Below are 144,179 nucleotides of genomic sequence, written 5' to 3' on the forward strand. Positions count from 1 at the left end.
AACTAAGCTAAATATTAATTTCATTTGCTCATGGAGCCAGTATCTTGGGGTAAGTACAGTCACTGCACTCTAACAGGCTTGCAAATTAAACACTGTTAAAGTAAAAACAAAAATTAAATGTTTATAAAAATATAATAACTAGGTGAAAGTACATATTCCTATTGGAAGCATACAGTTTAACATGGTTGTAACTAAAGTGACAATTAATATTTTCAGTAGAGCACTAGGAACAAGTTTAAAGTGTTTCAGTGATGAAATTAAACATTAATATTTTATTGCCATCAGTCATACTAAACACATGTTGCAAACCAAAAGCACATCATTTAGGCTTAGTAACAAACACCTGGGCATACTTAGAGAATTTTCTAGCAAAAACACCTGTTAAATTGCTATGTTCATAGAGCATTCTGTTTCAACAACAGAACCAATAATTTAACACTTTAAGTAAAAATTACTCATCTCATACTTACAAATAAAATGAAAGTATAAATAATTGAGGTTTTTGAATGCTATTCAGTAAATGGTTTTCAAAGCACATTTAGGGTCAACTAATATTGAAATTAGTTAAATAGTAATATTGAAATTTAACCCCTTATTATTTATATATATATATATATATATATATATATATATATAGTAATCCCTCGCTATATTGCGCTTCGACTTTCGCGGCTTCACTCTATCACGGATTTTAAATAAATTAAAATAAAATAAATAAAAATTTTAAAAAATCTAAATATATAACACGGATTTTTCGCTGGTTCGCGGATTTCTGCAGACAGTGGGTCTTTTAATTTATGCTACACGCTTCCTCAGTTTGTTTGCCCTGTTGATTTTATACAAGGGACGCTATTGGCGGATGGCTTAGAAGCTACCCAATCAGAGCATGTATTACATATTAACTAAAACTCCTCAATGCTATAAGATATGCATCCCGCGCGGAGCTTGATTGTTTGCTTGTCTCTGTCTCTCTCTCACTCTCTCTGACATTCTCTGCGCCTGACGGAGGGGCTGTGAGCAGAGGTGCTGTTTGCACAGAAGCTGTTTGCCTAGTGGATACGGACGCTCCTCTAAGAAATGCCGCTTTATCACGGTGCTTCCAAAAGCACACTTATTGATTTTTTGATGATTTGCTTTAATCTCACTCTCTCTCTCTCTCTCTCTTTGAAATTCTCTGCTCCTTTGAAGAAAAGATATGTTTGCATTCTTTTAATTGTGAGAAAGAACTGTCATCTCTGTCTTGTCATGGAGGACAGTTTAAACTTTTGACTAAAGGGTGTTATTTCATGTCTAGAGGGCGCTAATAATGTTAACAGTGTGGGAGAGTTTATAAGGGCTTAAAATATATACAAATAACCATACAAACATATGCTTTCTACTTCGCGGATTTTCATCTATCGCGGGGGATTCTGGAACGCAACCCCTGCGATTGAGGAGTCTTTAGGATCGAATCGCTCCAAGAGACAGCACCAACCAGCTGCTCTGGCTCGATCGGTCCTTCCCCCCCGCCCGTAAACGTTCGGCCTCTCTTGTAGGGCACACATCCATTTGGCACCCGCTATGGATTAAAAGCGGGCCCGGATCACACTGCGTCCCTATTACATTATATACGGTACCGACATTACCTGTCTGTACCGCCAAATCACATAACACGGGAGGCTCTCGGTCCAATCGCCGCAGGTACTCACGTACTCTTCTTAAAGGCGCCGCCGCCGCCCCAGATCTCCAACGATCTTCTTAATCGCCTCTAAAGTCTGCAAAATACTCCGACGGGCTCGATTAATTTTTCGAGTTCCGCACGTCAAAATAATTAGTTAATTCGGCCGGGTTTGGCTTACTTCCTGGTTTGCCAAACCGTCCGGCCGGAGCCAATGAACTTCGCCGCTGTCGGCACGTGTTCTGGACGGGTTCCACGGGTTTCTGGGAATTGGAGTTCTCTACAGACGAGGACCGGGCCGCCATCTTTGGTCGACTGCGACCTGCCTTTATTAATTTGTCGGCAGATCGACCAGCCATTTCCGCCCTCCTTACCTTCTTTTGGGTTGAGCAGTGCCGCTCACCACCCCTTTCTCCTTCGGAAAAATCAAGTCCGTCTTTTCTTGGCGAAGTCATAAACAGCTGGACACGGAACGCCACCTTTCTGGAATCCTTCGTGGTACTTCCCGTGTCCCTCGCCGGCACCCGTAATGCGGAAGTCCTTTTCGTTGTCCGTCTGCCCGCATAAAAGCGCCACACTATCTTCGGAGATTCTCCTGCATCCCGCAGAACCTCCGGATGATCTTTTCGAGGTATGTGCATGTATACAAATGAGAAATTTTAAATAAATTATCTACGTTTGCAGCACATACCTCGTTGTAGGATTACTATATATATATATATATAAAACTCCTATGAAATGTTTTTCTTACTTAGGAAACAAATTGCACCACTAAAAATGAGTCCATTATAAGTTCATCAAAGAAATAACATGGTTTAGTGTAATCCTTTAATATATATTTAAATAATACCCATTCACCCAGTCTATGAACCTGCTTATTTCATATCAGGATTGCGGTGGCAAGAGTTAATTATTAATAAACCAAATAAAATAACTTATTAATTTAAAATAAAACATTTGCTATCAGCAAAATAATTTACTGCAGTAAAAGCTAGTAGAGTGTGACACAGATGGCCATCATCCATTCATATTCCGGACAGCAAGTTTATTATCACAAAAGCAAAATTAATAACTTATTAATTTGTTCAAAAATACTCTGCAACTCAATTTATTATTAAAAGGCAAACTATCCATATGGACTGTAGGGACACTGTGGACTCAAGGGACATGATCATTGAATTTTCCAAGCCCATTTATTCCCTTGTATGCCAACAATGTGAGGAAGAAAAGGAATTCACCCAGGGAAAGGATAGCACACATACCAAATTTCACAAGGACACGGGTTGATATTCGCCACTTAATTACAGTAAAGTAACACTAATCACATGATTCACTTGCCTTAACTCCCATGATAAATATATGTGTGTGCAGGGCACTACAAACTGTTTTTATGTGCAGTGGAAACACATCATTATATTATTTGTCTGTCCATTTCAGGACGATGGGAAAAGCTGGAGCAGAGCTGGGTATGAGGTAGGAACCAGGCCTGGATGGGGTGCCAGCTCACTAAAAATGGGTCAGCTTAAAGCTATTAATTGGCAGTGAGCTGGAGGCTTTTAGTAATGAAACAAATGTAATAATCTAATATACAGTACATAGTATCTATCTATCTATCTATCTATCTATCTATCTATCTATCTATCTATCTATCTATCTATCTATCTATCTATCTATTGTGGCATGCGGCTGGGGGTGTGCTTCCTCCAGACCACGAGGGGGCGACCGCCCTGGTGGCTTTGGGGACCATGGGTACAGAGCTTGGAGCTGGAGAGTGCCGGAGGAGGATTGTCGGGAAGCACTTGGAGCACATCCAAGTGATTATAAAAGGGGCCGCCTCCCTCTGTTAAATGGCTGGAGTCGGGTGGAAGAGGACAGAGCTCAGAGGAGCGGAGTGGAGGCAGACCAGAAGAGGCATTGTGAGGCCTGGACTTTTGGTGACTTTGGAGTTTGTGTGAACTTCTGTAAATAATAATTATGTATAATAAATGTGTGGTGGATGATTATACAATGTCTGCCTGTCTGTGTCCGGGCTGCTTTCCACGCTATCCATATATTTATATGTATCTATGAGGGTAAATCAAAAATGAAATAATAAATTATGTTGTAACTTCAACTGATAGAAGTTCATGCAATACCATACATTCATAATGGCTTCTGGGTAGTTTAAACACGCACGGTGCAGCACTCTGCCATTAATCTAGTTGAAGTCTAAGATGTTCCACTGTGAGACTGCACCATTGTTGAACAATGGGCTGTAATGAAATTTATTTAGGCAGAGGGAGTAAAACCAGCTCAAATTCAACACCAGAAGATGTTGACTTGTGCAGATCAATAAGCTGTTTAGGTACCTATCTTGCACAAACTTTACGGTAACCCAAGTCATCCTGCACAATCGCATATGTAGGTCCATAGCGGATATCCGAATGTGCAGCAGTTGTGGAAAACATAATCCTTCAGTCTTCTGTGATGAAGGCATTCACTATGTCAATGTGGGCTTGTGTGAGCAATGTTGATGAATGACCAGATTGAGCTTCATTGGTTACTCTTGGTTATAGCTTCCTGCTTTAAACCTTTCAACCCACGCATAAACGTTTCGTTGAATCAGGTTTCACTTCTGTACTGAGCCAACATCCTTTGATGAATTTCAGACGCATTTTTTCAGCTTCTATGCTTTGCAGTTACCACATACTTTTCCATTTGCATTGACTTTTTGATTTATATGCAATATACAGTATAGATGTATATACAGTGGATTCTCCAAGCATTCAGACACTTTCACTTTCTGCACACTTCATTGTTTTGTACATTTAATTTTAAATGAATAATTCTAACATTTAGCTCATCAAATTATACTCAATATTCCAGAATGACAAATTGAAAATATGTTTTAAAAAAATCAACAACTGAAATCACTCATTTATATGAGTATTAAGACTCTATGCTATGGCACTCCATATTGTGGCCGTGTGCACCGGATGTGATTTACTTATCCTCAAGATGTGTCTAGAATTTGATGTGGCAAATTGAATTGATTGGATATCAATAGAACGGCACACGCCTGTGTATCTAGGGTCTCAAAATTCACACTGCAGGTCAGTAGAAAAACAAAGCCATGAAGTCCAAGTTGCGGTGCGGCATAGATCACAGCAAGTGTATAAAACCATTTGCGAAGCTTTGAATTTTCCCAGGGAACCCTGAGGCCTCAAGAATTGTGACATGGAAGAAATTTGGAACTCTTTCTTAAGCTGACTTTCCAGCAAGAAGGGCTTTAGTCATGGATATGAACAAAATCCCATTTGTCATTCTAACAGACCTTTACAAGTTCTCTGCTGAGACAGGAGAATCTCTTAGAAGGACAACCATCTCAACAGCACTCCATCAATTAGGTGATTATAGATGGAAGCCACTCTTGCCAAATGGCCTGTAAAGTACTCTGAGAGCAGGAGGAAAAAGATTCTCTGGTCTAATGAGACAAAAATTTAAGTTTTTAGGCAGAACTCCAAGAACTATGTCTGGCAAAGACCAGGCACTGCTCATCACCTGCTAAATATCATCCCCATGGTAGGTAGGATGGCGGCAGCATCATGCTGTGGAGTGGTTCTAAGTTTTAGGAACAGAAAGACTGGTTAGAATTGTGGGTAGGATGAATGAAACCAAAACCAAAGAGCTCCTGAAACATACAACCAAGACAACACGAGAGTGGGTTTGGGACAAGACTCTGACTGTCCTTAAGTGGTCCCGCTAAAGCCCAGACTTCAGCATTAGTGATAAGAACAGAAGATGGCAGTTTACAGACATTTTCCATTCAGTCTAACAGAGTTTGAGAAGATGTGCCGGAAAGAATAGGATAAACTGTCCAAATTCAGGTTTGCAAAGCTGTAAGTAGTACCAAAAGGGTTTCTACAAAGTATTGAACTAAAAGTTAGAGAACTTACATGAATGAAAGATTTCAGGTTTTGATTTTTAATCATTTTTAATTTAAAAAAAAAAACATTCTGAACAATAATAACATTTTTATATAGCAGATTTTGAAAGCCACTATCTAAATCAAGTGGACTGTATAGTAAACTGGTGCAATAAAAACTCTCTCACTCTGAATGTAAAAAAGACCAAATAAATGATATTTGATTTTAAGAGACAGAAATCTGTATGTTCACCTATTGTAGTTCTGGTAGAGGAGGTAGAAATAGTGACTGAATATAAATAATTAGGAACTTATCTAGATAACAATCTTAACTGGAATACAAATACAAAAAAATTATTCTCTAAATGCAACCAGCGCTTATTTCTCCTCCATAAACTCAAAGTATTTAAAGTAGACAAGGACCTCATGTTGTCCTTTTATCGCAGTATGATCCAGTCTGTGATCACTTTCAGTTTCATTGCCTAGTTTAATAGTCTGACAAACCACAACTCAAAAAAGCTCCAGCAGATTACGAAGTATGCAGCTAAAGTTATTGGGGCTGATGTAGATGATTTGACTAGTGTGTGGCAGAGGGCAATGTTAAACAAACTGGAAATCATCTCAACTGATGACAGTCATCCATTACATGTAGAACTAAAGTTCAGTAAATCAGGAAGGATAGTAGCTTTGAAGACCCACACAAATCACGTCAGAAACTCCTTTCTTCCTAGTGCCATACGACTTTTCAATAAGAAATATCGGAGATAATGATTAAGGTTTTTGGTATATATCCTGTAACCTTTTTTTTTGGTGTAAATATGCATTATGTAACTGCCTTACCTTAACCATTCTTGTTTCTATTTGTCTGTTTTATTTCATTCTGTCTGTTATTAGATGCAACTGAGAAGGCAAATTTCATGTTTTCTTGTGTAAACATGACTAAATAACGAAACTTTAAACCTTAAACCTTATTTTCATACAACAATGTAGCTCAAAGTGCTTTACAACATAAAAAACAGAAAGTTACAAGAAAAGAAAAATAATTGAAATTAGGAAATAATATTTAAAAATAAATAACAACAAAACAAGGTGAGGTTAGATGGCCAGAAGGACAGAAAAAAAAAACTCCACTTAGACTGGAGAAAGAAAAACCCTAAATCTGCAGGGGTTCCAAAGGGTTCTTTGCCTTGTTTTCACTTTTTCAAAAATGGCAGAAAGAGAAAGGGCCTGAATACTTTCTGAATCCACTGTATGAGTCTCCATACCCCTTCTATAGAAATAATGTGCTAAACAGATGGCTTCTCCCTGGATAGCATGGCAATTCTTTACACATCACAAATCCGGGGGGGATGTTATTTTCATATAACATATCTCTAATCACATCACTTTGCCTACCTGTGTTTGCACTGTAAATATTTACTCACAATTGTAATAAATGTGAATGCTTTTTGGGAGGGCTGTTAGCCTTCATTGTACCATTTGTAGATTCATTTTAAGTCCATTTAATTCAACTTAGAGCTGTGGGAGAAACAAGTGACAATAATGATCCTATAAACTAGAGAAGTATTGGGAATAAGCTAGGGGCAAGTCCCAAATCAGATGCCATCTAACTCTTTAATGAGTCACTAATCAAACTCACATTTGTAATCAGGATAAGATTTTAACTGAACTGAGCCATGTTTTCACAATATTTCCATAGATCAATTGTTTCCACAACTTAGGCACTTTATTTATGTATTTGAGTAAGCACACTGTAAGTAAGCAGAATGAATGGAGTAGGCTGTAAAGTTCAGCCAGTTACATAACCAGTTCTGAAGACAAACATTTGCATGCTTTTATTGAGACTTTAGAATGGAAATCTAACATTGCGCTCTCCACAGGCTTTTACCATAAGGAAAACAAGCAATATTATTAAGGTGAGATAGGACCATTTGTGTCTCACATGCTTTCTAGTTATAAAACCTTTAAGTATTAAAAGTGAGCTTCAAGAAGGTTGTATTATATTCCAATACTGATCACTCAAAAGTAAAATGAATACCAATAAGATTCTTGCCTTCAGCTTTTTGTTAGTTACTTATAAAGCGACTACTATAATATGTTCACTGTACTCTCCTATATTTTTTTTCCTTCATACCAAGTTATGGTTGTTTATAGGCTCGCAGCACCTGCCTCTTAATGAAAGTGCTTTTATAAGAGTCCACCAGCAGAGGGAGACAAAGCCTAAGCATCCCTCGGCAGGTCCATTCTGGTAAAAGCTCTGCACATTCACAGCACAACTTGTGGGGGAAGAAAATCCTTCACTTATATAGTAGCACTAATTTAGTGTAGTTTCAGAGACCTTTCTTATGATTCGAGGGCTTGACTATCAGGATTTTGCACATTGTCTCTATGTTCAGATGGCTTTTATGAATTTAATTCAGTTTTCAGAGACTTGAGTAGCAGATGAACTGGTGACATCAACCTAGTCTGGTTTAAGTATGGATATGTGTATTATTGTACCCTCCGATGGACTGGCTATCTTTCCAGGCCTGGTTCCTGCCCAGTGCTGTCAGGACGGAAACCAGCTACCAAAAGTAGGTTCAGAAAATGTATGAGTGGATATTTTCTAAGTTCGTATTTTACCCAGAATGAATTTTAATTAGTGAAATTGAGTACTTAAATTGTACTAGTGAATGCGCTTGAGGCTAAAAGGTGCTCTCTCACAAACTACACCACAACGGCAGACGGTCGCTTCTCTAAGAAGGTACTTTCATTATCGGAAACTAAACATTCTGAAACGCCTCAAATCATAAAAAAGGAGCCTCCTATAAAGCACTAAATTTGACTGAAATAAACAGACTTATGTGTTTATGAATATAAAGAGAAACATAAAGAGAAGATTCAATTAAATCCAGATGTAGAGTGCTAATGATGAAAACAACATTTTATTTTACAGGGTAAAGTACACTAGATGTGAAATGGAAAGAGATTTTTTGACAATAATGTTGTTATGATTAATATATTTGCTAACATGCTTTCCCAATTGATTTCCCAGGGAAAGGGAGATTTGCTGCTATGTCAGGCCCATGGGAACTAAACACATGGAAGTGTTTCTCTGCAAACTAACAGATTAACAGGATGGAAAATGTTCATTTAAAAAGAAAAGAAAAAAAAAACAAACCCACAGCAGAGGCTCAATAACATACCCGCCACTATTGTGCCTTTAACGTGAGCTCTCTATACAACTAATGACTCAGGAAAGATCATTAGTAGTAATGCGTTCCCATAAAGTGCACTAGTTGGAATTTGCTCTTTTATCTTTATTTTGGCTCAGCATTCAATTCAATGAATAAAATGATGCAACATTTCTAATGCTTCTATGTTGGGGAATGAGATTAGCCAAGTCATTTATTATTAAATAATTGCAGCAATATGATGCCAAATTCTAGCTGGAATTTTAATTACAATATTATTATTCAATATCACATTCAGCTCCATTTACAGTATATCCATCTTTATGCAGTAATCATGGGTGACATGGCAGAGCAGGGCAGCACTGCCTTGGTCTTGGGTTTGGATCTCCACTCGGTTCTTGTCTCTGTGACGCTTTGCACCTTCACCAAACCCTCCACAGTTCTCGGTGGGTTTTTCTTCCAGGCCCCAAAGTTTCTTCCGAATAATCCCTTGTATGTTTGGTTAAGTAGTAACTCTAAGTAAGCACGTTTTGAGCGAGTGTGCACTATGATGGACTGGCACCCTGCCCAATGGTGGTCGCTGCTCTGTGCGTATTAAGTTTGAGCTTTTGCACTCCTAAACTAGAATAAATAGACAAATGCAAAATAATTCCTTAATAAAATACACTCCTTTGTTCCATTTTTTTTACAATTATATCCTTATTATGCAGAGACAAGTTAAAAAGCCTTCTGGCTAGATAATCATCTCTGTACTAAAAAGAATAAAGTTTTATAATATCACAGCATTACGCCATTGTCAATTCACTTGGGTTATTTTGATTTGCACTGCATTGATCTTCACCATATTTAAATTAGCATTTGTTTCTATTTTTACAGTCATCAGAAATATGCATTTTAATTTTATCTTTTGAATGCCACTAACTGCATCCATAATAGACTTTTCAAATAGTAACCACCTTTTTTATTGGTTTTTAACTCAGAATGAGTTGTAAATCAAGAACTTCTGCCACATACAAAAAATGACCACTGTAGACTACTAATAAAGTATTGTTATCTTATTTATTTGTACCCTGAAATTTTTTTTTAATATGGTAATTTGTTCCAAAATTTTTTCACAGTTCTATCTCCAGCTTCAATACCAATAAATCAAACTAAACTAGGCCATTGTTTTTGAAAGAGTTCCACTTTGCATTATAATAATAAACCATTTCAGTCCATCTGTCCATTTTTTTTCCAGCCTCGGTGGAGTCCATTGCAGAATTTATTATCATTTGAAATTTAAAAGTCATTCTGAATTATAAAAAGATTTGTAAACTGTCATTTTTAACATTAGATATTAAACTTACTACAAGAGATATATTGTGTATTCGTAGGCAAATATTACAAACAATCAGGCTTTAAATTTACTGTAGATTATGAGTGAATAAAACCACTTCATTGTGAAGTCATATTGCTTCATTGTTCTGACAAAGGGATATTGTTCCAACACAACTCTCTTTCTTTGCATTTCTATAGCTAAACCTGAGTCATGGAAACTTCTATCCATCTATTTTCTAACCTGCTTATCCAGTTCAGGGTCATGTGAAGCTGTGCCTATCTGGGCTGCTTTATTCAAAAAGGAGGGGCATCAGTCCATCATAGGACCCACTCGCCCACACTGGGCCGGTTTAGAATTACGAAGTAACACAACATGCACAACTTTGAAATATGAAACACAGGCAGAGCATGTAAAGTGCACAGAAAAAGAAACAGGCCCGAGGCCAGGTAAACACGTGTGCACAGCAAAACTCCCTGGGTTAAAGGACCATGTTAAACATATACAGAATATAGGTCCACTCTTTCACTTTAAAATGATCAAAATGAGATAAGAGTCCACTCTTTACTTTAATATATATGCAGTTTATTGGTCTACTGTTAAACTTTAAATGCATATATTTCCATATGTACACTATAACCACGGGTTACACTGAGCCTCTAACCACAGGCACAATAACACACAGACATTCATTCAACTCAAATAAAGTTTTTTTTATTTAGCTCCAACACCTTCTTCACAAAATCACCAGCAAAAATTCATTTTCACAATTTCCTCCACCACGAGAGAGAAGCCTACTGCCTCCCAACTCTGGCTCAACTAAAGTGAGGCTTTTTTTTTAAAGTTGACCTAGGAATTTCATCCAGCCTCCTGCTCTAGTCATCCAGAGCTCTTCCAGGTTGTGCAGAAACCAGTGCAGTCCTCGCTGCCCCGGCAGCACCTTCTGGCAGTCTCCAAAGACCCCAAAAGGGCTGTGTTTGCATACTCCAATTCCCATGCCACTCTGAGGGTGTCATAGTTGGGTTCAGCCCTGAGGAACACTGCCACATACAGTACCATGTAGTTGAATGACTTGTAAAATTATTCTCCCTTCCTGGCACGTACAATACTTTTAATTGAGACTTTGACACTATTAGAGTTTATGTAACACTGATAATGTTGCTGTGTAACTTTTAATATGCTATGTTACAAATGTGGGCGTAAGCAGTTTTAAAGGTGTGTTTGTATATTCAAGTGGTTTAAGGCTTTGGATTCTTAAACCACAAGGCAGCAGGATCAACCCCAACCCCTGGGTTGCTGTTCCTGTTACCTAATCTGCCTGTTCTCCTGCAGAAGAACACAAAGCTGAACTGTTGTACTACACTACTGATGTGCAGGGATGTGTTTTCAATGGCTAATCAGGATTAAGAAGGAGTGAGATCCACTGGGTGCATGGCAGAAACAGACAATGAGAAAGGGTCCCAGTCCATTTCAAAGCATACAATCACATTCACGTACATGGAGCCAAGTTAGAGTGGCCCATTAAAATCCATCCATCCATTATCCAACATGCTATATCCTAACTACAGGGTCATGGGGGTCTGCTGGAGCCAATCACAGAGAGCGACAGGAAACAAACTCCGGGCCAGGCGCCAGCCAACCACAGGGCGCACACACACACACACACACACACTCACACACCAAGCACACACCAAGCACACACTAGGGACAATTTAGAATTGCCAGTACACCTAACCTGCATGTGTTTGGACTGTGGGAGGAAACCGGAGCACCTGGAGGAAAGCCCATTAACATGACACAGATATGTTTGGGATACAGTAGAGAAACTATGTTAGCTTGAGAAAAGCCCTCACAGACACTGGAAGAACTTATTACAGGTAGAGTCCAAGCAAGGATTTAAACCCAGCATACTGGAGCAACAAATGTTTCCCATGGTCATTATTATACAAAAGGTGTAGTTTTTAACATCTTTTGTCACCATTCTGCCTCATTGAATGGGGAAAAGCCAAAGGCTTTAAACCTTGATGCTCCCACAGTTTCCTGGATCATGGACTACCAGACCAACAGACAACAGAGTGTGAGGCCGAATGTGTGAAATGGAGGTCTTTTATACTGGATCACTTCAGGGAATTGTCCTGTCCCCCTTCCTGTTTACCCTCTGCACAACAGACTTCCAGCACAATAGCAGTGCTTGTAGCATTGACACATAGAGGGTTGCATTTTTTGTAGGTATGTCCTGTTTGGTGATTGTTAAACGTTAATAACAACACTGGTCGCTCAGATTCCTGGTTGTAAATATGGGGTCTGGGTCTTTAAACAGGTTTGCATAAATATGGAGGGGCCTGTGGGATTTGTACTTTGTAGACACTGTACACATAGAACTGGAACAGAAGGATGTGGCAGGACTTTTTGAGTCTGACTTCGTCATCATCAGCACCTAAAACCTTTTATTAACTGGACATTCGCAGCTGAATGGCCACTGGATTTAGGGTTGGCAGTGGGTTCTTTTTCTCCCAATCCAGTCTACAGATGCTCTTTGTGAAGAGGTGCACCTCAGAAGACCATTCACCTTCTGGGCTCTTATAGTAAGACTGTGTTCTCTATCCATGTTCTGGAGAGCTGTTCACTAAAGGGAAGTATTCCACCACATATTTCCATCCAATAACCATTGTTTGTAGTTCAGGATCCACCTTCAACATTTACTGTAAAGACTTTTCCAGAACTTTAAAGATTGTTGGGGTCCTGAACTTGGTGTTCATTTCGTACATTTGTCATTACCTTTCTTTGATGTGTTTGTAATTAGTTATTACAGCAAATAATGAATATATATATATATCCCTGTCGTCTTCCCCCCCGGCACTTCCTGGTGTGGCGGAAGTGCCGGGCTCCCGGGATAATAAGGCACTGGGGCGCCACCTGGCGGTGGCCACGGGCCCCTACAGGGCTGGGCTTCCAAGCCCTCTACCCGAGGCCTCCAGCATAACCAGGACAGACGCCCCCTCGCGGTCTGGAGGAGGCACAAGCCCTCCTCTGGTTCTCCTGGGCGTCCCGGCCGGGGACCACACGGGATATACCGGCATCTGGCACCGCCTGGCGGTGGCCACGGGTCCCTACAGGGCTGAGCTTCCAAGCTCTTTACCCGAGGCCCCCAACATAACCAGGACGGACGCCCCCTCGCGGTCTGGAGGAGGCACAAGCCCTCCTCTTGTCCTTCCGGGCTCCAGCCCCGGCCGGGGACCACAATATATATATATATATATATATCCATCCATTATTCAACCCACTATATCCTAACTACAGGGTTACAGGGGTCTGCTGGAGCCAATCCCAGCCAACATAGGGCGCAAGGCAGGAAACAAACCCCGGGCAGGGAGCCAGCCCACCACAGTATATTTATATATATATATATATATTTGTAGCTGAATATATTTAATCTCTTTTTACATTATTCTGGTGTGTTGTTAGTATTCGAATGTCAGGGTGGAAATGCTGTAGAACTTAAGTGTTGGCCTGATTCTATCCCTCCTTATTTTTTAAAAGCATTGTGGCTTCATCTTTATGCAAATCGGGTGGCAACCTCCGTACTCTCCCAGAAGTAGGGTTCTCTACGTGCTTGCCATCTACAAAAATTTTAAAAATGACTGATCTATCATAGGCTTTATTAATAATGGAGACCAGTCAGAGTACAGGAAGGTTGTGGAGGACTTTGTCTTGTGGTGTAGGGACAACAACCTGTAACTCAACATCAGCAAGACAAAAGATCTGGTGGTGAATTTCCACTATGCCAACTAGCCTATGAGACTAGTCACCATCCAGGGGGAGGACGCAGAAGTGGTGCACTGGTGTGACAAAATAGTGTCGCTTTACAAGATGGGCCAAAGAGCAGACTGCACTTGCTAAGGAGACTCAGGCCTTCTGAGTGTATGCAGCAAGCTGCTGGAAATGTTCTGCCAGTCCATAGTAGCCAGTAAGGTTTTCTATGCTGCAATTGCCTGGGGAAGCAACCTGAATTCAAAAGACACACAATGCCTGAACAAACATATCAGGAAAGCCTGCTCCATCACAGGGTGAAACCTAGACACATTAGAAGCTATTGTGGAAAACAGGATGGTGGCAAAATTGGATACCATCATGAAAAATACTCTCCATCTCCTCCAGGAGGTTCTCTTAGCCAAAGGCTCATTCCAGCACAATGCGCCTCTGGGGGTCTTTTCTACAATTCACTGCTTCCACCTAATGTACTGGTTAAGTTTGTTTATTTATTTATCTATCAATTGATTGATCGATTGATTGGATGTATTATCTGTCCTGTGAGTTTGTATCCTTATTTTGTATTATTCTGTTGCTGAATGCATATGAATTTCCCCATTAAGTTAATAAAGTGTATCTACTCTAATCTAATCTAATCAAGTTCAATATGTTTTACAAAAAGCAAAAGAAGAGTTACAATGACAAATGTACCATAAGATAGATAGATAGATATATGAAGATTCCATAATAGTATTAAGAATAAATCAAATTACTGTTGACTTTAGGCAATTTTTAAGTTTCTCATTGTTACAATATAAAGGTGAAAACCAATATCTTCAATAAACAATAATACAACGTATGGAAATAATTAAATCTTTCTAACCAAACAGTCACAACAAATTGCATTTTTCTTCAGCAGACACTGAATTTAAAGCAGCTGTGTTGCAGCAGTTCCAAAAATAAACACTGTTACATTTTATTGTAAATACATGTGTTTGCGTAGCTGGCTAAATGTTGATACACAGGGGACTCTGGCTTACTGCTCACACAATGGAGTCATTTCACATAGCTCATTGCGACACACAATATTCTTCACACAAGTTATGTAAGTCTGCACACTGTTCTAACTTGTTTTTAGACAATTAGTGGCTTAATTATGGAGAATCTTGTATAGGATTTAATTTCTTCTTTCTGTCCTACACAATAATGCCCTACTGCCCAGCTTTATTTCCCTTTGCATGCATCCAGATCTACATAATTATTTGAATTTCTACAGACATTTTTTGACATTGTGCAGTCTCATTTTGAGAGGTCTGTGAAGCAATAAGCTCCAAGTAGAAAAGGCCTTTTTTAATTTGTGTTTCCCATGTATTTTTCTGTTTCTAAAATTAAACTGTTTCTTTTCAGGATGATGTTTCTTAACCTCATCAAAGCCATTAAAGAAAATTACTGTCAGGAATTTTAAAAAGACATTCCCAATGGAAGCAGATAGCACAGAGTGCCACTTTGGTCCATGTTCTGCCTAACAGCTCAAGGAGCAGTGCTCAGTTCTTAGTCTGGTTAATGGAATACCATGTCTATGTAGGCTTTCTGTGGTAAGTCCCTTGTTACGCCATTCCCCAAAAACATACTAGTTATAATTAGATTGTGGGTTTAACCATACTTATTATCAGCATGTGTGTGTATGTACCCTGGCAGAGTGTATTAAGGTTCATGATTCTATCCAAACGCTGGCAAGATCAGGTACTGGAAAAAGTGTGTTAAAATAGATGGATTAAGTGAAAATACATAATTAAATAAAACATACTGTGCACATGAGGAATGACAATGCAGTGGTCAGTATTGCACCAGAGTCTGCGATTTAATTCGGTTCCCAAACACTTGTTTATGAAGTTTGCTTGTTCTTCTTGTGTCCACATGAACTTTGTCCGTGTTCTCTGATTTCTCCACATATTACAAAGGCACTCAGGTAAGGTGAATGTGGCCATAGGGACTGACTTAAAGACCACTGAGTCCAAACCTGTCAGGAAAGGGCCTGACCATCCAACATTCTGTATTGGAATAAGCATGATTAGAAAATGAGTCAAGGAATGTTTACTTCCATGACCTAAAGAATGAAGATAAATGGTGACGTTAAGTTTGAGTGAAAGGTTTAGATTGATCAGTGATCTGTTTTGTGATGCCACCATAGGCTACAGTCCTAAATTATAATCAGGAATGTAGGACTTTGTGCAATATGAATGAATGAATAAACAATGTAAATAAGTGACTCTAAATTGGCCTCATTTGAGTGTGTATTCAGTGGGTGGCTATGCCCTGGGACTGATGAATGTTCTTCCTGATGTTTCCAGGACAGACTCCAGCCTTCTACAGTCTCTCTACTGGAATAACCAGTGATTTGGAAATGCCCCTTAATAGACGGAGCCTCTGGGTCAGTTTGACCCTGTAACAAAAATATATGTGTTACTGACAAAGAATCAGTCAGTGTCTCATCTTCCCAACATTTCATGCAGAGGGTTGACTCCAAACCTAAAGCACCTTGAATCACTTTATTCAGTTCTGTTGACTTCTACAGCAATGGGAAGGATATCTCTCTCAGCCTCACTGCTTCCTCCTGACATGAAATCCAGTACCTGAACAGATAAACGGATGGGCTGATTAACAATCAATGATATAAATGATAAATGATTAATTAGCCACCAGACCCATGTAATGATTGTTCATTATTGCATATCATTCTCCACACCATTTAATCCAGTTTAGGGTTCAGGGAAGTTGTTCTTTAATCTGCAAATTTTCCTTCTTACTATCAAATGAATGCATATGCCAGCTGTCAAAGTGGTATACTGTTTAACTGAGTGAATTTTATTTTAAGAAGACAAATATGCTTTATGATTCTTTACGTAAAACAATATGAAATACACATTTTTCTTTATGAAGCTTTGCTTGTTCTCATTTCAAACACTTACAATTCTATCACTGTTCAGGTCAAAGTATTTTTTTATCCAAAAAACTTCATCCTGTCATTGGCATTAAAAATAAATTCAAAAAATATCTGACAGTAAAAAAGTGACAACATATTTTATCTCTGCCAACACTCACACATAACCCAAATATGCAAAAATATACCTGGTCATTCAATTGAGCTAATGCAGCATTTTGAGCTCCTCTTTACGTCATTGCTGACGGCACAATTGATCTTTTATGTCTCCATGGTTTTACCTTGTGTTGTCAAAGTGCAAAAATAGAACTTACAATTAAGTGAAAATGATCAGCAGCTTTCAGGAGGTGCTTCATCTGTAGCAGTAAAATCAAATACTTGAAAATACTTGTTCATTTTGTTGTATGTATTTTAGCAAAACTGCAATGAAACCTAAAGAACCTTAGTTACATAGTGGAAATAATGTCACAAAAGTCATCGAGTACAGTATCCAAACTGAGAAAAGTCTCCATATTTGATAAGACACACTGTTCTTGCTGTGTAGATCTCTTCCTGCAGTTGAAGGGTCTCATTTATCTCTCCTGTATTAAGGAAATATAAAAAGGGAGTATCAGCAAGATTACTGTATGCTCAGGATGTGCCTTCTTGGTTTGAGTAGCATCTTGTATTAAAAGTTTAGCTACAATTCAGTAAGTAATATCCTGTTACATAAATTAAATTGTGGCCTGAATTGTCTCAAATGAATACTTTCTTTTACTATTTTCCATATAAACAGTCATTACAATTTCAAACATAATAAGAGGAAAGGTGAGAAACTAGTTTATGTTTTCATAAGATGGGTGGCAACCTCACTGTTATAATCTGTTTTCTGCAGATTGTACAATTCAATTCAGTTCAAATTCATTGTGCCAAAAGGGTATTTGGTCTGTCAGCAGAATTTTGCAGAGAGACCAGATCATTGCATTAAATGCACCACAAACAAGAACTGAGACGTCAAACATAGCTTTGTACAAAAGAAATATAATATAGTAGTGAACTTAATACAGTATGTATGGAATAATACCAGATGATAGATCTATTTATCTATCTACCTATCTATTTATAAAACATGCTAATAATGTCTGTGTGTCTGTAATGTGACTACTCACAAACTAATGGGTCTAGAATCTTGATCTTGGTCTTAAATGAAAACTTATGACCATATATGTTCTGGAAATTCAAATAAATGTAGATAGTGGCAGTCTTGTAGGCATTATACTGGTGAGGAGAAATATTTATTGTTCTTAAAGCCCATCTAGCATTATTATAAATTATTATTATAAATCTTCTGGCATTATTATACCATGGAAGACCCAAAGAGTGTCGGATTTAAAGAGAACATGCCGTAGAGCTGAGCGTAAATGGAGGAAGACTAAACTAACTATCCACTATGAAATATTAAAAGTTAAAATAACAGAATACAATAACACTGTCTGTCTTGAGTGGCGCTGCTATTTCTCTAAGATTATAAATAACAATGCTAGTAATCCCAGAGTTTTATTCTCTACGATCGATCGTCTGCTAAACTCAGGTAACTCAAAGGAATGCCTCCTAAGTACTTCCAGTAAAACCTGTGAGGCTATTGCTGTATTTTTCAACCAAAAAATTAATGATATTAGAAATAACATAGTATATCTCCCCAACACTAAGGATCCTCCTAAACCCCAGCATTCTGTTATAAACAAATTAAACTCTTTCACTAGGATAGATTTACCTGATTTAAAAAAAATAATATCTCAATTAAAACCCTCCACCTGCGTCCTTGACCCAATACCAACAAATTATTTCAAAGAAGTATCGGGCGTGCTAATTGATAATGTTCTTGACATAGTAAATTTGTCATTAGATACGGGGGTCTTCCCAGACGGTCTTAAGACTGCTGTAGTTAAACCCCTTCTTAAGAAACATAATCTTGACCCCTTGGCTCTTGAAAATTTTAGACCCATCTCTAACCTGCCTTTCTTAAGTAAAGTTCTGGAGAAGGCAGTCATTATGCAGTTAAATGACCACCTAAATAAACATGCTATTCTTGATACATTTCAGTCGGGTTTTAGAACAAATCACAGCACAGAAACTGCACTCGTTAAAGTAGTAAATGATATGCGGGTGAATGCAGACAGAGGCCATTTATCTGTTCTCATCCTCTTAGATCTGAGTGCTGCATTTGACACCATTGATCATAATATTCTTAGAAATTGCCTTAGTCAATGGGTGGGCCTCTCTGGCACGGTCTTAAATTGGTCTGAATCCTACGTGACAGGGAGAAAATTCTTTGTGAGTTGTGGTAATTACAACTCAAAGACACATGATATCCGATATGGTGTTCCACAAGGCTCTATCCTGGGTCCGCTGTTATTCTCAATCTACATGCTTCCGTTAGGTCAGATTATCTCAGGGCACAACGTGAGCTACCACAGCTATGCTGATGACACACAGCTGTACTTATCAATAGCACCTGATGATCCCGATTCTATTGATTCACTAACACAATGTCTGACTTCTATCTCAGAATGGATAAATAGTAACTTTCTCAAGTTAAATAAAGAGAAAACTGAAATCTTAGTGATTGGCAATAATGGATACAATGAGGCTATTAGAAATAAACTGGATACATTAGAATTAAAAGTCAAGACGGAGGTAAAAAGCTTAGGGGCGATTGTTGACTGTAATCTGAATTTTAAATCACATATTAATCAGATCATTAGGACAGCATTTTTTCACTTAAGAAACACAAGTAAAGTTAGACCGCTTATATCACTGAAAGATGCTGAGAAATTAGTTCACTCGTTTGTTTTCAGTCGACTAGATTACTGTAACGGCGTCCTTTTAGGACTACCCAAAAAAGACATAAATCGTTTGCAACAAGTGCAGAATGCAGCTGCTAGAATTCTAACTAGGAAAAGAAAATCCGAACACATTTCTCCAGTTTTAATGTCACTACACTGGTTACCTGTGTCATTCAGGATTGACTTTAAAATTCTGCTTATGGTTTATAAAGCCTTAAATAATCTCGCCCCATCTTATATATCGGAATGTCTGACACCTTATATTCCAAATCGTAACTTCAGATCCTCAAATGAGTGTCTCCTTAGAATTCCAAGAACAAAACTTAAAAGAAGTGGTGAGGAGGCCTTCTGCTGCTATGCACCTAAAATCTGGAATATGCTGCCAATAGGAATTCGCCAGGCTAATACAGTGGAGCACTTTAAAACACTGCTGAAAACATATTACTTTAACATGGCCTTCTCATAACTTCACTTTAATCTTGATACTCTGAATGTTCAGTTCATCATAATAACTATTCATGGTGGCTCTAAAATCTGTACTGACCCCTACTCTCTCTTCTGTTTCTTTTTCCGGCATCATCATGATGCTCCAACAATGATGGATGGATTAAAAGCCAGAAGTCTACGTGACCATCATCATCAAGTCCTTCCGTGAGAACCCTAAATCCAAAGAGGACTGTTTCATTTATGTTAGGTAGAATGCCCAGAGGAGACTGGGCAGTCTAATGGTCTGGAATCCCTACAGATTTTATTTTTTTCTGGAGTTTTTTTTTTTGTTTTTTCTGTCCACCCTGGCCATTGGACCTTACTCTTATTCTATGTTAATGTTGACTTATTTTATTTTCTTACTGTGTCTTTTATTTTTCTAGTCTTCATTATGTAAAGCACTTTGAGCTACTTTTTGTATGAAAATGTGCTATATAAATAAATGTTGTCGTTGTTATCTATTGATAATTCCACAGGACACAGTACATAAATGTTCAGAATTCATAATCAAGTGCAAGTTCTCAACATTTATGAACAACTGGCAGAGAGATTATAGCTGGCCTTTTAGCTTAGTATTAAATATAAAAATCAAACCAACAATAAGGCTTGGGCAGTGATTGTGAAGAATTATAACTGGTGGGTCCACAAATTATGACTGTAGAAGCTTATTAAAATAAAAGTTATTAGAAGATTAGCACCAGTTGGGTCAAAGGAATATTTTGATAATTTTTTTTCCTATGAAATTTGAACCTGTGACCTGATGGCAACAACAAGAATTGTGAAATTAGTGGGAGAATCCTGTCGGTGAGGGTACACTCTTCTTTCTTCAGCTCTTATTTGTCAGAAAGGTCTGTGAGATTTCACTGTTAGGATGTTGTTAGGTGTTAATTTTTTTTTTATATACAGTATGTAATGTTGTCCAATATGTTGATTTCAGCGTCTCTCAGTTGCATTGGGGCAAAATACGAATTAACAGAAGCTAGGATGCCTCTACATTAAAGGGCACATTCACTCACATTGGCAGTTAACCAAAATGTCATGTTTTTTTAGAATACCATAAAACCTGAAATAATGGCAGGATTTGAAGCCAGGACTCCGGAGGTGTGTGGTACAAGTCTAATATTTAATGAAGTATTATCTTTGCGCATTGAACACATCACTGAGAATCACATATATATTGCCTTTAATAGTGACTGCCACAATCAAATCACTGCAGAAACATTCTTAAATACATTATGTAAAATTAATAAATTAAGGGAATCCAGTTGAATGAATGCCTCTACCCCAACAACATGTCAACCCCTACAATTTTAAGTATATTCCGTATGTGCAAGAAAGAGTGGTCTCAGTAAGTCATTAAATATGGGAACACACCCATGACATTTCTGCCCGCTGATATCTGATAGCACTTAATATTCATGTTGCTTTCAACCCCTGAGTTGTCATCCTCTGTACTGCTGTTTATAAAGTTAACAATGAAAACAGCATCAAATGTGAAGAGCAATACAGAGAATTTAAAGCCAAAATCATTTAATTATTTATGCCACATTTGTTGAAAAGAAAGGACAGATTGTTTTTATTATCTCCTAAAATTAAACATCAGATACATTCAACAGCTCTTAAGCTGAAAAACAAGAAAGAAAAATGAAGAATGGCAAGCTCTTAATCACACATTATGAATACTTTACTCATCCTTCTCGGAGAAATTGAACAATATGCTGTCATAAAGCTTGGAGCATTTCCATAACCTTCATGAAATTGTCATTCAAATGCCAAGGAGAATACAATATATGGGCAATGCTGATTAATCCAACATGAGCTATCACAATTCCAGGAATACTCACATCCAAGAAAAAAGTTTTTCATAAAGTTGTTTTTCTTCTATATTTTTGTTCATGGGCTCATAAACACAGGCACATATTAGTATTGGAACAGATGGCTTATTTCTCAGCTGTAATGACACCCCACAGGCAGGTATGCAATTCCAGATCACCATTATTCCAAAGTTTGCACGTGCACAATAATATTAATAACGATAAAAACTTAACACCCCCAGCTAGCATGTTTATTGGCTGTCCACACCTTCCCTCAATTCGTTTGTTTTTAAAATGAATTGACTTCTGTGAGGTTTACTGAATAAAATGTCACCCAAGTATGAAAGCTCTTAGAAAGCTCTTTGTCATTTTTGGTTAAATTGTTGCTTCTATTCCTTTCAGTTCTTGAACCTTCATCTTTGAATATTCTGTAGCTGTCATCACTGGCATTCCCTACAGGTATCATCCATGAACTCAGGCAAAGAGACAGCTGTCTGCTAAATGCTGAGTTTTTTGCACATAGCAGTTTACAAATCTTTTAAAAAACAGTGTGAAAGTGTGAGAGATGCTTTAAATACCTGTATCTAATTGTAATCTGCATACAGTATAATACAAAATGTATTTAAGATGTAAAGCTAATGATAAAACAGCAGGGTTCACTTCAGTTACTTTAGGTTTAAGGGGTCTTCTGATCACACATTTACAAAGGTCCCTAGTGACTGCTGAAGGAGCTACACCCTGAAGTCCTACTTTAGTAAAGAAGGTGTACTTATACTGACTTTTAGAATAGGCACCATACACCTGAGCCTCAATGTCCTAAAAAGGCAATCCAAGATGAAGGACTCCCAATACAAAATTCCAAACCAAAACTACAAAACGGTAATAAAAATGCAGAATTTAATAAGCAATGTTCAGAATAGAAAAGACTTCTTCAAACTTCAACTACTGAACTACTGAAGAATGCACACCCAGCTTCAGAATGTAAAGGATGAGAGCGATTCTTCAATAGGAATTTCATGGTGGGCCTGCCTCTTGGGGTTCTACCCATAAAGCACACAGAACATAAAGGAACAAAGAAGAGCAATGCATATATACTAATTAATAAATAGTGAGAACACTACTTATAAAAAAAGTACAACAGACACATAAAATGTAACACTTTAAATTAAGCAAAGAAGGAACAAAAACATAAAAAATAAACATGAACCAGGTTACAAATCCTGAATGCAACATAACAGGAATAAACACTGGTCTACTATCTTTCTATTTACTGACTTTATTATTTCAAATTTGCTAGTGGAAAGAAAATATGGTTTTTAAACTTGTGACCCTAACACTTTGATTTGTTTTACTTATAGATATTTAAAAGTATATCTAAGTATTTAAAAGTAAAACAGTGGGTACGGAAAGTATTCAGACCCCCTTCAATTTTTCACTCTTTGTGATATTGCAGCCATTTGCTAAAATCATTTAGATTAATTTTTTCCCTCATTAATGTACACACAGCACCCCATATTGACAGACAAAAAAAAGAATTTTTGAAATTGTTGCAGATTTATCAAAAAAGAAAAACTGAAATATCACATGGTCCTAAGTATCCAGACCCTTTGCTCAGTATTTAGTAGAAGCACCCTTTTGAGCTAATACAGCCATGAGTCTTCTTGGGAAAGGCAACAAGTTTTTCACACCTGGATTTGGGGATCCTCTGCCATTCCTCCTTGCAGATCCTCACCAGTTCTGTCAGGTTGGATGGTAAACGTTGGTGGACAGCCATTTTTAGGTCTCTCCAGAGATGCTCAATTGGGTTTTAGTCAGGACTCTGGCTGGGCCATTCAAGAACAGTCACAGAGTTGTTGTGAAGTCACTCCATCATTATTTTAGCTGTGTGCTTAGGGTCATTGTCTTGTTGGAAGGTAAACCTGTCCCTGAAGCTGAAAAACACCCCCACAGCATGATGCTGCCACCGCCATGCTTCACTGTGGGGACTGTATTGGACAAGTGATGAGCAGTGCCTGGTTGTCTCCACACATACTGCTTAGAATTAAGGCCAAAAAGTTCTATCTTGGAGTTTTCAAGACACCTGAAGGACTCTGAGATGATGAGAAATAAGATTCTCTGGTCTGATGAGACTGGGCCGAAGGTTTACCTTCCAACAAGACAACTCTTGTGGGATTCCACCCAACGGGACGACACACGGAAGAGCATACCAAAGCAATCGCAGTCTCCCATCGCTGTAGCAGTTCGATGTAAAAGCCAATCCGAAAAGATCACAGACATGCTATAAGCGCCTGCCATTGATGGATGATACAAGGAACAAGGGACATTATAAACGCGCTGGGCTCAGTATTACTTTCCCCCCGACCATGCCTGACTGCTGTGTCTGTGTATAGGAGAATGAAAGATCCCGCTACATTAAATAACCTCGCTGTTGCTGTTTCAAGCTTAATAAAGCTGGTGTTGCTAAAAGTAATGAGACTCAGCTTCGAGTTTTCGGGTGCAAGACGGGGACTCGCACGTCACAGCACAAACACACACACGCAGTCACAATGCTGTATACGCTTGTACGGATGTTGACTATATTAGTGATGGAGTAAAGGCTAGAAACTGCAATTAATTACATTGAGCAACAAGAAGAAGCTACAGGAATCGACATAATGATGCTGCAAAGATGGCGAGACTTCATAGTGAAGAAACGGCACTCGTCAGGAAAGCAGACTACGATCAAAAATGTCTTTAAATCATCACAGGACTGAACTTTTTAAGTACAGTACATGCTGTATTTAATGTCAGACAATTCTGTATCTGTAAGTTAATTTTTTCAGTTAATTTATTCTGTTGTTTTGTTGTAAAACATGTTTATTAGGTTCGTAATGTGTAAAATTATAACATAGTTGTTTAATAGGCTTTTTCTTAACACCTGCCATTATCCAACATTTTCGCTCATCCGGCATTCGGCCTGCCCGTTAATGTCGGATAAGCGGGACTCTACTGAATATATATATACTAACAAAATACCCACGCTTCGCAGCGGAGAAGTAGTGTGTTAAAGAAGTTATGAAAAATAACGTAAGATAATTGTTAATGTAATTGTTTTGTCATTGATATGAGTGTTGTTGTCATATCTATCTATATATATATAGCAAAATACCCGCGCTTGGAAGCGGAGAAGTAAAAAGAAAAGGAAACATTTTAATAATTATGTAACATGATTGACAATGTAATTGTTTTGTAATTGTCATGAATGCTGCTGGCATATATATATATATATATATATATATATATATATATATATATACACACACACAGACACACACACACATATAAACATATATATATATATATATACATATATACACATATATATACACAGTTATATACATATACATATATATATATATACACACATACATATATATACATATATACATATACAAAGTACATATAAATATATATATATATACATATATACACATATACATATCTACATATATATATATTAGGGGTGGGACTCGATTAAAAAAATTAATCCAATTAATTAGAGGCTGTGTAAGAATTAATCTTGATTAATCGTATGTAATCGCACACGTAAATATGCCCCAAATCGCAAATGTTTTTTTTTAATTTAAAAGGGTTTTAGTGGGCGACAGAATCAAATAATAGACATGGACATGAATATTGTAAACTCAAGCTGTTTTAATTTCTGAAAAAGAAAATGCTTTTAAACTGCATTTGAATTCAAAACAGAAACAAAAATATCATCCCTGGTTAAAATTGGGCAGACTTAAAAATAAAGTGGTAGTTTAAGTACTTTAAGTTCATTTTCAGAATGATATTGTCTTTAAATAACAACCAAAATTTCAACATAAAGTGCAGTTTTTCTTCTTAAAAAATAAGTCAGAAACATAAAAGGTAATTTGACCAACTTAATCTTTAAACTCTGAGTAACCTCAGCCAAAATTATTTTGTACATTAGGCTAAAACAGTGTGATCATTGAACATTTTCTAATTAGATGTAATTAGAATTACTAACGGTCACGGAAGTCCAATGATCCCCAATAAGAGCCACAAAGTCCGCTTTCTGTAATGCTTCTAATTTGGGTTGCTTTTCAGTGTGCACAAAACCATGCTTTATCAAGGCTTCACTCGGGTAGTCAAAATGATCAGTCGTAGGAACGCGCTTTATTCCGACTCTAACATTTTTGTAGCTGTGATGTGTGCATCAGTGTAATGGATGTACCAGGAAATCATGCATTGACAAAAGTTCCCGTTTGCTTGGAATTGAAAGTGTGATTAAATGCGTTATTTTTTTAACGCGTTATGGAGTACATGCATCGAAGCTTCTCAGCTGTGCTTGTGCTAAGAAAAGTAAACATTTTTAAAATAACGTAACTTGATTCTGCGTTAACCGCATATTTTTTCATACGTCCCAAACCAAGGAGATGCGAGGGTAAAATGAAATGGGAAGTGTGCGTACATACTCAGTGCATCCCTTCTTAGGAATCGAACCTCAGATGTCGGCGCTAGCGGCGAAGCCTCTACAATTGCGCCATGGCGTGTGGCTTGTCTATTTGAGAGTATGTAGATCGAGGTATATATAAATATTCGCAGCGGAGAAGTAGTGTGTTAATGAAGTTATGAAAAAGAAAAGGGAACATTTTAAAAATAACGTAACATGATTGTCAATATACAGTAATTGTTTTATGAGTATTATGAGTGTTGCTGTCATCAAGGATTTGATTATCATTATTTCTTTCAATCAGGGTCGTATTTGTAGGATGTGTTGTGTTCAAGTTACATTCCGTGTTTGTCAATCGTTGTAAAGATGACAGGTTTCATTCATCGATTCGTTTCTTACTGCATCAATAAACAGCTCATCTTGCTCTTTATCTGAGATGTGACACACTGCATGCACGGGTTTTTTATTTTACACTGTCTTCCTTTAGCGGGACATTGACTTTTTCCACCGTGTGCTTTGTTTCCGCAGTAGCTGCACTTATGAATATGCTTGTATGTGTCAGACGCTTCATATTTTTTTGCTGCCTTCTCAATTGTGTAATTCGGTTTTTGTTCAGCACTCTTTGGAATTGTTGCTTTTTGTCTGTGCACTGCGTCAGTTCACGTGAGCCACTTGGTGTTCTTGCATCAAAGGTTCCCAGCTGTGATGGTGCCATCTCGTGTGATGCCCATGGCTGTATGTAATGTTAGTTAAGAAGGGGCACTTAAAAGTTTCTCTCGCAGTTTCGCTGAGTTTGTGCCAAACACCACCCTGACCATCTCATCTTCCTCTGCATAAGAACAGTCCTTCACCCGTGAATATTTAGCAGCAGTGTTTCTATTGGATTGCCGCTGACGGACGGCCTTATATGGGCAGGCACTAAATTACAAATGCCAGCGGCAGCCTGTCTATGAACTTAATTTAAAGTGTAGGTTTACATCGTGCTTTGTTTCCGAAGTAGCAGCACTCATGAATATGGTTGTATATGTCAGTCGCTCGCTTCTTATTGTTTCGCTGCCTTCTCAATTATATAATGCATGTTTTGTTCAGCGCTTTTTTGAGCTCTTCCTGGTTTTCTACATACTGCTTTGATAATCAGTTCACGTGATTACGTGGGAGCCATGATGATGTCACATGAAACTCCGCCCCCCACGGCCATCCAGCTCAACTCCATTACAGTATATGGAGAAAAATAGCTTCCAGTTATGACCATTACGCGTACAATTTCAAAATGAGACCTGCCCAGCTTTTGTAAGTAAGGTGTAAGGAATGAGCCTGCCAAATTTCAGCCTTCTACCTACACGGGAACTTGGAGAATTAGTGATGAGTCAGTCAGTCAGTGAGTCAGTCAGTCAGTCAGTGAGGGCTTTGCCTTTTATTAGTATAGATATATATGCTGTATATATAGGGACACAAGCGATTCCACTCCAGTCCAGGAGGAGGCACTGTTGCTCTCTCTTCCATTCTCAGTACCAAGAAGAACCTCAGCACCCCTGGGGCCCAAATAGTCCCTTCTGCTGGGGGACTCAGTAAAAAGGGTCTGCACGAGGCACCACATCTCATTCGGACACAGAACCTGAATGAGGAAGGAGCTCTTGCGCTACCTATGGAGCTGATAGATCTATTTTTCTATAAGAATACAGTAATCCCTCGCTATATCGCGCTTCGACTTTCGCGGTTTCACTCTATCGCGGATTTTAAATGTAAGCACATCTAAATATATATCACAGATTTTTCGCTGGTTCGCGGATTTCTGCAGACAGTGGGTCTTTTAATGTATGCTACACGCTTCCTCAGTTTGTTTGTCCTGTTGATTTCATACAAGGGACGCTATTGGCGGATGGCTTAGAAGCTACCCAATCAGAGCATGTATTACATATTAACTAAAACTCCTCAATGCTATAAGATATGCCTCCCACGCGGAGCTTGATTGTTTGCTTGTCTCTGCCTCTCTCTCACCCTCTCTGACATTCTCTGCGCCTGACGGAGGGGCTGTGAGCAGAGGTGCTGTTTGCTTAAAAGATACTGACGCTCCTCTAAAAAAATGCAGCTTTATTGCGGTGCTCGGCATATTTAAAAGTACAAAAGCACACATATTGATTTTTTGATTGTTGCTTTAATCTCGCTCCCTCTCTCTGACGTTCTCTGCACCTGACGGAGGAGATGTGAGCAGAGGGGCAGTTTGCACAGAGGCTGTTTGCTTAGAAGATACTAACGCTCCTCTAAAAAATGCCGCGGCAAACAAAAGCACACAGATTTTTTGATTGCTTGCTTTTCTTTGCGAGCGCTCTCTCTCTCTCTCCCTCTGAAATTCTCTGCTCCTGAAGAGAAGAAGATCTATTTGCATTCTTTTAATTGTGAGAAAGAACTGTCATCTCTGTCTTGTCATGGAGGACAGTTTAAACTTTTGACTAAAGGGTGTTATTTCATGTCTAGAGGGCTCTAATAATGTTAACAGTGTGGGAGAGTTTATAAGGGCTTAAAATATATAAAAATAACTACACAAACATATGGTTTCTACTTCGCGGATTTTCATCTATCGTGGGGGGTTCTGGAACGCAACCCCCGCGATCGAGGATGGATTACTGTACAGTTTATTGACACAAAGTTTTACTATTTGAAAGGATGGATTGCCTGACTTTTCTTTCTCTGGCAAGACACAATACCTTAGTGTTTCTCTCATTCAATGGGGTCACCCAGCTGGAACCCCAACATTTACTGTGGGCACCTCGAGCTTTCCTGGCTGTGACAATATATATAGTAACTAATTCTGCAGTGTAGTGATCAAGGCTGTCTTAACGCATGGGCACGCTGGGCAGTTGCCCAGGGGCCCCATGCTAATCTATGTATGTTGTGACTTCCTGAGTGGTTGTGTAGGTAGGGGTCCCAGTGCACTGCTTTTCACAGGGGTCTATAATGCTGTTAAGACAGCCCTGGTAGTGATGGCTGAAAAAATGTTTAATCTCACAATATCATCAAGAACAGAGATAAAAAAAAAAATAATAATCAATGGAAAAAAAATTTCATGTTGTATGTGTCACATAATCCACATGTTAGCTATTCATCTGTGTGCTCAGAACACATACAACACACATATTTTTAGCTGAAACTGCCAAGAAAATCCATGCAAATCTTAAACATGAAATGCAGTCCCTTGGTAATGCCTTTCTGAACCGAAGATAAGACTCTTAACCAAAATACGGGGAACAGAGGCAGATCTTCAGTTCTAAAAGGCAATCATAAGGAGACTTGCTTTTCCTCTTTATCATGTGCGGAGATTTTCTGTAAGTGTCAATTTCACAATATTTTACAAAAAAGTGCATGTGTTTTGAACTTTTGAACATACAACTGGATAACAGGCACGTAGAATATATGACACAACCAACATGAGATTTTTTTCTTTTTTCCTTGGACATTTTTTAAATTGTTTGCCATTGTCAATCATTGGCTTGTATTATGTTAAACGTTTTTTTTATCTCCATTCAGGATAACAATGTGAGATTAAACATTGTTTCTGTCTATCACTACAAACTACATGGGATAAGTACCAAATAAAAAATATAATATTTGGGTAAAACATTCCTTTAAGGGATGTCTTGAGTCTTGGAAAGAGCAATACAGTGCTAATTAGAACAGTGTCACAGAGATGAATAAGAGTTAGAAGAACAGATAGAGGATAAGGGGACAGACATGCAAGTCTAATTAACAAAGAAACAAAAGAGAACTGAATAAATAAAACCAAAGATTGAAAGCCGAATTTGAAATCTAGGAAAGTAGCCATAAATCTTAACTCAAGACTTTCTTTCAAGAGCCTTTTAGCTGTGACAATGTTAAGGAAAGATAATATTTTTGAAAGAAGTTGCAAACTCATATCACATAGCCCTGGATGCACCCATCTTTAAAGTTTCGATATCATGATGTCAAATACAGCAACCTGTTGATCTCCAGTGGGCATCATAGCTAAAAACAAAATGTCCATGCCTATGCAGAAAGCAGCCTGAAACTAAATTTACCTTTAAAAAAACAAATGTTAGCTCTAGAAAGCAGAATAAGGAAGTGGAAGATGAGTTTGTGGAGGAAGCTTATTCGTGGGAGGAAAACAGAAAGGAGTGAGAGGTGTAGAGCCAGGACTTTTCTATGATACTTGAAACATGAGAGACTGAGGGGAGTTTTGTAGATTTGTCTGTTTTCATTTGCACTTTCAGTCTGTTCTGTTAATTCTCTACTGTGTACTGTACAAGTATGTTTGTATATATATATATATATATATATATATATATATATATATATATATATATATATATATATATATATATATGTGTAATATAAATGTATATGTAATTGCATATGAATATGTGTATGTATTCAAAAGGCCTGAAAAAGCCATTCTCATGAGTCATTCTTTAACTGTAATTAACATCCTGTCAAGTCTTAAACATTTTACATAGAAGAGGATTTTCATTGTTACGGCTTTGGAAAGTATTCTGCATGTGTTATGTTTAGTATAAAATGTTTATTTTGCCCCTCAATTCTTCCATACTACAATATATTAATTATGATTTGTTTGCTTTATTTAGAACGTCTGGGAAACTTTACAGAGTCTTTCTACAAAGTTTATTCTTGTTATGAACATTAATGAAAATGGATTATGGAAACATGAGTTTTCAAAATTAAATTAAGGGTACAGTGTTTTTTTTTTCTTTAATATTAGCTTGGTTTAACTGGCTACACAGGTATTTTTGTTACTGTACTTTAAAATGTAGCAAAAAAAAAAAAAAAGGCGTTCATTTAACATCACTTGACCTAGATATGTCAGGAAATCCAGGCTGCTAATCCTTTATTCAACTAAACAGCTCAGTGGAACTATGACCTTTAACCTCATGCCCCATACACTATTCCAAAGAAATGATTCTGAAACAAAGTGAAAGAAGAGGAAACTAAGAAATCAAAAACAAAAATTCCATTCCACTAAGAGGCATCACTTTAATAACTTAAAAGACATCTGAGGGGAAGACTAAATTAGAATGTGACTATTGTAAATTCCTCCTCATAAATAAGATAATGCATTAGTCTTTTGTTTTTCTATTGGGGCTCTGATGGGCTGGCTTCATGGGTTTCACTTCAATTACATGTGATGCTGTATTCTGTCAAAGCACGGTATACTGTTACAAGAGCTTGCCAAGTTTGTCTTTTAAAGTGGGTTTGAAGATGATCTTTCCTAGGACACTGATCAAGGGTTTCTTAAGTTCTTGGTCAAGGTCTCTTCACCCAGCCTGCTTGAGACACATCATTTGAGTCAATCCACACGACACTTGTGTTCTCATTCAATATATCAGCTACAAATTGGTTTTCTGTACTTCTTGTTGTTTAGCCACCTTTTGTAAGGAATATAATAGCCATTATAATTTATTTTTTTGAGATTTACAGCATTTGGTTGCCTCTCGGTATGACACCTCTGTATTGTATACCCCTTGCATTGTTTCAGTTGTTACAGGAATGTTAGAAAGGCCCACAGACACCTCCCTTTCTAATTCTCGATGATAATGTCTGCTTTGAACAGTAACAGAACAGATTTGGCAGGCAGCCCATGAAAAAGAAAAGTAAAGTTCCTGTGGTGTATCACCATAGTTTGGCACTTAATCACTTCTGCTTCAAACTATAAACAAAGGGCAATGCTTTTATTATATTTTTACTATCCTGATGTTTCAGAAAAAGAAGAGAAGATGTTAAGATGGAATGAGTGAGGTGTCAAACTAACCAGATCTACTTATTGGCAAGTTTAATTGGCTTAACTATACGAAGATAAATTGTAAGTAGCTTGAGTTTTTAAAGTCTTGGAAAAAAATCCAAACAATATGTGCTTTGTTTTCACCATTTGGTATGTTACTCATTAATGTTTTTTTTACCGTTAAAACGTATACAAAGCATTTGATTGTTTTATAGTACAGTTGATACTGGCAGCATTGCTGTAAGCTTTTTTTAGTCTTTTGACATTTCTATGAAATTGTGGTATAGTAAAAATCCATTGTAACTGTAAGTAATAACAAGAAGGGTGTGAACAAATTTAAAATATAATGCATACAATATTTATCTATTATATAGTTCTTTTCATATCTATCTATCTATCTATCTATCTATCTATCTATCTATCTATCTATCTATCTATCTATCTATCTATCTATCTATCTACACTCTTAAAAATAATGGTTCCTTAATGGGTTGTGTGGTTCCTCATTAAGCCATTGCTTAACAAAGCATCATTTCACTCTGAATCATTTACTATGAAGAGCAATTCTTTGTGTGTTAAATATATATATAATATAGGTGGCATAATGATAGTGTGATAGTGTGACTGCCTCATAATAGGTAGATCTATCTATCTATAGTTATTACTATTACTATACCTCATCTGCTAGTTGGTCTTCTTCTTCAACACCTTGAAGCAAATCACATTTATCCTGAGACATGCCTTCCTCAAGTGGGAGAGGGTATAGAGAATGAGGTATTTTGAATGTCTCAATATTTTCCTAAAAATTAAAAAAAAATCTTAATATATTTACAGACATATAACAATTGTTACATTAAAATCCCTTTTAATGCTGTATTTAATAACTGTGAGTCTCAAGAAATAAATCTGTTAGAAAAACAACTAACTACGCATTATTTCATTTGGTTATTCTCCTCTAAAGTACCTTATCATGCTAATAATGATTATTAGATTGCAAATTGAATAAAAAACTGTGAGAAAAAGTCAAACAGAAGCTAGTAAACAATTATTATTCAAGCTATGGTAATTACTAATTACTGTCATTGTTATTCATAAAAGCAGCTGTTAAAAATATTTCATGGTATCAAAAATCTTCCAACAAAATAAAAACTATAAATAAAGAGGTTCCAAATTTAACACATAAAATAGACTTTTCTGATCACATTTAAACTGAAATAATATACAGTGTAAACTAAGCAATTGCATGATTTACCAGTGGTTTATTGTCTGCACTAAAAAATCTTCAGAGAAGTATATAAATCGTTAGAGATGTATATAAATTAATCCTACTCTCTTTGAAATTTAGTTTGACAAATAAAGACAGGTTTAAATGAATCGCTTTAAACAGTGATTTAATCGTTTAAAAACAATTGATTTAGCTAATTGCAGCACACATTTTCTACAAATTAGCTCAAATGAAGAATATGCTAAGGCTACACAGTGCCCTCTTATGTCCACAGAAGAAATTGCACATTGTAGTACTGTATATTTAAATTATGTAACAAGCATAAATTATATTTATTTCAAGAAACCATGTTTTTTGCTGCACCATTAACTAATTTATTAACACTTTAAATTCCTTTCCTTACTTTCAGGTGATAACAGAAAAACAATACAATTGGTAACTTAATCTAAATATTCGAGACAAGCACATGTGAACAAATGTCATCTTCAGCTGTGCATTTCAGCGCTTTATTTTTTGTCTCAGGATGTGTTATTTTAATTAACTCTTTCGTGGCAACATTTGACTAATAGAGATAAACTTTTCTCAATATATTATATATATGTTATTCAAAATAAACATAACTGTTCAATTGATATCTGTCCTGAATTGAATAGATAGATAGATAGATGGATAGATAGATACTTTATTAATCTGTAATCTGTTTTGCTCTGTTAAACATCATTTAATGTTGTACCCTGTATAGGGAATTATATAAAATAAAGCAAGGTCAATGGACTAAATGATTATAATATGTAGAGTTCTGAGAATATTTTCCTTATGAGATAAAGGCTAAATGTCAATACATCACTGCCTTACACTTGCAAAAGTTTAAAACAGTAAATTTTTGCAGCTAACCTGGATTCATTTTTATATAAAAAGTAATATAATTGACCTATCCATCCATCTGTATTTCAGAGCTGGAGTCTATTCCTGAATTGCAATTCAATAGTCAGAAATTTCTCCTAGCTAATGTAATTGTTCTGGGCTAAATGTAGTTATATAATGTTCTATATTGCTCATTTTAAGTATTTCAACTTTCTCTGTGGAGATGTAACTTAGTAAATTTGTTATTGTAACTTTTATGAAATTCTGCTCATTGTAAATTGTGAAGTTACTTACCTTTGATGCAAAGCTGTACAATTTTATGCATAACTCACTTTCATGACTATTGGTTGCCAAAAGGCATTTACTGTATTTTATACTGATTGTAATAAGTTACTTTTTAAAGCTTATGTGATCTAGTCATCAAATAAAGTAAAATCAGAAGTCTTCCTGTGTATATTATTTACTGAGTGATATGAAAACATTTGTAATTTACTCTATCTTCAGATGGAGAGCCAAGTCTGAAAATGAAAGGTTTTGATGCAAATAGCCCTGAGGGCTTTATAAAATATGCCCAAATTTGGTTTAATTGTGCAGGCTAGGTATTCACATATCAACTTCATACACAATGAATACAATGTAAATATATTTTCAATTATTTTCCACTTTGTCCAGTCCAGCATTGGGTCCTACGTTTTACCATATTGCTACAAGAAGAGGCTCCACCAACCCAATCCTAAAACAGATTAATATATGGGATATTTGATAATATATGGATGGCCAGATCACATTTCACTTTCTACTTTTTGGAGCTGTGAGTAATCAGCAACTTTACACTATTGTTTTGCTACTCTCCTCAAAACATCTAGTTGTAATTAGTCATATTTTCTGAAATGATTTCTGGAACAATTACAATAAGTGGAAACTTAATGAGTCTAAAAAAGTCAGTTTCCTTATCAGCTACTACACACTCAATTAGAAAGAACAAAGAGGTGATGATCAACAAATGACTGCAGAACTTAGCTTTTAATTTTAGTTGGGCATTCTTAGGATCTCTTTAGCCACATACAGTAGATGCACGGTATTATGATCTTTAAATCATCATTAGATGTACAGCCATAAAACTAAAAATATTGTTAAAGCAAGAACAACAAACAACACACAAAACAAAGACAGGAACTCTGACATTCCTTAGAGTATAACAACATTTCCTGTTCTTAATTATAGAATATTTTCAAAAGTATTATGTAGTCACAAGGATAATGAAAAGTTAGATAAGTACAGCATTGTAAAATTAATGTTATGCTTGTGTCTTTTCCCTCTTTAATGACTCCCACACTAAACACAACGTTTAATTTAGTAAAACTATATACTTCACATTTTTATTGTAGTTTTATACCTATTAGTAGGTTTGCCTCTTCAAGATCAGGTTAAAACTTACTTCACTGCTGAAAACCATCTCCTTTCTTGGATGATGAAAGAGAAATTCGTATAATCTATAATGCTGAAATAAACTAAAAATAAATAAAAAGAGACAAAGGGAGAGAAATTATTACCGAAACTTTTCCAATTTTGCCTGACAACGTTAATAAAGTGTTGATATTTCTTACCACCAGCAGTCTGTTTCCTTGAACATTCATTTGAACAAAAGGGACTGCCTTGTAAGGAGAATACCTAAAGACACTCACTAGTTGTAAAATTATTATTCCACTTTTCACATTGTTATCTTTCTTTATGGCTTTCCATCCTTTATTTCACAAAACAGTCCTTTATTTTATAGTACAACATAGTGCACTTAAGTGAGGGGTGAAGAGTTTAAATTGAAGATCAAAACACCAAATTGATCTAAAAATTTAAACAATGAAAAAAGAATGTTTAGTCTCTACTGGTTACAGTCATGTGAAAAAGTAAGTGCATGAAATGTTTTTTCTTTAACATATGTTTACATATCAAAATGTGATATTTAGTTAAACTGTACAGTATCTTTATATAAAGGTAATATCATACTACATGTACAATTTATAGTCTTTTGTGTCATTTAAATAAACATAATGCAAATTTTGCTTATGGGAAAATTAAGTCCACCCTGACATTTATTACTACCTTAAACATCTAAAATCAGAATCAGGTGCAATTCATTACGGCATCATTAGGATCTTGTCTGAATCTTATTTAAACTTCAGATATTTAGTTTAGTTTGCTCTTTGTTTTTGAAGTGTGAATTATCACCATGCCTAGATTAAAAGAGCTCTCTGAGGCCTTCATAAAGAGCATAATAAATGACTATACGTCTGAAAAGGGTTGTAAAATGATCTCAAAACAATTTGAAATAAACCATTCCACTGTTTGGCAGATCATCTGCATGTGGAGAAGATTTCAAACAACTGCCAATTTGTCCAGGCCAGGACACCCCAACCTAAGAGCTGAATGCAAGATGCTGAAAGAAGTCTCAAAGAACCCCAGAATTTCATCATGGGACCTACAGGTAGCTCTTGCCACTCTTGATGTCAAAGTTTACGAGTCTAGTATTAGAAAGATGCTGCTTAAATTAGATCTATATGGGAGATGCGCCAGGATGAAACCTTTATTGGCAAGAAAAACCATTAGGGCAAAACTAAAGTTTGCCCTGGAACACCTAAACAAAGACCAAGACTTCTGGAACAATGTGCCCTGGACAAATGAGGCAAAGACAGAGAAATTTGTCCACAGTACTGTTTAACTGTAAAATGACGTTACGTGAAAATCCAAGACAACATTTGACCAGAAGAACCTGATACTAACTGTAAGGCATGGAAAGATAGACAATTAATGTGGTATACATATAAAATAACATGAAAAATATCATAAGTAAGTACACACACATTGCAACCTGTGATTTAAATAAAATACAAAAGTATAGGGTGAATTTTTAACATAAGAAAAACAAAAACACTACAGCAACATAAACATGTCATACACTTTATTGGTAATCACTGATTTTCTTTATTTAGCGCATGCGAAATATAAAAATCAATATACATGCAATACATTTCAGTCAGTTGGCAATAAAGTACAAATAAAGCAATATTTATAATCTCTAATATAATAAAAATAATTTACAAAGCAACTGTCTGCAAATAGGTATTTTTTTTTTTTCATTTCATTAATTTATAATAATATAATATATTATTTTTAGTTTATACAAGGGTAAGTCAATAACTATCCACACTTCAGTGTTTGGGTTGGCTGCACAGTTTTCCACACATGCACATGGAAGCACAGTGTGCCTGTGATCACAGTGGTAAAGTGTCAACCTTCATTAGTTTTCTAGGAGTAAACATGGCTGTTCCACTCTCCATTTGTGGCAAAGAAGAGTAGAGAGACAGTGATATGATTTTTATAAGCTAAAGGTGTACCGGGACCAAAATTCATAGAAAGCTTTCTGCACAATCTGGTGTGAAAGTAGACACAGTATATCGCCTGACCCAACACAGACTCACTCCAGAGGCACGTGTAAAATGACAAGACTTTTATTTTCTTCACCTGTGGGGCACGTCTTACGCATAATCCCCACATGCCCAACACAGTCCAAAAAGCACTTAACTCAAATGATTTGGCACCACCACTCCTCCTTTGCAACCTCGTCCTCTTCCTCCCAATTCTGGCCCTGAGTGGTGGTTGCCGGCCCTTTTTATAGCCCACCCGGAAGTGCTCCAGGTGTTTGATCACCTGCTTCTGATTGAACCTCCGGGTGGGGCTGTAGAGTTATCCAGGCCGGCTTGGGGGCCCATGCAGCACCCGCTGGTGGCCACCCCTGATCCCAAAAGGGCTGTGGAGAACTCAATCTCCATAAAGCCCTGCAAGCAACTGAGGTACCTTCCTCAGCCAGGGAGGTTGCCACCAAGCGTCCCGGAGGAGGTACTGAGGCGCCCATGGTTGCTCCCCCGGAACATATATAGAAGGGGCGTTCCGGCCATGCCTGTCACAATGGATACAGTGTTTTACCATGCCAGAGTGTTTATGAGTTGATTGAGATGTTCAAGAATGATCAGACAAGGGTTAAAGCAGAATAAGGACACCTATCTGCGGCAGAAAATGCCTGTTAAACTGGTTGAGAGACAGAGTATAAAAGAGTTGGCAACACTCATTGTTTTTTGTGAAAGTGACTGTGAAAGCTCTAATGATAATTTACTACATAGCAAATCATTTGTGTGATTTGAATATATTTTGCTTGTTAGCAAAAATAAAGCTAATATCTCCAAGAACACATCATTTACTGTAGAACAGCAGTTAATCATGGGTGAAATGGAAAAAAAAACACTTCTGTGACTGTGTTGAGTTATAAAATACTGCACAGTGATTTTTAATAAACGAAATGACTAAATAAGAGCTCAAGAAAAGTATGTCAAGTGTTTCTGGATCCAAAGCATGTCTACACATATCAGCATACTGTAGATCAATTTCACTTGCTTACTCAAATTTAAGTTGATATTTACCCTACAGTAATAATAGTATTAGTTGTAGCAGTAGATGTATAAAAATAGTTTCCTGCATTAAAAAAATCACTTTTCAATAAAGTACACGTTTGAGGATTAAACTAATTCATTTGTGTTAGGCAGTGACTTAACAGCTGTGTTTTAACTTTCACCTTTTGTACAGGAATCATTATCTTATGGGACTTTACCTAGTGTTCCTGAAATTTGGTGTTTCTACTTGGTGTGTCTTCTCTGAGTATTCTGCATGTTCTCCTTATATTTCTGTGGAAGAGTTCAAGAGGAGTGAGCTTTCCCTCTCACTGCCAGAAGCAGGATTTAAGTCATTTTTCTTTAGCTCATCTGGCCAAGACCAGCTCTTTCTGGTCATCTTTCAGGACTGGCTTGCCTCCCAGACACCGAGCTGAGCCAAGATACGGTGGCAGCAATACAATACAATACAATTTATTTTTGTATAGCCCAAAATCACACAAGAAGTGTCACAATGGACTTTACCAGGCCCTGTCTCTTGACAGCCCCCCAACCTTGACTCTCTAAGAAGACATGGAAAAGCTCCCAGCACTACCCACGAAAACAGAACCTGACTACATTTACACCAGAGACTCTCACAATTCAGACACTTGAGGTTAAGTTGAAATGGTGTCACTAAATTGGATCATTACAAGTTCATATTGGTGTGTTCAGTGTAACTGTGCCTAACCTTTGGATGCTGGAATAGGCTATGGCTTCTCATAACCAAACAATAAAGGAAACTGCTTAAGAAAATAAATGCTTACAATTCAGGTCACAGACATCACAGAAAAATTAAATACAGGTAAAAGTGATAATGATATTTTGCTATTATCTGAAGCATATTTTTTGACAAAAATCTATAATCAAAATTGCATACAGGTCATTTCAACATGCTGCTACTTTACCAAGACATACTGTTATGACAAGCGTAAAAAGCATAAAGACAATTTTAATTTTTCTTCTGAATTCATGAACATAAAAATTCTTGTGTTACACAGACAAATTATAAAACAAAAAAAAATGTGTGCCCACTCTATCAGTAGTGCATCAGGTACTTCCAAACAGCATCAGATACTCCCTGTTTCTGTGTGAGTCACATCCATTTTTTTAGTTCACAAATGAGTGTAGTGTCAATTCAAATTAACTTCTCCTCTTAATAACTCACCCACTTGCTTTCATTGGGACAGACTTAAAAAAAGTGTGGCAGACTGCAAGGAGCATGAGGTGAATGAAAATTTTATATTCTTCTTGTTAATGATTCTATTAATAGGTACAAATGTCAGTTTAGTGCAGTAAATTGTGCTCATCCAGGTAGCTGAGAGGGACCCAGGTGAAGAATCTTTACAGCAAGAGTTCCCAAACTTTTATTGGCCGCAGAGCCCTTTACCAAAAACTTTTAAAACCATCGACCCCCTTGTCATTTACTTTACTTACTCAAATTAATAAATTTCTACAGTACTCGATATTAAATATTTCACTAGATATCAAACTTTTTAATCACTTGTAATTAATGATTGAAAAAGAAAAAAGGACTACGGAATATGGCATTATCTTGTGCAACATTCAATAAAAAAAACCTGCATTAACGAAAATTAAAGCAAAAAAATACGAAAAGAGTTTTTTTACATTTTTGACATTTATGAAATAAATATGTAAATTCAAAATAAGTACAAATAGTCCAAGCTGTACTGTCTGCATTTCTTTTTTGGTTCAGGCATATTATTATCTGAAGAAGTAAAAACTTTTATTAACAAACAATTTCGACAGCCCCTGTGATAAAAAAACAATAAAGTATGTACTTACTTGAAACAGAAGATTTTTGTTCAAACTCAAATAAATAAACTGTGTCCTCTGATTTTCTTTTTCATAGTACTACTCCTCAATAAATAATTATATTCAAAGTTCAAATCACAAATAAGTACATGTCACATCAAACAAACCAATTTATAGTGTTTTATGAAAGCATGACCGTACAAGACTGATAGATTCTGCTAATATCGAATATCCGTCGTCTCATCCCACTGTGAGCAAGTGCGGACATGCAACGGTTTTTCATGTCCGCACTTGCTTTGATACATTCGATAAGACAATGCACAGACATGTTTGTGCTACATGGATTTCATGCATTCTTACGTGTGACTCTTTTAATGACGCATTTTACCTTTACGTTCACAAGTTTGGTATGTAATGTGTTTTTATCAAAAAAGTGTTTTTTTGAATTATTTTACTTCTTAATTAGATACCTATTGGAATCATAGATATTTTGAAGTAACAAACAAATTGCAGTAGTAAGGGGTTCTATTTTTGCTGTTGTCGACTCTCAAATTTTTTTATTGAAACTATCGACCACTAGAAAAGTTCAAATCGACCCGATATCGACCACTTTGAGAATTCTTGCTTTACAGTGTTCTTTTTCCTTTATAGAACACGGTTTTATATTTAAAAAGAACTGAAATATTGGGAGATGAAACAATCCTATAGGGGGTGCTGTTGCTTTGTTAAGTATTGTTTTATTAGGAACTAATTATTGTGTAACTGTATTTAATTTAGTTGTTTGGTTAATTAGAATAAAAGCCACACAGGATAAGCTGCAAAATTTGGAGTTACCACTGATGAGCACAGTTGTCTAGAAATAAGTGCAGCATGCAGCCTTCACTATTCTAAAGCTTAAACAGACTTTGTTTCTTTATTGAGGGTGTAACAAGCCAAGAAGCTGGTTTTCTCACTGATCCAAATATGTGTTGTATGACTCTTGGCCAGCAGTCAGCAAGCTTTGTGACTCCTGTTCTCTGGAGATTTCTCTCAGTAGCTTTGTTTATGAAGTTCCATCAAAGCTCAAATTCAAATTGCATGTAAAAATGAACCTGTTCACTCTTGTATTTTTAAGCAGATAGATTACTTAATTTGACTCCAACTATACTGAATCAGATTAAACTGGTTTGGCACCACATACTGTTATGCCTTTATGATATGGTGTTGCATCTTGTTTATATGGAATAAAATCTTGTTTGTTTTTTAAAAGCACATTGTGAGAGTAGACACTAAAAAGAATGTTTATAAAATAATAACTGGCTGATACATTTCTGTAAATGTTCCACGCTAATCAAAAGCTTTCGTATATCTTCTAGTAGTATCGAGCCTGAATAAATAATTTATTGGTAAAAGTTACATTCAATGAAAGCATTATGGAATAGCAGCAGATTTTCTGCCCCACAATTGTGGACCCCAGATTGATTCTTTGTTTTGGTGTTGAGTTTACAGATTCCAGCTTCTTCCTATATTCCAATAAAATGCTGCCAGGTTTTGTTGTGCCTGTGCTTCTTAATGCCTCGTGATAGACTCACAGTCCTTCCAGATTATTGATTTATGCCTTTTCTTTTTATGACAGGAGAGTGGGAGGATGGTATATACTGTGTAATGTGACATCTGACATACATTTAAAAAACTCTTAGACAATTCAAATTAAATCCCCTCCCTTGAAATATCAGAGAAAACATTGCTTTCAACTTTGTGGGCTTAAGAATTTAATTAGTTAAAAGCATCTCTGTGATCCTGGCATTGTTCAGAAAAATGAGTGAATGAATGGCTAAATGTACATGTTAACTTGTAAACACTACCACAGATAGTATCTGCAAATTCTCATGTCAAATAATATATGCAGTTGTCTACATCTGCGTTTTAAATAAATTGTAATATAAAAAGCCAAAGCAAACAGCTTGCCTGTCTATCACATATGGGAAAATTAAGAAAAAAAAATGCATGAGGTGTGATACCAGCTGAACAGGTTTTTAGGTTAGTTTGAAGTGTTAAAAATTTAAAAAATAATGATTAGAACTTCCTGTTAGGTTCCCATCAAGCCTATGGTTATCTCTATTTGTCTGCTGTCTTTTGATGATCATTCAATCAATTATGTTTTCATTTCTACTGTATTTCACCCAAATAGATTTATTTTTACTTTTTGGCTGTTTAATAACATTTCTAGGTCATCGTTATATTTATATTGAAGGAGTTTTGATGAATTACTGCATAATCAGTGAAACCCCTCTTTATAAATACTATCTACAGTATATAATGTTTCATTCAGAATTACTATATGTGCTTTAATAAATCATAATACTAATAAGCGTATTCATTTGACAGCAAAACACATTTCTATCGTAGTGTGAAAATCCTATAAAAGTAAACTGAGCAGGTTGACAGATCATTGTATTAGTTAACAAAACCACATTTCAGCACAGCGGCACTAAAAATAACCACACTGAATAAGAATTAAAATATGAAGTAACCGCATAGAAGTGACTATTAGAGTTTTAATAGCAGGTAAAGAAAATTGGCAGGAGGAAGGATTATAGGCTTCTTCATTGCACCTGTTACTGCCCGGTGAAATCTTTGCTTTTAACCCATCAGGATTAAGCAGATTCAGGAGAGGAATAGGTATGTGATATTTATATTGTAACTTCATTAGTTTATAACAGGATTCCATGCGTTTCATTGCTTCCATTATTGTCGTCAACATGAAACAGGAAAGCTAGATATGTGACTTACATGTCCAAGAAATAGCATCCAATTAAAAACTTGCAGCGCTATGGGCTTTTTGTTCAGAGCTGCACTGACTGCAAAAGGTTGCAGAATAGAAATCAGGAGATGCCACTTGGACAAAAAGTTCAAGCAAAGGATCAGAACGGAAAGATGAAAGGTTAAGCAAATAATGTTCATGATGTGTATGTCTCAAGAAGCTTGGTCAGGAAAAGGTGTGTTTGAAAAGAAATTCATAACTAGAGCCAAATCTTAAATCATAGTCAAAAAGCAGAGCAACATTATTTATTCAATAACAACAAAGGATAGATGCAAAGGTCTTTTGAGGGAGTCCAGTCCTGAATGCCTTTGACCCAGCAATATCAGCCAGTGGAATGTTATGTATTTTTAACATTGTTAAACTTATCAAGTGCAAAACAAATGTGTCCATGAGGTTCCTTGACCTCTAAATAGCTGAAAACAATGTCTCAAAAATCAGAGAGCCCAAGGAGAAATAATAAAAAAATCAAAACTAAAATCCTGATCATGACAAGAGCCATTGTATATACTGCAAACTACTCTATAGTACCACGGCTTCATCAAGGGGGCCCTGTTCTTTTTGAAATTGAGCACTTCAGCAAGCTCTACTCAGGCTGTCTGTTGTGTTCCATAGTTAGAAAAAGACATGTAGCTTATGCTGTTTCAAGACGTGTCTTCTTCATTGCTTTTGTGATTCGTTAATCTAATGTTATGGTATCGTCAACTGAGATAACAGTCCATAGTGGAGCACACACTGACATGCACACAAGTAAATATGGAGCAGTCAGTTTACCAAGTCTGCATGTCTATAGAATGTGGGATTGTAACTACTTGTACACAAGGACAACACTTAACCTTCTTGAATGTAGGTCTATGGAGTTATGAAGCAGTAGCACAAATCAAGAGATTGTTACAAAAGCTAAATTAATTAAAATAAAATCTATTTTAAATTTATTTTTTAGTTTTGAAGAAAACTAACATCTTCTGTAATTAATAAATAAGATTTTATGAAGGTTCAGATGTTTGAGCTGCTATGTTATTTCTTTACTTTTCTCTATGTTTGATTGTGTACGTTACCTACATGTTTACAGAAGATCTGTGAGCTTTGACTATCATGAAATCATGAAAGGGCCCAACCATTTTATTGTATCCACTTTTGTAACCCTCAAACCACTTCTAACAGGAATAATGAGCCTTTGAAGAATTACTTTTGCTTGTCTAAACCCAATATTTGAAAAAAAGCCCACACTGTTATCTTTGATTCTACTAATATACTACTTCAAAGGATGAATTTTGGGCTCATCAGGATGTCATAATAACACTAATCCAGTATTAACTCTGACCTGTTTTTTAACTTTTCCTGACAGCTGAAATTCAGAATAAAACAAAAAAAATCAAAGCTTGAAAAGATAATAATTACCTGTATTTAAAGAAGTCAACAATATACACTGCTTCTTCCACAGTATAGATTTCAACAAGTTCATAACTTGTGGAGATGGAGTTTTCTGTACCCTTCAATGCATTTGCAAGTTCTTTTATATTATCAACAAGAGACATGTGCTTGTCTGTAATAAAACAAAGTAAGTGAGTATAGACATAAGAAAATAATGAAAACAATACACATTTAAAAGAACAAGCCATTGTGCACAAAACCCTGCTACATTTAGTTGTATTGCAGTAAGTCACTTGTTCCATATGTCATTCTAGCTTGCTGATATTTGAATTAAGTTTATTTTGATAATTTTCCTGGATGCCACTGACTGTGGAAGTTAAAAAAATATCTTTTAATATCCCTTCAAAGTTTAACAATATTACTTCAGGTAAGTCTGGTAGGTTTTCTCTGGACTGGCTCTTTTGCCTTCTCGGAAGTGCTTTTAACATCTGAATTAATTGAATTAAAAGCTAAATAATATGCAGAATTCCATCCCACTCACTGTCTGTATGGGGTTTTACAAATTCTCTTTGTGATTCTCTAGAATTTCCCACCACTTACTAAACATGTGGGTGATGCATTGCTGATGACTCAAACTGGTCCAGCATGAGACAGCAATGGTTGTGGGCTTGATTGTGCCCTAATATTAAGCCATCCCAATTGTGTAAAGCAATATTTACTGTGGAAATGTGAAGGTAGGTGGATTCATATACCCAAAAATAGCAAATTATAAAGCGGGAACCATAACAGTAGAAGACATTCCAATCAAGATTAATAACTATTTTAATTGCTAGTTATCCAAATGAAGGTTTAGTAACAAGAGATCTAGGATAAAGATATGCAAGCAAATTAGGCAGTTGGATCTATGTGTACAAAGAAGACAAATAACAGAAAACCATTGCAATTCAAATATCTAACCTTTTTTCATAATGTGTCACTTTAAACATTACCCTATCAGTATAAGCCATTTCACTTATTTTATATTTTATTTTACTTTACTATTATATCACTTTAGTATCTGTCATTTGAATACAATGTGCCACTTTGGTAGTAGTGTTATTTGCACAATTTCCATAATTAATTGTATGCACCATCTACATTACCTATATTGCTACAATTCTAGGCTACTTGTATTTAAATTTCCCTCTGATCAATAATGTATCTAGATAGATATTTTGATTTTTCCTTTGAAACAGGTAGATAGAAGAAATGATCAAAGGTGACACTATCTATCTATCTATCTATCTATCTATCTATCTATCTATCTATCTATCTATCTATCTATCTATCTATCTATCTATCTATCTATCTTTTTCAAAGGAAAAATCTAAATATTACAGCTGCTGCGTTCCCCCCCACATTGAAAACTGCAATATTCAATGATTTTCATTTTTCTGAAATATCTAGTTTACAATATGAGAACCATAGTATTGCTAAAAACAGACGCCAATGATAAGCGGTACACTAAATAGGGGTCAGGATCAAAGGCCAGGCCAGTATCTGATATAAAAAAGGGTTCAAAATTGGGGTGAACAGATATACAAGCAACCATAATATACTGACGCAAAGTAAGGACGATGCAGTAGTAAAGAAGGGCTTCCAGCGAACAACTATGAAAATGAAGATAAAACTACTTCTTAAGGAATCTAATGACCCTCTCTACTATTTTATTGCTTTGATACATTAGTTTTACTAAGGTGCGCACTCAACAACATGAATGACTAACATTAACATTTCAGACAATCCAGGTTATGTGCAGTTGCGTTTATTATGCTCTGCTTTCAAAAGAAATTAATTGACCTTTTTATTCTATACTTATTATTATTTGGAGAAAACATCAAGCCTTGCATTAAGATTCATTTCTGCTTCTGACACTTTTCTTGTGTGTGAATTTGCCCAGATTGTATTGGCTTGGCTGCAGCCTAGTGCATGCATATCTTAGGAGATTTAGGTTCCATTCATATTACATCAGTTATTGGGGTTCATTAGTAGGCAGAGACCTGAAATAGTGTTAATAGTTGTGTTTGATGGTGACACATTGGTTAATGCTACTATGAATCCAGACCCAGTCACTATCTATGGTAAACTGAGTTTACAGACTTTCCTTTTGCGTGGGGGTTTCTGGTTTTTCTCCTAACTCCCACAGAACATTGGTATAGATTAATTGGAGACTCTGAACTGTGTTTTTTTAGGTGTGTGAATAAGTGCACTCACATATAGACTAACACCCCAGCTAGGGCTGCTTCTTTCCATGAGCCCAAAGATGCTGAAACAGCCTCAGGCAATCCATAGTATTGAAATTAGGCTATGTCTACAGTATTAGTTTTTCTTTTAAAATTGGCATTTTTAAATTGATACAATCTCTGCCCACATTCGTGCTTTCACATCATTTGTGAAAGTATCTCATTCCACATTAAACCGACCCAAAACACATATGACATAGCCGTTTGCTTACATTGGGCGGAAAAATCCTTGAAGGTACGGTAATGCTGCCAGCCACAGGATTTAACGCAAAACTGTAGCAAGAAGTCAATTGCCTTTTGACCATGTGGGCAACATTACTATGCAACTTACTGTAGATGTGTACAGGTAAGCAACACAACAAATGCCATGAAAAGCAACTCCACTATGTCGACTAAATTGAAGAATGGTTTTCTTCCATGAAAGGTAACCAGTCAGGGAATGAGACATTGTAATAGGCAGGATCAAAGCAGGAAGGGTTAGGTAATAAGCTCGAACAAATTAGAGCACGATTAGAGTCTGCATTTTCAAAACCCTTAATTTTCACCCATGCACAATGCAACGCCGAGCTGGTGTTTTCAGACGTATACAGCCATGGAGAGCATTTTCAAAAGTCTCAGTTTTCAGGGATTATAAATGGTAGTGTGGACATGAGGCAAAAGCAGAAACTGATGTCTGCAATTTTAAAACAAAAACATAGTAGTTCAATAGACTTAGATTAAGTGGATGAACTAGAAATAAGGATGGCTACTGCTTGACTTAGACATTTTCTTTTTTTACATGAGTACTTGTGGCACACTGTGGTGGGCTGGTGCCCTGCCCGGGTTTGTTCCTGCCTTGCGCCCTGTGCTGGATGGGATTGGCTCCAGCACACCCCTGTGACGCTGTGTTAAGATATAGCGGGTTGAACAATGACTGACTTGTGTCACAAGTGTATAAACAGTAGTAAATTTGATGAATCTCAACTTTAAAAAAGGAATATAGTACAGAGAGATATAGCACATCCAGATATGCATATGGTAAATGTACTCAGAGGTAAAATTAATTATTTAAGCACAATTTCCTGGTTATGTAGGTCAGCTTTGCTGATCCCTTAGTGATCTATACTGTAGATTGTGGCTCCCTGTGTTCTACAAAAATTATCATTTGATAAAATATTTAATCTAAGAATGTTGTTGTTGAGCATTAAACTTTTTCTTCAAGAGTTTAGGAACTTTAGCTGCCTATAGTAGATATAAGTCTCTGCTGGTCTTTCTTCAAATACACAGTTGCCTTTTTGAATAGTTAATATGTTTTTAAAGCCATTCTGTTCTTTAGTCCAAATATCCTGTAAAAGAAAATTTAGATTTCACCCCAGTTAGCATGCAAATTTGTTATCAATTATTTAGAACAGAATTTTAATTGGGATTTTAACATTCATATTTACAGTTACAAAATATACCAATTACATATTATATGTAGGAAAGAAATGATCAGTTAGATGAATTATGAAACATGATGTGTTCAATTATGTGAGTACTAAAACTGTAGCATAAACTTTGTACTGGCAAGATTGTCACAGATATAAAAAATAATTTATATATAAACTACATATATATTTATGTGTCTGCAGTTCAGTTGTTGGTGTTATTTTTAATAATGTGCAAATACAGTTGCAGTACTGAAGCAGATGTATCATTAGCAATAATAAACTCAGTTTTGAATCAGAATTATTTTCAGTTACAAGACATAACATGATACTACATAAATATGCCATAAATGGGTGGCTTTTTCTTGTCAGGAAAGTTGGCTCAATTTCCTTATAAGGAAATTTTTTAACAAACTAATAAACAATATATTCTGAATATTTTCAGTTAGGGAAGACAGAAGGTTAAGTAGTTATATTCCCTTTTCATTGTGCTGGAGAGTAGCAATATATTGTGTGTTGATTACCTGTCTCTTACAGTGAGTATTTCTTCTAATTCCCCAATGATATACTGTACATGTTAAATTAATATCTCTAAATCAGCTTATGAATGTGTGTTATGGATTGGTATCCCATCCAAGAATTGTTCTTGCTTTACTTCCAATATTGCTAAGATAATCTATACTGTATTTACTTTACCTATACATACATTTACATATATTCTGTTTATAAGTATTTACATTGTGACATGATGGAGCACTCTATAGTAACTGCCAAATGAAAAAGAAAACTGGAAACTCCATGGTCTGGTTTCAAAGGATTTATTTCATACAAAAATTAAAAACAATTGAACAACGGAAGGTTAAAAGCAAGGAAACACAACATGCATCTGGGTCTATCTATAACTATCTAGGAGATTCGGGACCTGAATCAGTTCTTGGTCCTCACTCTCCATGTGGACGTTGTTTATATGTTTTTTTTTTCACGGTGCTCCAGTTACATCCCAGCTAACAAATTTATATATGACGTTTGATCTCTTAACTTCTAAATCAGTCTTGTATGAGTGAGTGTAGTGTGTGTAAATGTGCCCTAAAATGGAACCATTCTAAGTAGATTTCCAAGACAGAGTCTACCTCCTTGGGACCCTGCAGCAAAAAAATATGATTTCATATAATGAATTGATTTTTAATTTTAGAAAAAGAAATTGTGAAAGCATTAACTGAAGCTTTACAGTAAAAACATCTGATGTACACATGTTGTTTCTTGATGCACCCTTTCAGGTGCACTGGGAATAATCATCATTATGATACATGCAACATAAGCTCAAAAAAGACTGCTTACAAATTCATACAACCATTTGGATGCAGTGTTTTTACTTACTTTTGATATTATCCAACAGCATGTGAAGGATTGTCATGAAATTTGATATCTTCTGGCTTGGAAGGTTAACTTCTTTAGCCCACATGAATCCTGAGACATAGTAATCTAATAAAGCTGCCTCCTTTAAACAAGTATGAGGATTATATATCTGGAGAATCTCCTGCATTTTTCTATTGAAAAGAAAATGTAATTATTTTGAAAAGAACAGATAAGATTTAGGCTTTTTGTTTACTTAAATATGGTTTTCTGTAAATGCATGATCATTGCTAAGTGAAACTCATAAGTAGCTGTTAAACATCACTTTAATATAATTGAATAAAAATCACAATACTTAGAAAACTCTTGTCACACTCATTTCCTATAATGTGATTGTGTTGTGTTGATGTACACAATAATGAAAGAGGCTTACTCACTTATGTACTTCTTCAGTTCCTAATTTCAGCAGCATGCTGACTTGGGAAGACAATAGGAAGTGCTTTACATTGTCCACAGAATTGCTATCCTAGAATTACATAAAATATAAAAGACATAAGAGAAATTCATGCATCCACTGTAGCAATAAGCACTTGGCAGGAATGTACCTTTGGTGTTCTGACGGGGACCCTACAAGAAGACTTTAAAGTTATCATGCTAGCAGACTCCCTCAGGTTAATACAATACATTTAATGGAAATAATTGCTATTTAGTTTAATAATTTGACATTACATTAATTTAAGAAATTGTAATTGGATTGTAAAATATTTTACATATTCCCACATTCACTCATAAAACAATTGTGAGGCCGGAAACAGAAACACTCAAAGAAAATCTGGCAGTGAACAAGCCAAGAAGGGAGCACAGAGCTATAGAACTAGCAGTGCTAAACACTGTGCAACCTCTTTATGCCTCACATAATTTGAATTACAAAATCTCCGCCAGTTTAAATCTTAAAAAAAATCATAAATATTCTGTTATTCAGTGTGTGTGTGCTCTACCTTTTTAATCTTTCTGGTTTAAAAGATGTGCTGACTTTTAAATTGATTCTCATTTAGATATATGAAATGCAGAAGAACTGCTTAACCTCTCCAATATGAGAATATATGCTTACAGTCATTAGCAGCATACTGAAGAATAAGCAGAGACATGCTTTTAACAAATTAATCGCCTCAGCAAACTAACGAGGAAGATTATCAAATAAAGTAATTTCTCTGATGCATTACCTGATACAGAAACTTTAACATGCATTTGACTGTGAAAGCAGTCTTGCTTTTGAATTTTTGATTTATTACTGAAATAGCTTGTGAATTTAAAATATATGTATCAATTATTTTAAAACTTTCAAAAATTATGGCACAGAAATGATGGATGATAGACTAAAGCCACACAAATTTACACCAGGCCACTTAACACAAACCAAATGAGCAACTGATCATACAGAACATAAGAAACCTGATCAGTCCATCAAGCCCATTTGTTTTACATGTAGACATTTTATTTTGTTTTATATGCATGGACAATGGCAGAGCACAAATGAATAATCATTGTTTTAAATCCAGAAACATTTTACATTTATACTAAAAATAAAATTTGCCAATTTAAAATGAGTAATAACATCAAAAGCATGTTACAGTATCAGATAGTGTGGAAAAATTGTTTAAATAAAAAGGTAAGCTGCACCATGTGAGAAAAAACAAATGATGTCCTAAGTGCATTTATAAGTTGATCACTTTATATAAATGATTACTGAAACATAGCCAACTTTTTAAACTCTGACTAAAACATGGTTTGGCAGAGATAGGGTAGCTACATTTTTTAAATAGCATACCGTGAACATAATTTCTTTCATTCTGTACAAGGTACAGGAGACAAAATTATCAAAACAACTAACAATATAATAATATTGACAACCTAGTAAGGAACAGGGTTCCCCTTTGCCTGCAGAAACACATTTAGTCCTTTAATTGCTTTCAGATAGGTTGTAAAATGTGTCCTGTGAAATATGAGGCCATTCTTCAAGAAAAAAAAGCACTCATTTTACATGGTTTCCTTGGGATACAAAAGATAAGATGAATTTCCATAGCTGTGCAGATATGCATTTTTGGTTTTCTGAATGTCCTAAATACTCTTTACCTTATGATTAAATGTTGGTGTAGCATCATCGAATGGATTCAATTTAACAAAGGGAAAATAGAAATTCTACTAACTGACTAAAGACAAAAATACAGGAATTTGATTGAGAAAACATGATCATTTACCTTCACAGATAAAACTGGAAATAAATAGTCGAGTACATTACTGGTACTTAAATATCCAAATTAGGCTACAGCTAGCTGAAAATGCAGCCGCAACAGTTATAATGAAACAATTTTCTCTGCACTTCTCTGGCTTTCCATATCAGGTTGAATTGATTTTAAATATTTTGTTAACTGTATAAAAGATTCTTAACAGTCTTTCCCATTCATTCATTTATGAATGTCTACATTTTCCAAATATTTCATTTCTATCTTCAATTGACCCTTTCAACATATCTACTGATTTGACTTTTGGTTTTTATGCACCCAAAATTTGAAACATGTTTGTAATAGAAATAAGTCAATCAAGCACTGTAAAATATTTGAAAAAGATGATAAAAGCATTACTTTTCAGTTCAGTTTTTTTTAATAACGGTTAATAATTCTTGTTTAAAATGTTAAAACTAACACTGACCGAAATGATTTTCACTCAGAGTTCATTTGGCATAGATGGGTCACTTTTCATTATATGTATATGGTAGCCACTGAAATATGTAATAAAATGTGTATTGTTTAGCATGATTGCTAGTTATTAACCCCTGTTCTTTTTATTTTTCCTTTTGGATGTCCTATGCACCACTCACAACATTATGCACCACTGTAAATGTGTGGAGGTTTTACAACAGTCTTGCAGAATATGTCATTACCTTGAAGTATGACGGCTCAACAGCAACTCCAGTAGCCTTAAAATTCTCTAATTCCATGATTGATAATGACTTAGAGAATTCACAGCCGATTTTGAATACCAAGGGGGTTGGAGGGCTATTTGTCTAAAGTCAACAAATCTTTGTATTCTCGAACTACTCAAGACTGAGAATCTTGAAGTTTTTTCCTTTCCTCTCCCTCGTTGCCATCTGGCCATAACTATTGTTAAACAATGATCTAATGACTATAACATCATCTCCTGATAGGTTAAAATAGGTAAAGTATTAGTAACTGTTACTCTGTATAGCTAATCTATTTGTTTTAAATGTTTTTCTTACCATTATTTTTTTATCAATAGGAAATTATAATAGTATCTTTTCTTAATATTTTTGTATATTTAAATATAATAATATTATATAAGGTATATATACAATATAAATAATGGTTTAGTTTAACATAATTGGTATTGTAATTAATGTGTAAAACACATTGAGCTATATTAAGGTGACCAGAATTTTTTGGGCCAATTCAGGGACAATTGGGTTGGCTTAGAGGAGCATAGAATCTACAGATCACGAGTAGGGACTCTAAACACTACAGAGTACAAATCTAAAGCTTATCACGTGATTTCTCGCCAAAGTTGCAGAATGTGGTAAAGCATGACCTCCGTCAAAACACCGTGCACGTTCGCCAAGTTGAAATTATCGTGGTGATGAGATACATTCAAAAAAGTGAACGAGCTGAAACCGGGGACGAAATCTTAAATCGGGGACAAAACGGGGACATGTTTCTGAGTGGGGACAGTTGTCCGAAAAAGGGGACTGTCCCCAGAAAACGGGGACGGATGGTCACCATAGCTATATTTAAAGTATGAATTGTGCTATAGAAATAATAATAAAGAAATACAAATAATAACCACTGTGGTGGGTTGGCACCCTGCCCAGGATTGGTTCCTGCCTTGTGCCCTGTGTTGGCTGGGATTGGCTCCAGCAGACCCCCGTGACCCAGTGGTTGGATTCAGCGGGTTGGAAACTGGATGGATGGAATAATAACCATTATTATTATTATTATTATAATTATTATTACTATCATCATCATCATAGGTTCTGTGCAGTGTAGCCATACCTTGCAATCCACTTAGTCAAACTGCTTTTTCAAAGGGTAAGAAAACAGAGAGTCTATATAAGACCTGGGTTGTAAATAGTGACTTGCTTCTAAGTGATTTAATCCCAAGACCTAAGGACAAATAGCCCTCTTGAATATTGAATTTTCTACATAATCAATCCCATTCTGTAGAATATATAACAAAACAGCATTATTTTAATCATAAGACACTTTTCAAAGACACTATACAATGAACACAGGAAACTGTTAATATAAATGTGTCATTGAGGATTTACATGCAGCAGAACACCATAAAATATAAGTAATTCTAAAATTCTGGACCAGTCATTTTGTTTCACCAGCAGTGATAGTTTTCGGATTCTGCATAAAAGAGAGTTGATGACAATGAAGTAGACAACTCATTTTTTTAGTGTCTCAACGGTGATACAGACTGACTGACTCAGAATCCCAGAGTGTATACCACTTGGTTATGGTTAATCTCAAAGAAAGTCTCACTATGTCTCAGATTTTCAAGGTAGTGCTTTGTTTTTTTTTAATGTGGACGTTTCATTATTTGTGTCACCCAAAAAGAGGATATAACATCTCATTAAAGATAAATGTAGAATTTTTCAAGTTAAAGTGATTTTTTTCACAATAGCAGCATACACTTATTTACCCAGGAAATGTATTTTGTAAAATGTGAAACATCCTTTATAAATTAAAAAAAGAGCTTCCTGTAGCAGCTTACAGTGGTGGCATGAGCAATATCACAGCAAATATGAACCAAAGGCCTTAAAATCTAACTTAATATGTTCACTGTGGCCCTGCCCGGGGTTTGTTTCCTGCCTTGCACCCTGTGTTGGCTGGGATTGGCTCCAGCAGACCCCCGTGACCATGTAGTTAGGATATAGCGGGCTGGATAATGGATGGATGGATGGATGTTCACTGTGAAGTAGCAAAGATTACATTTACAAATGTCTGTTTATGGCAACAAAATGAAGTAAGAAATTCATTTTTATCCCAGTTTCTTCATGCTATCTTTCCTTACATATTCACTTCTCTGTTGTAGTTGGAGTTTTTATGTAGCAAAAACCCTTATATTAATCCTAATACTTCTGAATTTTCCTGTCCAGGTCAAGTTGCTTACCTTTCAGTGCAGACTCCAGGAGAACCATTTAGCAACATGTCTAAACTAACTAATGCTGAAAACAAATTAATAATTGACTCAGTTATTATAATAAACAGTACAGGCGTACGGCAGAGAGTATGTCCTGAGAAATATCTGTTGGATCACATTGCAGCATGATTATCTTTGGTGTTTGGGAGTCATAACAAATGACACGGGGGAAACCCTTAAACTAACAGTGAAGAATGTGGAAACTTCACACAATTACTTGGAGCTTTAATATTGCAGCACTGGGCAATGTGATGCTGCAGCTTACAAGATCAGAATACAAACTGACTATAAAGAAAGCTTTCTAATTGGTTCTTCTGCCTTTGAATATTTTTTCCTTTTTAAATTAAATGTAAAATATCTCCAGAACTCGATCATAAATGAAAGCAGGAAAGTCATTCCCATTTGTAACACACATGGCGGCCACATGGGACAAAGCAAGTTTTGGACAAAGCAGCTAGTCTGCTTATACAACAATGTTTTCCAACAGTTTTAGGAGTAATTCCCACTCTCTGCACTAAAGTATTCATTTTTTATTTTAACATTATACACATGCACATCATCAATAAGCTGACCTGAACCTTGCCATAGCTTCAGGCACTAAATTTTCTGTCTCTTCAGTTTTTTTTTCTCTCTCTTTCTCTTTTCTCTCAGTTTGTTGCAGTTCCTCATTGATAAATTCTGGTTCATATAGATGAGGTTGTGAAATTAGACTAAATGTTTCTTGAACTTCGTAGTCTGACATATCAGTGGTATAAAATGAGACCTTATTTATCTATATGGTTAGAAAAACTAAAATTCCACCAGGAGAAAGTAAAGCATGAGCTCTTGAACCTCTGTAACACTACACTTTTCACAGTATGTGCAACAGGAAAGCACACTCCCCCGGGGGGAAAATGTAGTTGCATTGTTGCCACAAAGAAAATGAAGATGACAAGCAGACCTGTTTCACAATAGTGGAGTCTAAAAAAGTAGATAATATTTTTATTAAAATTATGTGAAATTATTTTATTAAAGTTATCTGATATGTATGAAATCTCCAAAAAACGGGTTATAAATTGCGTGTCTGAGTTTGTACACCACTTGAAACAATTATAAACAGGAATCATCAGTAAATATTTAAATACAGCTTTTATGGCCCTTATAAATTGGTGACATTAGACATAGAAAACAGTATGGATAAAGAATATAATAAGTACAGTATTCAGTTGGTCACTATGAAAAATATAACTTCAAATGTGGTTTCCCTCTTCAGTCAGCTAAAGAAAAGACAAAGGGAGTTACTTATTCATAGGAGTACAGTATGTATAAGCAGAGTGCATTATTATATCTCTTATCTCTGTCTATTCTCTAATACAGTATTGGCTCTTTGAGATTAGAACTGATACTTATATGAAAATTTACAGCCTATCACAAACCATAATCTAAACCAGGTTGCCTTTACTTGTAAAACATGTGACTACTAGGAATCTAGTGCTTAAGTCATAAAAAAGTGACTCCTACATATAAATTGTGAAAATACAGAAGCGTGGAACAAAAGGGGAAAGGAAAACTATTAAAGCTACGAAGTATATTGCATAAAAGTGTATATATGGAACAATTAAAAACTCCTGCAACTTCAAAGTAAATGTTATTCAGCAGGTTTTTGCAATGGGACCCATAGATGGCAATTTAAGCAGCTGGGGAAGATGTGTTTTTGTATGTGTTTGTGTGTCTATTTTTAAGTTCTAAAAAGTGCTATACAAATACAAATGTATGTTACAAATGTTAAAAAAATAACTTTGCCTTCAAAAATATCAAACTTATCTTTTAACACTTAAAGACACATTTAAGCATATCAGCAGAATTAAGCATTAAAAAATATAGGAACTATTAGAAAAATTTTCACTTTACATCTACTGTATTTTCTTTCTCAGCTTTGTCCAGTTCAAAAACATGGGGAAAGAAACTAGCCTTGGACAGCGCACTAGTCTACCACAAGGCACTCTCTCGAACTTATATATCTAGACTGATATAATATAGAGTCTCCAGTTAATGTAAAGTACAGGTCTTTGAGAAATGGGAATAAAACTGCAGTACCAGAAGAAAAATCCAAAGACATGGAAAGACCTCACAAATTGTGCACAAACAGTGATTGAGTGCTGATTTAAACTCACATTCCCAAAGTTGTGAAGCAGAATAACAAAGCACATCACTGTCATATTGTCCTAAAAGTTCATTTTAATCGGATGCATTTCTCTTAGGGAGCAGAAGTACATGTTGTAGCAGATGCACCAACTTTAGCATGCTTCACCAGTGAATTCAAATTTAGCCCGTGTAAGCCTTTAAATGGTTATGCTGTTGAGACACATAGAGACGTTAATGTATGTAAAACAATGAAGGAAAACAGGAAAACACTGATTTGACAGAAGTTTTTATTGGGATCTTCCTGGAGGATTTAATGCTGTGCTCTTAAGAATGATTTTTGACTTAACAGCCATACTTGCCAAGATTCATTGGTGTCCCAAATCATCAGAATTTCTACACTTTACCTGTCATTGTGTGGTTCAGTCATCTGAAATAAATATTTTTGGTACTTTCAGAATATTTATTAGTAGAGACAATTTGTATGTACTAACAGCTTCACTGTAACAATCTGAGATAAATGTTGTTGTGTTTAGTAAGAATATAGCTTACAGTCATATCTGAGAATGCATAATGAATGTTATATTATTTACACATTAAACAGCAGCAAAGTATTCAACTTCAGTGTCTGTGACCACTAAGAACTCTACAGTCAATACGATGGATTCCATAAAATCTTTGGGCACAACTATCACAAACACTCCTAGCTGCAACATGAATACCACTTTCATCACAACTAAGGCTCAACAGCAGATGTATTTTTATGCCATCTAAAGAAATGAAATATTTCCCAGCCCATCAAACAACAATTCTACAAAGCCATAATTGAAAATGTGATTCCATTCTCCATTGTTGTTGGGCTAGGTTCAGCAATAGTCCACTTCATAAATAAATTACAGCATGTCGTGAGGCCTGCTGGGAAGATGATTGGCTGTGCTCCTCCATCTGTTACAGACCTGTATGAATCTAGAGTCACAAACCATGTCAAAAGGATCACCACTGACAGGTCATCACCTGTCCCAAAAACTCCCCTCTGGTAAACTCTTTAGGTCAATCAAAACTAATAGACACCTAAAAAGTTTCTTTCCCAGAGCCATAGCCCTTGCAGACCAGTAATGTAGCCAAGCTTATTAGTGTGTTCTTTCATTTACGTCGATGCGAGTTTGTATTTGTTTGTTTGTATATGTATGTGTATATAATTCTTCCCCTAGTGCAAGAGGTGACAGTATTCTTCTGGACTGGTTCCAACTTGGACACCCGCAGGGCTTCCTGAGATATGCTGTGAAAAATTTAGGAGTGGTTTCCCATAGACTTTCTCGTATACTCAGATATGGGGATCGATATTTTAGGAGTAAACCGCAAGACAATAATTAGATTTTTATATTATGTACATTAAAGAACCATCAACAACAAATGAAATCACATTAATAATACATTAAACTATTATAAAAGTAAAGTTGAATAAATCGGACTCTGCAGCTGCATGAATAAAAAAGTACCACTTCCAGTTAGTGGAGATAGCTCAAATGTTGATAGAAATCTACGTTTTGTACCTAATACTTGTATGCAAAATTTGGTTGACCTAAGTGAAAGCATATTCAAGTTATTGTGTTTACATACTCACACACACACACACACACACACAGACAGACAGACACACAGACATAATTCCAAAATTATGGTATTTTTGGACTCAAGGGAATCTAATACTTCAAGATTCATTCATATCTCGAGATTGAATAATTGAACAACCTTCCCTATTAGAAAGTAAATCAGACTCAGGGAGGTCTAAAACGTTGAGATTCATGAAAATCTTGAGGTTGAATTTTTGGATGATTACAATGCTTTCCCTATAATTCATATACAAGAAAGTAAAAAAGGCAGCACTATCAGGGTCTTTGGGTGCCACCAGTGAGATTCTGTGGAGAGAGGACCTCCCTGGCTCATACAACTTCCATGTGGGTGAGAAGTGCTTCCAGCATGCAATATCATGGCACTGGAAGTACTCCCGGGTCCCACATCAATTGGGCCATTCTGCTTCATCCAGGTGAGTCGGTGTCAGGAGAGACGCTGGACAACACTTTCCTAGGAAGAATGGAGGAGAGAGAAGAGAAAAGAATTGTATTGCGGTGCTGTGCTTTGCTGCATTATCTTGTGCTCACAAGAAAGAAGCTGGTAAAAGGTACTTTATTAAATAGAAGTGCATGCTTTGAACTGGGGACTGTGTCTGTGAGGTTGTGATTGGGGGTGCTGTGGCACCCCCTACTGGTCACAGTGTGCACACACACCTTAATTTGCACATCTTTATAATTGCACTATTCTGCAACTGTTTATAATGTACAGTATGTTGTTTAACGTATGTTATTTATGTTATTTGTATGTGATGTTGTGTTTTGTTATAAGCTGCTTCAAAGCTACCAAGCTAATCTCCTGTACATTAAGTACTGGTGAATAAAACTGCTTCTGATTCTGATTATGAAAAAGAGTAGAGATTCATTAATTCCTAAAGGAGATAAGAGAGAAGTTTAAAGTAAACCAGATTTACTAAGCAATTAAGTAAACTATTAAGTAAGTAAAAAATATGAGAAAAGCAAATCAAAAAGAGTTACAGTACCAAACAAGAGAGATCAGAAAATATAAATCAAATACAGTTACATTCCAAAACTGTGATGTTACAAATCAGAAGAAATCAAAGTAAAACCCAGGAAGCACTTCTGTACACAAAGAGCAGTGGAAATTTGCAACAGACTTCCTGGAGAATGCTGAAGTGTTTATACTATCATCATATAAGAATGTACATGATAAAATCTTTGAATATTTTAGCCATTAGCTACCTAAAAAAATCAGAGTCATCTTTAAATTTTGATACTGTTCATATCCTGTAAATAATGTCACTTTTATTGTTCTTTTCATAACTATGGGAATGTATGATATTTTAGACTTTTAAGCCATTGCCATTGGAATGTATTAACATATAGCTTTAAGGTTTTACACTAATATTATTATTATTATTATTAGTAAATACTACTACTAATAATAATAATACACTGGCACAAAAATAGTGCAAGCATCTTTCAGAGCATGTACCCTGGTTTAGTGCCCTCTTCCTTAGTATGGCATTTTCCTGTTCTAGCCATGTTCAAATGGATTTCCCCTGGTATCACTGCTTCCCGTTCACACTCCAAATACATGTAGATCAGTTGAGTTCAAGTGTGTGTGTGTATGTGTGTTGGGGGGTTTAATTGGACTGGCATTGTATTCAGCGCGGTTTCCCCCCTGCACCCTCTGCTGCTTGAAAAAGTTCAGGATTCTTGCAGCTCTACAATTAAAAATGTACATTCAAAAAACTAATGGCTGGGTGGATGTGATTGAATTACTTATTGCATTACTATATTACATTACTAAAACAATTAGATCATAATCTATTTATTGCCAGTATCCAGTCACAATAATATGAACCAAGCAGTAGTGGTGTAGTAGTTGCTGTTGATATAGTAGTAGACTGCCACATGTCCACAGAACAGTAAGATTGTTACTCAAGTTTGAGGTGGTTGGATTAAAAAACAGCAGCAGTCAGTGGATTTTTAACAGATTGCTCTGTTTTATTTGGTGTCACAAATTGCTGTTTGTGATAAACAAAATATTTAGGCTGAATATAAAAAAGACACACAGAGATGCACAAAGCAGTCCACAGTCTTTCTGTTTATCTACTTGTAATCCTCAATCCCGGATCTTAAAGGAGGATGAGGATGCATTCTTTCGTGCTCCTTATGTTAAAATACATAAAAGACTTAGCGGAGTGTTTTTTTTTCCAGGCCTCATACAAATACTGATACAATTTGTTTTAGAAGGGGCTCTTACTTTTAAGGGGCTATAATTTTTTTAACTACACAGACTCGCCGCAGCCTGTACATGAAAAAAGCGGGTGCATAATAGGGATGGATTAGATTTCGAATATGGTTGTATTTTCACCTTTGGGTATCGCATCGGTTTACAGTACCATAGCACTTCCCAGTTATTGAACAAGTGGCTTTTCTTTAATTTGAAGGCATCAGGGTCAGCTCCATCTGTTATTGACACGCGTAAGGTTCCCTTGGGGCTTCCCACCACAGCCGCAAGTGTATGTTAAATATATTGTATACGATGAGAAAATAAATGAGGAGCTTTCTGATATTCACCGTGTACATTTAGGACTGGAAGATGACGGATCGGGTGCCTGAGATCAAGGGCCCCTGAAGCCAAACCCCCCCAAGACACTACTGTCTTGAGCCGCGGTTCGGTTCCGACATGGAGCACTGTAAATACGCTTTTAGGATAACTGAGCAGCTTAAATCACCGGTTTTGAGGAAGCAGTATTGGGATAACGGCTCAACGCGACCCTCTATTGCGGGAGTAAAAAAGACAAACATTATCTTGCATTTGGTGGATGTTTTACTGCATAGTATCGTTTACATAAAATATGCATTCAATCCCTGAGTGGGAAACCGATTCATTTTAACAGAGCACTTACTAAATTCGTTTTTTTCTCTTCGCTGTCCATTTCAGAGGTCTTTCCCTGGGCTTTGATTTTATCCCTACTCGCCATGTCTAAGCTCGCTGTTTGGCTTTGCCGTTGCCATGGAAGGGAACAGCACGTGGAAATTTGTGCCGATAGTTTGCCCCTCCCACCCGGAGCAGGTAGGAGGCAACAGAGTCTAGCTAGCCCGCACACCGTGGAGGTTGTAAATCGCCGTAGTTTTGGATTGTTCGAGTTAGGAATAAATGGCAATGTATTTTGTAAATAATTGCCATTATGTCACTATTTTGTATTAAACCGCATGGCGAAAAAAATACACAATAAATTAGACTGGGTAACAAAGAAAGCACACCGGATCAGTAAATGGGTTCGAACGCGGAACCGATCATTATCTGTGTGGAGCTCGTGTCCTCTGATATTAGCAGCTCCGAACGTTGGCCCGCTAAATTGAAACGGATTAAGTGGGATTGATAGATAGATAGATAGATAGATAGATAGATAGATAGATAGATAGATAGATAGATAGATAGATAGATAGATAGATACTTTATTAATCCCAAGGGGAAATTCACATAATCCAGCAGCAGTATACTGATACAAAGAAACAATATTAAAGTAAATAGTAATAAAAATGAAAAGAATTAAAATAAAATTAATGTTCGCATTTACTCCCCCGGGTGGAATTGAAGAGTCGCATAGTGTGGGGGAGGAACGATCTCCTCAGTCTGTCAGTGGATGAATGATGGATCTGTTTATTTAATACACAACGCTTTACAAAAGTATTTAGACTGCAATCTAATCATGCACAGCAACAAATCCTAGACTACTAGAATTATTTGGAAAGCATTGAAAGTCAAAATCATTTTCTAATGTTCCATCCTTGAAAAAAATGTTAATAATAATGAAATATGCCATTTGTGCCACTTGTAAATTGTGTATTCAATCGCTGTGTTGTAGAAGCTGTCAAGCTTTTGTCTGACTGCATTACTTTTGCCTTTCAGTTCATATATTTTGCCCTTGACTTCAAAGTTATGAGATCATTATTCAGGTCATGAATTTGAATGAAAAAGTACATATTAAAACTAAAGACCATTGCAAAGAACAGTTAATACATACATTTGGAAAAGGGAAGCAATATTCTGGTGTTTGAATATCCCAGTGGGCACTGTTTGTTTGGTTATCAGGAAGTGGAATCTACCGAATATCAAGCAATCCCAATGTTTCCTATAAGAGGTCCTCAAAACTCTCTGCACAAAGAAGAAGACCTGTGAGAAAAGCCAAAAAGAGACCAGCAATCACTTTGAAGATGGTAAAGAGTTCAGTAGCTGAGAATGGAGGAAAGGTGCACCAGTCAAACATATCAATATGTCCGTAGAACACTGGCCTGGATGAAAGAGTGGTGAAAAAAGAAGCTTGTGAAAGCACATCTAGAGTTTGAGAGTGACCGAGTTGAGATGTAGATGAAAGCAAAATAAAACTTTTAACTAAAGTTAAGAGAGGTAAATGTGGTGCAAATGTAACACTATGCACATCTCAAAGATCATAACCTCACTGATGATGGCTGTATATAATGTTGCGGGCGTCTTTTTACAAGTAGGGACTGAACATTGGATTAAAATAGTATGAAGAATGGATGCGAGAAAGCAAAAGGAAATCCTGCAAGGAAACCTGTTTAGTTTGCTAGAAAGTGAAACTCGGATGAAAGAGGTTCTTTCAGCAGGAAAATTAGCCTGAACACAAGGCCAAGAATAACCATAAAGTGGCTAAATCATAAAATAATCAATATGGAATGGTCCACACAGGACTTCTGTGCAAATTACACTTTAGTGATACCACAGGTAATCACTCGGCAAAAGATTTTACATTACAATACAACAGATTGTGCCATGCAATAATACAGAATCTAGTACATTCACTGAAATGGAAAACTGAATCAATCAAATGAACGACTTCAGTAATATTTAATTTGAAATTAAACTCTTTGGGTCAAATTAAGTAAACAAGCTGCATAGACAGACCGACTTAATGCCTCTGCACATCGATATTTACAAATCTATTGTGTCATGTTTGCATGTGCTTATGTCATTTTATTCATCTTTAAGTTCATTTTGATTTTCCACACACACACGCACACACAGACACACATAGAGAGACCATGCTAAAATCTGCTTTGCTCATTTTTGATTCATAGAATCAGAATTTGAACTTAACTCGGTACCAAGTGTTTGACCCCATCACCAAAGTTCTATTTACATCAAAGAGTAATGTCCTAAAATTGGCTAGTCAAAACTTCAGTCTCAAAATGACTGAAAATCTGAAAGACTATTTGAAAACTGCAGTGCATATTTATCATCTGACTAACCAGAACAACCTGGTCAAAGTAATTCTTCTTGGAAGAATGGGCCAAAATCACTTTAATCAGTGTGCAAAGTTGGTACCTACTTAGCAACAAGACCTAAAGGTATTATTGTTGCAAAAGCGGTCTCTAAAGAATAATAAACTCTGTGGATTCCATTTTTTTTCTTCATAAATTTTTTCCTTATTATTTAGGAATTGGGAATTTGGAATTTTCTCACCACACTGCATGTATCACAAGTCAGAATTTATATAAAAGTGTATTTGTTAAAAAGATCATGAGAATAAGAACTGGAAAGGTAGTAAATGCAGCCATTGATTAAATACAAGTGTTGTGTGATTATGCCCTGTGGTGAGCTGGCGTCCTTTTCAAGACTTGTTCCAGCCTTGCCCCCCTTCTACCTGGATAGGCTCCAAAACTCTCCAGTCTGCTCATGATAACCCACAGTTGGATTAAATGGAATTAAAATGATTGGATGTTAATTCATACCCTAACTAAGTATGGTATCCTAAACAATATTAATTTGAAGAGGAGACAGGTTTGACATGGTGAGTGGCAGTAAGAAAGCCATTCCTAAAAGGACAAAATAAGGAACCGAGGCTTGCCTGGGCCATGAAATACTGGCTGTGGACTGCAACGTGCCCTGTCAAACCTGCAACACAAAGTCTCCTCTTTACAGTAGAAACAGGGATTTGCTTTTTTCCACCACTGTTAAGCTGTGCTTAAAGCTGTTCTGCTATGAGGCACCTATCATGCAAGATGGTGACCCTCAGAAACTTGTCTTCTGATCGGATTGTGACTTTGTGTCTGCCAGATCTCTTCCTGTCAGAGTTTATTCTAGTTTTCAATTACCTTTGGATTGTATAGGACACCCTACTTTGATTTTTGTTTTGTAATTTCTTTAAATGTAAGGCCTGTACTTCTAAGGGTAATAATGCTCTACCTCATTTTTTGTTAATTGTCATTTTCTTGACATTGTCACTGGAATTTACAACGGTGTAATATTGTCCAAGGAGTACCTCAGAGGGTGTAGTAACATAGTCTGGTCCAACTCTGCTTTAAGACAGACAGATCATTTTTAAGTAATAGACAGAATTCGGGACACCTTTTCAAATTGTTTTCTTCAAATTGTAAGGCTTAATTTACTTTAACTGCTGCAGAATTGTATCTGTAGGTTGTAACCTATTAGTTGTTCACTGCAGAAGACCCATTTGTAATATTCTGAAATGTCCTTTTTTTCAATTTTGGCTAACCTAAACTACATTAAAACCACTGGCAGTTTGCTGCTTACCTTTTCACAGTTTTAAGTCATTTATTGCAATTCAACTGAATAAATTTGAAGAAAAACTGGAAAAACTGAGGTGTTCTAAAACCTTTGACTGGTAGTGTTTCGAGAAAAACATCTTAGCACAGTTTACAAATATGTAACATTTCCAAAAATATTTAGTCATTATGACAATTACAGGAAAAGAAGGCTAAAATGAATTGGCTGAGAGTTACACGGTGATTCAGGACTGGACCAGCAGGCCAGCAACTTAGAGTTCAACATGTAGGTCACTAGACCACACCACATGTCTGTCACTCAAGCTTGTGTCATTTACAAAGCATTTACAGCAATGTACTCTTGTATCACTTTCAGCTTTTAACAAAATACTTTGATGGAAGAGGTGTGGAGGCTATGTACAGATGTTACACTTACATATGGGAGTAAAAGAACAGAATCCTGAAACAGAACAGAACAGAAAACTGCAACATCGCATGGACATCGGGGACCGTGCCTCTGGACTGGCAGACCGGGGTGGTGGTCCCCCTCTTTAAAAAGGAGGACCAGAGGGTGTGTTCCAACTACAGAGGGATCACACTCCTCAGCCTCCCTGGAAAAGTCTATTTGGGGGTTCTGGAGAGGAGCGTCCGTCGGATAGTCGAACCTCGGATTCAGGAGGAACAGTGTGGTTTTCGTCCTGATCACGGAACAGTGGACCAGCTCTACACCCTTAGCAGAATCCTGGAGGGTGCATGGGAATTTGCCCAACCAGTCTACATGTGTTTTGTGGACTTGGAAAAGGCGTTCGACCGTGTCCCTCGGAAAATCCTGTGGGGGGTGCTCCGGGAGTATGGGGTACTGGACCCCCTGATAAGGGCTGTTCGGTCTCTGTACAACCGGTGTCAGAGCTTGGTCCGCATTGCCGGCAGTAAGTCGAGCCCGTTTCCAGTGAGAGTTGGACTCCGCCAGGGCTGCCCTTTGTCACCGATTCTGTTCATAACTTTTATGGACAGAATTTCTAAGCGCAACCAGGGTGTTGAAGGGGTCCGGTTTGGTGGACTCAGGATTGGGTCACTGCTTTTTGCGATGATGTTGTCCTGTTTGCTTCATCAGGCCGTGATCTTAAGCTCTCTCTGGATCGGTTTGCACCTTAGTGTGAAGCGGCTGGGATGAGAATCAGCACCTCCAAATCCGATAAAATGGTCCTCAGCCGGAAAAGGGTGGAGTGTCCTCTCAGGGTTGGGGGAGAGATCCTGCCCCAAGTGGAGGAGTTTAAGTATCTCGGGGCCTTCTTCACGAGTGAAGGAAGAATGGAGCGTGAGATCGACAGGTGGATCTGTGCGGCATCTGCAGTGATGCGTGCTATGCATCGGTCTGTCGTGGTGAAAAAGGAGCTGAGCCGTAAGGCAAAGCTCTCAATTTACCAGTCGATCTATGTTCCTACCCTCACCTATGGTCATGAGCTATGGGTAGTGACCGAAAGAACGAGATCGCGAATAATGAGTTTGCTCCGCAGGGTGTCTGGGCTTTCCCTTAAAGATAGGGTGAGAAGCTCAGTTATCCGAGAGGGGCTCAGATTAGAGCTGCTGCTCCTCTGCATCGAGAGGAGTCAGATGAGGTGGCTCAGGCATCTGATCAGGATGCCTCCTGGACGCTTCCCTGGTGAGGTGTTCCGGGCACGTCCAACCGGGAGGAGGCCCAGGGGAAGACCCAGGACACGCTGGAGGGACTATGTCTCCTGGCTGGCCTGGGAATGCCTTGGAATTCTCCCGGAAGAGCTGGAAGAAGTGGCAGGGGAGAGGGAAGTCTGGGCCTCTCTGCTTAAGCTGCTGCCCCCGCGACCCAACCTCGGATAAGCGGAAGAGGGTGGATGGATGGATGGAAGAACAGAATCCAGCAACTGCTCCCACCTTTACTAAATCAATAAAAATTAATCCATCCATCCATTATCCAACCCGCTATATCCTAACTACAGGGTCACAGGGGTCTGCTGGAGCTAATCCCAGCCAACACAGGGTGCAAGGCAGGGAACAAACCCCAGGCAGGGCAACAGCCCACCGCGCATTTTCTTAACCTTCTTAGCCTATTCTAGCAGCACTGGATTCAAGACAGGAGCCAGTCCTGGATGCATTCAAGTCCATCACTATACACAATTAGCTTGCTGTCTTTAGTTCAAATAGCATACTTGTGTAACTTGTCTTCTTGCTACAAACATACACAGTGAAGAAAGCAACCATCTTATCCAGTTTTGCTAAGGGAAAACTGCATTGGTTCAAGTAGCCAAGTGGCTTCTGACTGTGCGGTATCCTTTGTCTGCAGACTTGTATCATTTGAGCTCTTCTATACTTTTCCTTGAGATATGGGGTAAAATGAAAGTACCTGGAGAAACACACACAAAAAAACACCATCAGTGATTTAAAGTCAGCTCACTAGAGATAAGGCCGCAGTGCTGAATGAGAGAGATTCCCTTTTGAAGACCTTTCATTTATTCACATTTTCTACTTTTAATCGATGAACTATGGCATTTGTACCAAAAATTCATAATATGCAGTTTATAAAAATACAATCTGTTTTCATCAACTTTTTTATTTAAAACAATGGGTAAATGTTTTTGTGTTTTTATGAAACTCGCCATAGTGCCTGGTATTGCCCAGATATATTTGTAGAATGGGTTAAGGAAAGAAAGCAAAGGTTTGTGTTTTTTAAACAGTAACCCTGCTGTTTGTGTTAGCTGTCCCATTCATCATCTACACCAGGGGTATCTAACTCCGGTCCTGGTGGGTCACAGTGTTGCATGTTTTCATTCTAACCATCTCTTAATTAGTGACCAGTTTTTTCTGCTAATTAACTTCTTTTGCCTTAGTTTTAATTAACTTCACTCAGGCACCTTAGTTGTTTCTTTTTACTTAATTAGCAGCCAAACAATAAGGAGACACAAAACCAGCCACCACATAACCCGGCTCATCTGTGCCCATCACACAATATCTGAATATATAGAAAGGTGAAGGTCTCAGTATGATTGATCTGTCAGTTCAACCTTTCGACGATGTTCTTAAAAAACAACAGAAAATCAACAACTTTAGAAATATCTGCTATGACAGAATGAGAGCAGCAACAAGCTGTGGAATTAAATAACAGGTTTAATTAAAAGCAAGAATTGGATTCTCACCTAAGAAACTGGTTGGAGTGAAACTGGTTGGAGTCTGAAGTCCCAATTTAGATGGTAATCTGTTGGCTTCTTTCATGTTTCATTTCTGTTTGGTTCTCTTTTAATGAAGAAAATAATTAATTCATAGGACAAAAAAATGAAGGGAAAATGAAGGTAAAAGGGTTAGAATGAAACCCTGCAGCTACTGTGGCCCTCCAGGCATGGAGTTTGACACCCCTTGTCTACACTGCCTCTCTATCAATGTCTCTGCTTTCATGAGTCAAAAATGTATTCTTTTCTGGTCCAATTGGATTCTAGAATTGCGGTAGCTCCATGCTGGTTTGTAACCATGAATGCTGTCATGTCTGAGTCATCCTATTATTTAAGATGTGAGCAGAGAGCTGAGGAGACTTCGTGCCAGCAAAGCAGTGGGTCCAGATGGAGTGTCGCCACAACTGCTGAAGTCCTGTGCGCTGGAGCTGGGGAGTCCTCTACAGTGCATCTTCAGCCTGAGCCTGGAGAGTCCCGAGGCTTTGGAAAACATCTTGCATCACCCCAGTCCCAAAGGTATCACCTAGTCCTAGTGAGCTGAATGACTTCCAGCCTGTCGCTCTGACGTCACATGTGATGAGGACCATGGATCGGCTGCTGCTTCACCACCTGAGGCCACAGGTCTGCCACGCCCTTGACCCTCTGCAGTTCGCATACCAGGAGAAGGTGGGAGCAGAGGAAGCCATCATCTATATGCTACACCGATCCCTCTCCTACTTGGACAGAGGCAGTGGTGCTGTAAGAATTATGTTTCTGGACTTCTCTAGCGCCTTCAACACCATCCAACCTCTGCTCCTTAGGGACAAGTTGACAGAGATGGGAGTGGATTCATACCTGGTGGCATGGATCGTGGACTATCTTACAGACAGACCTCAGTATGTGCATTTCGGGAACTGCAGGTCTGACATTGTGGTCAGCAACACAGGAGCACCGCAGGGGACTGTACTTTCTCCGGTCCTGTTCAGCCTATATACATCGGATTTCCAATAAAACTCGGAGTCCTGCCACGTGCAAACATTCGCTGACGACACTGCTATCATGGGCTGCATCAGGAGTGGGCAGGAGGAGGAGTATAGGAACCTAATCAAGGACTTTGTTAAATGGTGTGACTCAAACCACTTACACCTGAACACCAGCAAAACCAAGGAGCTGGTTATGGATTTTAGGAGACCCAGGCCCCTCATGGACCCTGTGATTATCAGAGGCGACTGTGTGCAGAGGGTACAGACCTATAAATACCTGGGAGTGCAGCTGGATGATAAATTGGACTGGACCGCCAATACTGATGCTCTGTGCAAGAGAGGACAGAGCTGACTATACTTCCTTAGAAGACTGGCATCCTTCAACATCTGCAATAAGATGCTGCAGATGTTCTATCAGACGGTTGTGGCGAGTGCCCTCTTCTGCGCGGTGGAGTGCTGGGGAGGGAGCATAAAGAAGAAGGATGCCTCACGCCAGGACAAACTGGTGAGGAAGGCAGGCTCTATTGTATGCATGGAGCTGGACAGTTTGACATCCGTGAAAGAGCGACGGGCGCTGAGCAGGCTCCTGTCAGTCATGGAGAATCCACTGCATCCACTGAACAGTATCATCTCCAGACAGAGGAGCAGCTTCAGCGACAGACTTAAATGACTAAATGTTAACATTATACATAGTGTGGTCCCGGCCGGGGCTGAGGAGGAGGCGAGAGGAGGGCTTGTGCCTCCTAGGCGTCCGTCCTGGTTTTGTGGGAGCCACGGGTTGAGGGCATGGAAGCCCTACCCTGTAGGGCCCTGTTACCGACATGCCGTTGATCCCATTCGCCGGCGGAGCTGGACATCGAGAGGAGGGCTTGTGCCTCCTCCACAAGGCGTCCGTCCTGGTTCTGTTGGGGACCACGGGTACAGGGCATGGAAGCCCAGCCCTGTAGGGGCCCGTGGTCACCGCCAGGCGGCGCTCCGATGCCGGGCGGTCCGCGGCTGGGGCTGGAACCCGGCCGGGTCAGTGCCTCCTCCAGACAGAGTGGGGCGTCCGTCCTGGTTAGGCAGGGGCCTCGGTACAGGGCATGGAAGCCCAGCCCTGCAGGGACCCGTGGCCACCGCCAGGCGGCGCCCTGCCTAAACGGAACCCGACACTTCCGCCACACCAGGAAGTGCCGGGGAAGACTTTATGTGGCGCCGGAGAGCTCAAGGAACAGAGAAGCACCTGGGGAGGAGGGCCTCCCTCCAGTGATGGAGTGGAAGTCGGTGGAAGTGGACTGAGCAAGAGGAAGGACTGGAGCAGGAAGGCAGAAAAGACTGTGGGCCTGGACTTAGGGCACTGGGGGTGCATGAGCCATTTTGTAAATAATATTGGTGAAAATAAATGGTGTGTGGTGAAACAATGTTGTCCGTCTGTCTGTATCACATAGTTATTGTCTGTTTTACCTGCATTTTATCACTCTTTAATATTGTTTTTTATCAGTATGCTGCTGCTGGAGTATGTGAATTTCCCTTTGGGATTAATAAAGTAACTATCTATCTATATATCTAAGATGGGCAATTCGTAGTGCTTACATTATGAAGAAAAGCCATCAAAACAAGAGGTAAACAACAACCTTTGGATTCTCCTTTGTGCCACACTGCCCTTCCACTCTCAATTAAAACTTCACCCATCACCATCCTCCAAAACTGCACAACACTCTATTTTATATTACAGCAGGTAGAAGCAGCATGTAATGTTAAGCTATGGTCATTTTGTGTGCAGTCTGGCTTCAGTCTGTTCAGATGTTTCACTTCCTCTGAGCCAGCAGGTGGCACAGGTGTGCAAACTGTAGCACACAGAAAAAAAAATACTGGGACCCACAGGGTCAAAATTTTGGGCTCTAAAGCAGTCTGTTTTGTCTGTATGGTCATAGAGAGCAACTATGCAAAATTAGGTTCAAAAGCAATTAAAGGATGCAGGATAGAAAACAGAACATACAGAAAGACAGACATTCTATTTATATGTGTATATATATATAAAGATATATACATATATAGACAAAGGTCTAGATATAGATGTGTATAGACAGATTTGTGTAAAAGAGTATTCCTTTTTCACACACACAAAATATTCTGCAAGAACTTGATCATGCAGTGCACAAGCAGGCTAGACAATGGATGGATGAATGAAGTCAGAATATATGTATTGTTTTTGATAATCTGCTCCATTAAGTCACTTTGTGAACTGAACTGTAATATAAACGAGTAATAGCTTCAATGTCTACATGATCTATTGTTTCAATTCTCATAGAGTTTGAAAATGAATTGCAAACTTCAGCAAGAAAAGAACAGAATTTGACTTTCAGGAACTCGCTTAGACCCCCTCGTTGTCATAGCAGGCATAATACTGTAGGATTAATTTAAAAGAACTCCATGCCAGAGTCATCCGGGCCTATGTTTTGTTACAGAGCAGAGTGATTTGAAGGAATTACATGCATTCTGCCATAAGGTGACCAGGAATTCCAAAACATTCTCAGTACAGGACAACTTTGAAGAAACAAACATCAATTATTGCCAAGCATTTTAGAACTTGGACTTGTTTAATTTACAGTAGATATGTTAGTTTGCATGACATGTTTATATACAGTAGAATTTCATATATTGTTTAAAAATAAAAGATAGAAAAAAATACAAAATTAGACATGTAAGCAAATAAAACGTGTAATTCATTTGATGTTTAAAACTTTGTTTTTCTAGGTCTTAATTTGAAGTAAAGCCAGCTATTTAAAAACAAAGTGTGATCCCAGGAGTAAGTGTATGTTTAACAGTTTACTCAGTAATGGTGTATTCTATGAATAGAAAGTTTGTTAAAAATTGACTTCACATCCATTTAGGACAATCAGCATATGTTCAGCATCAGACCTAAACGGATGTACTGGAAGTGGTGAAGTCATTACAACAGATGTTACCTTATTGAGTGTATTGAGCGTTTGTGGCACAAGTGAAAGGTAACCGAGATGATTAAATTATGAATGCTCGGTTATGACTAGAACAGCATTGAAGGTGTAAAGAAAGTCTGAAGATATACATTTAACATTTTGTTTTTTTTATTTGTAGTAATTATATTTTATGCAGGATAGCACAATTGTCAGTGCTCCTACTTTTGTGAATCTCATGTCTTGAGTTTGAGTACCATTGTACTTGAGAATTTTCTATGTTCTCCACATATCTGCCGAGATTTGCCTCTGAGGCTCAAGTTTTTCTCCCAAATTCCAAAGATGGGCTAGATGAACTGGTCAGTCTAACTTGGATCTGTCTGAGTATGCACAAGTGGGCCCTACAATGGAGTGCCATCTTGTCCAGGTTTGTTTCTGAATTTTTGCTCTGTGCTGGAGCCCTTCAACACCTTGGTTTAGATTAAATGGGACCAAGAATGTATGTACTGTATGCAAGCATTTTTCGTGTCACATTGCAAAGGTATTAGGGCAATGTCAACCTATAAAATCTTAGTGTAGCCTTACCTGAGCAGCTCTAGTACATTATTTGGAAATCAACATATCAGGTGTAATGGTTTGCTGCTTTTGTAACATGTCTTCCATAATCATCTGAATAAGCACCTTGGAACAATGTATGGACAAATGGACATCCAACTGTTATGCAAAATCTAATGCAATATATACAATTAAGCATACATACAGTACACAGTACATGCATTTTTTGTATTACTACATGATGTTAAAATTTTACAGCATGAGTGATTGTGCAAAATTTTAGAAGTCAGTATCCTCTCTGCCTACTAGAGGAATATTAATGAGTGTTAGTAGACTTGTAATTTGTTTTACAATGCTTTATGCTAAATGGTGATGTCGCTAGGGTTGGTGTCACCCAGTGCGGATTAAGACCCCCCACAGGTCCCTGGGTAACTTGATGAACAGAACTCTGTAACAGAGAGCTGCTCACACTTTATACAATGCAGTTTGTGGACACTCAGCCACTTCATGCAGCACAGTAATGCCACTATTAATGTTGCACAGACACTCAATCGTTTCATCAGGTGACTTCCCACTTGGTGAGTTCAGCCCAAAATACTGCAAGAATAATTCTGCAAACATTTGGGTGTCACCCCTTTTAAGTTGTCACCCAGTGCGGTCCTTACCCTCCACACCTCCCTTTTGATGTCATTGATGCTAAAGATTTTCCAACAGGAAGGAAAACATAAATAAAAAATTTTTTGCTTAACACAGGGGGTGACCAATTGTGGTACCATGGCATGTATGTAAAAGTTGCGGACAAATCTTATTGACAACTATTTTTAATGAGCAGGGCTCTCCAATATTGTTTACACTTCTTTTAAATATAACTTCCATTTATATATATTTTGGATTGCAGGCAAGGCAAGGAATCTAAACACAGGAAGCTGAAAAGGCAGCTTTTTGTAGACTGTAGAATTCTGCACACTGATTTAATTGTATCCCTAAGTCATGCATGAATGCTTTCCTGTTTTGAAAAATGTGTTAGTAACTAAATGCAGTAACTGATTGCAATACTAACAGTGTCATTTTTGGCAGAATATTCTGGTGGAGCCACTAGGAACTGGGATAAAGGCACTAGCAGAGTGGACATCTTGAGAAGCCATATATAGTAAGTTGGGTGGATGGGTACATGAATGAGTGAGTGAGTGAGACAGAGATGATCAAGCACTTGAACAGCAGCACCAACAAGAATCACACTTTTGCTTAAGTCCAAGGATACTTTGGAAATTGACAATCTATCTAACCTTTCTTATTTTGTTGCATCTTCTTTCCATACAGTTGGACTGGGGTCAATCAGTATGTAAAAGAAAGCATCTCCTGGCTGTCAAGAAGTCTGTAGTATTTTTTTTGAAAGGGAGGGAATTTCATCATCTATCTATCTATCTATCTATCTATCTATCTATCTATCTATCTATCTATCTATCTATCTATCTATCTATCTATCTATCTATCTATCTATCTATCTATCTTCTGACTTGGCTGTCAGAATCTCAGTGAGGCATTATGCAGACATATTGCTGTTGGTTTAAAGTAGTCCTAGTAGCATTTCTTGACACACTTCTGCAGGATAATACATTGGATGAAAGTCCTCAGTCTTAAAGAGGATGTGCAGCAGAGTTCATAATGGCACTCAGTTTTGTTTGAATTTCCTCCTCCACTATGACCTTCCAGTGTGTGCAGACTACATCTTATAACTGAGATTGCTGTTTTACTTAGCTTGTGGATTAGCCTGAAGTGATGTTTCCAGCCCAGCACAACACAGCATAAAAAATCACACTGGCCATCACAGAGTGACAGAAGTTGTGAATGATGACACTTCCCATGTGAAAAGAACATAGTCTCCTAAGGAAAAAGAGAGCTGCTCTGCCCTTTGCTATATAGTTCCTTTGTGTTCTGAGACCAGCTCAACCTGTCATCAATGTGGACCCCCAAGTACCTGTAGGAGTGGACCACTTCTACATTCACTCCTTGAATAGTGACTGGACATAGAGGCTCTTTGCTGCAGTGAAAGTCAATAACCAGTTCCTTGGTTTTCCTGATGTTAAGATGCAGACAATTCTCTTTGCATCAATAAAAAAATGCCATCTGACTTCTACACTCTGTCTCATCCCCTTTATCAATACACCCCATAAGTGCAGAATCGTCTGTGAATTTCTGCAAGAGACATGACCTGGTTTTGTACTTCTAGTCTGACAGTGTACAGAGTAAAGAGAAAAGGAGACAGGACTGTTCATTGTGGTGCCCCAGTGTTGCTCACATCCATATAGAAACACAGTACTTGAGTCTCACAAACTGTGGTCTCCCTGTCAGGTAGTCCACTATCCAGGACACCATATGCTCAACCACCTGCATATCTCTGAGTCTATCCCTTAATAGGGATGTCTAGATCATATTGGAGGCGCTGAAGAACTCAAAAATCATAATTCTCACAGTGCTTCAAGCTTTGTCCAGGGGAGAATAAGCCTTATGGAGTAAATGGACAATTGCATCCTCCACTCCAATCTTTGTCTGGTAGGCAAACAGCAGTGGGTCCATACTCATATAGTCCAGGACAAGCCTCTCAAAGTCGTCATGATTTGAGGCACAAGTACCACTAGTCTGTAGTCATTAGGTGAAGAGGCACTTGCCTTCTTTGAAACAGGAACAATGCAAGATGTTTTCCATAGCAGTGGGATTTTCTGACTGAACAGGTGACAGAGTACACCATAAAGTTGGTCAGTACAGTCATTAAGAAATCAGGGCTGACTCCATCTGGTCCTGCAGCCTTTCCTGTGGGAAGCTTCCTCAATTGTCTCCTTAGTTGGTCTTCACTTATGGACAGTCCACACTGATGGTCAGAGATAAACTTGTCACAGGCCATTCTGGCTGACATGGTAGGAGTTGTTTATCTATTGGGGATGGTGTGGGGAGACTGATTGTTGGAAGAAGGTGGCAGTGGGATGGAAAATCTATTACAAATTAAATGTCAGCCAAGTAATGCTTGCAAAATCACACAAAATTAAGATTTATCAATATACTGGCATGTACAAACTGCCAAGCACCATATTAAATGATATTTCAACATCAGCATCAAATTCTCGAAAAAGCAGAAAGTGAATCAACATTAATAAATTTTCTATTTATGTTCAATGATCAAACTGCTAAATCATTTTCTACATAAGTAATCAAAGGGACTCCTGATAATAATGATGACTATTATTTTAATAGTAAAATATGCAAGTCCATACACCCTTGAAATTGCACCACAAAAAATCAACCAATGGGCCACTTCAAGGGCTCTACACTTCAAGTCCCAAGTTGGAAATGAAATCTAACCAGTACAATTTGCCTCTTTTTAAACTGGAATTTCCAAAAGTACAGCACATACTGGGCTATGGCATTCCATAAACTGAGACATTACTACATGTCTGTGCTGTTGCATCCTTTTGGGCTGTTTTCAGAAAGGTATATTCTGTTATTTTACCTTGCAAAATCTTTCTTCAATTATGCATATTTATGAAGCAGCTCACAAGCAGATTTTCACAGGAAAAGGTGTGGATTTTATGTGTGTTGTTCTGTTCCCCCTTATTTGTATTTCTCAGGAGCAAATGGAAATGGTGCTAACTCATTTGAACATTTAATAGCCACATATTGTCCTAGCCACACATTGCCACATACTGTTCCAGTTCAATGAGTTTTGATCTCTGACTTATAAAATAATATGTTTCAAGATATGGGGGGAAAAAATGTATTTCTGCCTTATAGAATGCATGTCAGTACATTTCATATAATCTGTGTTTCACTATTTTTATAATTTTAATTCCATTTTGTTGCTGCATATAATTTTGAGTTTGCTAGTAATAAATTGTCAATTATTGTACTGGTTATCTGCCTGCTATCATTGTAATTAAAGTTAAAAAGGCATAGCCCCTTTTATTGTGGGCACACACTGGAACTCAGTCGCTGAGGTCTGCAGTCTGAGTATTATTATATTGTGCATGATCTTTAATTTTTAGGCTTTTAACCACACATAGCACACTAAATTAAGTTACCTAGCCCCTAAGGTTTTATTTTGAAGTATATGCTAAGAAATGGTGCTTAACCTCTGAAGTTGCAAATAAAATATTATTTATACAATTCAGGGCTAAAATAAGCTACTTAGCCCATGAGATTTTATTATGGTGTACACACTAGTTTAGCAGAACTTAACTTATAATGTTACAAATAAAAAGTGACTAGAGCTTTGCAAGTGATATACTGTAAGTGAAGCTAACTCAAATATTACAGTAACATATAACTACTTTATATCATATAAAATTGGTTCTTTAGACCAAAACCAATCAATAAGAGTCAGATTAATGATCCATGCTCATATTCCATAATTGATTAGGAGTTTTAATTGTTGTAGAGGAACTAAGTAAGTTAAAACTTAACATCTGTCAAAATTCATGACCAAGCAGAAGTGTCTACAATATTTAGTTCAGCCTTGATTACAAATCTTGTGGTGTTTTGACTTAGGCAACATCTGACTTCCCTTCTGTAATATCATGGAAAAATTCTGTGGTGCATTAAAAAGGAGCACCTGGTAACTCCTCATGCTGCTAAGAGGAAAACATATGAGATTGAGCTATTGTGTAAAAAAGCAATCTTGGAGACCTGTCATCTTGAGGGAATCGGAAGCCTCAGGGGTCCAGGCATACCACGCTAAAACTACTTTAGTGACTCCTGATGACCCTGCTCTCCTGAGCAAAGGGAACACTTCCTGTTTTCCCAAAATTGTTTCCAGGACTTGACTAAAATGACCCAGAGAGGGTGTTTAAAGCTGTGATAGAGTGAGAGGAACATGTGGCAATGAAGCAGAGACCCAGAGAGAGAAAGAGAGAGAGAGAGACTCTGGTGAGATTGGAGATAAGCAACAGAGTTTTTTTTATTGTACAGTACTCGCAATAGACAGAAGACTGAGAATGAAGAATGCTATTCTGCATTATGCTGATCAGAAGTACAAGGTGGCATGACTTATGTTTGCTGATTGAATATCGGCATCTAGTGGGATTTGTCACCTTAAGAAATACCAATCCTAATTTATAGAATTCTCCATAGCTAATGTATTGTATATTCCATAGTACATAGTAGAGTAAGATTTCAGTGTTCAGCTAACACTGCAGAACTAAAGGGACCCTTGAATTATCACTGTGAACTACTAAATCAAAAAAAATGCATAGAGTGGAGCATTATTTATATAATGTTTCCCGAAACTCTATGATCTTTTTTATAGTAAAGACCATATACTGGCATAATTTGTCCAAATTATGTCAATTCTGGTATGTTTGCACATGCTAGCAATAAAGTGATTCTGATTCTGAAAGTGTTGTAGAATTAATATGTTTATTTTAAAAATGTATCTGTCACACGATACCTCAAGTGAAGAAGACTGTAGAAGATATTGACAGAATATAACTAATCCAGTAGATATATTGAGAATGCAGGGCTGAACCTAATGTAACACCAGTAAAATCTAGAGGGCACAAAAAGGTGAGAGAGACTTTAGCTACATGAATCTGTTCTCAGATATGACAGAATTTAACTACCCTTGTAACAGCAAGGACCCCATAAATAAGTATATGCTGTAGTAGACTCTAAGATTTGAGAATGCTAGAGAAATGTTCATGAAGTATGATAGCATGTGATCATTAGTAGCAATGATTGTGAGATTGTTGCACTTTTCTCAGATCATGTTAAGTTTTTCTGGTAAGGGATATGTACTACAAAACTACTTGAGCCATTATTTATTACAGTTAAAATGTTATGGGAGCTTTTCAAGGAAAATAGGACTGGACTGCATTCTAAGCTGAGTTAATAAATGACATGTGAGCCCTGATCCTGAAATCACCTTACAAAAAAGATATCCTCTTCCAAGGAGAGCTGAGCTCTGAGTAGAAAGGTAAGTTAACACAACAGTTCTTTTAATATGTGAAATAAGCAAAAGAAAACCAATGAGCTTAGAGCTTTTGCTAGACAGTAAGCAGGGGCCTCATGTATAAACGGTGCGTACGCACAGAAATGTTGCGTAAGAACTTTTTCACGTTCAAATCGCAATGTATAAAACCTACACTTGGCGTAAAGCCACGCACTTTTCCACGGTACCTCATACCTTGTCGTACGCAAGTTCTCCGCTCAGTTTTGCAGACTGGCGGCACCCAGTGTCAAAGCAGTGCTACTGTTCCTGTGTGATTACACCTTATTTTCCTGACGCGGCTTTATAAATAGACTGAAACTAACCGCATATTGTTTATTAGTGTAACGCATCTGATTGTAATTAACTTGTAACAATATAATGGTCCAGGGAATAGCCATAGTATTCCAAATACCATAATTGCTTTAGCGTTGTTACTCTAACTGCACCTTCTGTTTCTTCTTTCAGCTGCTCCCGTTAGGAGTTGCCACAGCGGATCATCTTTTTCCATATTACTCTCACTGCACGACTCGGAGTATTTATATCACTGTATCTGAGTGTGAATCACAGCAGCAGCTGATCGGAAAGAGAATTATCGGTATACAGCTTCAAGTACATGCTGTCTCAGCCATGGCAAAACGTTTCAAAGCCTTTCGTGTACGGACCTTGCAGTTCAGAAACAGTTTCTTCCCAAGAACTATAAACGCACTCAATCAATTACTCCTTGTAGAACTGTTTGTACTTATAAGTACTATCACCCCACTGTAAACTTGCACTACAGTTATAATATCGCACAACCTGAGCCACTTTATAAAGCGGGTATTTACATATGATGACGATATCATTTTTAAGATGAAATGCAGAAAAATATGTTTATTATATTATACAGATAAAACTTTAACTTCATTTAAATAATCTATATTCTTCACTGGGAGTGTCGTTAAGGATAGAATAATTAAACATGTACCACGAAGATATTTCAATGTTCCTTAAACGTTTTGAAGAATCGGTGCTCCCCAATTCTGATTGGGTATTTGGGGAAAGAAAAGCAAAGACTGCAGTGGCGGCTACGCCAATATATATTGAATATATAACAGAAAGAGAAAATAACAACACAGCTAAAAGCATGCGACAAATTTGGCAAAATTAAAAGCTTGTGTCATGAGCACGAGGCGGCTATGCAGTGTCTGCAACGGACGTGGCCATCCACCGTGCATAAGCTACCTTACTGACATTGGCGGGAAGGAGCCACCGATTCTTACTCTGCCCAGTGCCACCACAAGCCTAGAGCTGCCCCTGAGTACTGCTGCAATAAATTATTTCATCGAACTTCGCACACAATCACTGCGCCATGAAACTCATGTTTAATAACGTGCTTTAACTCCTATCATCATAAAAATGATATCACGTATACATCTCAGTATTTTAGGTATTCAGAGAGCTGTAATATCACGAATGTAATGGATTCTGTGTCCAGTTGGAGGAAGAGAGCCGGTTTAAGAAGCAAGTAGTGATTCACACACATAGATCACATAGAAGATCAAATACAAAACAAAGCATTTAACGTGCTACTTTAATTATGATGTGATTTGAGAAACTGGTTAATTAAACAATTTTAAGATGAAGTTTATGATATTCTACTTTAGTGACAAAATAAATTACGTGATTAAAGTGGAAATGTCGAGATTGAAGTTGACATTTCGTGCTTTTTCCCCACTGTGTGCCTTTTTTTTCTCTGTAGCCTAATAAGCTTTCATATGACACTCAAACAGTGGGCTACAACTCGCCTTTTCTTTTTTCTTTTTTTTTTGTGAACGTGAGCTTTCAAGTTTCTCCAACACGCTATGTCACTCGATCAACTTCCTTTTGTTGATTATATTATGATGGTTTATTTGAACAAATAGTATGTTTTTCCTTTGCCTCCACTTGGTATTCACTGAAATTCTTATATTTTCCCCCGTGCTTTTCCCATTGTCTTTTCACAGAAGGCTGAGCTTAAGGGCGATTTATATTCATTTGCATATTCAAAGAGGCGTAATTCTGGGAGGAGTTGGGGCGTTACATAAAGCGCGTGCACGAGGGTTACTTTTCACTCTGATCAGGATTTATGTAGCGGAAGAAAATGGAAGTTGGAGTACGCACAGATTCTTGCATCTGTATTTTTCTGTGCGTAAGCACATTTCAGCTTTTGTGATTACGTCATGTTATAGTGCAAGTTCTACACACGGCGTTATACATGAGGCCCCCAGTCATCTTCCATTGCATATTGGAAGTGGGTGTCTGGCATTTTCTGAAGCTGGTCTGGCAGTAGACAGAAGAATGTTGGTAAATTTTATTGTTGTTTGTGTGAAATCTGTTACTTCTCCTTTCTCTTAATGTATAAGAGTGAATCATACACAAAACCACAGCATAAATAACTGACTTCTAAGAAAGAAATGTCTGGATTCATTTATGTAGAAGTGGAATGATCATTCGATAGTTGCAACACTCATTAGCTTTCACTTTGTGTTTTCTGTAAGATTAAGAAGACCAAATTTCTGTTATGTCCATAACACAATTAAATTTATATGTATGTCACGTACAATTATTACAAGTGGTTTAATCTTGGTTTCACTGTAGAAAATACATTAAAAACAATGACTAAAGTAAAACAAAAGTAAACATAACCCTTGTATATCTGCTGCAACTCATTAATAGAAAAAATATATCTCTACCACACAGAGAGCAGGGAATGCTGTTGCAGTTGAAATAAAATATTCTACACAAGCCTAATGAAACAGCTGTCAAGTGGGGCAGATTTCCAGAAATGTCAGGCAGGCAATAAAAGTCTTTTTAAATGCTAAAGAGCTTTATTTCTCAATGTACAGCAAAACTACTTTGGATGACATTGGTCACACAATCTGATTTTTATTATTCTTACACTCATTATTCCAGGTAATTGAGTTTGTACTGGAAATATTTATCACTTATCTTTTATTGCTGTTCATGTAGCTGAAAGAAAAAATGTAAAAATTCCTGAGGTTCACCATGTTTTCACCAGAAAAGGACATATCATCAGTAAAATCTTATTTATCAAATGTCATAATTTACAGTTTTTAAATTTTTTTTCAATTGTTTAAAAATGGAAACTTGTCTTATGAGTGAAAAACCTAGCAATCTATTATTTGACAGGTTTTCAGGAGAGTAACTAGGCTTCCTTATGACTTGCAAGATAACATATCCTTTTGATCAAGACAAGAGATATTTAACTTTAAACCTTGATACTCCCTAGCATTGTTTTTTTTTTTTTTTATTTCTACTGCTCAATTTAAATAAAGTGGCCTGATTGTGTACATCAGCTGGCTTATTTTTAAAATATGACGCTGCAGAGTATGGCTGGTTACTCATCACACTTCCAGCTTCATGATATTAATGGACTAATTGCCCAAGAACTGATGGCTGATGACTACTACAACTGGTTAAAGGTTCACCAAGAGGGGCTGAGAGATGCAAAAAGAAAGGCAACAAGGTATGTAAAAAACAAAGTTGTTGAATTCATTTCTACCAATTGAGAGAGGGTGTATTAAATATCTAAGACATTGTGTGCTTTACACACTTAACCATCAAAAAACACAACACCTATTGTTGTCCTACTGACATTTAGCCTCTCACGTTCTCCAACCAGTGAAGTGGTTATCCTTCTGCTCCTAATGTCTACATTGCTACTGAAAACCCATGAGTTAAAATTCCATCCATGGTTGAGTATTTGGCAAGCCATGCAATTATTTCCTGAGCCAGGAAGGAGCCAGTACAACAGGGACATCGGACTAGAGCTCTGCCTGGAGTCACCTTGTGTCCCTGCACCCCTGATATTTCTGCTGCCTGTAAATACCCAGGACCCCAAGGCAATATCTTTACCCCGTCTTTTTTAGAGGAACAGTAGGGCCCCATATTGTAATATGATTTGGGCTTTTTATATGTAAAATTCTACTCAATTTATTTTTTTTCTTTAAGTATTAAGTATTAATTAATTAATTAATTAATTAGGTATTCTGATTGTGTGATTTATTGTTTAATTTTGACTTGAACTGAAAAGTTCCCTTGCTTTCATAACATCACATGACTAATGTAATGATGTCACAGAATATGATGAAATAAATATGGCACTATTCGTTTCCCTCACTATCTCTTGGTGGATTCACTTAAAACTTTAAAGATATTTAACATCAATTTCCTTCTTTTCCAGTAGGCCCTAGTGTCAGGTTTCGGAACAATTCACTATTAAGTTCAGATTTTAATTCTATGATGTTCAAAATGTCGAGAAAAATTATTTTAGTATAGTGTCTGTATGGTTGTCTGTGTGTGTGTCTATGGAAAATCAAAATTTAATTGGAAAATTAATGTGTTCTTTTGCTTTGCTTAGAGCTCCTAAATGACTACATCCTAGTAAAGATACAAAGAGTTCCCATGATATCCTGAGTGCTGAGACTATATGTACAGTACAATGATAACTTCCAAAAAACGGTCCTAGCTTTTTCAAATAAGCTGCATCGAGTTTTTCTTGTTACAGCCTCCAGGCATATTGTTTTTGGTCCAGTTTCATCTGGTACTTATGCCCATATCCTTCAAAAACAATTTGACTTATGCCCAATGATAACTACAGTAGAAATTGCTTAATTTAACCTGAATTTTAGCAGTCTATTCCATTTAGTCATGGGACCAGGTCTGTTAATTTGTAAAATTTTTGTACAAGTAGTTTTTGAGATGCATTATTTATTTAAATATGCATGTCCTCATAGTCACACACACACTCACAGAAATTAATAATGGCAGATAGCTCACAGCTTGTTCTTAAGACCAAAATTAGGATTGACTAAAATTACGAGGGACGTTCATAAAGTTTCCACACTTTTTTAACTCTATTAAGAATTTCAAAAACAAATGACATAACTTTTCTGCATATTTACCTTCCTTTGTGATGCAATTTTTCCAGCGTCATGCCATCAGCAAAAAATGTTTTTGGTTGAGTGAGCCAGTAGCCAGTGATGCACCACTGCTTTCACATCAGGGTTCTTTCTTCATTCCTCATGGTCGTAGCTGTAGCTGGACATCCAGATTGCTCTGCATCCATCATACTACTACAGCAATTTTCAAACATTTCAATCCACTCATAGACGACTCTATGAGAGAGAACTTTATCCCCATACTGAGCACACATGCAGAGATGAATTTGTGCGCCCAGCATACCTTCTGTCCACAAAAAGCGTATGACAGAACACTGTTCCTCTTTTGGCATTTTATATGTTTTGCATCCATCTTCACCACGGGGTGACAACTCTTATACTAAACTGCAGGGGCAGCCGGCTTGCCAGAAAGGACTTGTCACATGACACTTTCAGGCACGACCAATTACTGCTTCTCCCACCTTCACCGTTTCCAATGAAAATTTAAAAGTGTGGAAACTTTTTGAATGACCCTTGAACAGTTGAATTTGCGACTGCCACAATCTTCTGGATATGATCAGTCAAAGATGAAATGTTAACTCGTTTCAGGAATTTAGGTGCAACATTAAGTTTCCACCACGGAACAGGCGTTCCTCTTGGATGCCAGTATTATGTTGCTTTTGAAAAGCACCATTCTAATAGCTGTCATTTGACTCAAAGCAGAAGATTTGGCATTTTAAACAAACTGAAGGTCTGCAATAAGTTTATTTATTGTATAGGTACACCATATAGGATAGCTATTTAAGTAGGAAAGACAAGTTTCCAGTCCAGCTAACCATTTGGGAATGGGATGCACCAATTCAGATGGACTCTTTACACGCCCTTCTGTTTCCATAATGGGATTGTGGCTGTAGAAAGTCAGAATGAACAGTCATATGTGGAAAAAGATAGGCCAAATAATATGCTGCACTACCCATTGGTGGCCATACAAAACATGTGTCCATGGATATGCTTACTAGCCAAATACAAAACAAGTCCAGTTCAGAGCCACTGGAGAAGGAGACAAGTTAAACAACTGACAATTAAACTACCACACAAGCTCATTGGCAGTAATATATAAATCAGCGCTGTCAAATGCCTCATCTAGGTTAACAGAATAATTCATGGCGACATTCAGAGAAAGAAACAGCAATTCCTAATTTAGCCATGTAACAACAGGGCAAACGGTATTTAAGCATGTACTTTGTCCCATATTTTATGAGTAATTGCCATTACAGTTCTAGTGAATACACAAAGTCCCAACTTCAGTTGTGGCAAGCAGAAAGGAGGGGGCAACTCCAGGGGTTAATGACTTGGTGGCTGCAGTGACAGTTTCTGTAACACCAGGGTAATATAGGCATTATATTCTACAAAATGAATAAGAGCTTGCATGTATTTTTCCTTGAAAAACAAAACTGCCGAGAATGGATTTGGATTTAGGTGCTTATGCATATGATGGCTTGTTATGTGGGAACAGTAAAGTTTCATGATACACTGATTGATCAGGTCCTTCAGGCAAAGGTCTTAATTCTAACTTCAAAGAATCTTTGGTAAACACTTCATATCACTTATCATTAAAATATACATGATAGCGCTTATCTCAAACTGCTACTTAGATTAATCAACAAACATTGCAAATTTTATGCATTGGTGAAGGGAATAGGGGAAGTTGGAATCCCTATATCAACTGAATGTGGAAAAGACATACAGAATCAACAGGATTCATTAGTTGTAGCTGCTGCCCATTAATGTACTTCACAGACTGTCCCTAACGCTATAGGACATCAGGACATGTCTCTGTACGGTTCCTCGCTGTATTTCAGGTTAGAACTTTGAGCCGTGTAAGGTTTTTCTGCCCTAATGTGAAAAGGCTACTATACATATGTATTAACACCCAATGTTCATACAGGTACACATTAAATAGGTCCTGATCTTTAGAATCCTTCTTTTCTCCTGGTGTGCCCATAATGAAGGGCAGTCAGACAGATCTATATAACCCAACCAGTGCTGAATGACAGTGTGAAGTATGTGTCCAAGCTGTTAACCCTTCAAATTTAAAAGCAGTGTTGGTCATCAGACGCACTTAGTATGAACCTTTGCAGTGTGGTGTGAGAACATCCATTCTTATAAAATTCTTTACACAAAGTTGCCTGGTGAAAAAGAGTGTAGAAGGAGGGTCAGCTACTGCCTTTTTGACTTGCATGTAAGCAAAACTCAGTACTTTGGTTAGTGCTATGCAATAGTTGCGTATTTCCACAGTCAATTAAATGAATATCCATCTGTTTAACAGCCAGTGGGGTTGATGCTGCCTGAAGCATAGACCTGGCCATAAAAAATCTCATGGTGAGAAAAAACAGTTGATGTGTTGGGGTACCCTGAATTTTCATTAATATGTGAGGGAGAGCATCTAGCCATTTTAAACCAGTTTCTGCACAATGTTTATTTAGCTTGATTTTAATAGTTTGGTTCAATGTTTCAACCATTCCTGCTGACATGGTAAGAACAATGAAAATTATGCCTTGTTTGTAATTCTTTGCAAACGTCTTTTATAAGATCGTTCACAAAATGTGTCCCATGGTCACTTGAAATTATCCTTGGTATCCCAAACCTTGAAATTAGTTCCATTAACAAAAATTTTGCTACTGAAATTGAAACTACCCTGTTATATTGTAAGGCTTCTACCTACTTAGCATGTTTTTCCACCATTACAAGCAGATAACCCAAATCTATGTATGTAAATAATTCAGAATAATCCATTTCAATGTGCACAAAGGGGTCACATAGGATTGGATAAGTTGCATCAGTCAGTTTTGGCACTTCATTTATGTTACATTGTTGGTGTGTCTCATAATGTTGGCAATAATACTGAGCTACTATTGAAAATCATGGAGTAAACAAGCTCAGATATTCCTTTGTTTGAGATATAGGAAGACCCCTATGTATTGCATTGTGAGGGTGAACCACAGAAGGAGAGTTTTTGGTGTAATTGGGCGATCATCAGGTGACACCCACATTTTATCTACAGCCCTGGGAGTGCAATCCTACAAAGCACAACTGGTCACAGTGAGCTATTATTCAGGTAGAGCTTGTGCTTACAGGGAAGGCAAACTGAATGTTGGAGAAGCGGTTTAACATATTGTACTAAAATCAGAGTACCTGCCCCAAAGGAGATTGCAGCTCTGACATTACCAACATCATCACAGGCATCTATATGTGCTGCACATTTGAAAAAAGCTACAGAGGATGGAAGAGGAACAGCTTTAAGAGGGCTAGCAACTAGGGATTCATGCTTTATGAGGGTTCCCAAATAAATAAGAACACCACAAACCTGCCATGATGCACCAAAATCACAAACAACTCCAAATTCATATCTTGAATCTGTATAAAAAGTTACAGAATGGTTTTTAACCAAAATACAAGCATGAGTTAAATGCATCAGTTCTATTGCCTGAGCTAACATGGATGGTGGGGCAGACAACCATTCTCAGTACATTCCAGCTGTGAACATACAGCATATCCTGAAGCCAACAATCTGTGTGGTAAACAGTGAATGGAACCATCAACAAAGAACATAAAATCAGGACTTTCTAAAGCAACAACTTTAATGTCTGGCCAAGGAATCATGCAATGTGAAACAAAAATATCACAATTATGAGGATCCCCATCTTCAGCAGTAAGTAATAAAGCTGCTGGATTTAACAGAGTGCACCATTCAATATTTAAATATGGCATATTAAGTAAAAGCAATTTATACTTAGTCAGCCAAGACATGGTGAAATGCTGTATTGAGATTTACTTTAACTGCTGTGTTTCTGAGTTAGCACAAATTGTGAAAAGCCTAATTAACAAACAAGAAAAACTGTATAGTGGAGTTCGGGATTTCTAACACAGTACCTTTAGTGTAATTCAGGAGTTCCTTACATGTTGTTTTAGCAGTTACTCAATTCCACACATGCGACTGAGGTGAAGACAGTTTACGCAAATCACGAAGCAGATGGGTCAACAAAGTAAAACGTGGCCGCTGCCAACAATAACTAATAATACCTGTCACATTTGCTGATGGGTAACTGTTTTTGGTGCTGATTAAATTGCTCGGATTTTATCATCTGACCGAGCCCAGGATGGACCGTCTAGAATGTGTCCCAAATATTTAACTTGCTCACAACAAAACTGAAATTTAGAGAGTGATGCTTAGCGAACCTTTTTCAGCTAAGGTTTGAAGCAATGTTACAGAATCTTGAACATATGTTTCTGCTGAAGTAGGATCAACTAACAAATTGTTTATGTATTGAATCAAAACCGAGCAACTAAGCAGAATAGGTTCAAGATCAGTCTTAAATGCTTACCTAGAAAGAGTGGGCGATTTGGAACACCCCTGGAGCAAAACTGTCTGTATATATTTATATTCTTCAAACATAAAACCAAACAAACAATAACAATCCCAATGTATTGAAACAGAGAAAGGGGCACTGCATAGTTCAGCCACCATATAATGGGTCATGTCTGGTTTCAATTGTTCACAAAATAGTGTAAAGATCAAGATCAACAGTAATGCGAGGTATACTGCATGTATGAACAGCTCACAGGTCTTGTACAAATCACTACATTTTAGAATTGGAATTTTTAACTGGCAGAGTAGGAATATTACTTGGGCTGGTGAAAGTAATGACCACGTCCCTCCAGGACCAGATACATATCTGACACAGCTCTTGCTTCAAAGCATACTGCCTAACATCTGGTAATGGCTTTTACAAGTGTATATTCAAGCAGACAGGTTTAACACAGAATATCCCACCTACCTCACTTTCGTCCCTAACGTAAAGGTTAGGTTAAACTTTTTCTACTGTTGGAGGAAGAAGGATGAGTTCTGGAGCTTGATGGTAATACTTAAAAGACCAAAAGGGGATTCCTCCACTGCAAGAGTGGATAAAACAAAATCCTTGTGACCCCAAAACAACTATTGACATTACTTCTAAGAACAGAAAAGAAGACGGGTAAAGGTAAGAAGTTGGTGAACCCTCTGTCCAAGTTCTGTGAGTCAATGAGTACAAATTTAAGATAGCAAAATCTGAGGCACCACATTTGAAGATAAACAATACAATGGCACCTGTGTTCTTTCCGGGTCCACTACTGCTGCAATACTCAGCATTCCAATCATAATGTTAGAATTGTGCAGTGACAATATCTGACCAATGCAAAGTCACTAACTGAGTATGTTGATCATTGACTGTACAAATATGTGCCATGCAATTTTGCTTTTCTATAGGTACAAGTGGTATATTGTGCAGTTCTAGAAATGGTTATTGAAGTGCATTACCAACAGCCTGTAACTTCGGCAAAGCAAGCTTTGCATTTTTTAGGACTTGTTCAAACAGCGGTGACTCATGTAACATTTGCAAGAACTGTGTTAGTATCACAGGTCCAGTTTCTGTAAAGTCCAGATAGACTCCATCTGACATGCATTGTAATTGGCATCCGTACTTGCATAAAAAATCTCAACTCAACAAATTCACAGGTGTGAATGCTAATCTTATATTGGGCCAACAGAAATAGATATTTCTGAAGCTACAAGACACACTACTGATGTCTCCTTAATACCAACAACAGTAACAGAATCATAGGACTCAGCAACACATGGACAATCTACTGAATGCACATAAGATTTTGTGGCACCGGTATCCATCAGAAAGTATACAAAATTCAGTGATCCAAAATTGTGATGGAAAGAGTAGATTATTTAATAGCTAAAGAAGACAAACGAGTAAAGTTATGATGCATGTGATGATCTGGGTTTCATGCATCAATATAATTGTCTGAAAGCCGGATTTCACATTGAAAATGCAGCTTCTGTCATTTGATTGTTCAGGGCTAGGCTCTTCACAGCAGGCAGTTGTGGACCTGGGAAGGACTGTTCATGATGATAACGCCTCTGCAAACATTCTTTACTCTGGTGGTCAAGGCTCACATCCATAAAGGACTCCTCAGTATGTCTATTCAAGTTACCTGAAGAATAGCCGAGTACACGTCCATGACCGCTGCCATTCTTCTCATGTTGATATCCTGTCTCAAATAAAATTGCGTCTGTGCCTGTTGCAACTTATCCCGAGCTTATAATTTATTATCTTTTTCCAGCTCATGATGATGAGCAGCAATCTGTTATCTATATCTGTCCCTTAATTCATAAGGAGTTTCCTCATGTTTCTGAATGCATGTTTGCCCCTTACTCCCATCAATTTCTGGTGGATCAGTTTTTAAAATAGACTTTCCCAATTCTTTAGTTGTGTCTGGTGTCTTAATAATAATAATAATAACTGAATTCATGCCTGGTGTTACTGTTCATGTCTTATATTCTTAATATTTTCCCCACATGGATTTATTTGCTATAGCAAGTCTAAGTATATCTAAGTATATCAACATCTCCAATATAGATGAAGAAATATGTATGACTAACTGTTTGATAAAAGCCTGAAAATAGTCTTTCATTGATGGATACGTGTGCACAATTTCATGTAAAGCTGCTGGTATCCATGAACGATAAAGTTGCACAAGAATTGCTTTAACTTCTTTATTAGTAATAGTGGGAGCTTGAGCATAATATACTCAGATCTATTAGAAACATCAATACCAGGACCATTGTAGTGAAATCGGTGAATCCACTGAGTTAGTGAATGTAATAAAGCCAAGAATTGTCGGTCTACATACCTTGTCATCACCAAATGCCAGGGGCTGATGTACCTCATCCTCCACTTCATACATATCTGCACTGTTTATTTATGCTCCAAGGAATAACATGTAACTCAGTTTTCTGGAAATTTAAACTTCGCCCTAATTGTGCTCGACTGTATTAATCATGTGCTACCAGTGGCCTAATCATCAAGTACCTAATATTTTATCGTTTTTTGTTCTTTACTTTTTTATTTACCTTATCTTGAATGCTACTACTTACTTCTGAATCTGCCAGGTGATCACTTAAAGCAGCTGCAGTTTTCTGTTTCTTATTCCTGCTAAAGATTAAGTCTGAGAATGTAATGTTGTGTTATGAACAGTAGTATATATATTATATAGGGTGCTGCCTGGAATGGGGGCACCAACTATAATCTGAAACAGGACATAGCTTGCGGAGATATCCCACTACAATGGGGAATCTGTGCAAACTTTGGTGGAGATTTAGTAAGTTAAAGGGTGTAGATTTGCATACTGGGCAAACAAAACCAGGGCTACCCAGTGCACCAACTAAATTTTGGAACAGAACATAGCCTATGGTTTTTCCCTCTGGAATTTGTATGACAGATATACACAAACACACATTCAACTTTTGAGAATAAAAAACTGTAAGATACAGTTAAAGTAATGATGCATTTCTTCTGTTTGTGCTTTCAGTAGCCTATTCAAGAATGCATAACTCTTATTTTTCTTTTCTTTTCATGCAGATAATCACGCTTTATCCTCATGCAAAAAACATCCTTCTATCTTCTACTTCATAAATATTCATGTCTGAGGGTTTTTTTTTTTTGTCACTTCACGTTTCACACTTTTTTACTCATTGATTGTGGTCGTTTTGAATAATTATTGGGGTGGTGGGGTGTGTGTGTGTGTGAAAATTCTGCTGACACTGCAGCAGTCACACAACCATTAACGACATCTTTAAAGGCGGCGCTTGGAAGTACACTAGACGTAGGCGGGACAGCTCTTGCACTAAAGGAACGCAAGTTAGCTTTGGGACCCGCTGTTTCAGGCAGACGGCGTGGACGTTGAGTCTGTTTGCACAAGTCGTATAAGAAGTGATTTTCGGAGCTCCGGGACAATGCTGGAGATTGCAGGAGCGGTTATTCCCAGGCTGTTTTTTATTTTGCACTCACTAGTTGCTGTGTGGAGAGTCACCCATTCTTTACATGAAAGACAGTACGCTTTGCTCGCACTTCTCAATGTGCTCCTCATCGTTGAGATGATCTGGGCTCTAAAAAAGAGAAAAGGAAAAGATTGTAAGTGGTAAGTCATTACAATGTCCAATTTTAACCTCTATGAACCGGAAAACATACAAGCTAGTCGTGTATGGTGGAAAAGCAGAATGAGACGGGTAATTTATTTAAAAGTGTTAAAACAAAGTAGACAGCATTAGGGGTGCAATACAGTAAACATTTTTTTCCAAAATTTGCAATGATTCGGATACTTGTCATCCACTGTTTTCTGAAACTTGCAGATTTTTTAAGTACGTAAGTGAAATCGTTTAGATTGAATCGTCTAGTCTCATAAAGTTGCATACGTATCTACAAATTTGCTGGAATATGTTTTGGCGATTTTTGAAATTATTCAGATGAAATAAAAAATGAATAAATAAATAAACAAGTGAGTTTGACCTATGGGTTGAGGAAGAAATGCCCTATTTGTTTTGCAGTATACAGTAAAGTTAACCAACAGACGCTGTTCATATTTCAAACATATTAAAAACTATCAAAAACTAGGCTACGGCGCAATTTAACTGTTTTACGCATGCGTCCACCTTCACAAGCACTTATTGTATACAGATGCAAAGTCGAAAAGATGCACACTTTTTTCTGCATCGACAGGGAGCTGCAGCCTGTTCCTTCACGTCGGCTCCTGAAGTAATGACAGTGACCTCCCCAGCTACGAATTTGGAGGGGCTACTCTCTGAAGAACCGGTCAAGCCGAATCGGGTCGTGCAATTTCACACATTAGTTGTGCTCGTTCACCTAGACATTACTGCTCGCCTTCTTCAAAAAAAAAGTGTAGAATCATTAAGTATCAAATATACATTTTGAACAGTTTAGACGACTGCAGAAAGCTTATTTAATGTTCTTTCAAGGATAACCAGAAATAATGCTTCAATATCAGCAAAACTGTTGATTGCCCACTACTTATTATTGTTTTTAATATCTTAAAAGTAAAGTAAATCATATACTAATTTACAGTATATTATAACCATATATATTTAAGCAACATTACAGTAGCAATGAAAAATAATAAGAAATGTGGAAAATTCAAATATATCATTTTCACTGTTGAGGGGATGGATATACAGTATCTGAAAGTAACTTCATACTAAGACTGTCATCAGTGGTGTACATTGGAATCAGAACTACTGGCTACTCTGTCGTAGAACAAAAACAAGTGGAGTGCTGCAGTGTTGGATTTCCTTCTGGAAGGTTCTGTCATCTCTACAGATTCTCTGGAGTTCAGCCAGAGTGACCCCTTCACTTTTTCACATTTTGCTGTGTTGCAGCGTTATGCTAAAATCATTTAAGTCCTTTTTTTCCCCAATAACATGCAGCACTCAGTAACCCCAGAATGACAAAGCGAAAACAGGATTTTAGACGTTTTTTTGCACATTTTTTTAAGTTTTAAAAAACGTAATTCTGAGATTGTCTTAAGTATTCAGACCCCATACTCAGTACTTAGTTAAAATGGTGATTCCAGCATGGAGTCGTCATGAGTTAGGACGCAGCGAGTTTTGCATGCCAGGAGTTGGAGATTTTCTGCTGTTCATCTCTGTTGATCCTCTTAGGCTCAATCAGGTTGCATGGGGGCTGTCATTGGAGCTGAAGTCCAGGTTATGACTGGGCCACTCAAAGACATTCTCAGAGTTAGGCCACACTTGTGTTGCTTTTGCTTTGTGCTTATGGTAATTGTTATGTTGGAAGATGAATCTATAACCAAATCTGGGGTCTACAGTGCTCTGGAGTAGATTTTAATTAAAACTATCTATGCACTTTTCAACTTTCCCTCAAGCCTGTCTTGTCTCCCATTCACCGCCACTGAAAAACAATCCCCCAGTATGATGTTGCCACCACCATGCACTTATTACTAATCTGGGTTTCACAAAACCAGAGAATCTACTTTCTCAGTCTTAAAATCATCTTTTTTGCAAACTCCAAATGGGCTTCTTTTTGTCTCTTACTGCGGAGAAGCTTCTTTTTAGCTACTCTGTCATAGAACAAAGACAAGTGGAGTGTTGCAGTGTTGAATGACTTTCTGGAAGTCTCTGCCATCTCTCCACAGATTCTCTGGAGCTCAGCCAGAGTGGCTGTTAGGTGGATGGTCACCTCTCTTACCATGGACCTTCTCTCATGAGTGGTCATTTTGGCAGGATGGCTAGTTCTAGGAAGAGTTGTGGTTGTTCTAAACATTTTCTATTTAAGAATTAAGGAGCCCTCTGTGCTCTTGGGAATCTATCAGTGCTGCAAGATTGTTTTTGAAGCCTTCCCCTTATCGGTGTCTTGACACAATCCTGCTGCTAAAATCTGCAGTTGATTCAGCTACATAGCTTAGTGTTTGCTCAACTGGGGGACCTTATATAGAAAGGTATGGCCCTTCAGTAATCATGCCCAATCAATTCAATTGACCACAGATGAACTCCAGATAAGGTGTAGAAACATATCAATGATGATCAATAAAATGGGATGCACCTGAACCAAATTGCAAGTGTCAAAACAAAGTGTCTGAATGCTTGTGTCAGTGTGACAATTCCATTTTTAACTTTTTTATACATTTGCAAAAACTGCTTAAAGCCTTCTTTCACTTCATCTTTCTGGGGTATTGAGCGTTTTGCTTGATGTAGGATAAAATGAATTTAAATAATTTTAGCACAAGGCTGTAACATAACAAAACATGAAAAACAGTGATGGGTCTAAATACTTTGTGAATCCACTGTAGATCATAAAAATCAAATGTAGCTCTAGGAATGTCAAGATCTAAAGTTTGGAACCCTTTTCTCGATACCAGAACATTATATTTTATTTAACTTTTTATGACACTTTTAAACTAGAGAAATTAATATAAAACACTGATTTCCTTTTTAATAGTTGCTGATTGTCTGAAATAAATCTAGAACAGTAAATCAATTATTTTTTGGTGTGGAATCCCCAAATACAAAATAAACTCCCCTATGTTCTTCTAAAGTCTTTCAAGTTATGGTTGCCAAAGTCGCTTATATTAAAGTATACTGTATAGCAGAATGACACATTTGTTTAGTTTTCATTATATTATAACCTAACATTCCATAGAACAACCCATTAATATCTTGGTTTGACCCCCAAAAATTGATCTTGCTGTTTTACACATCCATAAGTGTAGCACTCATTTATTATGTCATTGGCTGCCTCTTCCATTCATATTTTCTTCATCTTCCTTCTTGGCTTTATGCTACCCATGTCCATCGCAGTAAACCTGTTCAGCAAGCCATTCCCCCATCTCTGATTCCACATGCCCAAACCACTTCAGTCTTTCCCTTCTCACTACAAGGTGAAACTTCTGAACATCGATTACTTATTTATTCATCCTGAAATCTTAAGTAAAACTCTACAAATCCATCTAATCAATCAAAGCTTGTTTTTTGTTACTTTCGTTCATATTCTACTTTAAGTGGCATCACATCTTCTAGCAACCTTTGCTTGGAGTGCCAAAGTATATGGCTGTAGAAGTCCAAAAGAAAGATAGCTCCCGGACCGAATGCTATGCACATCTCATCTTCATATATAACACCTTTGTCTACCTCCAACAACGTGCAACATGTCAAATAAATAGCAGACCTTTTCTTTTTCTCCAAACCAAGTCCATCGCCGATATGTGTTTACAATTAATACATCTCATCCTCTACATTAAAACATATATACATTATATATACAGTATATATATATATATATATATATATATATATATATATATATATATATATATATATATATATATATATATATATATAAACCTTTTATATGAACCTTTTTGATTGAAGCAATGCTTTTTCATACTCGGCATGGACCACCACCTGCACCTGCTCAATCACTTGAGTGTGTACATTCTCCAAACCATGTCCATCGCTGATACGTGTTTACAATTAATACATCTCATCCTCTACAGTAAAACATATATACATTATATATATATATATATATACACAGTATATATATACAGTATATATATATATATATATACTGTATATACTGTATATACTGTGTGTATATATATATATAAACCTTTTTTATGAACCTGTTTTTATTGAAGCAATGCTTTTTCAAATTCGGCATGGACCACTACCTGCACCTGCTCAGTCACTTAAGTGTGTACATCCTCCTTCAGGCCATGTCAGTATCTTCTCATTTTTGTCTCCATTCAACATCACTGGCCTGCATGAACTTCCATTGTCATGTACCTCTCTAGTCAGCACTGCCATTACCGGCATCCTGCCAGTGTCATGAGTGCCACAAATAAAACTGAAATAATTATGTACATATACTGGAACCCAGGACAGAATGGAAAGTGTAAAGCAAAAAAAAAAAAATCAGGGATACTGAATAACCACTTTGTAAATATGAAAGATTAAACACTAAGGTTAAGTAATTAAAATGCACTTAAATATTAAAATGACATAGACTATAGCACGTTATTTTTTCAAATCCTTATTTTTTAAATGACTAATATTCCCTTAAATATCTATTGCACATCTCCCATTAGACTCCTTGGACATTACTTAAACAGATTTTTCTCAGCAACAAATGGTGGCCACAGGCAATCTTTACTCCCCCACTTATTTCTGCTGCTGGTGCTCCATCAGGGAATTCTAATTCCTGCTGTCCACATAAAGTATGAATTCCTCTGGAAGGAAACAATGAAATACACCCCATCCTGTGTTCAGTTTTAGTGTCAGGGGTCACAGGGGACATATTCTGTTTCTGATTTCCACATCTTAAACTAAAAATGCTAGGGATTTCTGTGCAGTCAACTTCCATATCTAGCTACTCATATTTTGGTGACGGTATTTAGTTTTGGTCAATCATAACAGACTACAGTTTTACATGTATTGAGCATTCAGTCATCATTTTTAGCGAGCTGTCCTTAAAGTTGAAACTCCCATGTAAACACACATAGTAACAATTGTCCATAGAGAAATAGGACAAAAAATATTGAAAACAGAACAGAAGAGGGCAGAAAAAAGTGTTTCCTGGTTGGCACAAGCAGGAAAGTGCCTGATAAGTTCAAAATTTAAACAGGATCCATGATAGGAGACTTAAAAGTCCTCCTATAGATAATGCAGCAGCCCAGGGAATTTGGAGTATGTAAGTCCTACTGAGTAGTATTAAGTAACTTCACTGGTGGTCCTGGGTTAAGAAAGATGCACTGGGGAGACTGGTCTGAAGCAAGTACTACTCCCTTTTCCATTCTGGGTCTGACAAGTGACAAGGATAGTGACAATGACAAGTTCAGGTGGTTCACAAAGACCCATTTTAGGGTATAAATTGTTCCATGCCAGAACTCATTGCAGGCAGAACCATGATACATGTTGGTAAGAAAGAGTTCATGGCGCTAATGTAGTGAAAAGGCAATTGTTATGGGATATTTAAAGTGAACTGAGTCGCAAGTCAGTATATCTGGTATTGTAGTTACAGAGAAATTCCAAGTATAGTCAGACCCAGAGAAAAAATGCTTAAAGGAATACTCCACCCAAATGTGATATTTCTTCTAATTGTTACTTATCCTGTGTTGTTTGTAGGATTGGCTTAGAGAAATTTTTAATCGTGTTTTTAGGGGGTGTGGAGATATACAATATGCAATATGGAGATAACAACGTTCCTAACACAGGCTTCAAAGGGGGAAAATACCAAATAAAATGTCTATCAAAAACGTCTGGCACATAATCCATACATTAGTTATTCAGTCATATACTCACACCCCAAACACTTGTATTTCTGCTAAAATATTGTTAAATAAACTACTTCTGAAGATTCTGGTCATGAATAGTTAGGAAACACACTTAAACAAGAACATCATATCAACATTGTAAACCATGGTCTAAAAGAGATGTACATTAGAAATTAAAAGTTAAAGAAAAGCAAGTGAAAACATCATCAAATGGTCCTATATTAGTGCATCTGAAGTGTTTCAACGAGCAAAAACGTCAATATTCCAGTGCAGTTTCACAAACAGTCCATACAAAGGCCCATATATACAGCATTGTGGCTTAAGAATCTACAAATAATGGTACAGCCAGGTCTTCAATTTGAACTTGTGTGAGTGTGGTCTCCAGCCATTCATGAGAGGATTTTTCAGAAGTGGTATATTTAAAAATATTTTAGTAAATATACATGGGTTTTGGACATTGTGAGCATACAACTGGATATCTGACATATAGATTATGTGACAAATAAATACATAAATAATACATGAATAAATAACATTATGCCCACTCTCTGTAAAAATATGGGATTAAAGTTTTTTCTCGGTTATTACTACAAGCAACACAGGGGAAGTAACAAATAAAACAAATGTCATTTTTGGTAGAGTATTCCGTTGATCCCTGTGCTCATCCCTCTTTTGTATTGAAATATAGGCTTCACAGTTTGATGCAGAGACCTTAAATATAATTGTACTCTGAGTTCATGATTATTCTTTAAAACAACAGAATTACTATGAAATCTTCAATCAGTCTTCTTTACCCATTGTTCTACTGCTCTGATCATGGAAGCCGACATCTAATCCAGCAGGTGGAGCTCAATTATTCTAAATGATTATACAGTTCTACACTGTAAATGAGAAGGATTCACAACACTGAATTATTAAAGAATAATTGCTTTTTCTGTGACTCAATTATTCCTTCTCATGTGATCACCAAGATTTTCCTTGAACACTCTCTCAACATTTATACATTTCATCTTTTTGGCAGTTAAACTTTAATACTGCACTTATCAATTAATTCTTGTTCACAAAGCCAACACAAATCATCCATGCTGGTTTGAAAATAACTGCTGTGAAAGTGTTTTTTGTGGCTTAAACCATTAGTCCACCCGAAATGTTACACCAGAACTGCTTTTGCTCTGCGTTAGCCTATAAAATCCTCTTTGCCTTTTTAGAGTGCAGGAGATCTGTCTTGGCTGTCTTTCAAGCTCCAGTAATGTAGAGTTGAAAGCCATTTATTCTGCGTATAATTCAAATAAGCAGTATGTGGTATCTTAGTGAAGCCAATTGGACAGTACATGCAATGAGCAAGAACAGGTTATAAAGTAATTAAGGATAATATATAGGTGATATAATTTATTATAGAATTGTTTGATAATACTCATTAGGTAACACGAGAAACAAGAACGTGTGTCCTCATCTTGTACCAGAGTCCTGCTTTTTCTACCACTTCTTTCCTTCTTCAGGAACCTCATTATCACTTCAAACCTTTTTCACACAGATGGCATCTTTGAGGGCAAATAGGTGGAATGTTTAGTAAGGTCTGGGCTGTAGGGGGATGGACAGTACACCCAGGTTTTGTAATTGCACACTGTTTTTAAAACATAAATCAACGCATAAAGCCATTACCTGTGCCAACTGGGAATTCACTAGGAACTGGATTGTTCTGTGGCACTGCAGTACCAAGCAAGGCATTTCAAATAAACCACAGAATAAGCAGCAGAAATTTCCTGTTAGTTTTAACAGAAGTATTGAAAGTCGTGAAAAAATGTTTGGTAAACCATCGTGTTGTTGTTTTCTAGTAATGCAAAATAATCGCAGATAGCAATCCGACACCAGTAGATGCCAGGTGTTTTATAAGTTCATACTGGGCTGTTGTTTTGTCGTTCCTGATTTAAGAAATTTTGCCTCCAATTGTTAAAATGCCTGTCTGTGTTCTTGTTTTAGCTGAGAGGATAGCGGGGCATTCATTTGGGTATGTTTCAATGAAACAAAAAACAGATTGTTCTTGTTATGCAAACACCAACAATAAGAGAAAAGGCCAATAAAAAAGATAAGATTAAATTATGGGATACCAGAGGAAAAAAAAATTCAAAAGCGGATCACAGAAGTGCTGTTGCTTGAATGCTGAACTCCCGGGGCTGCTATGGTCACTAATGGTCTCCCAATATCACTATGGATTTCCTCTTGGTTTTTCCAAATTACCTCCAACATACCAATAATATTCATAGCAGAAAAACTGATGATTCAGAACTAGCTGGTGGGTTTGTGCTTTAGAGAGCAACGCAGCAACGGGGTTGTGTCTAGTGATATCAGGATAGGATTCAACTGTGTGCGTCTCTAAAGAGGAAAATGTAAGCACTGAAAACAGATTAATATATTTCAGCATTTTACCAAGACGAAGAAGGCACAAAGGCTTCATTGAGGCAAGAACATTAGAGCACTCTTCAAGACTACAGGTCTAGCTTAGTACAAGTAAACAAGGCTAAATTTAAGAGAACTGTGATGATGAAATATTTCTCGAATATAAAACACCTTCAGTTGTTACGTCTGTTGACTTTTCCTTTAGTGGAGTTTGCATTTACCTGATTTATAGTATATGCGCTGTATAGGAAAATTATATACATTTGGAAACAAATTGGCTTTTAGTTGGTAGAATAACTTCTGAGAACACTTTGAAGATGTATTGTGTAATATCTTGTATAATCTATTAGAGACATTTGATAGTTCCTTATAAAACATTACATTTGAAATTTCTGTCCAAAACAAACAAAACACAGGAGTCTGAGCAATAACACTTGTTTGTTTCATGGGGTCCGGGGCCCATTCATTGCTTTCCCTGGCAGCCCTCAACTTTCCAACCACAGGTTAGTGGCATTGCTCCACATTGCCTATCACTAGGAAACTATTTAAACAAGAAAAAAACACACACACGTTTACAGTGATTTAGGACACAACTGTTAATGAGAACAGACACCCACTTCAATAAAATAATTGGGGAAATTTCAATTAATTTTCAAAATATCATTAAATTGCACATTCAAATATGTATTTATTTATGTTTCCATCCATTATTTGTACCTGCTTTATTCAGTAGAGAGTCCAGAAGAACCAAACTAATCCTGGCAGTACATGACTAGAATTTCAAAGTCCCTAGTGCAACAAAATAAATTGGGCACCCCTCTTGTGATTAAAGTCCAATTAAATCCAATGAAAAAATGACTACCATTAATAAGATATGTTAGACATACAGTATAAGCTACATAAAAGTTCAAATATCATAATTAAGCTTAATAGAGATGTAGGAATGTTAGCACCATTATCTTATTGATTCTGAAGTCAAGAAGGCAAGCACATTAATAATAAAGACTTGAAAAACAGAAGCCTTGCAGTCAGTGTACCCCCTTATTATCATGTGCTGTGTATCTGTCACAACCTAAAAGTTTAGGGTGCAACACAGGAACAACAGGTTGAGCAAATTACAAGACCACTGCAGGACTCACTCACACCCGCATCCATATTTATAGTCACACTGGATGAATTTGAAATCAACATTTAACCTAATCTGCACGTTTTTTGGGATGTTGGAGGAAAACCAGGGTATTTGGTGGAAACCCCACATAGGTGAAAAGAGAATGAGCAACAATTACACAGATTGGACTTGATGTTATTTTAGAAGAAGTAAGTGGATAGGACTGGCAAACTTTGTTGGGCTGAATGGCCTGTGTCTGGAGCGGAGAGGACAAATTATATAATATAATATAATATAATATAATATAATATAATATAATATAATATATCATTTTTTGGCATAGTGTTACAGAGAGTATCATTGTTATCAAATAGTATTTGAAACCTGTGTGCATTTTTCATTTTCTCCTTAATGGGGTTCCACTAGTTATTTCAGTTTACTTCTACTACCTAAAGACATGCTGTTAGGGTGACTGGAGACTAAATTGGTCCAATTTAAGGGTTATGATAGTGACAGAAGGAAAGTTTGTCACTTTAGCCTCATCTTTATCCAAGACTGCAGTAATTTATTCTAGCAATTCTACAACAGTATGTTTTGATCTTCTAATTAACAAATTTTTGCACATCCTCCTGACTTTACTATTTGGTTTTTGTTTAAAAAATATGTTATGGTCTCCCAGTGACTATCCTTACTTGCCTCTGTATCCAGCAGGGGGCACTAGCTCCCTGGTTGGAATAAGTTCTTTTGTAATTGCGGTATGTTACATAACCCAAAACTATATAGATATAATATAAAAAGGCTATATCCCTCCCTTAGTGATACAGCGGTAAGAAATGACATAGGAGAAATAACTTGGCTTTCTTTAATGACGGTTTATACGGCACAACAGACGAGGAAGCCATGACAAGACCTTTTGAGTAGTGGGGTCTCAATGTGTAGTCTGCCGTTTTTGTTGCTGCACTGGAAGGTTATCTCTCATCCGTCCATCGGCTTCAAAGGTGTGCCAGGCAATGTTTCAAGGCTTAATGATCTTTCTGCATGTGCAGGACCCCACTTAGGTAAGTCATGCCATTCCAAATAAGGAAAAGAAGATCCAATGTCATGCTGACTCTGACACCCAGAAATAGTACAATGCCCATTTTGCAGTTTGTCCTTAACTTGTCTTTTCTTAAAAAGCTTGCCCAGCAGTTCTTATATGGTGAACTCCTATGTACTAAATCTAGCTTTGTGTTACCTGTACAATACATGTGATTAGAAAGGAAAAGTAGATTTAAAATATTTGCACAGAGTACAGTGACATATTAAACTTATATTCTGATTACAGTCTCTATTCTTTATCTTTGCTCCTGATTATAATCTTTTTTATTTGCTATTTTCTATGCTTAGTACCAAAGTAAGGGTGTGTGAATATGTGGGTGTGCGTCTCCAGTGAATAGATGGCAACCTGTCATGTATCTAATGCTAATACCTAGAATTTCAACACTAACAAGAAAAAATTAACGTGAAAATAAATTAATAGAACTTTAATTGGTGAAATTGCCTGGTAGGTTGTTAAATTCCATTGTAATTTTTTAACCAATATCTGAAGGTTAGAGGCTGTGAACAGTTCTATTTTATAAAAGACAATTATGGTGATACTTATATTGAATAATGAAATCTCCAGCTAACCTCGATTTATTTTAACAAGAACAAAGGGTCACGGGGTCTGCTGGAGCCAATCCCAGCCAACACAGGAACCAATCCCAGGCAGGGTGCCAACCCACCACAGGACGCACAGAAACACACACCAAGTACACACTAGGGCCAATTTAGAATTGCCAATCCACCTAACATGCATGCCTTTGGACCGTGGGAGGAAACCCATGCAGACACAGGGAGAACATGCAAACTCCACGCAGGGATGACCCAGGAAGTGAACCCAGGTCTCCTAACTGCGAGGCAGCAGCATACAGTATATATATATATATATATATATATATATATATATACTGTATATATATATATATATATACTAGCCATTCCTGCGGCTTCACCTGCGTATTAGTGAAACAGGACAGCTCTCTACTCCTGACATTATTCTTCCCCCTCCCCTTGGCCCGCAGCCTCTGTCTTGGATTAGCGCAAATAAATCATTCCTTCAATCAAATTATGCTTCTTAGTGCAATGAGAGAAGTCGCAAAATCAACTGGAATATTCAAGCAAATTACAGAAAAAAAGATCCGTTCAGTAGTTCTCTTGTTCGCTAACTATGTAGAGTTAAGGTTATGCCCCAAGGCAGATGCATGAGTGAGAAGGGACCCACCCCCTTTCCCGCAGCCCGACGAGTCTCTCTTGGATTTACGCTAACTTAACGTGACTAGATACATTTTTTAATCAGAGTATAGCATCAAGTCAATGAAACTTCTGGGATATATATATGAAACTCACAAATGTAGAACATAATCAGAAAATGAAATAAAATGACCATCATTGGGGATATTTTCTGGTGTTTATTTCAAACAAATGAATATTTTAGTATTGGTGTCATGTTTAGTTTTATGTAATACTGTACAATATCTGTATTATCAAAGTCTACTCACTCCCGTGTCCTTTGGGATAGTGAGCAGACCATTTACTATTTGTTGAAACAATAAACAGAGCAAAAGAGAATACAGCTAATAGCTGTACCTGTGCTCTGTGTTGGCTGGGATTGGCTCCAGCAGACCCCCGTGACCCTGTATTCGGATTCAGCGGGTTAGAAAATGGATGGATGGATGGATGTTTAATATCTTTGGGGCCCTTTTACTGTCAGCTTCAGACACTTCGATAACCATACATTAAAGGTACTGGTGATACCAGGCTGTCACAATCCAGAACCATATAATGAAGGTACTGACTAGCACTTGGACCATTCCATTTAGCAGACTGACAGAAAGATCCTTAGTGTATTCTTTGAGTGCCTCTGGGTAGGTAAGCAATTCAAACAAAGAGAATTGGTGATGAGTGGTAGGCAAGGTGTGGGAACTTATATTTTTTCTCCAGCTAACCTCAAAATACAGTATATGTCTGAGATGCTACTACTTACGGATCATGCTCAATGATGACATCAAGGCTGAATAATAATGTTTAGTCTATTATCTTTAAAAGTGGCATTCCTTCTTTTCCTGGAACTTGAATCTTTTTAAATGTTTTTGACGTTCACTCTTTTGATGGACTATTCTATATGGTTTATTGTTTATTGTACAGTATGTACTGGTGTGAATATTTATTTTTTATGTTATAATAATCTCATAATATATACAAACAAGAGTTGTATATCATTAAAATAGGCAATACATGTATATATTGAACTAAAATTAATTAATTAGGTAAAGTATCCATGTTTTTCATAAGCAAATATGGTTACATTGAAATTCACTTCAAAGAAGGTATGACAAATGTCTGCTGTGCTACAGCAAGTATGGCCTTCTTGTAGTCATAAAACATGTATTAAAATATACTGTGCCATGCAGACCTGTGCAGGAAATAACAACTCATCTTTATTATTTAAAATTTGATTATACTCCAGAAAATACCTCAGTTTCTATAATACAACAAATGCTTGTACGGTACATGAAATGAAGGCCAGTGGACACTTGGTTGTGTTTGGTCACTGGCGTAGCTAGAGTTCGTGCCGCTCGGGGCGAGGCTTCAATTTGCCGCCCTCCAACATATTTGCATATGTTAACCTATTTAATTAGAAAATTGAAATAACGTATAGAGAAAAATTAAGATACATTTTAATAAATCTTTGCATTTATATAGCGCTTTTCTCGCTACTCAAAGCGCTCAGCAATTACAGGTTAAGGGACTTACTCAAGGGCCCAACAGAGCAGAGCCCCTTTTAGTATTTACGGGATTCGACCCGGCAACCTTCTGATTCCAAGTACAGATCGCTAGCCTCAAAGCCACCACTCCGCCTCTTAATTTGTATAGATTTGTTCATATATATAGAGAAACAGCAATATTTTTTCACATGTAATTATTTATAAGCATCAACTAGACAAGAATATAGTATAGATGCACTAATAAGCTGTGTGCAAATTATTAGTTTAATATAATTATGCGGCGAAAACCAGAACCAGCGTTATGTGCAAGTTATAGGTGGGGATGTTTTCTGTGCAGAGCAGGAACGCATTTGGATTGATAATGAAATGAAATTATAAATTGAAAATTAGTTGTTTATCTTTCTAAAAATTATTATCGGTGTGATGTTTATGTTTATTTTTGTTATTTACTCATAAATTTCAACTGCTGTATCTGATGCCATCACAGAAGGACAGTCTGAAAATTATTTTTGAAACATTTATGGGTAAAAATTCAGAGAATTTAACTTTTTTCATTCATGATTGATATTTTTCCGAACACTGCTGCTTATACACGAATAGTACTTAGCCTTTTGGCCAATAATGGCGCCCTTAAAATGTGCCGCCCGGGGTGGACCGCCAACTCCCTAACCTCCCCCCAGCTACGCCACTGTGTTTGGTGTATCAGTATGTTTATAAAAACAGTGCCTGACATACAGTGGCTGTCACCAAGAATAGTAAAGTTATAATCAAAGTGGAGAGCCGTTTTGTTTTTACTCACCTTTTAGTTTGAAGAGGATAACTCCAACCTTTTCGGAAAGAAATAATACAGATTTTTTTTGCTCACCATGCATAATATTACCAACAAGAATACAATCACAGGATTTACTTTTGGTAACTCATCATGTCTGATAGGGCTGTTGTTTTGTTGGAAGGTTGGCAAATTTATGATGGCAACTAAGCTTCTATATAAATACTATAAAAATACACACTTTTTTGTTTCCTCAGAAGCTGCTTTATCACAGCCCAGATAAACCTTGTTTGATTGTTCATCAGTACAAGCACAGTGAGAAGTTGAAATCCAAATTAATTTGGAAGGGTTACTATTTTAGCTGTTAGACACAATTTTTATTGTTCCTCTACCAATCTAGGTCTACTCTTCCAGTTACTGTTTGCATTGATCAGGATGAATTGCTCTGAGTTATCTAGTCTCTGATTACTTTCAATATAAGTGCCAGTGGCCTCTTCCTTTGAAAACTGAATTTTAGGGAACTTGTTTTGTTCCTAACATCTTCATATTCAGACTCTTGCTAGTTTTTTTGGATTCTTCTTTGGCCTTATAAAGTAAATTGTTTATATATTAGTATACTGATGCCATCTCTACAGTTGCAATTCTGAGCAGTGCTGAAAGTTTAGTCTCTGTATTCAAGCCACAAAGATAACAGAACTTCAGAGAGGTTAACTTGGATGGTATCTGAAAATAAGATATAAGCTGTTAGATGTTGTTTTCTTGTATATTAGTGTTTATAGTTAGGATGTACTAATGTACAGTACAGATGAAAAAAACTATTATTGAATTGATTAAGTGATCGTGCAGATGTGCTTTCAGTATGCCTCTATTAAAGAGATCATGAGAATAGAAAAAGCCACATCTTCAGAGTGTACAGTGTTGAGAAGTAGTTCTAGACAGATGACAACTTAATGTCAGCATTAAGCATGTTGACTTCAGATATATAGTTTCTACTAAAGCAGCCCATTGCTATCTGCTAACTTTTCTGTTAAAAATGGGTGTAATTTCTTTAAGCTTTGGCAGAAAACCTGTAGTTGGCTGCTATAGTAAAGTAAATATTTTATTGAGAAGAGTAAATGATACTGTGATAAGTCTAGCTCACATGGAGTTGACTTGGAGTGACTTTTTAAGTTATGAGCTTATTGTAATGCTTCCCAGGGTTTTTTCTTTTTAATATCAAAATGATATACAGTACTGTTATGCACAGTGTACTGTACATTGGTGTTTTTTTAACATTTATTATTGATTCTTCCTTACTTTTGTGAATAACTATAATGTATTTTTATAAACAATATCGTTATTATATGTGTTATTTTTTGTGCAATGTCTTGTAAGATTTATATGGTGAACCAGTTATTAAGATTTTTGATTTAATGGCTATATGTCAGTTCCCTATTTCTGACTTAAGTTGCAACTCTACTAACACAGAGGGTTCAGATGTCCCTGGAATTGATAAAACTTTTAGGATGAACACTAGTAACCTCATTCTTATTTCCTGTTGTGAAGATCCAAAATAGCAGATGCTATTCTGTCTTACCTCCTGTGACTATGAAAGAAGCAGTTGAAAAGGATATTGGCAGGGTCTAATATACTGAAAATTATTATCCGTGGTGGTGTAAATTGTATTCAGCATAATTATATTAACTACATAACATTACTTTTACGCATTATTTACATTCTCACAGATGATTTGTCTTATATAGATTATTTTTTAAGCACCTTGTGACCCCTCAGGAGTCCTTGTCATCCTCATCCAAATGGTGTAATCAGACAAATTGGAACTGAATAATAGAAAGTGTCAATAAGTTGTATTAAGGTGAATTTCCATGACAAAATTAATGTGGGCAAATCGGTATACAGTACTTAAAACTAAAGGGAGTTAGCAGAAGTTGTAATCTTGAACAGGCAAAAGAATAAAAAACAGCAACAAAACTGCTTTAGAAGCTAGCCACGTTCAGGCAATGAGTCTGGTCTTTAAAAAAATGTGAATGCTAATGAATTTCCCAATTATTAGATGGCCATCTTAACATCACAAACACATGACCACCTCTTCATACACACACAAAACCACGCCCCATATGCTTGTGGCCCCACCCTCTAGCAACGCCTACCATCATAAAAACTTTGGAGTTTCCAAAAATAGAATCAGATGAAAAGAAATGAAATAGCAAAATCAATTAATTCTTAAAAAAAATGAATACGCAGAAATTTATGTCATGGTAGCCTTCGAAAACATTTTTTTCTGGGCAGAAAGTGTTTGACTGTAGATATTTACATAGATAACAGCTGGTTATTAATACTTTAGTTTAACTTTTGGTTCTGGTTTTGACTCAATTCTGACCTCATAATTGTTTTGCCCTTTGGGTTTTGAAATATGCCCATTTCACTTGGACATGGCTGACCACAATTATTCCTAAGAAGAAACCTATTTACTTTTCTCTCCACAAACTATGAATAAAATCTTTGGAGTGGCTAATTTAATAAAGTGCATCAGACATGGTAGAATATTCTACTTGAAGGCTGGCTTCCTGTCTCCCTTGTTACTTCAAAGTAAAAGTTGGAGGTACTTGATTAAAAACAGTCACCATTAGGGCATCTTATCAGAATGCAGAAAAAGTCCTTTATTAACTGCTATTTCAAAAACATACCTCTTAAATAAATACACATCTACATACAGCAGAACAAAGTCAAGATCCTTTGGCCACAGTAAATTCATAACCAACAAGCTGTCAAATCAACTCTTAAGGAGGAAACTCTCAAAATTGGAATGGATTTTTTTGACAAGGGTACATTTGTTTTATTAAACCTTGAACTTTCTTTACAAATGTATTTCTGATTTTTAATACATTGGTAACAACAGAATAAACTGAGCAGAATTTAATTACATTTTAGAGTAAACTGAGCAGAGCTTAAGTACATTTTAGGGTATTTTGAAACTGGGCTTTTTGCAGAAAAACTCAAAAAACTCCAAATTACATACACAGTACATAAGCAGTTTAGAATATCACCTTAGAACCACATGTCAAAGAAGTGAACTCTTTGTTTAAAACCTTGATAGTAAGCAGATGATACTAATTTCCCATATACCGGATATCAGAAAATATTTTTTTTCATTTCTTGTTTATGGTGGGCCACCTCAAAGTATACATACCCGTCAACTAACTACTTTGGTTCAAACTTTTGTACTTGTTCTAAACTTTTTCAATTTCAAATAAAAAACAGATATGCTATGAAGCATGTTGTATCATGCAATGTGCAAATGTCACTGAACAATGACTTCCAGAAATCCAGGTGCATTGTCATGTTTTCCCTTTGCACTCTGATGTTCAGATATCCCAACTTAATGCCTTATGACAGCTGCAGTTCCCATAACATTTCACTTATGTCAATTCATGTAAATGGCTATACAGTAATGTGGTCCACAAACTAATACAAAGAGTTGATGTTTGTAAATAAGTTCTCCACTAAGCTTATTTTTGTCCATTAAGGATAGCTTGCTTACCTGTGAAATGTCAGCCGGATTGTGAAATATTTAGAGGTCACTCCATGCTGAACATTTTATTTGTATTGTTATTACATGCATACTCTTGTGCGGGGTTTTTAACTGCCTAAGTGATTAGTAAACAATAAAAAAATGAAAAAGTGAACATTCTAATACTAAGGTTGAGTTCCCAGAATATTTGAGTTGTAAGTAAAAATTTCCATAAGATTCTAGTATTAAGTTGGAGTTTCAGGAATGTTCTTGTAGTGAGTAGCAGTTTCCATTTTAGCCCTTTTTGATTACAGAGTCTCAGCAGAAACAAAGGAAAAAAGATGGTGGAAATCCTGCAGCAGCCACCACTACCAGACTTTCCTTAACATCTTAAGCTGACAATGAATCTAAACAGCTGAGGTTGGAAGATCTGGTAAAAGAAAGAACATCATCATTTTTTAATGTACTTAAAGAAAAAGGCAAAGAAAGGTCTCAGTCATTCCCTCAAGAAAGCAACAGAACGGTGGGAAGATGAACCATTCTTCAACGAATTTTGTGAACTGTCAGCATGCATGATGGTAATGAACAGCCCAGCTGAAAGAGTAATAAGTTTAATCAAAGAGTTCGGTTGCATAATGAGAAATGACAAGGAACAGAAAATGGTTTATTCTTGACTGGTCACAAACCATCACAAGAATTTTCCAACTTCATCAAAGACCATGTTTATGTTGTAGATCAACAAGTGTGGAACAGTTGCCTGCTGTTCAGTTCAGATGACTTAAAACTGCCAAATGGAGTGAACTCTAAATGTTGATTATTTTCATTAAAATGTTGTGTGTTTGTTATACATATGATAAAGAAACTAGCCTTGTGGAGAACTTAAATCTGGCAGTCTTCTTAGGCTCTCTTTTTTTCCTCTTACCTGGTAGTTCCATTCCTAGCATATTTCTCCCAACATACCCAGCTTCTCTCTTCTGCACATGTCCAAGCCAACACAATCTTGCCTCTCTGGCTTTGTCTCAAAAACAATCCAATCTGAGCTGACCCTATAATGTACTCATTCTCATTTCTATCCATTTTCGTCAGACCTAATGCAAATCTTAACATCTTTAACTATGCCCCTCCAGCTCTGTCTCCTGTCCTTTGGTCAGTACCACCATCTCCAACCCACATAACATAGCTGGATGCACTAATGTCTTGGTAGACCTTCCCTTTCATTTTTTCTGGTACTTTTTTGTCACAAAAAACTCTTGACACTCTTCTCCAACCACTCCACCCTGCCTGCACTCTCATCTTCACCCCTCGTCCACTCTCCCCATTACACTGTACTATTGATCCCAAGTATTTAAACTCATCTTTTGCCTACTCCCTGCATCCTCACCATTCCTCTGACCTCCCTCTCATTCACACACATGTATTCTGTCTTGGTCCTACTGACTTTTATTCCCCACCTCTGTAGAGTATATCTCCACCTCTCCAGGGTCTCATTGACCTGCTTCCTACTCTCACTACAGATTACAATGTCATCCACAAACATCATAGTACAAGGGGAATCCTGTCTAATCTCCATTGTCAACCTGTCCATCACTATTGCAAATATGAAAGGGCTCAGAACCGATCCGTGATGTAATCCCACCTCAGTCTTAAACACATCCATTATTCCTATTGTAGACCTTAACACTGTCTCTGTTCCCTCGTACATATCCTGTACCACTCTTACATACTTCTCTGCCACTCCTGACTTCATCATACAATGCCACAATTCTTCTCTAGACACCCTTTGTTTTCCAGATCCACAAGGACACAGTGCTGTTCCTTTTGGTCTTCTCTATACTTCTCCATCAACACCCTTAAAGCAATCATCACATCTGTAGTGCTCTTTCCTGGCAGGAAACCATACTGCTGCTCGGTAATTATCACCTCCCTTCTTAACCTAGCTTTCACTACTCTTTCCCATAACTTCATGCTTTAGATGATCAATTTTATCCCTCTGTAGTTACTATAGCTCTACACATCCCCCTTATTCTTAAAATCAGTACCAGTACACTTCTGCATTCCTCAGGCATCCTCTCACTTTCCAAGATTGCATTAAATTGTTTAAAAAACACCATTGCTACAGTATCTCTCCTAAACACCTCTATGCTTTCACAAGTATGTCATCTGGACCAATAGCTGTCCTTACTTCCTCCTTCTAATGCATTGCTCTTCCTGGTTCACTATCTCCACATCATCCAACCTTCACTCTCTCGCATTTTCTACATTCATCAACCTCTCAAAGTACTCTATCCATCTGCTCAATACACTCTCTTCGCTTCGCTTGTGGGTATGTTTTCATCATTATCCTTTATCACCCTAACCTGCTGCACAACCTTCCCAGCTCGGTCCCTCTATGTAGCCAATTGATGCAGGTCCTTTTCTCCCTCCCTCCTTAGTGTCCAAACTCTCATGCAACTCATCATATGCCTTATCTTTAGCCTTCACCACCTCTCTCTTCACCTTACTCTTTATCTCCTTGTACTTCTATCTACTTTTGTCATCTCTCTGCCTTGTCCTTCTTTCTCTGTACAGATATCATACCAAGAACTTGTCAAGCTATCTTCATAACCACTTCTGGTGTAGTTGCCCAGCTCCCTGGTAACTCCTCATTGTCAGTCAGTGCCTGCCTTACCTCCTCCCTGAACTCCACCTTACAGTATTCCTTTTTCAACTTCCACCATTTGATCCATGACTCTGCCCTTACTCTCATTCTCTTCTTGCTCTTTTCCCCTGCCACTACTTTGCTGTCTACTATCTCCTTCAGACTGACCCTCCTGCATAGGATATAATCCACCTGTGTTCCTCCCTTTTCTTAAAATACATATTCACCATAGCCATGTCCATCCTTTTCGCGAAATCCTTAACCATCTGACCTTCTGCATGTCTCCTCTTGACACCATACCTACTCATCCCCCTGTGTGCCCTTCACCAACATGTCTATTGAAATCTGCTCCAATCACCACTCTCTCTCCCTTGGGTAAACTCTCCACCACTTCATCCGGCTCATTCTACAAATATTATTTCTCATCCCTCACACACCTAACTTGAGGGGCATATGCACTAATAACATTCATCATCACACCTTCAGTTTCCAGCTTCATAATCAACACTCTGTCCAACACTCTTTTCGCCCCCAAAATATTATTGACATACTGTTTCTTCAGGATAACTCCTACTCCATTTCTCCTCCCATTCACAAAATAGTACAACAATTTGAACACGCCTCTGATACACGTGGCCTTGCTCCCCCAACAGCTGGTCTCTTGCACACATAATACAGCATATAAACCTTCCTTCTTTCCACCACTTCGGCTAACTCTCTTCTTTTACCAGTCATACTGTCAACATTCAAAGTTCCTACCCACACTTCCACTCTCCTGACCTTCTTCCTGTATTATTGCCTCCATACACGTCTTCTTCTTCTCCTTTGGGTAACAGTAGCCCAAATTCTCCTAGCACCCTGTTGGCTAATAGTACTGATGATGGCCGTTGTTAATCCAGGCCTCGACTGATCCGGAATGGAAATCTGTATTTTTTTTTCGCATATTGATCTGGCAAAACTTTCCACCAGATGCCCTTCCTGATGTAACCCTCCCCATTTAACTGTGCTTCGGACCGGCATAAAGAAACACACTGGTTTGTGCATCCCCTGTGGCTGGGTTGCATTTATTTTTGTTATATCATGTTTAAAACAGCAAATACATTTTGTGCTGAATGGGTTTATTTTGTTGTTCATTTTTATTGTAGTTGCTTTACCACTGATTCTGTTAGTTGTTAATTCATGAATGTATTTGCTACAAAAGAACACCCCAAAAGATATTAAAGGGTGCTCAAAGAATTTTAGTACAATTGTTTTATATTAATGTACTCAATATAGTACTCAGAATATCTGATTTTGCTTTGAGCTACATAAAATTAAACTAACATTGTCACAATGTCTATTTTGTTTTACTATCTCAGCTGAATAATTAAAATTTAACAACTCAGATATATAAAAGTGAAGTTTACTGAAATTGCAATTAAAGAATATTATAGAAGGAAAACTTAATCAGTTCTAGAATTACCTTGCATTGTAGCAAAACAATTTTTCATGCTTCCTACTCTTACCATGAAACATCACTAATTTGCTACTAAATCTTTTAAAGTTTATTATAAAATTAAAATAAGAGAACTTCATAGATGATTTTAAATTGACTGATAATAAAAAATAATATATCTGTCTATTTGTTTTCAAACAGGTTTTCCCCAGCAATCCTATTATATCTAATCTGTGTAATGCCATCCATTTGGATTTTAGAAGTACATCACCATCAGGTGGAAAAGAATGACAAAAATGTTTCAAATGTAGGTTTTAATTTTATTTTTTGAAACATATCTTCTTTTTTTTAATCAGGTTCATATGTTTTTGTCTATGTTGAGCCAGATAGACACAGAGTGATTGATGAGAGCTGAATCACACAAATGCTCCATTGCCTGGAAGCCATAAAAGCTTGGTTCTGAGCCTGGAAATAAAGAGAATAAACTACCTAGTAGAATTCTAAAAATGGCACATTGTAAAGTATAAAGAAAGCTTTCAATGACCTATTGAGTATACTGACATATTACAACAATGAATTTAACATGTGTTTAAAAAAACAGAAAGGCAGAACAAAGGATGATAGTCTAGTAGATAATGCTGAGTAGATGAGTATTGAAATTGGCAAATGCAACGAAAGAAAGAAGAACACGACATATACATATATGACTTAGGGAAATATTAGTGAGCAATCCTGAGAACAAATCATCTTGATAAGCCGGGAAAGAGAGGGAACACGTCCTTTGCTTTGTACTCAACTGAATGTTTGACTAGTAGAATAAACATTCATGTTGTGCATTATTAAGTATCAGTAAATATAAAATTAGACTCACCAATGATATGAAGGCTCAAGAAAGGAAAAAAAAACCCAAAATGTATAGTGTTTGTGTATAAACTATAATGTTTTACGACAGACAAAAACCTAACACAACATAACCTTAGAGATGCCAGGATGGAAGACAATTTTCACAATGTTCACAATGCAGTCAGTATCTGACAACCCCTTCCCAAGGAGTACACCATGTTGATAACCGCTATACTGTGACAGCTTCATTTCTTTTATTATTACTTCAAACCTTAAACATCAATGTGGGGCAAACGACTATCCTTTCAAACTTATCATACTTTTCTTTAGCTCAAATGGCTCAGATGAAGTCATTGTATTCTGTCGGGCACTCCTTCCTTCCTCACCCTCAATCGGACTTAATTATGAGCAACAGAGAGACACATTTTGGTTATCTTTCCTTATTCATTCATAGAAAGCAAATTAACAGGCATTCCTCAGAATGTTTTCACTATGAGGTTGGGTGATAGAAATTAATATTTTGTTGAACCCCAGGCGGAACACATAAATTAAACAAAAGTGTTAAAAAAATGCCAACTATCATACTCATTATACATTTATATTGATTAAATATGACGGGCTATGCTAAAGTTATAAAACTATATTTTTTATGATTCCATTTTTTCAATTATAGAACAACTTAAAGCCTGTACCAACAGCATCATGCACAGAGTGGAAGAAAACCTTGAAAGGAGTGTCTGTCTATTGCAGGTCACCCTCATGAATAAATTCACACACATCTACATCTTAGAGCTGCCAGTTAACATAAGATGAACATGTCTGGGAGATGGAAGGATAATGGAGTAACTGGAGAAAATCTAAACTCTATACAGGGAATTGACATCCTGGGAATAGCACATTGTCCTGAAATGAGAGCTACATGTTACAGCTGTATATATGTGTGTAATAACATTAACACTTAACATTGTGTTTCTACTTAAAGTAAAAGATATAGAGCAAGAGTGTCATGAAGGACCATAGTGCACTATTAAAAATAATAGTTCTTTAATTGTATTTTACTGAGCTGTATGGTTCCATTGCTTCAAAATGAACCAATTCATTTTGGGAAGGGTCCTTTCGATGTGAGATTGAAATTCTTTGGACTTTAAAAAAATTCCTAACATGTTAGGCTGGCATAGTGGTTAAGGCTTTAGAGATTGTCAGTTCAAATCCCACTACTGACACTGTGTGACTTCAAACAAAAGAAATGTAACCAATTGTATTTTAAAAGTTGTAAATCTCCTTAGATAATGGTGTCAGCCTAGGAATAAGTAGTAATATATAATAGATGGTGCCGGATACAAACAGATCAAAAAATCCTGAACTTAGCTTGTTCATTTAACAAATCTATTATCATCACACTGAAGAACCATGCTGGCACCTTTATTTTTGTGACTGTGGTTGCAGGTTTTTTCCATCTCAGTTTCTTAATTAGAAATAAATCCTTGCCAGTAATAAAACTATTGCATTTTATGGTTTGTTAGTATTTTTATTCTGCCACGTCAAATCATTCCTATGTTGCAGAGTTTTCCTTTCCAAGAATATCATACAAATGATTTGTAGCCCAGAGCAGATTAGTATATCTCAGTACTTTGTTTTTTTTTTCCATTTATTTCTAAATATTTTCTTTAAAAAGATACCGCTTGATTAAAACACACCGGTATAAATGGACCAAGTTATTCAATGAATTGCTAGTTTCTTTGTTATTTGCATGTCCTGCTATTTCGCAGCTAGTTAAGAAAATAAGCAAACAAACCTCTGTTTAACAACGTATCTGTTTAAAAAGAAAAGGAGCAATTAATGATTTAGAATCATAGCAACTACAGGAACTATAATGAAGCACAAAACTGATGCTGGAGCAATATGTGCTTCAACAGCAGTAATTGGCTTCTAATTAAAATTATGGGTTGAACAAAAACCTGCAGCCACTGTGGCCTTCTGAGACTAAACACATGAACCCCTTACACAGAGCAGCAGACCTTGATAAAAAGAAACTTGTCAGTTTCATAGATCAGAGGGTTCCATGTGCACTCTTTGCAGACCCCTGTAGCTGCAAGTTTTTGTTTTGACCAATTTCTGTTTTTAATTGGATTCCTAACTTTCAACTGCTGCTCAGGTGAAGCCCCTGCACTTTATTAGGTACTGTTTCACGCCACACCCTCAATTGAACTTCAAGAATAGGCCATTCTGCTAATACACACTTTCTTTAACTGAGCTTTAATTGAACTGTTTCAGTGTTTTACTATTAATATAAATATTAAAAAACATGTTTGGTAAATGTTTCATTTTAATTGTAATATAGCAAACATTTATGTATGTTACACAGGGATAATTTTTTTAACCTACATTTTCAAGATTTATATCATCATCACGATGAATTCCATTCCACTTTTCCAAGGGTTCTGGTTATTTAAGCTGTTACGGTAGTGATTCTCACATTGAGGGCTGTGTGACCTTTCAATATTTGGTGTCGTTTGCCCTAATGTCACCACAGCTTGTTGTTAATTGTCTTTATAAGAATACAATTAAGGCAGCAGAAAAGCTGAATAATAAGAAAATGAGAGTGCTGCAGCAAAAATAAAAACACTTCTAAATCTATTATATGTGTTAATCTCACACTACTGATCTTTTCTGAATGCCGAATAAGAGAAAAAAATTAAGGAACAGTTAAGTAAATAATGAGTTCAATTAGAGGGAAAATGACTCACTGATTGTGAAACTGGTTGAAGCCACAGGGGTCCCCAGGAGTGAACTTGGAAGGCATTGACATAGAACATGCAGACATCGACAGTTACCAAATTACAGGTCGTGTGCAGAAACATCATTTCTTTTTATTTTAACAAGACACATTGAAAAATTATTTTAACAGAAAGTTACATTAATTGAAAAACTGTTGTTCTTGCTAGTAGAATATCCACTGATCTATTGGTTTGTATTTGTTTACTTGATTAGATGATGCAGTGAATACAGCGATCTTCATAATGTGAGTATACATCTAAACTTACACAAAGGCCAAAAAACAATTTACATATCAAATACAGCTCAAATTTCAGAAAAGAGTGTAAGCCACTCTAAGCCACTGTATTCATGTGACCAGTTGTGGGATTTATGAGAAATGGTTGTAGGCAGCATTCATGAGAATATCCCTCAGCACTTAAAAAAAAAACCTCTAAAGCCTGCTCACAGTATATGAACAGCACATCCCATCAGATTGCATTACCACTGTGGCCATAAAGAAGACAACAAAGTCTGTAAAACATATCATCATCATTTTTTTGATAAAAGTAACATTCCTTCTTGAACCAATCCTTCTATATAAAAGCAGCCGTGTGTCCTTCCGTCCCGTGAGTGCTACGCAGGCGCGGAGTTTCACACACGCCCCGTCCATTTTGAAATGCACAATGGGATTTGTAGTTTCATTTTTCCAGGTAAAAGATGATTTTCTACTCCAGACTGTGTGATATCTTCTTCTTCTTTCTTACTATATAAAAGCGGTCAGGATTGTCCTTCCGTCCCGTGAGTGGAAAGCGTAGTGGTATTCCGCATCTCAGACTTACTACTTGCAGCTTGCGGTACGAGGCGACATGATGTGAGCAGAGTTCTGGTGCTCCCATCGTTCCCTTGCTTTTGTGCGCGATGCACTGGAAAAATAGACAAAATTATGTCTCTGGAAATAATGTTGATGGAGTACAATTGCCTCACCGCGTAGTAAATATCAGGGGGGTTCAAAAGGGCGACCTCAATATAGAAAAAAAGTTTAAATTTCATCACAAAAATAACAGAAACTATGAGTATTAAAGTAATACCGCTCAAATGCAATATAACCAAATTAATGAGTTTGTATAAAATATCAAATTGATCTACATATTGAATTGCCTTAAGAAGTGGTCAACTTAAAAGTCGGTCGCCTTAAAAGGCGAGTGAGCCTAGCTTAATGTCAAATGCAGTGATAATAATAGTCATTGGGCCTTTCCACGTGGCAGGTCATTATGCTGCATGTAAATTCCTTATGCTAGTTTGAAGGGATAAACCTTCATAGAAGGATTATTTGCAGGGATTCCTTGGTCTAAGATTAGGCTTTCTTTCTTTCTTTGAGAAAATAATAGCCATCTTTGTAAAAAAGAAAGGCAGAGTGTCATCAGTGATCCATTATTTTACTGCTCAAAGAACTCAAAATCCCACACATCAAAGGGATGGGTTGGTTATGCACAGCATGGATTGGAGTTTTTCCACCAGCTCAGTACTAGACTAGTAATGTCACCAATCTGCTCGTTTTTAGTGATTTTTACAAAAAGGCTGTATTATGTCATGTCACAATATTTTCAAAAATCCCACATGAAGAGTACTTTTTGCTATTAAAAGATAGATAGATAGATAGATAGATTTCCCTTGGGATCAATAAAATATCTACTGTATCTAAGTACCAGCTGCCAAGAATGATACCAAGTTCAATACAAACATTTAAGTATGCACTATACAAATAACAAATAGTATACAAATACAGTACTGCTATTATAAGCTGGCGTATACAATAATGCCAGTGCATTGGGAATTGTGCAAATAATACTATAATACTACTATACTGCATACATATACAGTGCTTTTGTCAGCATATATGAAAAAATGAATGAAAGGTTGTGATTTTAATGACAAAGATAAAATTAAAAATATAAACTAGGTATCATAAGTGCACTTTTAAGGTCACACTTTATTTTAGGTATTCATTCTAAACTATCCATTAACAATCTATAAACATTTTATAACTATGGTATTAAAAATAATAAAAACTTTGAAATATGTTAATATATTTTTCATTGTTTTATGTAATGTTGAAAAAGCTTTTGTTCTATAACATGCAAGCTATTAATAACTGCTTATAATGGATATTTAATCTACAGTATAACCCAAGTTATATTATAACAGGGAGGTAGTAATAGATTTTGTTTCTTTGACCACAATTATTCATTTTCCATTCAAACATTCATTCTGTCTTTTTATACAGAACCAATGCAACCAAGGTGCTTTACAGAGCTAACAAGGTTAAAGAGCAAAGCCACATTTAATAATTGGACAGTATAATTTTATGAATAAACATGCAACAGGTATAAGGACAGATCCACTGGTTAACTTCAGGCGAACATCAGGCAAATGTCAAATAAATTTTACACAGCAAGCATCAAAAATAAGTTAGATATACTATACTATACTATATATCTAGGATAGCTATAGTGTTAACTGTAACTGTAGAAAATTAACAATAAAGATAGGCAAGGTAACATCGGGGGCTATCAAGCACAGATATAGAACAGATCATCTTAGCAGAATGATAAACAAAGTGAAAGAACAAGGACATCTTGAATTAATGTGATTTAGAAAAAATTTAAGCAAACACTATAAATGAATGCTTAGAAAGAAACCTCAGAGTTTTCCATAAATGTAAAACAAATTTAGGTTAGGGTATAAACAAAGTAGTCAGTCAAAGAACTCTGTGATTGTAAGGTCTTCTCTCATTTGTTGAACTTCTAAACTACTGGACCAAGTTGATGAATGAAAGGGGCAGTCCTCGTACAGGTTTGTTGGGGTAGATAGCTTAAACAATTACAGTACCTAGTGTTTTGACAAGGTGCCAAAGCCCATACAAGTGCATTACCAATGGTCTGGATTCATTGTGGATGGAAACAACATGCTCACTTAACAGTTTGACACCAAGAGCTGAAAAAACAGTTCTCATTCTGAACTCCTAGGCAGGCCAAAGACTAGAGGTAGAGAAAAGCACCCCAACATACAGTAGGTCAATACAAACTGCGTTGACCCAGATCCTATTAACAACTGGAAATCAATGGACAGTGGAGGATTGCATGTTTATTAAGGGACAGAATATGCTCAGCAGGCAGTAAGGTTCTGAATGAGCTGTGGACTCAAGGTGGCAGTTACTAGAAGCTCAGCCAATGTAAGATTCAGTCAATATTCTCACCTAAATGAAAGAGTCTTAAGAAGGAGTTGAGTAGCAAAGGTGCTGATGAAAGATCAAATCTTGAAGGCACATTTCAGGTCTCCCAGAAACTGACCGGACTGAATCGCTACTGTCTGTTGTAGTGCTGTATTTGTTATGCCATATAAGCAGGAGTGGCACATGCATTGTATAACCATTTTTCAATTTCTGTAAAATTAGTATATGTAATCCGGCAAGAAGCTGGTTCCAAAGTCACTTGTGAAATTAAAAGATGTACATTACCAAATATTTATTTTCTTTAGTTTGTGTAATTTATTACTTTAAACTTTCTCTCTAATGTGAAGCTTTTTAGGGAAGCAAGAGGGGAATTGTTTGGTTTCTAGAAGCTGATGCTGTCTGTATGTACACAAATTCATTCCTGTCCTTAGGGGAAAACTGACATGAATGAACATGCAAAACCATTTTCGCAGAAGTTGAACTTGTGTTTGCAGATTAAGAAGCTAATTTGGAATTTGTTGATAGCATATGAATCATGCTGAAATTAAGAAATGACAAAATGCTCTAAAATAATTGAATTAAGTGCAAATTTAAGGTTGTGATCTATTCATAAAAAAGATTTATGTGTGCAAAAAAACTGGTGTTATTGTTCATGATAAACACAAGTGTGAGTAAAAAATTATATAAGAGGAAGGGGATGTGTCTAACTGTTTTGTTTGGCTCTTATGATTTATTTTTGAGTAACACGGATTAGATTTTCAAATAATAATTGTAGCATTTTCAAAGGCCATTCTAAATGTTTCTATTTCACTCATCTTCAGTAACCAATGCATTTCTGAAATATTTTAAAATTTAAGGAGAAAGATGGCATACTTTAGCAAAAGAAAAAAGAAATTGGATTACCTGAAAACTATTTTGTTGTATGGTCCTAATACAAAGTCCTCCACAACTTTCCTGTACTCTGACTCTTCTCCATTATTAATGCAGCCCATGATGGACAAGTCATCTGAAATGTTCTGTAGATGGCAAGTGCTGTATTGTGTTAGAATGTTAACAAGAAGAGAGACAGTGTTGTTCCCTGAGGTGGTCCAGTATTACACACCACCATTTCTGACACCCAGTCCCTCAGTCTCACAAACTGCTGTCTGTTGGTCTGGCAGTCCATGATCCAGGAGATTGTGGGAGCATCAAGATCCATAACCTTTTACTAAGTGCTTCATGTTAACATGTAAAAAAATGCTGCAAGTACATTAATCTAAATGGTTAGTGTTAATATTTGAAGGATAAAAGTAGGATTACATTATTTCTTCTAGTATGGAAAAAAAATATTTCTTTGTTAATCAAATCCTCATAAATGAAAAAATGGGTTTGCTACATTTTCTTATATCTTATAAAGATTACTATGTGACCTGAAAATGGCTCATTTTTGTTTAAGTATTTGATAATGTTTTAGATACTTCTATTCATTTCATAGGTGATGCAGTTCCTTTGTTATGACAATTATTTGATTTGTACGGTAGTTAACAATCATGCCTAAAAGTCCAGAGTACTGGCACTGTGTGAAGTGTGCCTGTTCTTTGTGTCAGATTTTTCTTTAGCTACTCCACTGTTCCATGTACATCTCAAAGATGTGTTACTTAATTTGCTCAATGTGAGTGAATGTGAAGTTCATTCTAGACACTGGCTCACCACAGTCCTAATCTGGATAACACTGTTAGAAAATGGATGGATTAGAACATTCCTAATAGATGACTGACACATCTTTCTCACTAACATGCATCATAATGTTCAAAAAGTTTTTTTATTATTAGATATTAATTGGTTCAAACCTTTGCAAATTTCTCCAGTCCTTTAAGATGCTACAAAATTTCAAAAATTAAAAAAAAAAAATATATCAATCATTAATTTTGTAAATACTTCAGACACTGCAGTTACCGTACTTTGTTATGACAATTGTGTGGAATAAGGTGCATATAATAAATACATTATTCTCTGGCATAGCAATTCAAAATTATGTTTTTTTTTTCTTAGGTAATTTATACATTGCAAATGCAAATTTTAATAACAAGTTTGTTCAATATGTTAATTAATATATTCAAATGGAAATGTTCCAAACATTTACATATGTCTGTTGCAATAGAAATTTGGTCTGCAGGAAACTTATGCTAATGTAAGAGTAGGTAAGAAAAAGGGGCCTCTTCTTCTTTCATTTTAACAATTGATTTATATGCACTGATGCCTGCTATTGTATAAAAACATTTTCACAGATTATTGTTTGTTAATCTCGGTAATATCTGTTTATGTTACAAGCAAACCATGTATATAGTATGAAACACTCAATGAAAATCATTTTATGAATGCCAAGGTTTCTGTGATAGTCAGGCATAGTTCAAATGTGTAATATTTTATCAATCGTGTAATCAACTAATGTCTCTTTTGTATCAAATGCATTAACTATACTGTAATCAGCTTCAAACAGGTCAAGGGTCTTTTGGATGCATTTCAGAAAAAAAAAGCCAAATAGGGCTTTGATCGCAAATCTTCCCCCATGAAACTTTGATCACCTCGGGTAAGAGACGTTGCTGGTACACTAACTAGAAATCTCATCTAATATAAAATTGAATTAGGATTCAAAAAGTCAGGACTCGTCTAATGTAAAAGAAATGTATATAGTGACCTTGTCTACAGCTACAAGGGGGTGCTCCCAGGAATGGAACCCCAGTTTATTTATAATCACAAACAATGTATTATTCTGGTTCTTCAGCTTCTTTATGGGAACTACTTTGCAACAATCTAGATAAAATTCAAATCACAGTTTATGGCAACTCGGATCTTTCTAAAATTTTTGTGTGCACTTGGCATTTAATCTTCCTCTGTATCACAGGAAACCATTCCACAATAATAAAAATAACTTAAAAAATTCACAATGTTTATCAAGTTCAGTCCTGTAAACATGCACTGTAGCTGCAGATTTTCATCCCAACCAACTTTATTTTTAATTGGACTTTTATGTTAATTAGCCAAACAGTTTTTCCCAGTTTCTGTGTTTTGGTGTCTATTCAAATTATAAAACCGGATTTGTTGTATTTAGATTGCAATGTAGCAAGCATTTATGCGTATTATGTGGGTATAATTGACTGTTTTTGTATTTTCATGTTTAAAATGATTTGCATCCCCACTTTCCAAGTGTTCTGGTTATTCATCACTTATTTATTAATGGCTTTGCTAGTGGGTTTGACACTGAAGTGGCTGCAGCCTTTCAGCCTTCAGTACTCTTTGCCCTGGTATCTGCTCTGCTCTTTGTTGTCATTACTAGGATACAATGAAGGGAGTAAACGCAAAACGAAAAAAGGTAAATTAAAAAGAAAATGGCAAAAGAGAGATAATCGTTAAAGTTACAACAAAAATGCAAAAAATGTTATTTGTCATACAATGAAATCTCACACTACTGCATTGTTGTGAATGCAATATAAGAAAAGAACAATACGACCAGCCATATAGATGATCGGGTTAGAGTTAAAATGACTCTCAGAAATGAACTTGAAAAACACTGCTGTAGTTTACTCTATTCTGTAACACAGACTGTAGCAGAAGTTTTATATTTTTATGTTTGCATTGAACGAAAGAGGGGAAGTGGGGAACTACTTTAGGAAACCACAGGTGACCCACTACTTGTGTGAAGGCATACTGTAGGATCAGAAAGAAAAAGATGTAAGGCAAATGTTAATTATGTCGATACCCCTAACAGTGCAATGAGATGTTTTGCATACTTCAGGTTGAAGTAAAACATTTATGTCCAACATTTGATCAAATTTCTTTTTCCATTATGAAAAGTCAGAAGCTGTTCTGGCAGACATCAGGCAATAAATAGGAACCATCAACAGATGGGTTACTCACACTCCCTCACAGCAATTTAAATATACCAGTTATCCTAACATTGTCTTTGGTATGTAGAAAAAAATGAAGTGGCTACACAGACACAAAATGAGTAAGCAAATACCAAACAGACTGTGATCACACTTTGACTCTTGGAGGTGTGAGGGGGACAATAGTAATGACTGGGCCTCCGTAGAGTTTGGTGTCTTCCTGTCATATTCTATTCCAGGTTGTCCTCTGACTGTTTATTATAATTACTTGCAATTACAGTACCTCCTATGACCCATGTTGTACAATACAAGAGTGACATTTTCCAAATTTAGCTGTTTTCTGTTGGATTCAGAAAAGAAATAAAAATAGAAAGAACAGAAGGTGCAAATGTGAACTATATTTTAGACAAAATCTCAAAAATCAATTATTCACAGTTTTGTTCTGGCAAACCCTCCCCAACTGTGCAGGTGCTTACATCAGTCAAGTCTGTGCTTACAGCTATTACATTTCGGAGCAACAATATCTAAAAATACCCATTTTAATGACCGTACCAAATTTTTTTATTAGAAAATGGCAAATTATTTAGAATCTGCCGCCTATATCTTTGTTAATCTTTGCTACCTTTTAAGTATACACACAATAATAATCTGTTTACTTACATTATCTTCAGTATCTATTATGAAGAATATTAATAGTAATTCTTTACATTTATATAGTACTTTTCTCACTAAGCACTCTACATAGTGAGTGGGGAGCCACTTCAATCACAACTAATGTGTAACATCCACCTAGATAATGTGACAGCAAATATTTTTTTGCCAGTATGCTCACCACACATTAGCTATTAAATGGTGAAGTGGTGAGAGAGATAGCCAATTAGACACAGGGCATGATTAGGGGTCCAGAAGGACTAGGTCATGGAGGTCAGTTTAACCTGGACAACAGGTTATACCTTGGTCTTTTTGAAGGATGCCCAGGGATCTTTGATGACCACAGAGAGTTAGGAAGTCTATGTCTCATCTGAAGGGTAGTGCCATTTTTGGAGCACAGTGTCCCCATCACTGCACTGGGGCATTGGGATCCATACTCAGGTTACAAATTAAGTGCCCTATACTAGCCTCACCAACACTTCTTCCAGCAGCAACCTAAGCTTTTCCTAGATGGTCTCACATCTAAGAACTGGCCGGGCCCAAACATACTTAGCTTCAGGTGAATGACCTCTTCTGAAGTGCATCTGGTTAGCCTTTAGTGTTCCAGTTTTGCTTTATTACTATTACTTTTTATATAGTGTATACAGATGGCTTTGAAGCAAAGAATCACATTCTATCATTTAACCTATGACTTCCTTAAAAACTATATTTAATACCACTTTATAGGAAATAAGCATCTGTCATGTCCTGCCAAGCTGTGGAGATATTAAAGGGCAAAACACTTGGGTATTCAGTTTGCTAAAAGAAAAAACACAGTTCTTTTCTTGCATGCAATATATCTAAAACAGAACGATATAACAGCTCAAATAAATGTCCACTTAGAAAACCTCATGCAGAGATAAAGGTCTGATGAATGGGTCCCCGTTTTAAGAACAAGCTGCAGATTGTTTGCGTATTACTATTACTTAAGTAGTTCATTCTTTGTTGACATCTTTGTATTTCCAGCTAGCTAAAATGAATATAACTCATCTGGTACAATAGTTTGTATGCATGCTTACTTTAATGTGCCTGTAGGTAAAAGAAGTAGTAAATAAGCAGCCTATTTATAATTCTAATTATGCCATTATCATTATTGTGATTAGTAGTAATTTTATTATAATATACTCAGATATTCACAGTCCCAACACTCATACAACATATCTGTTAAAGACTGAAACTTAAATACAAATATATTATGAAAGGAAAAGTTATTATGAGGATGACATCTTTATCCAGGGAAACGTACATTATCTGAGAGATACGACTGGTTGTATTTTTTTTTTTTTGTCATTTTCCTAATTGGATCACAAGCAAGGAAAGTGACTTGCTCAGGGTCACACAGTGTCAGTGGCAGTATTTGAACCGCAACCTCACTGTTTGAAGTCCACAGCCTTAACCAGTACAGCACACTGCCTGACATACATGATTCCATACATAATAAAATGAGTTGATTCTTAAAAAAACATTTATTGTTTAGGGTGGCAAAGAGGTGGACACAGGCAGCTCTGGTCCTAGATCCATAGCTCAATTCATATATTTGTGTGGGGTCTTTTCCAGGTTCTCCAGTTCCTCTCCTAGTCCAAAGCCATGCTATCGGCTCTAAAATGTCCCATTTTCAGTGGGTGTACATGTGCAAAGCCAAATCATCAGTGGAGTTATTTATAATTGAAAATTATTTATAACTGATACTTGATAGATCATGCTCTCTTTTTATTAGTTACTGTTTTGAATGTATTAGGGAAAAAGGTATACAGTTTTAAAAAAATTAAATCTTCCACTTCTCTTTTGTAAATTATTCTTGAGATTTTCTAGTTTGCTTGCTAACAGATGGAATTGTGTAAAGTGGTCCTTATATGGCATGTGTGGGTATTGGAAACTGGAAGTGCCTGTTTGTACTTAAGTAGCCTTTTGGATTTGTTGACTTGACACACATCGTTATAATACATTTTTAATTGTAAGCAAATTTGGTGAAATGAAGATGTGTTATTGGTAGCTGGTAATTAAGGATAAGGTTATCCAGGTCAAATTGACGTCTGGGAGGGTCACACAAGGGACAATTCATAAACAGAACAGTTCCAGTTACATCATAGTGAATCGTATCTGCAACAGGAATATTTAGGATCTAAAAATGGAACCAGGCAAGGGTTTTCTAAGGAGTGCTTCTTGATCAGGCAACCCATGTAGCTATTGACAGTGGAGCTTCCACAAAGGTTAACTGCCTGCAAGAATGGGTTTTGGGTGAATGCCAGTTAGTTGATAGGTAAAAATGAGATAGATTCAGGCATGCTACACTATCACAATGGAAATGACCTTTGCAGCATGGAATGTATCTTCTCTTGCAGGGAACTTGTGCAGGCTGCTCAAAATACAGGTTTAGTTATAAACATTTGGCAAAATGATGGCCCCAGTACTAATTTTATGAACTAAGTTCAAGTGCAAATTTATTGTCTCATATGGAACCATTACACAACACATCACCATTCTCTGACACCATCATCAGTATGTATCACTTGTTAAATATGGAAACCTTTGTTGTTCCTCTCATACTGTGGCGTTGGTCTGGGGTAGAAGCCCCAGGTTTATGTAATGCTACTTACAAACCCCTGGCCAGGTACCATCCAGCAGATGCCTGTTCCATTGGACAAGTGTGCTGCCTCAATTAAACCTCAAATTGCGGATAGGAAACCTTTAGTGTTATTCATGTGTGTGCTCTCAAACAGGTATTTAGTGTGTTAGGTCCTTCTAGAGACATTGGATTTGGGACTCAAATAGGTTCCATCTGCTCACTCTGTACTTCTACTGGATTACATTAACATAAGTTATGAACTGTCCACAATGAACATCATAATTTAACACAGGTGTACCTTGATCCAGAGTGCATTTGACCAAAGGACATTAATAAACTTTATATTCATTTAATCAGAACTGGCTGTGGAATAGTAGACAAACTCTTTGTCCTCACACAGATATCTTAGGAATCATTGGAGTTTCTTAATCACATTTACACGTACTTTGTGGACTTAAAAAAATCTTATGAATGTCCACTACATTTGACTGTGGACGGTGCAACAAATATATGGAGTTCTGGAACTACTGTTATATGCAATTCAGCATTTGAATTTACAGAGCAACAGTTCGGTTTACATATTTCTTTCTGTTCAATATAGGTATTGCACTGTACCAGATTTGCATATGTATATTCAACTGTCCATGATTTTAAAATTCAGTATAACAGTGTGTTGCTGAGATACAGAGGGTGTCCAGTGTGGGAATTTCTGTTATTTGCAGATGATATTGTCTTCCTTGTTTCTTTAGACTGTACAGTATTTTCCATTATACAATAGAACAGTTTCAATCTGAGTTTAATGTGGTTGAGATGAGAGTTAGCAACTTCAAATCTGAGGTCATTTCTCAGAATGGACTGCCTTCCTCTCTGCATCTAAGGGGTAAGCAATTGCCCAAGGCAGAGGAGTTGAAGTAAATCTGGGTCTTGTTGACAAGTGTGGGTAGAGTTGATTTTGAGATTGACCAGCAAAACAGTCAGTGCTGTCTGTGGCATCAGTTTTTATGAAGTTGTCCTAGGCCATCATAATGGAGCTATAGATTATCAGAAAAAATGTTTTAACTTTATCAGTGAATCATCCTCTGTGTTGTGCCTGAAAGAATTAGATAAAGAATACAAGTGGTAGAAACAAGATCCTCGCACAGAGTTGTTGCATTTATCACCTTAAAAGGGTAAGGAACTTGACAATAGAGGATATTTAAGTAGATTTGCTACCTCTGCAGCTACAGATGAGCCATCTGATTTGGTTTAGGCATGGAGTGAGGAAGCCACCATTTGCCTTCCTTAGAAGATTTACTATGAACATTCCCCTGGAGAAGACATGGGTAGACTCTTGACACATTTGAGGCAATGTAGTTTTCAGCTGGCTGTGAGGAATCTGGGATGTTTTACAGTACCATGAAATTTAAATATTTAAGCTGAAAATTTTTACACTTAGGAAGGGGACGTAATTACAGGTGCTTTAAAGTGGACTGGATAAAGTGGGTAGAAGACGTTGCCTCAATTTACCAGAATTCCCAAAAACATCAGTTATTTAATGTAATTATAGTGCTTTATACAGGAATTAAGAGTAAATATGCTATATGAAGAGACATGTCCTGGAACTCACAGGATCTACAAATGCATTGCTGTGATTAGTGAAACAATGAAGCTGTTATTAGCTGATCACTGCAAATGCATGACATAAGAGTCAGATTGATTGCTAAACATTTGCAACATGCTTTTATTTTCTTCGCTGCTGCAAAAAACATTTACGCTATTGAGAAATACCCTTATGGAAATAACAACAGCACTATGTTACCAGCACATTATTTTGATTTTTTACAGATTTAACATTTTTAACTATGCCAAATAAAATGTTATTCTTGTAGCCACACACATAAACTCACCATCATCATCATTATTTTTCCTTTTGTGCCATGTCCTAAGTAACATTCTAATGACAGAGTATTCTGGATTCTTGTCTTGGACATTATAAACTGACTTTGGGGCAAATATTTATTTACTTAATGAACTGACATCAATGTTGTGATAATAATTGACTGCATATACCTGACAAGATTGTCATCAGTACATACTGACTCTGAAGATTACAGTTTGGTACGCAAAAATGTCCCATGGTTCCTGCTCTGTCGACTCCTTAGCTCTGGGATCCTATTGTTTCTTACTGTCAACATAAAGCAGAGGGTCCACGAACACAAACCCCAGCCTCTTTTGGCATAAATGACATAAAATTCAGGTATTTCTGGAGGTTAAAAATGTGTGACTTCGTAAAATTTGTAAAAAATTACACCATTTTAATATTGTAGCTATGCATACCTTTACGTGGATTTCTTTACCGCGCTCTTCATATGTGTCCAACTCATTTAGCACAAAACAATAAAAACTACGTAACCAGAATAAAGAGTGCAGATTCCCAGAAAACAATTCTGACATTTTTAAATTTAGAGGAACTATAAATGCATTAAACAACCATAAAGTAAATAAATCAAGCAGTTAATCACTTAAGTTTAATTGTTTTCTTAACACTTTTTGTTTTTTTCTCTTAGAAATGTGTAGAGCTTAATGATGAACTGGCTGGTGCTAATTCTTATCATCTATCTTTTAATCAAAACATAACAGAGGTATTTACTTTTACATTCTTTTTTATTGCTGTAGTTAAATGTATTTTACCCTTATAGAAGTTAAAATGATGCATTGTTAGGAAAATAAATATCAGTAGGCTCATATTAGTTTTTATGAGTGAATGTACTGAATCACAAATTTTAAAATGCATGAATAATTCAGTGAGTGACTGAAAGTTGTACACATATTTCAAACTGATGGGCCTGTACGTTACGTGATATATGTGTGTACTAGTTTTTACCCATGACTTCGTCCGCACGGAACTCTGTTTTAATATACTTTTTTTCGGAAATATATATATAAAGTCGTAGTTATTGCCCGTGACTTTCTTCGCGTGGAACTTCTGATGCCGTGGGAGTGTAACTATTTAATTACATTTTAGTGGATTTTCTTATAAACAATATTTTTTGTTTCTTTATTGGGCGGCACTAATATTACCAGGCTCGTGGGCGAACATACGCGTGAGCAAGCTACGTAAAACTGACCGTGGGAGAAACAATCTTCCCTTAAATCTACACGAACGTATTTCAAAGTTTGGCCCTAAGTCTTATTTATCGTCATGGCGAAGCATACTTTGAGGGGAAATTACAGTCTCTTAAATTCAAAGGATTGGATATTAGAGGAATGCGCGGCACGAACATTTTTTCTCCTTGAGCACACCTGGTCAAAATAATGGCTTCGATTAAATTTTTTTGCAATTTAATGCGCTGTCAAAATTTCAGCCCTTTAGGTCCAGCGGCTTGGTCTGTGCGTTGTCTGTCATTCAGTCATGGAACTATTTTATATACACTGCTCACAAAAATTAAAGGAACACTTTAAATAAACACATTAGATACATCAGATCTCAATATGAAGTTGGCTATCTATACAAATAACGACAGGGCAATGTCTTAGGAACAAAAGGATGCCAAGTCTTTTAATGGAAATAAAAGTTTTCTGCCTACAGAGGGCTCAATTGTGTAGACACCCTAAAATCAGAGTGAAATAAAGATGTGGCAGGCTAGTCCATTTTTTCAAAAACTTAATTTCTGCTACTCAAAATGCTTTTCAGTATCTTGTGTGACCCCCATGAGCTTGTATGCATGCTTGACAACGTCGGGGCATGCTCCTAATGAGACGACGGATGGTGTCTTGTGGCATTTCCTCCAAGATCTGTATGAGGGCATCCCTGAGCTGTTGTACAGTCTGAGGAGCAACCTGGCGGCGCCTAATGGACCGAAACATAATGTCCCACAGATGTTCTATTGGGTTTAAGTCAGTGGATCGTGAAGGCCATTCAATTGTTTCAATTCATCCTCCAGGTACTGCCTGCATACTCTTGCCACATGAGGCCGGGCATTGTCGTGATTAGGAGGAAACCAGGACCTACTGCACCAGCGTAGGGTCTGACATTGGGTTCAAGGATTTCATCCTGATACCTAATAGCAGTCAAGATGCCGTTGTCTAGCCTGTAGAGGTCTGTGAGTCACTCCATGGATATGCCTCCAAGATCATCACTGACCCACCACCAAACCAGTCATGCTAAGCGATGTTACAGGCAGCATAATATTCTCCACGGCTTCTCCTGACCCTTTCACATCTTTCACATATACTCAGGGTGAACCTGCTCTCATCTGTGAAAAGCACAGAACGCCAGTGGTGGACCTGCCAATTCTGGTATTCTATGGCAAATGCCAATTGAGCTCCCCGGTGCTGTGCAGTGAGCACAGGGCGCAGTAGACATTTGGGCCCTCAGGCAACCCTCATGAAGTCTGTTTCTGATTGTTTGGTCAGAGACATTCACACCAGTGGCCTGCTGGAGGTCATTTTGTAGGGCTCTGGCAGTGCTCATCCTGTTCCTCCTTGCCCAAAGGAGCAGATGCTGGTCCTGCTGATGGGTTATGGACCTTCTATGGCCCTCTCCAGCTCTCCTAGAGTAACTGCTTGTCTCCTAGAATCTCCTCCATGCCCTTGAGACTGTGCAGGGAGACACAGCAAACCTTCTGGCAATGACACGTATTGATGTGCCATCCTGGAGAAGTTGGACTACCTGTGCAACCTCTGTAGGGTCCAGGTATCGCCTCATGCTACCAGTAGTGACACTGACTGTAGCCAAATGCAAAACTAGTGAAGAAACAGTCAGAAAAGATGAGGAGGGAAAAATGTCAGTGGCCTCCACCTGTTAAACCATTCCTGTTTTGGGGGTCATCTCATTGTTGCCCCTCTAGTGCATCTGTTGTTAATTTCATTAACACCACAGCAGCTGAAACTGATTAACAACCCCCTCTGCTACTTAACTGACCAGATTAATATCCCATAAGTTTCATTGACTTTATGCTATACTCTGATTCAAAAGTGTTCCTTTAATTCTTTTGAGCAGTATATATAGATGATAAATTTATTTTGTCAGAATACTACAGTTGTTGCTTAGAGTTGGACTCGCGTAAAGCAAACTATGAGGGTTGTAGTTTAATTATATGTTTTCATTGTGACAATTATTTTAAATGAAGTAAAATGGCACTAATAATAATATAGCAAAAATACAGTGTACCAGTAAAATATTAAGATTTTTCTATGAAATCTTGTTTCATATGAATAACAATGCAAATAAAGCTCATCAAGTCTTCCTCATATTGTTTAGATTTTTAAACTGTTGTCATCTGTGTGCAATGATGCTTGGATCTTGGGACTTCATCAAACACTCCTAATCCTGCTGATCGTTGGAAAATGGGTTCTCCCAATGGGTTATGGAATTACAAGAGATGAGTTTTCTCAGCTGTTACTCATCTTTGTCTCCATTGCAGCAGATATCCTAGAATTTACAACTGAGACATTATCTGAACCAAATGTCAGGTAAGGTGATTTTTGAATTTATTTGACGTAAGTATTCAAATATTAATCATAAATTAAAAACAAACATATAGGTTTATATACACACACACGCATATACTATATATAAATATATATATAAGCTTAATCAATAATTTCACATTTATTAAACCATAACAAGGCACTTAACATCCAAAATGATATAATTTTTTTTCAAAGTAACAAAATAATACTAAAGGTTACCTATTTTTAGATAAATGGTAGTCATACATAGCATATACTGGCATGTTACAGGTTCCAAATGACTTTTGTACTATTTTGAATTATTGTTATAGTTATTATTACCATTTTGCAGGATGTTTTACATGGAGCTGCCTAAGTTGTTGCTAGTAACAGTGTTGATGGCTAATATTATTACGCATGCTGTTGCCACAGTTTAAGAGAGTGGCACATTAACTTCAGTGTCCAAGCTTTGGATATTTTAAAAAAGAACCTTCAAATTAGGTAGTTATTAAGGGAAAGGTACTATGAATTTGAATTTGATTTTGTTAAAAAACCATTTTGAGTGTCCTTTTTTTGCACATTGTTTTTATTGTAATATTATTCATTTTATTTTTTTCTCAGTAAGCTTTCATTGTCATTTTGTTCATGACTTGTGACTGTGGACTCCACTATTTTGTGACTTTTTACTTCTGGCAATGGTGCTCCGCAGCCCCACTACTGAAAGTTGCATGTTATGATGTCATTGTACTAACAATATAAAACATGGCAGGACCCTCTCCGCTGTGTCTAGGTTTCTGGATTGCACTCAGAATGATGCTGTGCGTTTAATTATTCAAAATTATTGAGGGTGTTAAATATTCTTGCATGGGATTTTCACTACACTTTCTGTTTTCCATATTAAGCGTAGATATTTCAATTTCTGGTTTTTGGTTTTGGTCTTTGCCAGTGTTTTGATTTTGCCTACTCTCATGTCCAACTAGTGCTGATTTTGTTGTTTGCTGCATTTCTCTGGTAGGAATTTTTTTTTTTGACTAAGTTTTAAGTTTTGTTTTAAATTTTGATGATTGGAAGCTTGCCTTTTAATTGGTTTTAGACCTAGAGAGCTCATTTTTCTGACTTCCTGGCTGGTTTGCTTATAGAAAATAACTTTCCTGGTCTCAACTGATGAAAAATTGTCTTTTGAACAGACCTATTTTAGCCTCATCATAAAAGGCACAAGTCACATCAGTATATTGAGTCAGCTCTCGTCCCCAGACAACAACAGGAAGCAGCTACAAAAAACACTTGGACTGATTCTTATCAGATCCAGACAGACATTTCCATCAGTATTTGCGATTCTGTATTCATCACTTTCATACCACGGTATATTTCTCTTTCCCAATGTTTAAAAAGTGTTTTTCATTTATTATCATTGAGGACCTGGCTGGGTAAAGTGTTAGGATACTTACTTAGGAACGAGCACATGTAAGCCTGTAGTCTTAGGGCTTAGAAATCATAGCCATTGTCACAGAGACTGTTGAGTACTAGGACATTGTACTTAATAAAAATTAGGTATTGCATTGTAAATAAAAAAATAACATGACACCATGATTTACAAACAACTGCAGTATTTTGTTGTCAGATGCTTTATTTTTTCTAAAATCACATCCCACTGCTAAAGCTAAAATGTGGTTCCTACTTTTCAAATTACTAAGAAGGAAGTTCATGCACTCCCTTTTCTCCCTTGGCAGTCAATTGTAGTGACATGGCAGGCTGACGGTGAGTCCTACTTATAAATGGTGGCTTCAGGACAGGTTTCAATTCTGACTGAGTGGAAACTTGTATGCAAATGCCACGTGGAATTAATTGTGATGTATTACTCATTAATGAGTCTAAATTCAACAACGTATGCTTGTTTATGAAACAAGACTTAAAATTTGTCCTTTGCCTTTACACACTTAAATTCGTGAATCAGGCTCATTTTAACCACATACATAGGGAAGAAACAATAAATTAAACATTCTTTTTTGATTTTTGAAAGAAAATTATCTAATGCATATAACAGTATTTGTATACAGCATGCAATAAGCACAAGAAATGCTTTTTATATATGTGATGCTTTACACAGAAGAATCTCTCTGGGTTTGTTTAGAGAATGGGAAACTTGTAACTGTTTTTATTACAATGCAATATATTCACACCATGGAATGATTTATTTGCTGTTACTTATTTACTGTTTTGCTGTGAAAATATGTTAACAGCCTCAATGTACTTAAATGTGCCCAGTTATGTACATATTTTTCACTTGTTTCAGTGACATTAAGTTGCCATTTTGTGTTTTATTTCCCACCTTTTGCTACCATGTAACCATGTCATTATTGCATTGCAACTATCGATGAAGACGGCACACTATTTCTGACATCAAGCTTCAAACTTAAATAATATTGGTTTGTAGAATAGTTAAGCTTTTTGGTCTTGAGTATTGGCACAATATGTATATATTATTAAAATTAACTCCCAAATTTTAGGAGCTTTTAGGATGTAAGTTAACATAGTGGCTAACTGCAGGAAATGTGATGATTTTTATTCATGTGCTGTCAATTTTTCTGCTTCAGATAATATAATAAATATGTATTAATTAAAAGTATTAAATAATAAAAAAAATAAATATTTGATGTACAGCTAACTATCCCAATTTTTATTTCCAAAACTGCTTTAGAAAAAACACAGTCTTGGTGTATGCAATCCTTGGTGTGTGGTCATGGAGCATGCTACAGTTTCCATTGCATCTTGCAGGTAAGGCAATATGAAGACATATAGATAGATAGATAGATAGATAGATAGATAGATAGATAGATAGATAGATAGATAGATAGATAGATAGATAGATAGATAGATAGATAGATAGAGTGCATCCAGAAAGTATTCACAGAGTATGACTTTTTCCACATTTTGTTATGTTACAGCCTTATTCCAAAATGGATTAAATTCATTTTTTTACTCAGAATTCTACACACAACACCCCACAACATAATGACAATGTGAAAAAAGTTTACTTGAGATTTTTGTAAATTTATTAAAAATAAAAAAATCGAGAAAGCACATGTACATAAGTATTCACAGCCTTTGCCATGAAGCTCCAAATTGAGCTCAGGTGCATCCTGTTTCCCCTGATCATCGTTGAGATGTTTCTGCAGCTTAATTGGAGTCCACCTGTGGTAAATTCAGTTGATTGGACATGATTTGGAAAGGCACACACCTGTCTATATAAGGTCCCACAGTTGACAGTTCATGTCAGAGCACAAACCAAGCATGAAGTAAAAGGAATTGTCTGTAGACCTCCGATACAGGATTGTCTCGAGGCACAAATTTGGGGAAGGTTACAGAAAAATGTCTGCTGCTTTGAAGGTCCCAATGAGCACAGTGGCCTCCATCATCCGTAAGTGGAAGAAGTTCGAAACCACCAGGACTCTTCCTAGAGCTGGCCAGCCATCTAAACTGAGCGAATGGGAGAGAATGGCCATAGTCAGGGAGGTGACCAAGAACCCGATGGTCACTCTGTCAGAGCTCCAGAGGTCCTCTGTGGAGAGAGGAGAACCTTCCAGAAGGCCTGTATGGTAGAGTGGCCAGATGGAAGCCACTCCTTAGTAAAAGGCACATGGAGGCCCGCCTGAAGGCACCTGAAGAACTCTCAGACCATGAGAAACAAAATTCTCTGGTCTGATGAGACAAAGATTGAACTCTTTGGTGTGAATGCCAGGTGTCACGTTTGGAGGAAACCAGGCACCGCTCATCATTAGGCCAATACCATCCCTACAGTGAAGCATGGTGGTGGCAGCATCATGCTGTGGGGATGTTTTTCAGTGTCAGGAACTGGGAGACTAGCCAGGATACAGGGAAAGATGACTGCAGCAATGTACAGAGACATCCTAAATGAAAACCTGCTCCAGAGCGCTCTTGACCTCAGACTGGGGCGACGGTTCATCTTTCAGCAGGACAACGACCCTAAGCACACAGCCAAGTGGCTTCAGGACAATTCTGTGAATGTCCAAAGCCCAGACTTGAATCCAATTGAACATCTCTGGAAAGATCTTAAAATGGCTGTGCACCGACACTTCCCATCCAACCTGATGGAGCTTGAGAGGTGCTGCAAAGAGGAATGGGCGAAACTGGCCAAGGATAGGTGTGCCAAGCTTGTGGCATCATATTCAAAAAGACTTGAGGCTGTAATTGCTGCCAAAGGTGCATCGACAATGTATTGAGCAAAGGCTGTGAATACTTATGTACATGTGATTTCTCAGTTCTTTTATTTTTAATAAATTTGCAAAAACCTCAAGTAAACTTTTTTCACTTTGTCATTATGGGGTGTTATGTGTAGAATTGTGAGGAAAAAAATGAATTTAATCCATTTTGGAATAAGGCTGTAACAAAACAAAATGTGGAAAAAGTGATGCACTGTGAATACTTTCCGGATGCACTGTATATATATATATATATATATTTGATTATTTAAAATGTATTAATCCCAAGAGGAAATTCATATATTTGATTCATATCATATATACTATATTACAGTATATATTATGTGTGATATTTACTGGAGCTTGTTGCACCTGTTAAAAAAGTAAATCTTCCTCAAAAGAAGAGCCTGTCCTGGTCATTTTAGTGTAACACATCTGTGTTGTCCACCCTTAAGTGTGTATAAAACTGCATATCCTCCACTAAGTCCTAACAAAGTATTGATTTTGGAGGGCACCCTTTTCACTTAGGTTTTTCACCCCTCACTGCCTTGTTTATCTTTTCCAGTTGCAGATTCTGTAGTTCTCGATGCACCACTTGAGAAAATCATTTTGCTCCCCCTCCTTTTGTTAATATAGTTTGTAGTGCCTATGATTTGAAGTCTCATTTATTGATTACCTTCATTTATACAATAATATGAGAAAATAAATATCAATTCGTCCATCTTCCAAAAGTGCTTATCCAGAGCAAGGTCGTTAGGTGGCTGGAGCTATCCCATGTACAGTAGAAGCATTTAAAATTATTACCTATATGAAAAATAAATTAAACACTTTAAGCATTGATCAGTCTGAAGCAAGGGTTTATTGCTAGACACACACAAATGCCCTACACCCTGGTGGGGCCCTGCTGCAGCTCCTAAGATGTGTGTGTGTCATTGCATTGAGTAATTTGCTTTTATAAATTCACACATATATCATCATTTATCATTTATCAAAATTCTTTTCTCTAAAAAAAAAAAGCAATCTTAAAAACTAACAAGAAGGCTAATTTTGAAATAAGCGTCATAGGCAGCTTTGCTAGTACAAACCACAGAAACATAAGAGCCTTAATATTGCTGCTATTATTTCTCATAAGTAAATCTATAAGCTAAGACAATACCTGTAGATAGAAATAAGCAAAGATGGACTAAAGGCAGTAATGAGCTAATACAAATATGGGCTCAAATAAAATCTAAGTCAAAACTGCAGCATAGTTAGAAAAATAATTTAACCCTTAGCACTCATCCTTCAAGGTTTTAACACCCAAGAACTTCACCAACTCTGGCACCAAAAAGCATTGGTGCAAGGCAGGAACAATGCCTGGACAGGGTGCCAGTTCATTGCAGGGTGAGCACACACACACACACACCTGCAAGCACACAAGGGTCTGTTTAACATCAACATACTGTATATTTTCATTTTTATTAAACTTATTTTTTAGTTGCTTTTCATAAATTGAATATTTTGCTTTAATTATGGGAATAACATATAAATGTGCCTTTACCATAGTTTTAGATTTATATATACATTTTATAAATTTTATACAGTATTATGAGTGGTGCAGTTGCTGGTGCCATAGTCACACAGCTTGAGAGGCTTCGTTCAAGTCCCCCTTTCAACATTATCTGTGAGGCATTTGTACATTCTGCATCTGCATTTTCTGTCCAAGTATCTCAAGCTGTTTCCCTAGACATTAGGTGTATCAGGGGCTGCGACTGACTCATGCATAATTATGATAAGCGAATCATTTGTCATGTGGAGAATAACATAAAGAATAATACAAAGTTCTTATGGAAGCTGAGCCACAAAATTGTGTAGACATTAAAAGCAGCCATAATACTAGAAAAGTGTTAATGTTTGTTTGTCCTTCTAAATAGCTTTACTGAAAATGTAGCATCACTCCCAGAAAGATTTTTCTTACATTTGGTAGTGTTGGACCAGGTTTCTGAAGTAATTTAAAACTGGGAATAATAGTACAATTTTGAATATAAACAGTTTTATGGCAAAAAAGAAAGGACATGCCAACCTATGTCTCTATACCATATCTGTCTTTGACTCTCACTCTGGTTTCTATTCCACGCACCAGCTACATATTGGATTTAAGGGCCTGTTCACTTCAAAATAGGGTTAATCTCATTCTAACTCCAGACTTAGTGGGACTCTGACTTGGAACACTGCAAATGCTCTCCTGGTCTTACTTTATGCCAAACTGTGGAATAATTTCTAGGATTAGGGTGGCCTGTTACAGGAACACAAGACTCCTACACAACCTTGGTGTCCCTAAATATCAGAATCTTTGGAGCTAAAGACCACAGAGAGCTAAAATGAGGGGATTTCTGGCAGTTCAGAGTTGGGATTACAGGAATTCTTGCAGGTCATGATCCCCCTAGCTGTACAAGAGAGGAAATAGATGGTATATTTGTGGTGTTACCTTATTTGTTCACAGTATAGAATTTAAGATGGCCCCTGTAAGGCTAGCATGCAATATTAGCCTTACAGAAAAAATTAACACAAGGCAAAAGATAAGACCAAATCTTAGATGAACACATTCAGAGGTGGATTAGTAGATGGTTACAGCAAGGTCATAGGTATGTTACAAAAAGGTAACTCATGAATTTAGACCATGCCCTACATCCGGCCTATTTAAATGGCTGCCTGCAAGCCACATGCAGCTCAGAAGCAACCTCCAAGTGGCTCAGCCCATGGTCCATCCAGAAACGCAGAGGAAAAACAAGAAAAGCACATTTCGCAAGCCTTGAGAAATTCCTACGTAAATTCCTACAGTGGTACCAAAGATGAATGCAAACTCTGTGTAGTCTAGCAACATTCAATTCACAATGCACTATGTTGTTGTGTATCTAGAAGTGGTGGTATGAGACGGTGATTTTTTTTTTTTTTGTGGTATGTGCCGGTACGATGTACCAGCACCTTCACCGTGATATATTAAATGATTTTATAATCAATTGTGTGCTATGTCTTAGTTGTATTCCACTTTCATCAAGTGGGTGCAAATGTGGGTTTTCATAAATGAATCTCATTATTGACAAGCACTGTCTCTGCACTTCTCTTCATATGATTAGTTGGCCATCCACTCACACGCTTGGATCCAGCATATTCATGACTGCTATGAGGAGAACAATCAGCCATTGGCACTCAAAGCAAAGAATGAATTACAAAGACTGCATTTGATGAAAGTTTGGAATTTTCTTTAAACCTCATTCAAATTAAGCACTGATTTGTGGGCCTACATAGCGACTTTTTTGAAGAATATAGGCCTTGTTATTAACCTGCTATTAATATTTTTTAATTTTGTAAATTCTGTGTAATTTTAATTTATCAAGCATAACATTATACAGCATAGTATAGCTGTGCAGATGGTGCAGTGGAAGTGCTACTTCCGTCTAATAAGGAGATCATGGGTTCACATGCCAGGTCCTCCCAGTGTGGAGTTTGCAAAGCACTTTGAGCACTGAGAAAAGCACTATATAAATTCAAAGAATTATTATTTTTATACTTGATGATTTATCATGTTCAAATTTTAAACATTTTGTTTTTTTACTAAATAAACAAAACATGTAGCGCTAGAACTCTCGGCCTTTATATACCTTCACAGTACCTCAAACTTGATCCAAATGCAACGTATGCATACTGCCACCTTTTTGTTAACAAAAAAGCACTGCTAATTACCCATGTGGTGATTTAAAACAAACCTATGTTGCCTCAGTGTACAGTAGACATGGTATTCATATGTGTTAGTCACTTTTATCACTTATTATGGGTTTGTGCACTGATACCTTTTAGAGTATTAATAGTTTTTTATTCTGTTAAATGCACTTTGTGATGTGCCTGGGTCATGTTTGACCAGAATTGTTTTTTTTCAAAAGGTAAACAAATGTTATTGATAATACTGTGCATTATTTTGGTTTTATGCATTTTGACATCTGCCTAAGTCAGATATGACCAAAAGTTTTATTTCAAAAGTGGAAACAAAGTATTGCTACTATCTCAGTTCTGTTCAACTACAGCTTTTAATTGTTTTTTGTATGTCCTTTTTGATGTGCCTGTGTCAGATGTGACCAAATTAAATAATGAAACAATTAATAAACATTACTTGGTTTTCAGTACATTTATTTGTTTTGGTTTAAAATTTGTTATTACCTGCTGCTTAACAGTTGCTGAAAATGTCTGGCCCAGCTAAATTTCTTCATTTGAAAATCTGGCCCAGCTAAATTTGTAGCTGAATAGCCCTGCTCTAAATGCTACTTATGCTCCAGTCTACACATCCTTGCTCCAATATAGCACCAACATTCACCCAAATATTCCACTCCATAGGACAGGGAAAACAATTGGAGTACCTGGGAAATACCTGAGAAATACACAATACCTGGGAAATATTAAAAGACTAGTGAAAAGTGTATGAACAGTGTGCAGACAGTGACTGCTCCCAGACTTGTGAACATAGGAGGCGTCAGGCCAAAGCATATACTGTATCAGTGTATTCCTGCACTGTTTCAAAAACAAATGGTTTAGGATTAGTGTTGAGCAAAACTGATAATCAACCACAAGAAAGGTTGAGAGGTCAAGCCGACAAGATTTCATACACTTGATGGTATCCTCTGCTGAGCTTTATAATATATGATGAAAGTAAAATGTTCATTTAACGGTTTGCTAGGTTTTAAAGGTATGCATTTTTGATTCTATCAACAGTGCTACACGCAGAGCCTTCATCAGCAAGCCAGAATTCCTCTGGATCTTTGTTGTCAACATACCGGGCAGATATTTGGAACATTATTGTAAGCCTTTTCATTCATGATGGGCCTTTTTTTGTATTACGAATGTTAGTGATGATCTATTTCAAGGTTATTCATCAAATGCTGGTATTTTTCAGTATTAAGAACTTTTTGGTACTATTAATTCAGATCTATCGTCTTTCAGTGATCTGTGAGGACTACAGATCAAGACTACCACATTAGCACAACTCATAATTATACCACTGACTTGTATTTGAGAGCCGTTTTATAACTTGTTGTATTATTCTTAGCAAATAAATATGTTTCAGAAACCAAAGTGTGTTGTCTGTTTTACTACCAATGAACAAATTCCAAGAAAACAAAATGAATGTCAATGAGTGTTACACATGTAAATACTGTAATGCTAATCATGCTGACTTGGTACTGAGAGGCCTAATGTGTGTGTGTCCAGAAAACATTTCCTTACTAATACCAGCTTATGTTGTGTTATGAACTAGGAATCCCAAAGCACATAATTCCCAAACAGTTCCAAAATTGCCCACTAGGAGAGATTTACCACCAAACTCTGGATAAATATAAGAGCAAATGCAGACTCTTTATAACATGAAAGATCTATTTCACAAACGGTACTGTAACGCAAAAAAGCCTCATAGTACACAAATGGCAAAAATGAATTACCTGAAAGGCAATCTAAGGCAAACACGTTCAAATTAACAGATTCAAATAACAGTGATCAAATAGAGCATATGTTAAAAAATCCAGGAAATCTAAATAGCACGTGAAAATCATAAAAAGTACAAGAACTCGCCACTCCCTAGTGCATTTCAAATGAACCGTTAGGAACTGTGGGAAACCCTTACCTTTAAATGACTGGGGGCAGTCCCTGCTGATGATGGGCAAAAAGCCTATCAAAGCACATAACAAAAGCATTTATGCATAGACAAAATCAAATACAAACAAAAATACAAATAAACATAAATAATATTAATACAAAAGAATTAAAAATGAACAAAGAAAATGGTAAACAAAGATTTGAACCCCTGATGTATATATAAATAAACTGATCAACAGCACATCAGATCTAAATAGGAAAAAAAATCATGCTGGATATCTATACTGATATGGACTGGGTTATGTGTTAGGAACAAAAGGATGCCACATTATTTGATGGAAATAAAATTATCCATCTCCAGAGGGCTGAATTCAAAGACACCCCGAAAATCAAAGTGAAAAAAGGTTGCATCAGGCTAGTCCATTTTGCTGAAATTTCATTGCAGCAAATCAAAATCATACTAAGTAGTTTCTATGGCCCCTACGTGCTTGTATGCATGTCTGACAATGTCAGGGCATGCTCCTAATGGGACGATGGATGGTGTCCTGGGAGATCTTCTCCCATATCTGGACCAGGGCATCACTGAGCTCCTGGACAGTCTGAACCAACCTGGCGTCGTCGGATGGACCGAAAGATAATGTCCCAGAGGTATTCTATTGGATTTAGGTCAGACGAGTGTGGGCGTCAGTCAAATGTATCAATTCCTTCATCCTCCAGGAACTGCCTGCATACTTTTGCCACATGAGGCTGGGCATTGTCATACACCAGGAGGAACCCAGGACCCACTGCACCAGCATAGCATCTGATTATGGGTCCATGGATTTCATCCCGATACCTAATGGCAGTCATGGTGTTGTTGTTAAGCCTCTAGAGGTCTGTGCATCCCTCCTTAGATATGTCTCACTAGACCAGTGGTTCTCAACCTGTGGGGCGGGCCCCCCTAGGTGGGCACGAAGTAACAAAAGGGGGGATGCAAAGATGTGGAAAAAAAGAAAACAAGAATCAAAAATATGAAAAAAACATCTGTTGAAACCAAAATAAATGAACTTAAACTACATTCTGATACTAGAACAATAAATATAGAATTAGATAAATGTCGATAAAAGTTAAGTAGGTATAATAAAATATGCATCTACATTTAAAAAAAATGTTTGGGGGGGGGGCACGATTAAAACTGTTATGAAAACTCGGGCCACAAATACTTAAAGGTTGATAAACGCTGCCCTACACCATCATTGGCCCACCACCAAACCAGTTATGCTGAACGATGTTACAGGCAGCATAGCATTCTCCACGGCTTCACCAGACCCTTTCACATCTGTCACATGTGCTCAGGGTGAACCTGCTCTCATCTATGAAAAGCACAGAGTACCAGTGATGGACCTACCAATTCTGGTATTCTATGGCAAATTTCATCTTCACGGTTCCGGGCAGTGAGCACAGGGCCCACTAGAGGATGTCTGAGTCTAAAGCCATCCTCAAGAAGTCTGCTACTGATTGTTTGTTCAGAGACATTCACACCAGTGGCCTGCAGGATGTCATTTTGTAGGGCTAGGGTAGGGCTCATGCTGTTCCTTCGTGCCTAAAGCAGCAGATACTGGTCCTGCTGATGGGTTTAGGACCTTCTACAGCCCTGTCCAGCTCGCCTAGAGTAGCTGCCTGTCTCTTGAAATCTCCTCCATGCCCTTGAGACTGTGCTGGGAGACAAAGCAAACCTTCTGGCAATGGCACATATTGATGTGCCATCCTGGAGAAGTTGGACTATCTGTGCAACCTCTGTAGGGTCCAGGTATCGCCTCATGCTGCCAGTAGTGACACTGACCACAGCCACATGCAAAATTAGTGAAAAAAAGTCAGAAAAGACGAGGAGGGAAAAATGTCAGTGGCCTCTTCCTGTTAAGCCATTCCTGTTTCGGGGGTCATCTCATTGTTGCTCCTTGATCCTAT

The 144,179-nt window shown here is 36.9% G+C and overlaps 2 protein-coding genes across 5 annotated transcripts; one reads left to right on the forward strand and one right to left on the reverse strand.

Moving 5' to 3' along the window:
- Positions 1 to 17,100: 17,100 nt before the first annotated feature.
- On the reverse strand, positions 17,101 to 61,589 carry cabcoco1 (ciliary associated calcium binding coiled-coil 1). Of its 2 annotated transcripts, XM_039771278.1 has the most exons (7): positions 61,498 to 61,589; positions 50,084 to 50,172; positions 49,671 to 49,840; positions 44,633 to 44,777; positions 35,616 to 35,688; positions 32,765 to 32,887; positions 17,101 to 17,321 (listed from the first exon to the last, which is right to left on the reverse strand). In XM_039771278.1, the coding sequence occupies exons 1-7, from the start codon at positions 61,570 to 61,572 to the stop codon at positions 17,313 to 17,315; spliced, it is 684 nt and encodes a 227-aa protein (XP_039627212.1). In that variant the 5' UTR covers positions 61,573 to 61,589; the 3' UTR covers positions 17,101 to 17,312. The 2 variants fall into 2 exon arrangements, with proteins under 2 accessions (XP_039627212.1, XP_039627220.1); XM_039771286.1 differs by lacking the exon at positions 17,101 to 17,321 and having other exon boundaries at positions 32,841 to 32,887; positions 35,574 to 35,688.
- A 29,779-nt stretch (positions 61,590 to 91,368) lies between these two features.
- On the forward strand, positions 91,369 to 141,716 carry tmem26b (transmembrane protein 26b). 3 transcript variants are annotated; one of them, XM_039771307.1, is made up of 7 exons: positions 91,369 to 91,678; positions 109,248 to 109,511; positions 113,208 to 113,313; positions 129,507 to 129,581; positions 132,203 to 132,414; positions 135,092 to 135,168; positions 141,357 to 141,716. In XM_039771307.1, the coding sequence occupies exons 3-7, from the start codon at positions 113,245 to 113,247 to the stop codon at positions 141,620 to 141,622; spliced, it is 699 nt and encodes a 232-aa protein (XP_039627241.1). In that variant the 5' UTR covers positions 91,369 to 91,678; positions 109,248 to 109,511; positions 113,208 to 113,244; the 3' UTR covers positions 141,623 to 141,716. The 3 variants fall into 3 exon arrangements, with proteins under 3 accessions (XP_039627241.1, XP_039627232.1, XP_039627244.1); XM_039771298.1 differs by lacking the exon at positions 109,248 to 109,511; XM_039771310.1 differs by lacking the exon at positions 109,248 to 109,511 and having other exon boundaries at positions 91,369 to 91,671.
- The last annotated feature ends 2,463 nt before the right edge of the window (positions 141,717 to 144,179 follow it).

The sequence above is a fragment of the Polypterus senegalus genome, chromosome 1, assembly GCF_016835505.1.
Source record: "Polypterus senegalus isolate Bchr_013 chromosome 1, ASM1683550v1, whole genome shotgun sequence".
NCBI lineage: Eukaryota > Metazoa > Chordata > Cladistia > Polypteriformes > Polypteridae > Polypterus > Polypterus senegalus.

Bases quoted from the DNA above. Each gene is read 5' to 3' on its own strand.
- cabcoco1 (XM_039771278.1), bottom strand. From the start codon at position 61,572: ATGGCGAGTAGGGATAAAATCAAAGCCCAGGGAAAGACCTCTGAAATG. The intron at 50,173-61,497 runs GTAAGTGCTCTG...ATGTAATTCTAG, and splicing joins AAGAGAAAAAAACGAATTTA to GATAGCAATTCTGTGGACAA. The intron at 44,778-49,670 runs GTAAGTAAAAAC...GTTTTATTACAG, and splicing joins GCTGTTGGATAATATCAAAA to ACAAGCACATGTCTCTTGTT.
- tmem26b (XM_039771298.1), top strand. From the start codon at position 91,494: ATGCTGGAGATTGCAGGAGCGGTTATTCCCAGGCTGTTTTTTATTTTG. The intron at 91,679-113,207 runs GTAAGTCATTAC...GTTTTCAAACAG, and splicing joins AAAGGAAAAGATTGTAAGTG to GTTTTCCCCAGCAATCCTAT. The intron at 129,582-132,202 runs GTATTTACTTTT...CATATTGTTTAG, and splicing joins TTAATCAAAACATAACAGAG to ATTTTTAAACTGTTGTCATC.